Source organism: Protomyctophum parallelum, assembly GCF_964188405.1.
Source record: "Protomyctophum parallelum genome assembly, chromosome: 19".
NCBI lineage: Eukaryota > Metazoa > Chordata > Actinopteri > Myctophiformes > Myctophidae > Protomyctophum > Protomyctophum parallelum.
Window position 1 is genome coordinate 13,733,925 of NC_139717.1, and position 144,179 is coordinate 13,878,103.

The 144,179-nt window shown below is 42.8% G+C and overlaps 8 protein-coding genes across 11 annotated transcripts; 5 read left to right on the forward strand and 3 right to left on the reverse strand.

Moving 5' to 3' along the window:
• The first annotated feature begins 59 nt into the window (after positions 1-59).
• Positions 60-6,431, forward strand: rrm2 (ribonucleotide reductase M2 polypeptide). Its single transcript, XM_083790252.1, has 9 exons — positions 60-517; positions 753-821; positions 2,536-2,682; positions 3,333-3,449; positions 4,300-4,528; positions 4,641-4,774; positions 4,987-5,091; positions 5,183-5,296; positions 5,754-6,431. Exons 1-9 carry the CDS (start codon positions 422-424, stop codon positions 5,904-5,906), a joined length of 1,164 nt encoding a protein of 387 aa, XP_083646378.1. The 5' UTR covers positions 60-421; the 3' UTR covers positions 5,907-6,431.
• Positions 6,432-7,740: 1,309 nt separating this feature from the next.
• On the forward strand, positions 7,741-17,401 carry lgals8a (galectin 8a). The gene is made up of 9 exons (XM_083791110.1): positions 7,741-7,868; positions 8,405-8,493; positions 9,414-9,624; positions 12,106-12,228; positions 12,930-12,986; positions 13,298-13,324; positions 13,480-13,562; positions 13,690-13,858; positions 15,251-17,401. The coding sequence occupies exons 1-9, from the start codon at positions 7,830-7,832 to the stop codon at positions 15,398-15,400; spliced, it is 948 nt and encodes a 315-aa protein (XP_083647236.1). The 5' UTR covers positions 7,741-7,829; the 3' UTR covers positions 15,401-17,401.
• Positions 17,402-21,306: 3,905 nt separating this feature from the next.
• hsp90aa1.1 (heat shock protein 90, alpha (cytosolic), class A member 1, tandem duplicate 1) lies at positions 21,307-27,946 on the forward strand. Its single transcript, XM_083790028.1, has 11 exons — positions 21,307-21,474; positions 22,420-22,572; positions 22,713-23,079; positions 23,363-23,496; positions 24,247-24,555; positions 24,993-25,158; positions 25,352-25,542; positions 25,827-25,974; positions 26,271-26,539; positions 26,689-27,022; positions 27,521-27,946. Exons 2-11 carry the CDS (start codon positions 22,420-22,422, stop codon positions 27,628-27,630), a joined length of 2,181 nt encoding a protein of 726 aa, XP_083646154.1. The 5' UTR covers positions 21,307-21,474; the 3' UTR covers positions 27,631-27,946.
• A 670-nt stretch (positions 27,947-28,616) lies between these two features.
• hsp90aa1.2 (heat shock protein 90, alpha (cytosolic), class A member 1, tandem duplicate 2) lies at positions 28,617-39,122 on the forward strand. Its single transcript, XM_083791103.1, has 11 exons — positions 28,617-28,758; positions 30,796-30,945; positions 31,804-32,170; positions 32,657-32,790; positions 33,019-33,357; positions 33,874-34,039; positions 34,458-34,648; positions 35,995-36,142; positions 36,670-36,938; positions 37,782-38,115; positions 38,592-39,122. The coding sequence occupies exons 2-11, from the start codon at positions 30,796-30,798 to the stop codon at positions 38,702-38,704; spliced, it is 2,211 nt and encodes a 736-aa protein (XP_083647229.1). The 5' UTR covers positions 28,617-28,758; the 3' UTR covers positions 38,705-39,122.
• A 1,888-nt stretch (positions 39,123-41,010) lies between these two features.
• On the reverse strand, positions 41,011-41,940 carry LOC310876784 (mitochondrial nicotinamide adenine dinucleotide transporter SLC25A51-like; the record flags this gene model as incomplete). The annotated part of the gene is made up of 1 exon (XM_083790438.1): positions 41,011-41,940. The coding sequence occupies one exon, from the start codon at positions 41,938-41,940 to the stop codon at positions 41,011-41,013; it is 930 nt and encodes a 309-aa protein (XP_083646564.1).
• Positions 41,941-42,089: 149 nt separating this feature from the next.
• Positions 42,090-42,821, reverse strand: LOC310876787 (adenosine 5'-monophosphoramidase HINT3-like; the record flags this gene model as incomplete). Its single annotated transcript, XM_083790441.1, has 2 exons — positions 42,090-42,095; positions 42,471-42,821. The coding sequence occupies 2 exons, from the start codon at positions 42,819-42,821 to the stop codon at positions 42,090-42,092; spliced, it is 357 nt and encodes a 118-aa protein (XP_083646567.1).
• A 1,339-nt stretch (positions 42,822-44,160) lies between these two features.
• LOC310876297 (serine/threonine-protein phosphatase 2A 56 kDa regulatory subunit gamma isoform-like) lies at positions 44,161-93,253 on the forward strand (the record flags this gene model as incomplete). Of its 4 annotated transcripts, none has more annotated exons than XM_083789801.1 (16): positions 44,161-44,256; positions 45,229-45,288; positions 52,651-52,813; positions 75,145-75,344; positions 78,852-78,962; positions 79,159-79,251; positions 79,933-80,063; positions 80,174-80,233; positions 81,098-81,206; positions 81,326-81,379; positions 82,532-82,702; positions 85,094-85,221; positions 86,629-86,730; positions 86,930-87,002; positions 87,166-87,288; positions 87,490-93,253. In XM_083789801.1, exons 1-16 carry the CDS (start codon positions 44,230-44,232, stop codon positions 87,619-87,621), a joined length of 1,737 nt encoding a protein of 578 aa, XP_083645927.1. In that variant the 5' UTR covers positions 44,161-44,229. The 4 variants fall into 4 exon arrangements, with proteins under 4 accessions (XP_083645927.1, XP_083645928.1, XP_083645930.1 ...); XM_083789802.1 differs by having other exon boundaries at positions 52,654-52,813; XM_083789803.1 differs by lacking the exons at positions 44,161-44,256; positions 45,229-45,288; positions 52,651-52,813 and adding an exon at positions 62,973-63,190 and having other exon boundaries at positions 87,490-93,252.
• A 22,408-nt stretch (positions 93,254-115,661) lies between these two features.
• Positions 115,662-117,250, reverse strand: dio3b (iodothyronine deiodinase 3b). The gene has a single exon (XM_083790095.1). It carries the CDS (start codon positions 117,129-117,131, stop codon positions 116,283-116,285), a length of 849 nt encoding a protein of 282 aa, XP_083646221.1. The 5' UTR covers positions 117,132-117,250; the 3' UTR covers positions 115,662-116,282.
• Between the last annotated feature and the right edge of the window lie 26,929 nt (positions 117,251-144,179).

Consider the following 144,179-nt stretch of genomic DNA (forward strand, 5'->3'; position numbering starts at 1 on the left):
CTTCTTATTCGTTACGCTATACAAAGACTTGAACAAAAGCGTTTAAAAATCTCCCGCAATAATTGTCAGTGTGTACGTGAGCGCGCGGACTGCGCCCCGATTGGCTCATTTCCTTCTGCGTAGTTTCCGGGTTTTAAAGGCAACTCATCCGATTGGTTCCCAGCGGACACGAACCTTAAATCCCCACAACAAGGCGCGCTCTCATTGGTCGACACTGGAAGCTGCCGCCAAGGTTTGGAATAAAAAAGGACGGAACAAGGGAAAACAGCTGCGTTTACCCGAGTAGTTTCTTTGTGCTGCAGTGTCCGCCGTGTAATTAATAGAGTAGCATTTATTTTATTTTAGCTAGTGTATCGTTTTTATTGTTTAATCTTAACTTATTTCTGCCGTCTGTTTCTACGTAAACTACTTTATAAACAAAATGCAGGCCGCTCGCTCTCCTCTCTCTGTAAAGAACGAGAACGCCGTCACTTCCCAGATCAACAACATGTCTCTGAAAGTTAACAAAGAAAACACGGTAAGGGATTACAATCGGCGTTTGTTTGTGGTATAATTCCATTGAAAGATTGTACACTGTTAAATTCTGTATGTAATTTGGAGTGTACAAATGTGCCCGCCATTTGTAGTTGACACATTATACTCGCCGTCCTGCCCCGAAATGGTCTAATTTGGTTCCATTTGTACACTCCAAGTTAACTTGATGGTGATTTTATGTGATCTGTGATTGCTTGTGATATTTACTTATGTTTTAGCCCCCAAGCCTGAACTCCACCCGAATCCTTGCGTCCAAAACCGCGCGTAAAATCTTCGACAATACCGAGGTGAGTGTCTTTGAACATTTATAGCAATATTTAAATGATATGATGACGCTAAATGTAATCGCATAAAACCAACTTTCATTTAATGTTCCCAACGTTGAATCTTTACTAGTATTTGGTGGGCTTTTGTGACAACGTGGCGCGTAATTAGACGTAATGGCGCCAACAAAGACTGCAAAAAAGACTAGTTTACACAGCAGTTAAGTTGTATGCAGTATTGCAGTATGGACTGTTATAGCCTATAAGGATACTAACACGGCTTTTATTGATTTGTTATCGTGTTTTGTCACTGTTTGATGATTGCTCCGTGACCTAGATAGATTTGACTGATCAGCTGAAACTAAAATGGTAGCATCGGAAGTCCCAGTCGTCCTACCCTATGGCGAGTTCAATTCATTATATCCAGACCTAGTCTATGGTCACTCGAGCTTAAATGCACACGTTTTTACACTTATTGCCGACTTTGATTGTGATTATGTTGTGTTTATATGCTAGACATTGTTGCACAGTATGGAGACTGTGCCACACCAGCATTTCACTGTACTGTACTGTATATGACTGTATATAAATATTTGTACATAATTATTGTACAGACTGTCTATGATTACAGGTTACATTTACTTTTAATTCATTCTCAGGACAGTTACTTGCTAATTCATTTCAGACAAAGTAAAATAAAACTCTGCTTATCTGCCAGCAGACTTGGGTAGAAGGCAAGCAGAAGGATTTTGTAGATTTGGTCTCGGGGCTTTAATGGTCCACTCACTGTTTGCTGAACAGTCACTGGACAGTCTTTGCAAATGTAATAATGCCACAGCACACCATAATTGAATCTGGCAAATGAGAAATTTGCCATGTGTGCATATTAACGTTGCATGGATTGGGATGGCATCTGTTGCTAATAAGCGGGTTTGCAATGATGAGTGGCGCAGGGGTACGGACCTCAGCCGTATGATGGGGGCTGAGTGTCGGTACACCCTCTGCTCAGTGGGCGTGTAGTCTACTGGCAGAGACGTACCGGCATGATATAGACGCCTGTCTGAGCTCACCCTCTTACTGCCAACCTAATAAGGGGGGGGGGGGGGGGGGAATCTAAATTTCATCATGCTTTATGTAGCATGCGACATGTCAAACTAGGGGGTTTTCATGATGCTGAATCCATTCCAAGCATTAGTTTTGCACAAAATGCACTCCTTAGGCTAAGGAAATGCAAAACATAAAACTTTGATGTACTAAACGTGTCCGGGTTCACAATGGGGCTCTATGGGCTGGCAACTAGACTATGTAGTCTTTGTCATCTGAAAAGTATTAAACTTTTTCATATGCCGTTTTGGAAGTATCTATTCCTACTTCCGGGCCTCCCGATTTCTTCACAGGTGTTACTGATATTAATTAAATTAATTTTTCCTGTTTCACTGGAAACTATCTGCTACACCAGTGGGTCTCAAATTGTCCTTGAGTGGGTTCCAAATGGCCCTGTACGAGTGTATTCTGTATAACATCACTCTGAGAGTTATGGGGGCCATTGAAATAAAAAATGTGAACCACTCTACACTGAATCGAAAAAGGCCTTAATTAGTACTGTGAAGGAAGTCTGAAGAGGCCCGGAGTGAGGAGTAATTTCCAAAATTGAGTGTGCATAGCGCCTTTTTTGTGTTAAATTTGTCATGATCATGGTGGTTTGTAGAAAACTAATTGCCTTTGCTTTTACCTTAAGGTTAAGGCCAAAGCTGCAAAGAAGTCCATGGAAGACGAGCCTCTTCTTAGAGAGAACCCAAGACGCTTTGTCATGTTCCCCATCCAGTACCATGACATCTGGCAGATGTACAAGAAGGCAGAGGCCTCGTTCTGGACAGCCGAGGAGGTGAGGATGAAATGCATGTCGGTGGTCCTTGATTAGAAAACATCAACCACTGGTATGAGATGATTAATCCATTCATCTCTGGGCCATGGACGTTAATTTTGCTCCGGTGGGTATTGGTGTGCACCCCCCCTGTATTGTTTGTTATTGAAGAATACAGAAGGCACGCATGCTAATACAAAATTGTAATATCTGTGGCGTGCATAAAACAGGGTGAAGTTGCTTAATGGCTGTCAAGATTATGATTGTTTCAGGAGTAAGGCAATCTGACGTTTATGTAACTGGTGGCCAAAACTTATGTATATTAACAAACCTTTACATGGATCAGAGTAGCACCAGTAAACGGGGGTTTGCAATGATGAGTGGCGCAGGGGTACGGACCTCAGCCGTATGATGGGGGCTGAGTGTCGGTACACCCTCTGCTCAGTGGGCGTGTAGTCTACTGACAGAGACGTACCGGCATGATATAGACGCCTGTCTGAGCTCACCCTTTTAACATACCGGTATACTTTCAACTGATGAGTAATCTGCACACAATGCTTTTGTTTCTCTTTGCTGCTTAATGGCTGTCAAGATTATGATTATGTTTCAGGAATAAGAAACCAACATGTAGCATTTATGGCTTTTTACAGTAGATGTTAATGCTGTTTCAGGTTGACCTGTCCAAGGATTTGCAGCACTGGGAGTCCCTGAAAGACGAGGAGAGATACTTCATCTCTCACGTCCTTGCCTTCTTTGCAGCCAGTGACGGCATCGTGAACGAGAACCTGGTGAGCTTTACCTTATGATGGTTGCAGGCCTAGTTCCAATATTCACTTCTCAAACACTGCTCACCCTACATGGCAATTATCTTTCTCAGAAAAAAAATCTATTAAATTTTCTAAAATCAAGGTAGCCTTAACACTTTAGTCTTTGTTCTATTGGTCTTTGTTGTACGCACAAATCTATGTTATGTGTGTTTTTGAATATGTGATAACTTCCCCCTTTTAAGATGGTTTGCAATGATGAGTGGCGCAGGGGTACGGACCTCAGCCGTATGATGGGGGCTGAGTGTCGGTACACCCTCTGCTCAGTGGGCGTGTAGTCTACTGACAGAGACGTACCGGCATGATATAGACGCCTGTCTGAGCTCACCCCCTTACTGCCATGTTAGTCTAGTAGCCAGAATGTGAGCCCGGACATGTTGAGTACACCAACGTTTTATGGGTCCCCAGCATGTAGAAACTGCCGGATGCTAACTTGCATATGTTGAGCCATTTTCATAATTGGCATAATATCTTTGTCGCCACCATGCTCTGACTGCCCTGGTGCATTGTCCTCTAAAAACAAACATTTGGCAACACTGAGTCGGATTTTCATTTATTCATAATGCAAATGTTGCGCTATCAGCTTTCATCAAATGGTGTCAAGTCTGGTGTACAAGCTTGCAACGTATCGTGCTGTGAGCTTGTAGATCTGGTATTTACTCAATTTTTGCTACTGGATTAAAACATTATTACAGACGTGACTAATTGGAACCATTGATTTTTACATGATGTCTAGTGACCCCTTTGCCCTAGTCCTACTGTAACCAGCACTGCTCTAGTTGTTCAACTGTGGCTTATTTCCTCTGACAACTAGGTGGAGCGATTCACCCAGGAAGTACAGGTGACGGAGGCCAGGTGTTTCTATGGTTTCCAGATCGCCATGGAAAACATCCACTCTGAGATGTACAGCTTGCTCATCGACACATACATCAAAGACCCGAAGGAGAGGGATTATCTGTTCAATGCCGTCGAGACACTAGAGTGTGTAAAGAAGAAGGCCGACTGGGCGCTCAACTGGATCGGGAACAAGGATGCTGCTTTCGGTAGGGATCCTGGGTCACTTGGGGAGTTGGCACCCTCTTTAACAGTCTGTTCATGCACTGTCCTGTTTGGTCAACTTGCCACTCTTGGTAATGAAATGTTTTGTCATTCTAGGTGAGCGTATAGTGGCCTTCGCTGCTGTAGAAGGTATCTTCTTTTCTGGTTCCTTTGCTGCCATCTTCTGGCTGAAGAAGAGGGGTTTGATGCCTGGCCTCACCTTCTCCAATGAGCTCATCAGTAGGGACGAGGTATGACTCCATTTTTTGGTTCACATTCAGAATGGCCATGGTTGTTTTTAGGTGACTTATTACACCAATTTCCAATTCAGCACACTTGAGTATGCATGCCTGAATGATGTGGCGAGGTGAAAATATCCTATATATAATATACTAATGCACTTAATCTTATCTTAAATGTACAGTTTGTTAACCTATTGTCCATGCTTTCTCTTTGATACTAGGGTCTACACTGTGACTTTGCTTGTCTGATGTTTAAACACCTGGTGAACAAGCCTTCAGAGGAGAGGGTCACACAGATAATCAGGAATGCTGTGGCTATTGAGCAGGTGGGTTCAATTGTGATAATTTGATCGTCCTTGAGGTGTAACATGTTTAGTTTGAGCCTTTCACAACAATCTGACTTTTCTCTCTGTCAAGGAGTTCCTGACCGAGGCACTGCCAGTGAAGTTGATCGGTATGAATTGTGACATGATGAAGGTGTACATTGAGTTTGTGGCAGACAGGCTGATGCTGGAACTGGGATTTGACAAGGTAAGGCATCCCATAATTGGCAGTAGCACCTTTGTCTTTAACTCACCCAGTGATTTTTGGCTGATTCAGCGCTTTAATTGTAGTCTGATGGGTCTAAAAGAACATGCACATTACATAGATCAGAGTAGCACCCGTCACCATTAAACGGGGGGTTTGCAATGATGAGTGGCGCAGGGGTACGGACCTCAGCCGTATGATGGGGGCTGAGTGTCGGTACACCCTCTGCTCAGTGGGCGTGTAGTCTACTGACAGAGACGTACCGGCATGATATAGACGCCTGTCTGAGCTCACCCCCTTGACATTTAACATACTGTCGACTGATATGTAATCAGTCGACATTACTTTGCTGCATCTCTGTAGATTTAAGTGAATGCTCAGGTGTAGATTTAAGTGACTGCTCAAGCTGACTGCATGATATTTTTCAGGAGGTAAATCACGTGTTTTGTTTGTTCTGTAGCTCTACAGAGTGGAGAACCCATTTGACTTCATGGAGAACATATCACTGGAGGGAAAGACCAACTTCTTTGAGAAGCGGGTCGGCGAGTACCAGAGGATGGGAGTCATGTCCGGTACCGTGGACAATACTTTCAGACTGGATGCTGACTTCTAAAGAGTCGGTGGACAGACACTGGACCTGTTCGACACTTGAAAGACTGTTCTCCATAATAGTGATCATTCTGGAACTTCATTACACTATCATTCTGGCCTCAGATTTTTACCGGGTGTCATATTGTCTGGAATCAGAATTTTGGTTCTTTGTCTTAAACGTGAACACGCCACAAGTCGGGTTAATGTGTGAAACTTAACCTTCTATAGTTGCTGGGTTGCAGCATTCACTGGAAGACTTTGACTAGGACCTAAATTATATTTTTATACTTTCAAGTCTTTCTTGCACTGACGATATTTAGTGCAGACAATATTTGGTTCAATGTGTAAACTGCTTCAATGGCACTGCAGCCATGCTTGTGTAAACTACTTCAACGGCAACCTGCTTTTATGTTTGTATAATTTTAAACTATTCTGGCGCTTGTATATGCAGTACTTTTTTTTTTATGTAGTCTGTTTAATGTATTTTAGTTGTGTTCTTGTACAGTATTTTGTAATTAAAGTTGGCTATATGCAGCTCTTTGAGTAATTGCTCTAGATCGTGTTTTTCTTCGTGCACAAAATACTGACTCAAAATTAAGACGTCACCTGTATTTGTGTAGAAATAAAAATGTCAATCAATCAGACTTTATTGTCACAACACATTACAAGTAACATGGGTGAAATTTGGTTGTGTAGGCACTCATTGCAATTATAACAATCAGAGTTACACAGCTGCAGCCATATTTGGGGCCCTTGACTTACCCTTACACTACTGTAACCACACATGATATGGTAAGGTATAGGTTGTCCTATGACTAATCAGTGGAACTGCTGTAAATGCATCTTCATCACAAAATGTAAGGGCAACTTGCCATATTTCAATAACCCACCCAGCTTCAACTTCCCCAACAAAGCAAGTTTCAACTGCTTTCAGACACATTCACAAGCGAAGCCTTCAGTACTCCCCATCTGAAACCGGGTTCTAGGTGCGAGTGAGATTATAATGCTAAAGTAATGAGAGTCCATTGTACAAACTCCATGTTGAGAACTACATAATTATGTAATTAACCACAACTATTCACGAAATGGTTTCCTGATTATGACAATAGTTTGCAAACGTATGTTGTGCAGCTGTACTGTGCAGTCCACTGGGTCATTGCTGAACGGTTTGAGCATTCCTCCACTAGGGGGTGTTGTTCTAGTCTGTTCTATATGCATAAATCTTTGCATACAGTTGCCTACCGTAGTTAAAATTAATGTAAAACTTAATGTACCTTGTCCTTAATCAGTGGTGTAATGGTGATTATTTTTGTTACCACGCACGTGCACTCGCGCCCAGAACTGCTGATGGCCTCCTACAGTGAGTTTTACACTCACGTAGACTTGACATAATCAGACCAATTTCTTTATACTGCGATGCCTGCAGTGGCGAAAATAAAAGTTCGCTTTGGACGAATTTCTTTGATGGCATTCTTGTTGCGTGCAGCAGCACCACAGAAGCGTAAATTACAATGTAATAATTTGATGTTGGCTGAATTAATTTCGGTTCAGTTAAAGTCAGACGTATGTTGTCAAAATTCCAATCAGCAGCTGAAACAGCTGTACATTTTTGTGCGTACAAAAAAAGTTAACTACCGGTATTTGTAATTTATCATTGGCTTGGTTTGTTTATTGGTCTCACACATGACCCGTGTAAGGACTTCATCACATACAAGGACGAGACGAGAACGTCAGCAACTTTTTTTTACATTATACTTTATTTTCTAACTAATGAAACTACCACTTCCTGATCTCCGTCAATCGACTCATCCTTGTCATTCGCAACCTTGCTGCTTACGTAGACGGAAGTAAACAGCCTCCAAGGTTTTTGGTATATTTCCAAGTAGCATCAGATCAGCAGCAGTGACACTGACAGTGAGATCCTCTGATCAAATTACAAACAAACATGTCCATTACAAACCCGAGGCAGACGTTCTTAAACCCGGTGAGATGCAATTCTTTACCTATTGAGATTATGTCAGGTAACATTTGCGGTTAGCAGCAGCTGTCATGAGGTTTGCTAAAATCAATGGCGCAGCAGGATCTTGTTCATCAGACACTGAAGTTGTGTTTTCTTCTGCCAAGAAAGACAAACAGTCATCCATTTGATATCTCTTCTGTTGCCTACCTACACTACACTTCGTTACGATGAACGTCTATAGATCCAAAATAAAAATAAAATAAACACTGACTTCTAATGAAGTACATGGACACGGTTGTCCTGGGTTCTTTTAGTCAGTCTGACAGTCGCTAGCCCCAGTATGTTCCTTCAGCACTACGCTCATTAGACAGTCGCACGCTTAAGGAATGCTTGTTTTCCATTATAATAGGGAAATCGTTTAGATCGAGATTTGTTTTTCAAAATTTCATTTGCATTTTTTTCTGTTTTTTTAATATGATGGACCCACCTCTCAATGTATTCCTGAGAAAATGAGTAACTGAGTAAGTGTTAAATGAACTATCACGTGAATTCCATTACAGGTTGTTCCATTTGCTGGGACCATACTGGGGGGCCTGCTCCCAGGGGAGATGGTTCTCATTCAGGGATCTGTGCCCTCCGATGCTGACAGGTAACCATGAAAGTAATATTGTGGAAGAAAGAATACAAACACAACACAACGGTGTGTGTGTGTGTGTGTGTGTGTGTGTGTGTGTGTGTGTGTGTGTGTGTGTGTGTGTGTGTGTGTGTGTGTGTGTGTGTGTGTGTGTGTGTGTGTGTGTGTGTGTGTGTGTGTGTGTGTGTGTGTGTGTGTGTGTGTGTGTGTGTGTGTGTGTGTGTGTGTGTGTCAATGCCACACATTTGCTGTGTTTGTGACGCACCAGCCATTGAGGTCTGTCTATTAACAAATTGAGTTGAGTCCACTATTCTCTACTGAGGCCTTTGAGGGGGTTGTATGGGTCCCCAGCTAAATGATTGATAGTTAGGATCCTTACAGGTCTTATCTCAGGTACTATGTGTAAATATGTAGATCATTCTTTTTGTTTGTTTTCTTGAATGTTTGTCCTAACAGACATCGAATGCCATTGATTATGAATGGCCAGTTTTGAGTACGACAATTGATCTCTTTTCCCCCATGCCCCCCCTTCTTCCTTTTTTGAGGGCCTCCTATATTCAGCTATTAGTGTAGATTTTCGTCTCACACAAACATTAAATTCCCATTGACAATGAATTTAGAATTGACGTCATATGTGTCTGAACAAATAAACATGTTACTTCATGATGATGTACGATGATAAGAGCGCCCCTCTTATCACATCCGTTAGTCCCGTGACCCACATGGGTCACAAATGTGATTTTTTTTTAATGGAAGTAACAATATGGAACTTTAACAAAAACAAATTTCACCCACTGTTTTACTTCTGCAAACCTGCAATGTGACAATAAAACAGATTCTGATTCTTCTGAACTAAAATTCAAAAAGGTCGAGATAGAACTTGAAGCGGATTCTGATCTCGTCCCGTCCCATCCTTGTCTCACGCTGTGTTCCAGGTTTCAGATCGACTTCACGTGCGGCAGCAGCTTAAAGCCGAGAGCCGACGTAGCGTTCCACTTCAACCCCAGGTTCAAGAAGTCTCAGGGAATCGTGTGCAACACCTTGCAGAACGAACGATGGGGCAAAGAGCAGATGCAGTCCCAGACGTCCTTTAAGCCAGGATCAGCATTCGAGGTGTTTGTCCTCGTACAAACACAGAGCTTCAAGGTGAGAGGGAACAGGAGTGTGTTGAGTTGAGGACAAACAAAGCGTTGTTTCACTTGTTTGACATAGGACTGCTTCTTATTCTTTCTGTATAATATTGAAGGAGGCCCCTCGTGCCCCAGGCAGAGCACAAGACGTGTGATGAGGTTGTAACGGATGTCACGTTTCTGTCTTTTCCACTTCTCGTTGTGTGGTAGAGTTTTGTGATGTGTGGCCCAGGGACCCCCAGGGGTCTTTCAGGGACAGTAAGGTTAGTATGAGATTCTTCCCCCCAAAAAGATAGGTGTGGCTGCGGTGGCTCCCTTGTGAATGTCAGACTTCATGTGCCCCGTCTGTGATTCTTTGACGTATCAATCTATGACCTATGACTTCATATTTGTGCAGGGTTTCAGCCCCTTCCGAGCCTCTCTGACTTCGATTATAAAAAAATAATTTTAATATTTCAAAAGGGAAGTCCCTACAATAATGTGCAAACTGCTTCATAAGATCAATGACTAAAACTAAAAGGGAATACCACTCATTTTCAACATTCAACTATGTCATTTTTATACATTAGAGCTGGAAAAAAGAGGGGCACGGTGGCACAGTTGGTAGTGCTGTCGCCTCACAGCTAGAAGGTCCTGGGTTCGATTCCCGCTCGGGACGCTGTGGGTGCTGGCGGCGTGTTTCCTCCTCCGCGTCATCAGTGCCCATACCCGAGGCGGGGTTGGCGAAAGGGCCTTTCTGTGTGTATGTTCTCCCCGTGTCCCCTAGGGTAGGTACCCTCACAAAAAACATGCAGTAATCATGGTCACTAAACTGCCTCCCCCTGGCCAGCCGGGGCGCCTGATGGAGGGGAAAGGAACTGGTTGGAATAACGTGTTCCTTCCACGCGCTACGTCCAACCAGGGAAACTCCCCCCTGTCAGGTGTAAAGGAGCAACTTGGACACTCAGGCATGAAGGAAGCATGAGTTCAAGTCCGTTGCTCTCCCCATGTCCCTCATATATGGGGACTAGGTTGGCGGAGGGGAGCCCATGATCACATTAGATAATTGACACAGGGGTGAAAAATGGGTTACAAAATCGTGGGATAAAAATAAAAAAAAAGAGCTGGAAAAAAGAAAAAGGTCCTCCCTTTCTGTGTTGCCTTGAACTTGGGAATTGATTGTTGGGGTCATGTGATCGGTGACATACAGAAGGTGTACTCATTGGCCCACCCTCTAGGCCAGTGGTTCCCAAATGTTCTAGCTCAATGCCCACCATAGCTGATCTACAAGATCACAACGCGTCTGTTCGCACTGTGTTATAAGCTTGTAGATCGGCTATTTTCACTCATTCTTATTCTAAACAATTGTTCATTAGTATTACATTTATTTAGAATTTAGGCAGGCAACATACTGACATACGTATATTATACATATGTTCTGTAAACGGTCACAAACACACACACATGCCCATGTTGGTTGGTGAGTTGAGTGACATCACATTCTCTCCTGCATATCCTCTCTGAAAGGCTTGTTTATGATAGCTGCCGTCTTACTTGCTTTAGACAGCCCTCAAGATAGCATTATGTAATGCAGTCCTTTACATCCATCTGATGTTGCAACAGGCATCAATTTTACACAATCTATTTTTATACAGTAATCTTATGATGAATTCCATGTGGTAACATGGCAACAGTATAGCTGACATACATGGTAAAGAGACAACACACACCTCGGATACAGTGAACTTACCCAGTACATACTGACGAGACCTGGGGCGGTATGGCCCACTGACACCATTGTATACCATGTCTATGCTAGCTCGGACGCAAACTAGATATACACCACTGGCACACATGGAAGAGAAACGACACCCCTCAATTACAGTCAACTAACCCAATGCTGAAGAGGCCTGCGGCGGTCTGGATTTTCATAACCGCAGTAAAGAAATCACAGCGGTTTGGCCGCGGCGCTTATCGCCTCCCAGCCCTAATACTGACACACATGGAACAGAGACGACACCCCTCAATTACACATTTACAGTGAACTAACGTTACTTCACTTTCACACATGCACTGTATTATGGACTTTTTCCCGACTTTAAACGGAGGGGCTGTATGTATGAATGCAACATTAATCGGACATGCAACAGACTTTATGCTGGCAGGACCCTTGAGTTTAAATAGTAGTGTCCGATTGAGCCAAAATCATCTGTGTGTGAATGGATGCGATGATTGTCCTCCAGTGAATTTATTTTACATTCAGCGAGTGGAGTGTTGATGACGCTTCTATTGTCAATGAGTCCCTCCTCCTGAGGTATTTGGAGAGAGAGATACAGTAGTTTCATTCTGTTTTTTATTAGAGTTTGAGTTGGAAATGTTCACTGATGGAACTTCCATGAAATCGCTCATAAGTAACACAGTACACATTGACACACATGGTACATAGACAAGACCTCACATGCAGTGGAGACGATGAAGACTGCAGTTTAACCAGTGCGTTTTTCTTTGTCTCGTCAAGGTGGCTGTGAATGGAGCTCATTGTTTGGAATATAAACACAGACTCGACCTGGACAGGGTCGACACTTTGGCCATATCTGGAATGGTCAAAGTCGAAGTAGTCGGCATCATTCCATCAAACACTGTGAGTTGTCATTTTACAATACACAATATCTACCAAATGCACCTTTCAAGAATGTTTAGTTTCTCATTATCAGCCATGAAGTTTTAAATGTCAGAGGCCTGGAAATTCAGGCCTGAGGCTGATTCTACGAATGCCTTCTAAACCAGAGACTTTCAAGACTCTCAAAAAAAGCAACGCGTACATCTGCACTACAGCAATGACTACTATCAGATTATAGTGCTTTAACCTTTCAACAAAAAGCTTTTTGTTTTAACCAAAGAATATTACTTAACCTCACCCTACCTTTAAGGTGAAGCAGAGTTCCTCAAGCCCATGCTCGTTCTTGTCTGTCACGTTTTGCTTAAAAAGATTATTTTTAAGTTGGTTTTACCTGAGCTTTATAAGAAATGATTTCACAAACAAACTATCCGTGACTGAAAGACCACCAGGAGAGTTAACGGTAGAAATAATATAATTTCTTGGGTGAACTACCCCTTTAAGTAATAACCCGTGTTTGTGGGTAGTAATTTTGTAGTAAAGTAACTTAATGGCGTCAGTAGAATTATGCACGCTTTGGTTTATTAAGTTAAAGTTAATTGACTCTTTGTAGTATTTCTTTAGCGAGAGGATGAGAGATTTAAAGGGCTATTCCACACCAAGCAGGCGCTAAAATTATAACTACCGGTATAGTGTGTTATCGCTTTTATCTTTCCTCTGTTTAGACCACAGCTCCCGTTCCCGTTCCAGCCAATCTGAGGACAGAAGCCACAGAACCTAATGTAAGTGGTTGATTACACTACTAGTAGTGCAATGCCTGTTCCACATGGCATATCCACCATTTGGAACACGTACCCTTTCAGAGCATTTCTGGAAAACCGCTGATCTGATCAACTTCACACTCGGCACTGCACTTCCCTGAGTCCTCTGGAATGCACCCGCCAAGTGTGAAGTCGTTTTGAGGAACGGTTCTCAAGATATGCGAAGGAAAGTAGAGATTACTCAATATACTGTAGATGTGTACCATAGACTTCTTCTTATGTTTATTTCTCTCTTTATTTATTTTTTATTCCTACTTTCCTTCCTTCTGCAGTCCCTGCTGTCATCGTCGGGTGACTTGGTGAGTACCTGTCCTGTTGCATGATGGTAAATGCATAAACAGTCAGCAGGCTGAAGCTACAAACAAGCTTTTATTTTCACATTTATTGTCTACAAATCACAGAGTTCGTTCTGTTCTGTTCTGTTTTTCTGCTCAACACAACAATGTTTTCCCAGAGTCTTCCGTTCAGGGGTCAGTTGGTGAAGGGGCTGAGTGTTGGACACACCATCACCATCAAAGGAAAGACCAACGTCAGCAAGTAGGTGTCCTAACTGACACCAGGATCTGCAGTAAATGTCTCCATGTAAGAGTGTACTAGTTATATTGTATTAAGATTGTGTGTGTGTGTGTGTGTGTGTGTGTGTGTGTGTGTGTGTGTGTGGTAGTTTCGGTGTGAACCTCAGGGTGGGAGGGGGTACAGACATCGCCCTCCATTTGAACCCCCGCCTGAAGGAAGCACAGTTTATCAGGAACTCCTACCTGTCAGAGTGCTGGGGTCCCGAGGAGACCGACCTGCCTGGCACATTCCCCTTCAAAACGGGAGAATACTTTGAGGTAAAATCAACTGATAAATACTGGGAAAGGGAGTATGTCTTTTTGGAAGTTGAATGTCAAAACCAAAAACAAGTGAAAAAGCTTTTATTTAATTGGCTAATGCACGGTAAGGTAAAAATAAATGAGTCCTATGCTTTGCCTCACACAGCTTTCATAGAGTTGGCACTTGAATTCAACAAAGGCTTCTTATTGAATTACTATTACCGGCGCCCGGGTAGCAGTTAGACATTAAGCGTCTTGCCTGTCTTGCCTGTCCTGGGCGACCTTCTGATTACCAGATAGTCTTGGACACACTTGGACACCAAAAATAGGGACACCAGTTTGTAATGTTACTGACTGTAAATGTATTGATAACCCTTTCTGTTGTCCTTACTTTGTAGCATTATGTAAATGTATTGATAACCCTTTCTGTTGTCCTTACTTTGTAGCATTATGAAGTGTAACTTAGTAATTTAAAGCACAATGTTGATACATTCAGTCAGTGTGTGTGTGTTAGGGTAATGGATAGGCACTAGGGACATCTGGGCATCTCAATGTAAAATTGGCTACTTTGTCCAAAATGTGTTTACGGGAACCCCTTTTGGTGTTTTAACTAAGCATTATGTTATACTTTAAGCCACAGAGTGGCACGCTACGAGCTTGTAGGTCCTGCTAAAAATCGTGAAAATGTGGCACAAATCTTTGAATATATATTCTTTCCGAATACTTTTTTATTTTATTTCGAGGCCTAAATGGGTAAAAAAAAAAAAAAGGAAGATTAGAAATGGCTTTTTATGGTTATCATCAGTATCACTTACAGGCTGTACACCATTTTAATTGAATCATCAATCATATTGCTTGTGTTGGAGCTTCACCTTGTGGAATATTCATATATTGCAGCTCAACATTCCACATCCTCCTGGTCGAAAGTCCTTAGTGTCAACTCCTGGGAATAAGTAAGCCTTGCCGAGCCATGAGGCCCATAGTGCAGTTTTATCCTGTTTTTGTAGTGTGAGGCAGCTTGATGTACAAGTACACCCCCTGGACATGACGCCAACACCAATTCTGGACTCCTGAATTGGTGTTGGCTAGTCTACCTTCTTGCATCGCACACGTCTGACATGATTGTGAATGTCAACCTGTCAGACCTTGCCCCGTAATCCAAAAAAGAGTGGCCACTTGGATTTCAGAATGCCGCCTGTTCGACACCCCAGCTCTCCCTCGTTTAGTGTCGAAGTGGATCGCGCTGTATCGACATTGACTGCATCCAGAAATGTTGTTATGAAATGCATTGGTTCAGAATCGATGGTTTGCAGAAAAGCAAAAATGCACCGTGTGGCTCGAGGTGCTAGAAGGCTGTAGCTAGACACTCAGTTTTTGTACCAAATCTAAATGTGTGTGTGTGCGTTCCAGATGATCATCCTGTGCGAAGCTCATGCTTTTAAGGTCGCTGTGAATGGCGTTCATCAACTGGACTACAAGCACCGCGTTCAGGACCTGAAAAAGATCACCGAGCTGGAGGCCATGGGAGATGTGCAGCTGTTGGGTGTAAAACTGTTGTGACCCATGACCCCTAGGGCCCCCCCGCTACAAAACCCACTGCCCCCCCCCCCCAGCACAGATAGAGGCGTTTGATGACAGACCCCAAGATGGTTTACGTGACTACTTCTTGTCATCATGGTACCTGATCATTCCCAGGGGCCTCCTTTTAGAACGGTGTTCTTCAGCGTCATCCTCGGCTCCATCACATAATTAGCTTGATTTGTACTGAAAATAGCTGATCTTTAAGTTCACAACACGTCGCACCGTGATCCCTTGTGAGCTTGAAGATCTGCTTTTTGGGGCACATGTCACTCCGTCGTATGATGCGTATAATTTTAGCAGTTATGTGAATGCTCTCTCACATTTTTAAGTTAATTAGAGACCAAGTGCTTCAGAACCCCAAATCTTACAATGCTGGAGCGATGATCAATGAATAGTCTCAACAAAATCTCACATCTCTGAAATTGAAGTGCACTGTTCACGATTCCATGATCCTGGAAGTTTACCTCTAGTCATAGTCACTGGCATGCACTAACATGAACACATAAATACAATTGACTAAAGTATAGGTCAGAAAATATAAAGGTGCAAAAACCAAATGAAAGACAGTAGTATTATGATTAATTTATACTCTTATAGATGTACGATGGTGTCGCAACCTTTGTATGACTGCTGTCGTGCAACCTAGCTGATCGAACTGAACTTGAACAAACTTCCATACTTCCAGGCTCATTGAACTGTTCTTTTGGAGGCAGACATGAGTATAATTTACAGTGTGTAAATGATACTCATCAGTAATTATTTACTATAAATATTGACTGTTATGATGACTCAGGCTAAACTCAGGCTTGTACGTGAAGTTACTATGATCCGTTAAATGAAGGAAAGATCTATATTTTTTCGTCGCATATTTCTTTGTCGACATGTATTTGAAGTTTGGTTCCAATATTGTATCCGTTTATGAGTATCCATGTCCTTGAAATTCTTCTCTCAATATCTCAACAGTTCCTCTACATCTTTTAATCTAAAACATAACATTTCATAATATAATGTCTTAGAATGACTTAATCTTTCGCAGTAACCCAATATACTTTACTGTCATCTCAAATTGGTAATGTACTGTATATAGAGTAGACCTGTATTTACATCTATTTACATATATATTGCATACATACGAACTTACAACGTACAACTCATATCTTCTCATATCTTTTACTCAGCCTTTTTGGATCCAATAGTAGTTGAAGCTGTTCAGATCTCAGTTGCATATCAGAGCGAGTTTTTGTCTTTATTCAGGGAATCTTGGTGTTAGTATATAATAGGAATTATGATCTCTTGAACGAAGAGTGCATCGTGTTCAAGGTTAAGACTTGTGGTTGATGCAACACAAATATTCTATTTTTAAGCTGTATTTTCACACAGACAGAAAACATTGGATCTCATAAAATAATATTCTATTATACTGATCCTGGGAAGGAGAAAGGATTGTGTATTATAGGGTTATAGGTTTAATTTTTGCACTAATGACCGTGACTCATTGTCATAATATTACACCATTTTGGCATGTTAATATAGGCAAAACAAATAGCTGGTCCACAAGCTCAAGATTATTTTTCAAAATAGGGCTTTAAAGAAAATCACCTTCAGCTTCTGCTTCCATAGCAATGTAAACAGAGGCAGAACAACAGTGCTGTCAGGAAATAAGTTAGTTAAAAGCCTACTGTTTTGCATGTAAATGCAGTATGGATTCATTCAAGTTCAACACTTCGGGCAGATAAACCATTAAACGGTCCTATTACGGCAATAACCAAGTAACCTATGGAAGCAATGCGTCTCTGTATCCAATGCTCTACTATGCAAATATTCATAAACCTACCGGAGACTTGATATAATTCTGTTCCCGTTTTTATTTATGATCAATGTCACTATTATTTGACACCCTAGAACAAATGTGAGCTCTGTCCTGCGATGCTTAACAGCAGGAAACTGACAAACCAACAAACAATAAAACATTTACTGTTACACCTGTATGCTATTGTCGCTTTTTGTTTGAACAAAGTGTGCATAATATTGTAAAAAATAGTATGGCAAATCGTTAATTTGCAAGAATATACTTCATCCTTTTTTATCTGTAATCTTATATTGTTGCCAGAAGAGGTCACTCTAATACATGTGTTATTAGCTGTTCCCCTTCCACAACCCAATTCAGTCTTACACACCAGACACCATACTTAATCTTTTAGTGATTTTTGGGATCCACATTCATTTGCTGTCCTATAGATAAGTGTACCAGTATGTACATTATGTTATGTTTCGATAGAGTGCAAGCTTTTACCTCTATTCAACAGATGCTGGAGGTGGCAATAGAAGGAAAGTGCAGATTATTTGGGTGCTGTGAATCTGGACCAGATGCCTGGTCATGTGGTGCTGTGCGTAGCTGCAGCTCATTGCTCCTGGGAGCTCAGGATGTCCACGGCTGTTCCCACAATACACATACATAGCTACAGTGAATGGAGACCCATGGCCAAATGGTATGTCACCCATCATGTGAGAAACAAACTATCACACCAGCATGTTGGTTACTAGTTTAGGGACACATTGAAAAACAATTGCTTATTGCATTGTATTGACTGCCTAAATAACATTTTAGTTTGAAATCATTATTCCACCAAAGTCTGACCAGCTCCTTATCTAATCCTCAGTCAGTTCCAGGCTTGACTATTGCAACTCTCTCCTCATTGCTGGCTTGCCCTCATGATCCACTTCTACAACCCTTTCCACACACCTAGATCAACTGACACAGAACATCTGTCGTCTAGACGGAACTAGTGTTTTACATTCTTCTCCCAGAATTGTTGAATTCTGTATTACATCTAATATAACTACAGTCCATGGATAACAAACAAAAGGGTCTTGTTTCCATTGTGGGCCTCCGTATTCATCGAGACATTTAAAGACATAGAATAATATACAAGTCAGCTTCAACACTATAGTAGCAATAAGACATAGTTGGGGAGGGGGGTCATTTCTGGTGTTAAGCTTAGACGTTTAGTTTAGAGCAGTTGTTCCCAAAATGGGGGCCAGGGACCCCCAGGGGTCCTTGAGGGAGTTCCAGGGGGTCCCCAACTAAATTACATTCACCCATTCACACACACATTCATACACCGATGGCAACGGAAACCATGCAAGGCACCAACCAGCACATCGGGAGCAATTAGGGGTTCAGTGTCTTGCTCAAGGACACTTTGACAGTAACTCTGGGGGAGCCCGGGTTCGAACTGGCAACCTTACGGTTACCATCCAGCCACTCTACCCCTGAGCGACCGCCACCCCTGGTTCTCTTTTATGGCAGTTTTGGAGGGTAAGGGTCACCCTGTCTATGGTGAGGGTAGTATGTAACCGCTTACATGACCAGACATAAGCCAATGATGGCATGGTACGTAACATAACACAGTATAAAGCAGCCAAATCAAAGGAGACCATCAAAAAGATGTGTAATCAAAAACAATACTTAAAATGATCATGTAAAAATAAAATAAAGACAAATGATTAGGCCAATCAAAATTCTATAATGGCTTTAACTATAACAATTCATAACTTCACCTCCTTAGGAGAGACAGCTCAATGTGTTCAGCCGTTATATACCACATGGCCTCTCCCACTAAATTGAACAAATTAATAAGGCAATCCAAAACTATGTTATGTTGTCAAGACATTCAGGAACACATAAACACATTGCACATCTCATTTAAATAAGTTATAGATAGGCTACAGTATTTGCGTTGAGTCATAAGATATTTTAACTTTCCAAAAGTTCACTGTCCCTCTTTGTGCCTTGGTTTGGACCAATTTCGTCCCAATCAACGTGGTTGGCTACAGGTGCGTTTCCTGGCAAACCTATATAATGACCTGAACCCCAATTTGACTCTTTCAGGTTCCACAGCACATCTGAGGTGGCAGAGAGATGATTATGAATTGTTGGTGATTCTTTTCTTGAATGAAGTAACTGTGAAGTCTGTAGTTTGTTTGTAGTTTGTGTCCATGCACCAGCCAGCAACTCTTGACAGCACAATTAGTGGGCATTTCATGAAGATGTGTGGTCACAATGTCACAGCTGTAAGCAGTGTTTGACAACCACTGCATTATGTAACTGGTAGAGCAGTGGTTTTCAACCTTTTTCATATCAAGGTCCATTATTCGGTATTTGAGCCACGGACCACCATTTGATGAGGTTTATCGTCTCAGATAATATTTTATCATTGGATAAGCATGATGTCCACAATTTCATGCTGTATTGATGTTGGTACCATAGGAGAGATGACAAATTATTAAAAAAAAGATCTACATTCTCTAATTGTGTAGACCTCGTGTAAATTAGGTAATGCACATGTTTAACAATAATTTCACTCTTGAGAGCGTAAAATGAAACCAAATGGACCTGTAGTCCATTTGGTTTCATTTAAATAAGTTTCGAGTTAAATAAGTGTCTCATTTGGTTAACCAACTTCATAATTTACCTGGGGATCACCTGGAACCCCCTTGAGGACCACTGTTGGAAACCTCTGCTTTAGAACTGTTGGCCTTAGGATAAGTAAAGTGAACCATCTCCAGGCCTTTACAGGTAGCTTCTTAGGCCAGTCAATCTAAGCTAAAAAGGTGCGTGACCCAAAATAAATTTTGGATCATGCGAGGTTTTTTATTTTTATTTTATCACATTTGGGCAAGAGGCTATATGGCCTTTTTAGCCCAAGAAGTGTTTTTCAGGGGAAACTAATGCTTGGAATGGATTCAGAAACATGAAAATCCCCTAGTTTGACACATTACATGATTCTTAAAGCAAAATTAGATTTGTTTTGCCTTATAGGTTTTTAATGGTACTCCAACTTTCAACCCCATAAGTTACCATGATCCACAATTTATATAATCTATTTTTAATGTTATTTGGATGTACCTTAGGGTCATAAAAAACCTTGAATGGTTACTTTTGCTATTTCTTTTGGGTCAAATCTTAGATTGACTGGCCTATTCTGGTGTACTCTGGGAACATCTTACTGCATAAACTGAGCTGTATTCAGTGAAACACACTGCCATCCCCTGGTCAGATCTGGCCACAAACATCCAGGTTTTTCTGGGGCTCTGTTGAACACACTGGACTGTGCAATCACTTAGCGTTTTATATTTCACGCTAACATTGTGTGTTAGATATTATGTTGCAAGTAACATTTTAATGAGAGTTGAGCACCCCCTTCAAAATACAACTCATGTTTCTGGGTGAGATGTTATAAGCATATATTATATATTCTGTAATTCGTCATAATGCTGTACTAATTATATTTGTCAAACATTAGGCCTATCTATATAGTAAACCTGTGTTGTTGATCATCAGGGTCCCCCAGGGGTCTATACTTGGCACCCTCCTTTTGGTCCTCTAGCCTACTACATCACCCTTTGCCAAAAAATGTTTGCAGAACTGCTATTTCCGCTGAATATTTGCCTATTTTTGCCAAATGTTCCCTATTACAACATGCCCAGAGTAGAGACAATACTAGGGTTCTTATGGTTAACATCATGTTGTGACACATAGGCCTACAGAAAGAAACACGTGAATGTGTGAGATTCACCACAATCTCAGCATCCCCCCATCAGAAAGGACCCATATCTCTTGTGAAGGTGTTCCGTCCTGTGTCGGCCCAGGTGGGGGGCAGGGGCAGGGGGGCCTGGAAAGGCTGCATATAGACAGCTGTGATAAGAGAAGGGTGGGCCCCCACAATGCAAGCTATCAGGAGGACTCCTGTCTCTGAGTGACAGGCACCCCTTGTGACCATACAACCCTATAAGGGAACATGAAATGCATCCAACCCCACCCCCCACCCCAATGCCACGGCCACTACTCCAGTGCAGCGACCACCATTTGTTCTGGAAGTTTCTCAGTGGGGTTCTTCTAGAAACCACTCCCAGAGTATAAAGAGGTGGAGGCAGGCCACACGTTGGACACATTGACTAGAACCAACTTGGAGGATTACCATCCACAAGAGCAGCAACACAGAAACACTCACTACAAGGCCTACAAGGAGAACACACTCCCAAGATTTAAGGTACGTCAAGTCAAAGTGAGATTGGGTTTTCTCAACTGAAATGTAGTATGATGATGCAGGTGATGGGTCATGTCATTTGAAACAGGACAAGTTAAATACAAATTAAGTGGAGGAACACATACTTGGTTCTGAAACTGTGCATATAAGTGAAGCATAAATTATTCCAGGCAACAAAGGCCAACAAATGAATATATCATGTATTGGTTATGCAGCAGAGAAGTGGTGTTTCTACTGTGGATGTCTTTGTGAGAGGGTGGCATGGAAGAAAGCAGCACATGGCAAAGAACATGGGCCCTCATGAGAGGAGCCATGACAGACTAACAGGAATGACATTCAAGCGTGACAGTTACACTTTTGTGTTGACTATAACAAGACAATCACAGGAATGATACAAGAAAGAGTTTAATTTAAGCATAAATATCATCAAACGATTAATAAAGCATCATTATAGCTTATTCATATCCAAATATTGAACATGCACACTCCAGATTAAACAATAGCTGTATATTTACACCATTTAAATGTATTTCTGAAATCATATGTGTATATATTTATAATATCTCCAGTTGAATGGTAACATTATTAGACTTTTCTGTCTGAGTGTCAAATGACACTGCAGCTGTTGGCAGCTTGGTGTGAGCTGCAACAGAAGCTCCACCTCTTTTTAAATGGTGACGCTTTGATTGACAGATGGAGCATGTGCAATAGGCCACAATTATCTATGGCCGTATCAGCTGTTCACTCACCAGGCTGTCTGCCTCTAATGGCCATGAGGCTGCTGCAGTGAGGGACAAGTTTTCATTAACAAATTCGAGTTAAGCATTTTGAGTTAGAAATACACTTTTTCTTTTTTCTTTTAAGTTTTTCTTTTCAACAGCCACCCCAAATCAACTTCTCCAATTAGATCATAATTAATAGATACAATAAATCTCTTCACCCATGCAGATGCCAGAGAAAGCCGCCCGCCCCGTCATGGAGGAAGAAGCGGAGACCTTTGCCTTCCAGGCTGAGATCGCTCAGCTGATGTCTCTGATCATCAACACCTTCTACTCCAACAAAGAGATCTTCCTCAGGGAGCTCATCTCCAACTCCTCAGATGTAAGTAGAATATCAGTTCTCACCATGTTCCTTTTTAGAGATGTGGGGGGAAATGCCAACCAACCATGAAATGCACAATACTTACATATATCCTTAGTTTCTTCCATGTCAAACCACTGTTTGTAATTCCATTCTCTCAGGCGCTCGACAAAATCAGATATGAAAGCTTGACAGACCCAAGCAAACTCGAGTCCTGCAAGGATCTGAAGATTGAAATCAGACCTGACCTGAAGACTCGCACCCTGACCCTGATCGACACGGGCATCGGCATGACCAAGGCCGACCTCATCAACAACCTGGGAACCATCGCCAAGTCTGGCACCAAGGCCTTCATGGAGGCTCTCTCGGCGGGAGCGGACATCTCCATGATCGGGCAGTTTGGTGTGGGTTTCTACTCCGCCTACCTGGTGGCAGAGAGGGTGACGGTGATCACCAAGCACAATGATGATGAGCAATACCTTTGGGAGTCTGCAGCCGGAGGCTCCTTCACTGTCAAAGTAGACACTGGTGAGTTTACAGATCTCTATTTCAGTGGTTCTCAAAGTGGGGTCCTTGGGGACCCTTACCCGTCTGTAACTCAGAGCGTGAGACTGGTCTGAATGGACTCTTGCATGGTTCCATTTGTCCGCTCTCAGAGTTATGGGGGGCTGTGGCTTACTGCTTAGCAAATTGGGTGTCCTTGACAATTAAAATGTTTGAGAACCACTGCTAAACAGTGATTAGCATGGTGAAGGTTATGGTATCGATCTGGCAACTGTGGTAATTCTTCATTTTATGCATCATTTAAAAGGTGCGTCCATCGGCCGCGGCACTATCGTCACCCTCCACATGAAGGAGGACCAGACAGAGTACTGTGAGGACAAACGCATCAAGGAGGTGGTGAAGAAACACTCCCAGTTCATCGGCTACCCTATCACGCTGTTTGTAAGTTCTTTGCACAATGACTCAACACAGAACCAAAAAAAACACCATTAGAACTCCAGGACTTTGTCACATTTAAGGCTGAAGCTTGAAGCAGCATCTTGATGTAACGAAACAAACCTGAAGTGTTTAATCAAGTTAAGGTAGTGTGTAAGTGATATTGTTTGCTATAGGCCTATAGTTCTTAGTAAACTAATTTTCAGGTCGGCAATCGGCATACCTATTTCTTTGAAAAACAATTGGTAACAAATGAATGACAACTGGAACACAAGCGCATAAATGATCCTTGTGCACTTCTCTTTCTGTTTATTAAAAATCACACACGTGTGAACTGAGTGGTGCAATTCCCCCCCCCCCCCCCCCTCTCTCTCTCTCTCTCTCTCTCTCTCTCTCTCACTCACTCTCTCTCATTAGAGTCACTACCCCTCTCACTGTTTCTGGCGCCCCCTACTGCTATTATTAAGTCACATACTCATGCTCACACAGACAGACAGACAGACACACACACAAACAAACAAACAAGTACAAGGAAGCTGGTTGTAGGAGTGGTTTGCACCACTCAAAAAGCTGCAGAGATGGGGAGACCCTTATTGAACAAACACACTATAGAATGGCAATGATTAGAATCAGAATATAGAGCTTTACAGTTTAACTACACTTTTTGTTTTAATAAAGAAATGTACCACTTTTCTTTTACCATTCCCTTATGATTCAATTTTGTGCTGTTTTGACACTGTGTGCTCTTTGTTCAAGGTGGAGAAGACAAGGGAGAAAGAGGTGGATATGGATGAGCCAGAGAAAGAGGAGGTGAAAGAGGATGCTGGCGCAGAAGGAAAGGACAAGCCTACAATCGAGGATGTGGGTGCCGACGAGGACGAGGACACCAAGGCGAACAAGGAGATCAAGCGGACGATGAAGAGGAAGGAGAAATACATTGACATCCAGGAGCTGAACAAGACCAAACCCATCTGGACCCGCAACCCCGACGACATCACCAACGACGAGTACGGAGAGTTCTACAAGAGTCTGACCAACGACTGGGAGGACCACCTGGCTGTCAAGGTAAACCCTGGAGGATAGGAATAATTGTGTGGATGGCTCATGTCTCCATATTAAATACTAGTGATTCTCAAACTTTAACATCAATTTATTTGGTATGCATTCAGCCCTGGACAGTGGACACCTGCAAGGGCCCATTTGGTTCCTAACTATGAATAACTTGGGTCACTGGCGACAGTGGCGAGCCATCAAGAACGTCACAATGTATTTTGTAGTTATCAGCTAAGGCAGGGTCATGCAGGGTTTAAGCCCCTATAGTCCTACCACCCACTTCTCCTGTTACTTAGGATAGCATGTTTTGTGCTTGTAGATCTGCCAATTTTGCTAGTTTCAAAAGGTTTTGAAACTTTAGAATTTCTTTTACAATATAGGGACGCAGGTTGTTGAAATCCTGTGATTGAACAAATGGTAATTAATGTTTATTTTCTTGGTCTCTGCAGCACTTCTCAGTGGAAGGCCAGCTGGAATTCCGTGCCCTGCTTTTTGTGCCCAGGAGAGCTTCCTTTGACCTGTTTGAGAACAAGAAGAAGAAGAACAACATCAAGTTGTACGTTCGCAGGGTCTTCATCATGGACAACTGTGATGAGCTGATGCCAGAATACCTGAGTGAGTATCTAACAAATTCAAACAGAAAAGTGACTCCTGAATCTGTAATTCAAACATAAATGAGAGCCTGAACCGCTTGGTTCAGGTTTAACGGCAGTTGAGCCTAATTATATTACATTATGTTTTCAATTTGTTCTTAAACTGAATACATAAATGATCTGAGCATTTTGTCTTCATCCTCTCATCTCTGCAGACTTCATCAAGGGCGTGGTGGACTCTGAGGATCTCCCTCTGAACATCTCCAGAGAGATGCTGCAGCAGAGTAAGATTCTCAAGGTGATCCGCAAGAACTTGGTGAAGAAATGCCTGGACCTATTCTTTGAGCTGTCCGAGGACAAAGACAACTACAAGAAATACTACGAGCAGTTCTCTAAGAATATCAAGGTAATGAAGAAATGCCACCAATTTCTCTGAGAAATCCACCAGGAAATATTTTTTCCAGTTGAAAGATTTTAATTAATGACTTAAAACCTATATACTTTATTGACTGGGGTCCCTCATGGTTCTATCCTTGTAGATGGGCTATTTTCACGGAATGTTCACATATAGTGACAACTGACATGCCTGCAAATTACGGACACTAGGGTTCAAATGGTTAAATAGTTCCCTTCCCATTAAGGCTCGGCCAGTCAGTGTTGCTCACAGTATTTTCTTCTATCATCTTGCAGCTTGGTATCCATGAAGACGCCCAGAATAGAAAGAAGCTGTCCGACATGCTGCGTTACTACACATCAACCTCTGGTGAAGAGATGGTTTCTCTGAAGGACTATGTTGCCCGCATGAAGGACACCCAGAAATTCATCTACTACATCACCGGTTAGCATTTGTCCCTACACTTTTTTTTTTTTTTTTTTTCTTCTTAAAACCCTTGTGGAAAATGTATTCACATTCTTTTTTTTTTTTTGATCAGTCATGTCCAAAACAGTTACTTTTCACGATTGAAATTCAAAAATGGCAAAAGTTGCTTTGTGCCACGTTTCGGGCTTGCAGGTCTTGATGCTTTTGTGTGATCCTGTAGTATAATCAAGTAGGGCGTTAATTTACGAAAACGGTTAAAATGTGATTTATGCCTGACAGCAATTGTATACTTTTTCACTTTTTACTTTTTATAGGTGAGACCAAAGACCAGGTGGCCAATTCTTCCTTTGTTGAGCGTCTGCGCAAAGCCGGCCTGGAGGTCATCTACATGATCGAACCCATCGATGAGTACTGCGTGCAGCAGCTGAAGGAGTACGACGGCAAGAACCTGATTTCAGTCACCAAGGAGAGTCTGGACCTGCCTGAAGATGAGGACGAAAAGAAGAAGTCGGAGGAACTCAAAGTCAAATTCGAGAACCTTTGCAAGGTCATGAAGGACATCCTGGACAAGAAGATTGAGAAGGTAACGGTTCTCTTTAAATAAAATATTGTATTCATCTATTGCGACGCAGGTTCCTGAAAAGTACATTTTGCACATGGAAGGTGTCCAGCGACAATATGTACAGTATTTTCTTTGATAAAAACAAACTATATCCTGCCCCCCCTTAACAGGTCACTGTATCCAACCGCCTGGTTTCATCTCCCTGCTGCATCGTCACCAGCACCTACGGCTGGACGGCCAACATGGAGAGGATCATGAAGTCTCAGGCCCTCAGAGATAACTCCACCATGGGCTACATGACTGCCAAGAAGCACCTGGAGGTCAACCCTGACCACCCCATCGTGGAGACGCTCAGGCAGAAGGCCGACGTGGACAAGAACGACAAAGCAGTCAAGGACTTGGTTATTCTTCTGTATGAGACGGCCCTGCTGTCCTCTGGGTTCACACTGGAGGATCCTCAGACACACGCCAACCGCATCTACAGGATGATCAAACTGGGTCTTGGTGAGTATGGTCTCTGGAGTTGCAACAGTTAACCTAACCAATCTACAGTACAAGCTCGTCGTTGGAACATTTCCCTGTATAATGACATGGCCAAAATAAGGACAACAGGATGCTTAAACCACTTTATTAAAATATGCTTACACAGTACATAGCCAAAAGACATAAATGGAACACAGTCCAATAGGGTTGTAACAGATTTGGTTCCATTATTAAAATATATTTTGTGTCTTTGTTAATTAATTTCAAAGATGATAGAATAATCTTTTGTTGAGGCTATACTATAATAATGGGTCTAGAGAATTACAGATGAGGGGAGAAGGAACTGGTTTCAGCCAGCATGATGAAAAAGATCACTATTTTCAGCAAATGTATTTAATGATGTAGAGCGAAAAACTGGAGAAAAAAAACTCTAGTACAGAGCCCTGAGGGACAACTACATGGGTTTAAGTGATTATTTTCTTTTCACTCTAATGGAAGCCACATGTTTCATTCACTCAGGCATCGATGACGATGAGTCAGCCGTGGAGGATCTCAGTAAGGACGTTGAGGAAGACATGCCCGTCTTGGAAGGAGATGATGACACGTCAAGAATGGAAGAAGTGGACTAAGATTATTTATTTGCTTTGAACTTTCATTTTTTTTAAGTTATATTGCTTTTTCTTTTTTATTTTCTTTTCTTTTTTCCAAAATATATTTTTCATATTTTTCAGCTGACTATTGACGGACAATATTTTCAAATTATTATACCTGAATTTATGAAACGATGTAGCCGGTCCATGCCAACAATCATAGTACTGTAACATCAGCTAGAATAGTCTAAAATCACTTCTAGAAGTAATATCAAGTCAAGTTTTGTAGATGTTGAATGTTTTTTTGTTTGTTGTGAAAACTAAAAACTTTGTAATAAAACGTTAATATGCCATAGTAGATGTTCTCTCATTTTCTTTAGCTCCAATTATTTCTCATAATGTATTCATAGCTGGTTTGGTTGACAGTCGGTGTGACATGGGGGCCATTCTAGTTCATCTGAATCCTAAAAACATTTGTTCTGGAACTTTCAACTTTAGTGAAGTCACTGTGGTCAGACAAAAAAAATGTATTAGGCCTAGTAGTCCCTCCTTCCCAATTCCCATAGTCTGAAGGTTGCTTGTCTTTAGCCATGCAAAAGCTTAAGGGTTCCCTTGGTACAAACTTGACTCCTAGATATAAGCGTATAATGTAGCTGTTTTTTAAACGATAGATTTTCATTTTGATTAAAATTAAATCATGATCATTGTCTCTCCGCTGACATGTCAGCCCCCAACCAACTAGTTAGCCAATGAGGTTATAGACAGCTGAATGGATAATACGGGGGGATAGGATTGACAAGCGCAGCGGGCCTATCACCGTCCCAGGACAAAAGGCTTCACAAGTGACGGATCTACAAGCCCACAGCGCGGCGCGGACGCGACGCATCGTCTGCTTGTAGATCCGGATATTTTCGGGCTTCAGTCAGGTAGGGGCGGGTGGGTACACTGATTGACGGGCCGGCGGGCCTATCGGCGCCCAGGCCGGAACGAGGAACATTCCAGATGGTTCTGGAAGCGGAGGATTTTCTCGAACAGTCCACTCTGAGGGATAAAATATAACCCAATATATAGCTCAAGCCGAGCCAGCATCACTCCTACCCGTTCTCTCCGTGTGTGGAACGACCCGCCGCTGAACATTCCCAACTGGACCATTTATTGACGAGCAAGGTATGGATAATGACATGCCAAGATAAAATATTGTTTTAATGTCTTTTTATAGATAACGTAATTAAACAAACCTATGAATGCTCTTTGTTTTTTGTTCTGTTTGTTTGACTACTACTATTCTGAGCTTGACATTTTTTATGAATTCGACGTTGACATGACATGCCATACTGTTTGTTTTATCATTTTAATTTCATGATACAGACTCAATGTATCATGTTCTTTTTATTTCGCGTGGGGGAAAAACTCAAAATGTAACTTCTCTCTCTCTCACTGGGCCCTCACTTAATTGTGGCTGGTGTTTAGATTACATGGCACACTCTTGTCCGGCCACGCCAGCTAATGAAGTCTTTGTTAATTACTTGGAAAGGCAGACTGCTGCAGACACATGGACATGCATGCTGCATGCACATACATACTTGCCAACCAGGAATTAAGAGACCCAACTAACAATAATCTGCTTAAACATTTAAATGTAGGCTAATTCAGATCTTAATTAAAATCCCAATAAAGAACTGGCCATCGTTTATTTAAATTTGGTATGGTGATGAGTGAGTTGCATACTTGCTCTCGTTTCACATTTCTATTGGGTACTGGAGAATGCTGGTAGCTTCTAGAAACTTGTCATTTGCAGATGGAGCCATTAGGGGGAGTAGTCCCCTATGAGTAGTCCACTGCATCTTATACTCTCTTAGTTACAGCCATCATGTGCTTTGGAAGGCTGATTAACCCAAGTGAGGTCCCATCCCACACACAATTCAATTCAATTCAAAGGGCTTTATTGGCATGAGAAAACATACGTTTACATTGCCAAAGCAGAAAGAACAATACAGCAATACAATCAAAACAAAACTGTACTTTGAAGGTCAGAATCTTCAATAGATCAACTTCTATGTACCAAGATCACTCGATGCGCACACACCATTATTTCAGTTATATCTTCAATGGATGGTGGTTGGTGTCACCATTCAATGCATACCACAGTTTCTCACAATTATCTTGTAATTACTGAAATAATTCTCTGCAAGAATTAATTAATTCCATCATCAATAAAGGTATTAAATGGCATCAAATATTTTATTTTAGGAGAGGTGTATGAATACTAAAATGTTATTTTAAAGTTGTTTGATTATGGTCTTTTCGTTATACTAATGTATACTTATTCCATTGAGCCATTGTCTCACACTCAAGTGACACGTGTATGCATTTGTATATATTATGTACTATGCATGTGTTACGCCAATGCCAATGCATTGTGATACTGTTATTGCGCTCATAACATGGGCTTATGCCACAGTTATATGTTATATTGTGATATAAGTGTTTTGTGAAACGCAGCGACTTCGAGCCCAAGCCAAATCGCCCTTGCTGCACAATAAAACATATTAGTTACCTCATCTTAATATTAACTCGGGTAATAATGAATTTAACACCCCAAATGTCCAATTGCAAAGTAGTATTTTAGTCCAGATTCAGACTCTGTTTGAGAAGGATGGTTAATAGAAATGAATGCAGCAGAACAGAAAGGATGAGCTGTCACACCAGCTGCTTGTTTGAAACTGGACCCCTACTGAGTCTGCTGAACTCCTAATTAGTAGTGACACAAGTTAATCTCATTGGTCAATCATTGGTGACCAGCAGCAGTGGTTCCCTATGAAGGCACAAAGAGTCTCCTTTGTGTATATATTTCAGTTACAGATACAATATATTATATTGTAACGGTGCATTACATCACCGGCGGTAGTGACTCACCCTGCCGGTGTGGAGACCAATGGACAATGACATCAGTATTCTGTCAGTTACATAACTATACAGAGGCTTATGCGTAGGTCTGACTCGGCTTCTTATAATAACTTCCAGATTTTATATCCGTGATGGAGTGAAACAAACTTTTCAGTTTTAAACTGCAACCAAAATCTGGACATTTTCACCTAAGGACGACAGCTTTAAAGTGATCAACAGTCATTAAAATACAAACGAAATGAAATTCACAGCTTCTGAATCTGAACCATAATGGCCTCTTCTGTATTCTGTGTTCAGATGCCTGAGGCACACGACCAGCCAATGGAGGAGGAGGCTGAGACCTTTGCCTTCCAGGCTGAGATCGCTCAGCTGATGTCTCTGATCATCAACACCTTCTACTCCAACAAAGAGATCTTCCTCAGGGAGCTCATCTCCAACTCCTCAGATGTAAGTCTACCATTAATGTTTCATTCTGATTTACTGTCATTAAATTACAGCCTTACTGAGAACGTTGCTGGCCAATATATGTATTGTATACAGTACATACATAGAGATATAGAGATAATATCTCTACATACGTAGAGATATTAACGCTGCAATCCATAACTCGTTTCTGGAAATAAACTTTTATTGCAGTTTGTCTACCTGCTCTTCTAATTGAGAAATGTAATGTGCTGTAGGACACCTACTGGTTGACAAGTTATATTGCATGAATATCAAACGGCGCTCACGCAGGGGACTGGGGTTTCCAATCCAGGGTGGGGCGTGGAAGTTATGGATTGCAGCTTTAACCCATTCTGACCTGAGATCAGATTCATACGAGGTTTCCGCCGGACACACACTGGTCTGATGAACCCATTCTGACCTGAGATCAGATTCTAAAAACGTCAGTCGCTCTTCGATTTTTCAAAAATAGCAGACCTACAAGCTCGTATCGCGCCACTCGGTGGCGCGATATGAGCTTGTAGATCTGCTATTTTTCAATAGCTAAAGCATAACATGATGCTGACACCAAAATGGGTGCCCGTTCAGAATGGTTTAAACAGAATATTTAATCCAACAATATGTCATTGATTCATTGCGTTGTTGTTGTTTTGTATTAACGTAATTAATTGGTCAGGTCTCACATGTAGATCAACTATAATGCTATCTTGATACGCTAAATGATGGAGTTTTCATGTACTTTTCCCCAAATGGAGTTGTTTGAAACCATTTAGGCATTATAAAAAAGACACAAACTGGAAATAACCTAAATTAAAAGCAGGTTAAAATCGATGACTGCATTGGTTGACTTTATTTCTTCAGGCACTGGACAAAATCCGCTATGAGAGCCTCACTGATCCGACCAAAATGGACTCTGGCAAAGACCTAAGGATCGAAATCATTCCCAACAAAGAGGACCGCACCCTGACCCTGATCGACACAGGCATCGGCATGACCAAGGCCGACCTCATCAACAACCTGGGAACCATCGCCAAGTCTGGCACCAAGGCCTTCATGGAGGCTCTGCAGGCGGGAGCGGACATCTCCATGATCGGGCAGTTTGGTGTGGGTTTCTACTCCGCCTACCTGGTGGCAGAGAGGGTGACGGTGATCACCAAGCACAATGATGATGAGCAATACATCTGGGAGTCTTCAGCAGGGGGCTCCTTCACTGTCAAAGTAGACACTGGTAAGTAACACCTACTGAACAGTTGTTTCTTATGTGTGTCTGTCCGTATGAGCACGGAATGTGCTCAGCTGATTGAAGAGCGCCCCTCACTTCACACAAGTGTGATTTCTCTCTTCTTTTTTTTCCATTTATGTGTTAAGCCATCAAAACCGGGGAAGCATCTGTGTCATTTTAGATAATAGCACACTTTGGCATATAGCATACTTTTTCTATTAAAAAACAGCAGATACACAAGCTTTGTAGATCTTCCATTTTGTCTTTGAATATGTATATTTTAAACGCAAACATGTTTTACTCAATGTTCAGAAAACTGTTAGGATTTAGAAGACATTTGTAGAATCACACTCAGGTCAATTAATTGAAACCAATTCAACAGCTGCACTTCATAATGTATGTGTTTTTTAATTCATTGCTACTGGTGCCTTATGTGTCTTTCTGTACACTAACCTGTGTTTTTTTTTGTGAACCTGTGTTTCCCGCTGTTAGGTGAGTCAATGGGACGAGGGACCAAGGTGATCCTGTTCCTGAAGGACGATCAGTCGGAGTACGTCGAGGAGAAGCGCGTCAAAGAAATCGTGAAGAAGCACTCTCAGTTCATCGGCTACCCCATCACACTCTTTGTAAGTACACACAAACCTGGGATACAAGTACCATACAGTTGTTCACCTATAATACAATGTGTGCCAGTTGGTAGACCTATTTCTGTTCCTCAGTGAAACAGAAACAAGGTCTGTGGATTATCGTAACTAGGACGTGATTTGTAATTTCTAGAACAGAAGGACTTCCAGATCAGTGGAACTATTCTCAAACGACAGCAGTCACTTTCATTTTTCTTTCTTCACTTTCAGATGGAGAAGGAGCGCGACAAAGAGGTGAGTGACGACGAGGCTGAGGAAGAGGAGAAGGAAGAGAAGGAGAAGGAGAAGGAGAAGGACAAAGACGCGGAAGATGACGACAAGCCCGAGATCGAGGATGTGGGCTCGGACGAAGAGCACGAGCACGACCACGACACGTGTGGGGAGAAGAAAAAGAAGAAGAAGAAGATCAAGGAGAAGTACATCGACCAGGAGGAGCTGAACAAGGTCAAGCCCCTCTGGACCCGCAACCCTGACGACATCAACAACGAGGAGTACGGAGAGTTCTACAAGAGTCTGACCAACGACTGGGAGGACCACCTGGCTGTCAAGGTAAACCCTGGAGGATAGGAATTTCAAATAGAAATGTTTATACGGATTGTGGATGGCTAATGTCTCCACATGATATGATATATGTTTTTTATTTTTTGGCTTTCGCCTTTATTTTTTATGGAGGGATAGACAGTAGGCTGACAGGAAATGGCGGGGGGGGGGGGGGGGGGGTGACGACAACCGTGACATGCAGTAAAGGCCGTCGGGATTGGGAGTCGAACCCGCGCACACTGCCACTCTGGACTACCAGCCAAGGTGCCTGGACCTCTGAGCCACGGCCCAGGCCATATGATATGATATATACATTAGATATGTGTAATTTATTATTTATATTAATCTGTACATACCGATACTTAAAAATGTCATACCTTTATGCCAGTTTGGTCTGTCAAAGTTTCAAGCGCAAACCATTTGATTTATTTAAAATACATTTTCTTTTTAGTCATAGTCTTCAAATGAAACTTTGCCCTCCATAGTAGTACAAGATGGTTAATTATGCTGTTTCATCCCCCACAGCACTTTTCCGTGGAGGGTCAATTGGAGTTCCGCGCCCTCCTGTTTGTTCCTCGCCGCGCGCCCTTCGACCTGTTTGAGAACAAGAAGAAGAAGAACAACATCAAGCTGTACGTTCGCAGGGTCTTCATCATGGACAACTGTGACGAACTGATTCCTGAATACCTCAGTAAGTAAGAACAGGACTGGAGGGATTCTTCAAACCGGTATAACAAACAAGAAAGCACGTACATCCACTGTGTAAATCCCCAAAAATATATAAAGTCTGCACACTGGATCATGCTCCAAAGATGCTACATTTATTGGCCTCCACCATAGCTCCACGAGAGAGAGAGAGAGAGTCCTGGTCTAGGAAGTATGTAGGGTTTAAGTACAGTGAAACAGTTCCCTGTATGTACATACAGACTACAGTAGAACCTTGTTTTGGTTCTAATCGCTTGAGGCAATGTCTCTTAGCCTTTCCAGTTGACCTCTTCACTACTGTATGGAGGTTGAGTTAACCAGGAACATTATGGTTTAAAATCTTCTGTTCATTGAACGCAGAACAATGAAAAGTTGTAAACATCGACTGTTGGTTCTCTCTGTAGACTTCGTCAAGGGTGTGGTGGACTCTGAGGATCTCCCTCTGAACATCTCCAGAGAGATGCTGCAGCAGAGTAAGATCCTCAAGGTGATCCGCAAGAACCTGGTGAAGAAATGCATGGAGCTGTTCACCGAGCTGGCCGAGGACAAGGAGAACTACAAGAAATACTACGATCAGTTCTCAAAGAATATCAAGGTAATAAAGAAATGCCACCAATGGTTCTTTAAGAATATCAGCGTAATTAAATACAGAAATATTACCATTAGTTCTATGAGAATATCACAGTATTAAAGAAATACCACCAACCGTTTTTGAGTGGTGCAACCACTCCAAGGAACAGCAATGTCCGTGTTCACCTTATGTGTTGGTTCACCTATGTGACGTTAATGAGCACCAGTATGAGGAGTACCAGTAGGGGCGCTGTTGTGCCAGAAACGCTACAAGGGACCAGTGGAAGGCAGCAGAACCATCCAGGCTTCACCACTACATCGAGGATCCCACAGATGTTCCTGGCCAGCACCTCCCCCGCAAGGAGTGGACAACCCTCAACCGCCTGAGGACGGGTGTGGGACGCTTTGGTGCATCCATGCAGAAGTGGGGTCTCACAGACAGTGCCCACTGCGAATGTGGGGACCCATTACAGACTGTTGAACATGTGCTGACCAGCTGCCCTATATACCGGCCACCGAATGGCGACCGTGGGCTAATTGACCTAGACAATGACACACTGGACTGGCTTGCTGCAACGGAGCTGAAGGTCTAAGAACATACGACAGAAGAAGCCTATGAGAGAGAGAGAGAGAGAGAGAGAGAGAGGGTGGGGGGGGGGAGAGAGAGAGGGGAGTTGCACCACTCAGTTCACACGGGTGTGATTTTTTTTAAAGAATATCAAGGTAATGCAGAAATAGTATTCACCATTCTCTTAAGAACATTAAGGCCAGCGCTGTCATGTTGTCATTAATGAGGTGTAGAAGGACTTCTGGCAGCCATTTTGTCATGTGTGTAGGTATTTCCCATGGAGTGTAATATGAAGTGTCTGCATGAATTAAATTCAGAATATTATCTTTGGAATTAATATGAAACTTGATCTTAGAGGATTCTTTGGTGAATTAAAATTATTAGAAATGTTAAAGGAATATACATGAAAGGTAACTGTTCCAGTTTGTCTGTCTGACCTTTTAAAGGGCCATCTGTCTGCATTTTCAACAGCCACCTGTCTGATCCCCTGTGATAATCTGCTTCAAATGTCCTTTTAGAGGGTCTTTACTGCCACCTTATGGTCTGTCTAGGTGAAGGCAAAGCTTGGCTTAATGACTAATGTCATGTGATCAACAACCCTATATTAGAAAAAGCCCTTAATAAAATGTTACTAAGCTGGTGTGTTACACTGAAAATAAAAATAATTCGTCACTTTATCATGGATTAAAGTTCTCAGTCGCACGTTATGTTTTCATACTGTTTCACCACATTACATTTTCAGTCGTGAGATGTCATTTTGCTTTAATTCATGCTTTCTGTGGTCTTTGTTTTTTGTACTGAAGCTTGGAATCCATGAGGACTCTCAGAACAGGAAGAGGCTGTCAGAGCTTCTCCGTTACTACACCTCAGCCTCCGGAGACGAGCTGGTCTCCCTGAAGGACTACGTCACACGCATGAAGGACACCCAGAAACACATCTACTACATCACCGGTGAGGACCGCATGCATGTCTGCACACCTTTCATTTAGAGTTGTTTTCCGATACCGATACCAGTATGCCTAAAATGCTGATATTGGTGAGTATACCAGTTGATTTTGCACTACTGCAGTGGTTCTCAAACCTTTTAATTTCAATGACCCCCATAACTCTCAGAGTAGTAAGGGTCAATTTGGAACCCCCTCAAGGAACCCTGAGTTTCCCTGGACCCCACTTTGAGAACCACTGTCTGAGATTTTTTTTTTTATTAAAAAATCGGATTGGTACTCGGTACTCGGTATTGATCGATACTCTACTTTCAGTTATTATTTTAAGAATAGAGCATTTGAATATTTTCAGAAAGGGCAATCTGTGATTTCTTCACCTGGCTGACAGTAGGAACAATAGTATACAACTAAAACACAATTTTACATACAGTATTGGGGGTTTCACAAATTAGGATTTTATTTTTCTTTAATCCATGTTATATATCCGATGTTCTTTGGTGAAAAGTAACATTATGTGTTTACCCCATGTTTCAGGTGAGACCAAAGACCAGGTGGCCAACTCCGCCTTTGTCGAGCGGCTGCGCAAAGCTGGCCTGGAGGTCATCTACATGATCGAACCCATCGATGAGTACTGTGTGCAGCAGCTGAAGGAGTTCGAGGGAAAGAATCTGGTCTCAGTAACCAAGGAGGGCCTGGAGCTGCCTGCTGATGAGGACGAGAAGAAGAGGCAGGAGGACAAGAAATCTCAGTTTGAGAACCTCTGTAAGATCATGAAGGACATCCTGGAGAAGAAGGTGGAGAAGGTGAGTTTCCTGCAGTGGCTGAGATAGATTGTTTTTCCACCATTTGAACCCCAGGCCAGAATGCCTACTTCTGACGGGGGAACATTCAACGCAGCGTGTTGTAAGCTTGTAGATCGGCTATTTTTTAGATAAGTGGTCCAAGTTGTGCGTTCTCACCAAAAGATCACTTGAAGCACACCACTTTGGTTGTGCTGGTCAGTGTTGGTGGTGGGAAGCCAACAATTTTCAATTTGGAGCAAAGATACAGAGGTGGCAGAACCCTTAGTTCGGGTACATAGTGACTTTGGTTATGTGAGCACTGAGCGGACACCAACACACAAGGCACTGATCAGATTGGGCCACCACGGCCGTTTATTAGGATAAATGCGCTTTTAGGCGCGCGGCATTAAATGCAACTAAAAAAAATCTTTAAAGAACAGAACTCCGCCTCTTCTCTGGCGCCCGTCACACGGGCAGGATAGTCGGTTTATTTAGGGTCCTTTTCCCTAACGGGCTTAGTGCGCCCTAATATACATATCACACTCTGTCCCCGGGTTTGACAGGTACTTCTTTCCCTGGTCAATACTCCCCCAGGGAAGTGGAACTCTCGTCAATATCGATTCGTCCGGGGTAGCGGGTTACCTATACAGGAGGAGAAAATAGGCTTTTAGTATCACGCTCACATTAATGTAGATATGCCTCTATGTTCTCCTTGGCTGCGTTCTGCCTCCTCCCCACTGGCTGTCTGGGCTACTACAATGCTCACCTGGCGGCTGGTTGCCTAGCGACACCCCACAGTTAATATATTTACCCAGCAGTAAAAAGCATAATTTGGGATTTTATAATATGCTTGTCCATCCACAGGTCACCGTGTCCAACCGCCTGGTTTCATCTCCCTGCTGCATTGTCACCAGCACCTACGGTTGGACGGCTAATATGGAGAGGATCATGAAGGCGCAGGCCCTCAGAGATAACTCCACCATGGGCTACATGGCCGCCAAGAAGCACCTGGAGGTCAACCCAGACCACCCTATCGTGGAGACGCTCAGGCAGAAGGCGGAGGCGGACAAGAACGACAAGTCGGTCAAAGACCTGGTCATCTTGCTGTTTGAGACGGCCCTGCTGTCCTCTGGGTTCACACTGGACGACCCTCAGACTCACTCCAACCGCATCTACAGGATGATCAAACTGGGACTAGGTGAGTGCCACTGCCCAGTCTTCTGTGTGTGTGTGTGTGTGTGTGTGTGTGTGTGTGTGTGTGTGTGTGTGTGTGAGGGTGGTGCTGTAGCTCAACTAATAGTTATTTTTCTTTATATAATCTATTGTATCATCTTTGACAAACTATAAGATGGATATGGCTGAACACCGTTTTGTGGTTTCTAATCTATCTCATTAAAATCAGGAAAACATCTGTGTCAGTTTAGGTTTTTGCGTTGACTATTCAAAAGTAACAGCAAGCTCACACGTCACTTAGTGCCGCGCTGCAAGCTTGTACATCTGATAGTTTTGAACATTTTTTTAAAATGTGTGAGAACTACTGATTTAGGAAGCATTTTTAGAATCTGCCTCAGGTCTTAATAAGTCAACTGACTTCACGGGAAGGGAAAACCCTTCCCGTGAAATGGCAGTAGAAGGGGAAAAAACTAATCTCCTCTTCCTCCATCTCCGCTCCAGGTATTGACGAAGATGACCTGGGCTCAGATGAGCCTGCTTCGGCCCCCGTGGTGGAGGACATGCCCCCTCTGGAAGGAGATGATGACACATCCAGGATGGAGGAGGTCGATTAGTTTGACCCCCCCTGCTGTTTGTTCCTATACCCGCTAGCAATAGGGTAATAGTGTAATACAAAATTACATTTTGATGTACCTGGAATGTCCCTCTGAGCTAATAAGACCCCCATAGCATTCACACACTGTTGAAGAACAATCGTTCCTTATGAAGGTTTATTCGATTTATTTTTTCTTGTTTTTCGGTTACTTTCATTCTGTAAGATGTTGGGGATTTTTTATTTTTTCATAAAAGAGATTCAATGTTCTATTACTTGTTTTGTATGCTGAGTTGCTTTTGAAGCATTTTTGTTGTTGTATTTATTGACATTCCAGCATTTGTTTGCGTGGTCTAATACTGTAAATATTCTGAAAATAATTGATACTGTTATTTGAAATGGTGGGACCCAGAAATAAAGGTTTACCACGTTTACCACCAGTCACGCCTTGTGCAGTCTTTGTGCTAGATGGATAGAAACACTGTTCTAGATTCGAGAGAGGAATATTTATTTTAAACTCATCCCAGTCAGCGTCAGCAAAGCTTCACTTACTGTATTTGTATGTTTAAAGTTAAGATTTCAGATGTGAAGTTCTAATCCGATTTACATTACTATAACCTTATTACATCACAATATTAAGAATTCCAAGTTGGAATAGCATCCCCCCCAAAATATACTTTATGAATTTAGGAAACCACTCCAAATGCTGCATGGTTTTGTCTCAGTCGCTCGATCAGTCAACTCAGCATCTTACCATGAAAAGCTCTACATCTACAGCTCTGTCTTGGTTATGGTGAATCATTGTAGCGTAGGCACCGTTTTATTTATGAAACAAACAAGATTTACTTTTTTATATCCTTAATTTTAGGTAGTAGTAGGACTTGGATGAATTTCATCATTAGCCTACTAGCCTCGATTCATACAAATTATGAGCAATCAAACTAGTCTAGGTCAATTATTAAAATGACCCATCACCATCATGCAGGACCACTTACTAATGTACCTTAAATTCATTAAACTGGGAGGAGCCAGATATAGACAGGATTCCTGTAACCACTGTTGTGGAAACGTGGCCCCTTTAAGATGGCAGAATGGGATATGGTCCTTATGTGGATTACGGACATATAGAAACCACACTTGAAAAAAAGACACTGGGATGTGTCATCAACAATATGATCATAGAAGAGTGGAGTATATTCTGTGGATATATAAACAACGGACTGCGGAGCAAGACTTTCAAGGGAGACATTGAAGTGAGCAGTAAGAAGCCTATGTAGGCCTACTGTGTGTTGTAACAGTCGGTTACAACAACACACTGCTCAACACATCTGTGTTTGTGTGTGTGTGTGTCAGTGTGTGTGAGAGACCTGTCCACATTCAGGTTCGGTTTCTGTGTCCATACCATAGTCACTTTGTAGTGTGCATCTAACCCACTGAGCTACACTTCCACACTGTTATCCACACTTTTCCTGGGCTGTGTGTGCTCCAGTTCCTGTTGATTTCATTGGATATCATTGGTCATCTGACCAGTTTCATTGGCTTTCATTGGATCAAATCGACAGGAACTGGAGCACACACAGCCCAGGAAAAGTGTGGATAGGATTTGCACTTGACTTGGGCAATGCTTGCTAACCTGACTCCGCCAGATGGGGGCGGTATTTGAGCAATTATTATTATTAGCAATATTATATCTATCACAGGCTCAGAGTCACAGGCTCAGCTCAAGTAGCCTCGGAGACCGCAGGGCAGGCGTTTTATTGAAGTGAACTTTCCCTTCCCTTTGAAGTCTCTTGTTGTAAAGGCAGCAACACTGCTGCTCTTGGTAACATGCATATGGAGCCTGCTATGTGACACTGCAGACCCCGAATCCGATGGTAAGAACTAAGAAGGGTAACAACAGGTCATCTCGCCCCTTTGCCAACTCGCCCCCACAGCGTGGAATATCTCGCCCCAAAGCACGGATATATCGCCCCATGTTTATTTCATGTTTAAGATGTGTATCTTCATGTGGAAGATACACTGATAAAGCATTACACTTGTTTAAAACAGGGTCCACCCTTTTCAAATTCATCAAAACATTTAGAGATGTACAAATATACATTTCTATATAAAACAGGAAAAGGAAAAGGGAAAAGAAACACAGTAAAGTAAAAAAGGTTATGCATCTGGGCCAACCTTTGCGCTTGTTGTCTCATGGTCACTCTGGGCAATTCAATGTTTCATTCACATTGACTAAGATTATTAACCTTTTAACCTTACACTTCTCATGCTTAATGGGTTAGCACTTCAGTCATCATCGGGGAGAAGAACAACCCCACTCTGTCCCATCTAATCTCGCGTGAGCTTCAATAGAAGCTCATAGGTGGCATTAAAGATGCCCCAGGAGAGGAGCGTGCGGTGGAAGTTGAGGTGAGCCCCTCTGAACAGCATGACAACGCTGCTCCCCCTCTCTCTCCACACCGTCTTCAGCACCTCACTGCAGGGCTGGAAGGCCCCGCCTACCTTGGACTGTGACCGCGACTTTACCACGTTTATCGGGTAGAACAGGAGGCTGAGGAACGCCCCCAAGACCGCTCCACACACAAAGTCATTGACAAAATGTCCCGTCTGGCTAGTGGCCTCGGGTAGATGCTCCTTTACAGGTCCGCGGAAGGCGAAGAAAAGCATACTGCTGGGACCGGTACGTAGCAACACGGGAACTAGACCCCGGTACCACTCCCTGACCCCGTACTCGGTCAGAAGTGTCCGGAAGGTCTGTGCCGTGGTGTTGAAGCGGGCATGGTACCGGTGGTCCTGGAGGAGAGTCTGCACCCGCTCAAACGGCGTCAGGACGCAACCCACCGTGCCGGCCAGTGCCGCGGCAAAGCTCCGTGTGGCCAGCTCTGGCATTCCGCTGCCGGCCGTTCGGTCCAGGAGCGTCCTGGAGAAGTCCTCATACAGGCCAAACATGGCCGCGCCCCTGGTGGTCTTGTGGAGCAGCGGAGGAAGCAGGCCTCGGTACAGGTGCCTCAGCCCGTCCCTCTGCAGCTGCCGCACAGCCTCGAAGGTCCCCACGCCGTGCAGTTGCTGGCGGAACTGCACCTTATGGATGGGGAAGGTCACCACCGTGGTTGTGATGGCCGCGAGGGAACCGCAGACATAGTGCTTCCCGTCCCGACCCCCACCACCACTACCTAGGCCACTGGGTTTCCCGGGGGACCCTGGGGCATGGCCAAATATCCTATGCCATGGGCTGTGGTGTGGCTCCTCCAGTAGCATTACCTGTGTACTGCATAGTTCTGTAGGAATTGGATAGACTGGCCTCCAAGTACTCTGACAATAGGTACTGATGTCATAGTACTGACATCATATACTCTAAGTACTCTGACATTCCCCACTGCAACTAATAGTAACTAGATGTTCGGACCTCACACCTACGTCGCACCGAAGGAGGCATGGCAAAAGAGATAGCACTTACCCTATCCTACCTGAATTATCAAAAGAATAGTGAGAACAAAAACATTTGAGATTTGGCTTCTGAACTTCGGCACACTGGAGGTATAAATCAAAGTGGCCCTTTATCCTTCCAGCAGTGTCCTCCAGTAAGTGCAGCCTCTGTGTCAGGATGGAACCCTGGTCAAGATGCAATCCAAGAACTGGAGTGCTTCCAAACAAAGTGATCACTGATCATTTAGTTTCTCCTTAGAATTGAGAAGTCGAATCAACTGCTCTGCTGTGATGAACCAACAGGAATTCAGTTTGTAAAAGAAGCGGGACATGAAGCTCATTTGACTGACTGGTGCTAGTACGTGGAGGTGGAGATGTCCAACAGAACAAAATGGAGGCCAATGGAAGCCCAGCCTAATGTCATCGAGGTTTGTGACGTTGTTCTTCCGCAGAATCTCCTTCCCTGTCTCCACCATCTTCTCCACCATTGGAACATGTTCTTTGCTGAGGGTCTTGCAGTTCCTGACATGTTTAGTAGGAACCACCAGGTAATGATGGGGGGCTCCTGGCTTGATGTCCCTAAAGCAGGAGATGTCCTCATCACTGTAAAGAAGGTCCCCGCCCTTATCTTTGCTCACAATTTTGCAGAAAATGCATTTCTCGTCAAACCCTTTGCCTTGGGCTTCCTCTGTGTCCTGGGCTCCTGCTACCATTTTGTGGCATTGACTGTCTCAGACATATGCATTTAAAAATGCATATATGGACACAGACAGTCTGTTTGTCTCCATATATGCATTTTTATACTGCATTTGGACTTTTGGAGGGAGACATTGGTCTCTCCGACTGCATGTCACATGACCCCACTATACGTCATCCAGACTCGGCTCTCATTCTGTCTGTGACAGCTGTCTGTCTGTCCAGGACAAATCAGCGCCAATTTTTTATTTTTTATTTTTGCTGCTGACATATGTAACTTAGACTCACACGTCCAATATACAGCTTTTTGTCATAACTCGTCGTGTCACATTTGCCGTTGACAATGAAAGGAGAATTTACGTCATATGTGTCTGAACCAATCGGCTTTTTGTGCTAACAAATGAAATGCCATTGACAATGAAAGGAATATTTATGTCATGTGTCTGAGCAAATCGACATGTTACGTCATGATCATGTACGATAAGAGCGCCCCACACATCACATGGGGGTGATTTCTTAAATTCTGTATAAGCTTTTGGTGATGTCATGTGCATGGCATCATGTGATGTCATGTGTGTCAATAGAGGGACAGTGCAACCATACCTGCAATTCCCCATAATTGCACCATAACAACTGTTCAGCAGTTATTCAGAGTGACCAATCTTACTGTACCTACTGTATTTGTAACCATTATATTATGGGCTACCAACCATATATTGAATATAATAAGCTATATATGGCTATAAGATTTGCCCCAAAAAGGCAGAAAAGAATGAACACACACGCACACGCACACGCACACGCACACACACACACACACACACACACACACACACACACACACACACACACACACACACACACACTGTTTGCGCAAACAGCCAAACACTCAACTCTCACCCAGAGACAACTCACCCCGAAAGTGAAGACAGCTCACCCCCGAAAGTGAAGACAGCTCACCCCCGAAAGTGAAGACAGCTCACCCCCGAAAGTGAAGACATCAGGACTTTCGGGGTGAGATGTCCACACTTTTTCGTCTGAGGTGTAAAAAGGGTGAGTTGTCTTGTTACCGTGCATATATAGCCCATTCGAAACTGGCCTCATTAAAAATTCAGTCAGTCAGTGAACCAATCAATCAATCAATCAATCAATCAATCAATCAATCAATCAAAATACAGTAAGCCAGAAAAAGCCAGAAAAAACCCCATACACTTAATACTCCTGTACACTAGATGGGGGTATGCACCTGATAATAAGCCACGGTTGCAACCAACGCAACCAACCCGCCAAGAGAAGAAACACATTAGCCGGCGGCCGGAAGTGCTGTGTGTGTCAGAATGTGTGTGACTTGACAGTGAGGAGGAGCAGCCAGAGAGTTGTGTATAGTCTCTGAAGGGGAGTGAGCGAGAGAGTGTACACACCACAATGCCAAATAAAACCAAAAAAGACAAGGTGAGTAACACAGGAGCACTTAGAAGTCTCCATATGAACACGTTAATTCAAGTTTAAGATAGCTTTACGTGCTTCTATTTCGGGATAAACCGAGGTGTGTTATGTTGCGTGTGCACAGATAAGTCCCACCAAGCAGCAGTCACCAGCAGCTAGTGGCTAGCATGCTAACGTAGCACCTCGCTAACGGTGCTGCCGCCTGGCTGCCACCAAGTCCAAACAAACTAGTTTATGTTGATGCGCGCTGTGTTTTAGCACGCGCCAAGTGTTTGTTTATGGTATTGAAGTCATCGTTTGCTTGTTTTAAAAAGTGTAAATCCAACCGGCATCAATGTTGAGGTTGACTCAGACTGGCTGTGATTAAGTAGTGGTTTTCAAAGTGGTGTCCGGGGACCCACAGGGGTCCTTGGGTTGGTTCCAAAGGGTCCCTACTTGCTAAATGTGTAGTAGACTAGTAGTTTAATGTAACTATAATTCAATTAACTTGGAATTATTGCAATATAAACAATGTGTTTCTTAATATGTACAATGTGACATTTGCATAATGTCCTTATTTCTATTTATTTTATTTTGCACCTTGGACATCTGACCACCGATTTTGTTCAAAAAATTGGTCTAACTAAAGTACAGTATACTGATTGGAACATGCTTATACATTTGACAAATAAGGTCTAATATTTCTACACACAGACACACAGACATTGTTAGAATTATAGTATGATGATGATATATTCTTTTACATTTTGGACAAAATAGCCAATTTTACATCAAGGTGCCCAGATCTCCAAGTTGCCACCTATTGTATCTGTTCAAAATGTCAGTATATGTACATGCATACATGTCCATGTGCCGCCTATGCCTTGCAGAAGTTGCAGTGTTGGTCTGTGCATGGCATGACTCATTGTTCCTCACCGTTATTATACAAGCTAATAATACCTCCATCAACTCCACTGACGTTTAACCATTTCTTTTCAGGAGCCCCCTAAAAGTGGAAAAGTGGTCAAGAATGCAGAACAGGACAGCCTGGAGCACGAGGTAGGCTAATCCCTGATTAAGTATGCAATTATTATTATGTTTCATGATCGTCAATCAGCATTCATTATAGGTTAATCCATCGTTAAGGGAATGCACTATTTGTGTCTGCTGTCTGCTGTGAGCCATTTAATAAATACCAATAGCCTACAATGAATTTAGTTTTTCATTAGAAGGGAGGTTTCTTTTTTACATTTGCAATATAACACAAGATGATTAACACATTGTAGGTATAGGCTTATTCATGGTAACCTTTAAACAAACAGAACAAAAATAAATAGAGCAGTGTATGTATTCGCATAATGCTTAGCAAATGCCAACAGAACCTAATGAACTTAATTATTAAAGGAATAATAATGCATGTATCGTTTTAACCCATATCGATTACCATGTATCAGTTAATCAGGTAAAATGGTTAATCATTAACATCCCTACCCTTGATAATAACACTTTGAATGGCACACATTGAGACATGGAAGAGGAGTGTGTTAACATTTGCAGTGTGGTTCCCTGTGATGCTTTTATTGGATGAATAATACATTGAAATCAATACATCAGTCAGGAATGGGATGTATGTATTTAATTTGCCAGTTTCAGAGTACTACTCCACAGGATTTAGTTTTGTCTACTGTAGTACGGTATTTTATGTTTTAAGTCTGTTAGTGTTTTGAGATTGATTTGTGGTCTATGATGCATTATGTAAGGAGTAACTAGGTTGGTAATTTGATTTCACCACTTTCACCCTGGCATCCCTATTTTGAGCATGTCTGAAAGTGAAATAAAAAAATAACATCTACATTCCGTGTAGAGTAGTATAATAGTATAATATAGTTATAAATGATGTATATGTTTATTAAAGGATCCCCACAAGTTAGTTGCCTGTCAGGGTGGCAAATTAATTCTTCTTTTAGTTCACCTGTCACAGTATCTGATGATTGTCCAAAATGTAACAGCCAATAGGACTGCACTATTATTATTTGTTGGTTGGTCACCCCAGACAAGCCCTCAGGTCATCAGCCCCCATATATGGTGCCCAGGTCATCGTGACATCATCAGGGATGACCTGGGGCCTGGTGTGACACACTGACGGGAAATGCAAGATTCCATAGTAAATTCCACAGTGGTTGGTTTAGTACTGTGTACAATACCAAAGTATAAAAGTAACTACGCTAGCCTACACTCTGAGGCATCTGATTTACATTTTGTCATGTTTCTTGATGAAAATGGTAGATTCCAGAATGGTACCAGCTCACAAGGCATTGTGATGTGATACGCTGTGGATTTGTAGATCTTTCAGCGATCGAGCGTATCATATTCAGGTCTGTCTGTCTTCTATTGTTCGACATAGAGCAGGTAATGCAACACTAGTTGCGAGAAGCCATAGATTATCATGTGTTTACTGTCTAGCATCTTTATTCTTTAAATATCCCATTATCGGTGTTGATTGCAGTCATATCGCAGTGATAGGTGATGACTTGTGTAATGTTGTGCCTTTTGGGAACCTCACACACGTTATTGAGGTTTGTGTGGTCTGGCAGCTCAGATTTAGATTTTTGTTGCTAAATTATTTTATGTTGATAAAATGTGTTGCTTCAAAAGCACTTGTTGCAAAATTGGAGTCCTTCCAAATCCACACTGGACTGGATTCCTCCTTTTAAAGTATATAAGCACAACTTCACAGTCAGTCGCTAATTTCTTCAGCTTGAAAACATACATTTCCTTCGACAATGCGGTGCCAGGGTAGCCTATCTGGTTACTGTAGTATCTTTAGCAGTCAATGAGGAATACTAGATGATGTGAAACAGAAATGGAGAGTTGTATGACATAATATTGAATTAATAGCATATTTGATTGACAATTTGAAACTAAAATTGTTTTAAGTAAACACGAGAATGCAACGTAAAAGAATGTGACGTGAAAGGAATCATGGTCATTTAGAAATGAGATTGCATAGATGTATGAATCAGGATTTTATTTAGATTACTACATTTCCCTGCCAGCCGACACTTATTTTTTTCAGACTGTTCTTTTTTGCTGTCTAGTATAAGCAACTTTCCTGTACAAAACGTTAAAACAAAAAACGAGAGCTGCCCATCATTGCTTGTTATGAAGTAGTACTGTTTTTCAGATGGGGAAGCAGTTTTCTTCAAAGTTGCGTATACTGACAGATACATGTATCACTTTACACTAATGAGCATAAAATTCTCTTTACAACTGCGTCTGATTATTGAGTCCACTGCGCACAGAACTATGGTACAGACACAGACTAGTACAGATTACAGAATATATAAAAAGAAGTGTGCTCAAAATTCACTTGATGATTTATTCCATATTAGCACAGCTGGGAAGAGAGGAAAAACGTTTTCAGCCACTGGATTTCATCACTCTTAGAACTGCTTTTCTGAGAAGCCCTTCTAAAGGTGTGGCCAGTCGCGCTGATAACGTCATCTCTGACAGTTTATTTCTCTCTGCCTCAAATCGGTCAGGCATGTGTAACGGGTGGCACATTTCGTCAACCTACTGCTTGGCTCTATGTCACTGACGCAGGAACGCAACACGACTGCACACCGCTGATGTAGTCACGCTGAAATGGGAAAAAATTCAGCCATGCAAGCAGCATTCGAAGAGTTTAGTCCCTCCTTCCCAGTCCCAAACCTGTGTTGATATTCTTAAGTCTGTGCAGTCTGAACCCCCTGCCCCCTCCCCTCTCTCTCTCTCTCTCTCTCTCTCTCTCTCTCTCTGGGTAGTAATCCCCATGGTTATCTGCCCTCACTCCTCGATCTGCTAATGCGGCAACCCCGTGTCAAATTGAAATAGCCGGGAGGCAAGCTGTTGCTGTATTACCCCCCCACCCTCTAAGCCCTCTGATTGTTGGAACCACCAGACCTGTTGGCTTTTAGATATTACATTAAGTCATTCATTTCTTTCCGCAAAAGTATAGACATGTCGATCTACCCACTGCATTAACACTATTCATTCACAAGAGATTTTCTTTTCAGTTATTTGGTTATTGATTGACGTAAGGTCAACTGCACAACATGGCCTTGTGTTTGTGTGTATGACAGCAGGTGTGCTGCAGGTTTTGGATCTTTTTCTGTCACAAGAGGCAGATTGTGTTCCCTTCTTGTAACCATGCATGTTCCACTTATGGTCTCTCTCTCTCGCTTTGTCACCGCCAACCCTGCTTGGCATGGTGGGCTATAACCCATTCTGACCGGGCACCCATTTTGGTGTTGGCATCATGTTATGCTTTAGCTATTGAAAAATAGCAGATCTACAAGCTCATATCGCGCCACCTAGTGGCGCGATACGAGCTTGTAGGTCTGCTATTTTTTGAAAGATCGAAGAACGACTGACATTTTTAGAATCTGATCTCAGGTCAGAATGGGTTAATCAGACCCAGTGTGTGTCCAGTGGAAACCTCGTATGAATCTGATCTCGGGTCAGAATGGGATAAACACCATCCCACATCTCAGAGGGCAATGAGAGTGTAATCTAGCCCAGTTGTTCTCAACCTGTGGGTTGGAACCCGCATTGGGGACACCACATGATTTTTGGGGGGTCCCCAGATGACAGTGAAGTGGCAATAAAAAAATAAGCTGATGTATAAGCTATTTCAGGCATTGTGAGCTTGTAGATAAGCTATTTTCACTATTTTTCTGTGGAACAGAGTCAAACTAAATTGAAAGCATCAACTCCTACATTCCAAGTGCTTATCAGGGTTGGGGGTGGGGGGTGTCACGGCCTGAAAAGGTTGAGAACACTGATCTAGCACATAACTAGACTCCCCCTGTTTGGCTTGGATCAACCCCTTTTGTAAACTGGACACAAACAAATCAAAAAAAAGTGCCCTTCCGGGCACAGGTCTCCACCAGGTTATCCACAGATCCGTGCAGTTAGAGGTAAAAACACTTTTCGGCCAGTTATAGCGCCACCTTGAGGCTGAGTTGAAATTGTTCATGTGGCATTTCGTCCTCGGCCTAGTGGGAATGTGGGTGCACAATTTCACGGAAATCACGCGATGTGTTCATGATTTGCAGCATTTTGTTTGAAACTGAGCACTCCTGTGAACTTTGGAAGCCAATCTTAACCAATCAGGATGGAGTCTGATAAATCTGAAAGACCCGTTTCGTTGAATGGCTCTAGAGAGACTGTGTACCAATTTGCGTGATGTTTGGACAAAATCTGTAGGTGTACTGTGCAAAAACTTGTTTTGCACAAAGCGGCCTCCTGGTGGCGCTATAACAGGCCGTTCTGGAAAGTTTGGGGCAGAGGTTCATCGTTGGCATCCAGGGAGTGTGTGTGCAAAATATGGCATCGACCGGGTTAACGGTGGCCGAGATTAGCTGTTCACGGACGGACGGACGGACACACACACACACGGACGGACGGACACACGGACGGACGGAGTGCAAAACATACTCTCCCCACATGCCTTCGGCCTGGTGGAGACAATTATATTAGTAGACAGGATCTAGACCAGATCACGCTGGTCAATTCGGAACACAAACCAGGCTTTCTTTCTGCCGTGTGGAAACTGGTGCGGCCAAGGCTACTGACCGTGGCTGAGGCAGGTCCACAGCTGCAGTGACCCTTTGTGCTGTCAGGTGTGTGTTGATGCATGGATCCTAGCTGGCAGGCAGGTGGCACCAGCCATGAGAAACGGCCCACATTCACTAGATTCCACATCAACACAACACACCTTGATGGGATTTCTTTGGCCCCAGGCAGGGTTAAACTTTCCTTTAGTCAAGTCTTCTCCATGGCTGAGTGGTTTGGTAGGGTGGGATGAGATGTCTCTTGTAGACAACACTGACTCCAGACAAGTCTTAGGTCTTTTAACCACTTTGGTCTACTAGATCTGCTATTTTCATTTTCACTCATGATATATATGTGTTTAACTAAACCTTACCTAACCTTTTTTTGTTATGTTGTTAATATGAATGCTAGGGTCTAATGCATTTCAATGCCAAATAGAACATACTATTCTATTGTGCGTGGATTGTGCTTTTATCTTTGACCTTTCATTTCATTTTGTGTATATTAGTTTTGTGAGTTTTGAGTTTGAAAGGAGGGATTATTATTCTGAAACAGGAAATGGCCTTCCGTAAACTGTTGCCACAAACATCATCATCATACTATAATTCACTCGATGTCTGAGTGAATGAATTAATGTAATAAATAATCAGTGGCGCTATAACATAACAGCCCACTTTACATTTTGCCTTAACTCCTGAACAGTCATTGTGCACTGACTTTTGGTCATATCATGTGTTATTTAGATTATACTGTTTGATTAATGTCCACACGTTATTTAGATAGCATGTTGTTTAGACAAATGTTGGGTTAGATTTTTACCTGTGCTGGTTATCCTATTTTGTGGTTTTATTTTATCCTATAAAGTGCTACTTTATTTGTAGCACTTAATTGAATTATTTTCTTTATACTCTATTTACTTGACCCTTTACTCTGATCCTCCACTTAGTAAATTGCATTGGATTAAAGTGTCTGCTAAATACTTTTTTTTTTTTAGCTTAAAGGGTAAGACCACTTTTTTGGAGGTTTGGGTTTGTTTTCTTACCTTATTATGGTCAAACTAGTCCAGTCCAGGAGTTAATTCGCTCCATTGTGCAGTTTTCTAGAATATAACGTTATAAAAATACCAGCCCAATGAGCCCATTGACTTACATTGTAGCGGGAAAACAGCTCTCAAAGTCACTCTTTTAGCACATGAACGAACGCAACAAAAGCTGATTCTGACAGCTTATGACATCAGGAAAACTCATGCGGTTTTATTTTTAATAAAAAATGTCAACTTTGTCTTGTTTTGACTAATTTGTGTAGAAAGAAGATCTGGTAGGTATGCTTACGCCAACCGAATCACTTCTGTTTTCACGTGACGTGGTACTACGATCCGATTGGTCCAACTCTAACTGCAACAATCTGGAACAGCGCACTTCATCCTCCGTTCTAAAAGTATCGTAAGCCTACAAACTTATGACTGCTTGCCGTGGGTGTCTGTGTCGGGGGTACTGCTCGACTGCAGATGGATTGGGTGCTCTCAGCGTACAACACAGGCAGCCAGCGTGCTTCCTTATTTACAAATGAAACCGGAAACGGAAGACCGCATTGCAGCTTCAGTGTCTCTCCAAACAAAATAGTACCTTTATAAATATACGTTAAAACACAAAAATAAAACCGCATGAGTTTTCCTGATGTCATAAGCTGTCAGAATCAGCTTTTGTTGCGTTCGTTCATGTGCTAAAAGTGTGACTTTGAGAGCTGTTTCCCCGCTACAATGTAAGTCAATGGGCTCATTGGGCTGGTATTTTTATAAAGTTATTTTCTATAAAACTGCACAATGGAGCGAAATAACTCCTGGACTGGACTAGTTGTGACCATAATAATGTAAGAAAACAACCCAAACCTCCAAAAAAGTGGTCTTACCCTTTAAATAACCAGGTACAGATTGGATCACAATGCATATTAGTGCGGCCGGGGAACATACATGTGTGCCGGTTAAAAAAAATACCCCCCACCACCTTGGTAGCCGCAGAAACGTCTCTGCTTTTGCATGTGATGTGACCGACTAGATAGTGCACTTTTCATTTTATTCCTCATACAAAGATGCCATTGCCTGGCCCTGTATCTCAATGGTCAAATACATATTTGATTAACACAATCAGTGCCGGGATTCCTTCAAAATAGGAGCTCTACGCAAAAAAATATCTTAAAAAAAAAATAAAAAAAATAGGAGCTCTGGGGTGCCAGAAAGACATGGCCGCTTTTACTCTGAAACCCACGACCCGGAAACAATCCGCTCAAAAAAGTTCCCTTTACATTGCTATCGTTTTAATTCATATGATATATGATCCAAGAAGCGTTCATATTTTGCGGGAGAGACGGATGAGGAGCAGAAATGAAGCGCAGAAATGAAGTGCTAGTATATCGATCTGTTCACCCCTCGATCTGGGAACCCCTTTTGGTGTTTTAAATATTATGTTATAATTTAGCTATTGAAAAATAGCAGATCTACAAGCTCATAGCGCGCCACCGAGTGGCGCGCTAGGAGCTTGTAGGTCTGCTATTTTTGAAAAATCGTAAAAATGTGGCACAAATCTTTGAATATATATTCTTTCAAAGTGAATGTTTTTAACTCGGGTCTAAATGGGTTGCGGTTATCAAAATGTATCAATTAATGAATTAATTGATAATTCCCAGTTCCCAGTTCCCAATCCAGAGTGCCTAGCCCTAATCGATACGTTGTCCTGCTCCTCAAGTGTGTTGACTTTGACTCTGACAGACCTTCTCAGCCTGTCTTGTCTTGATGTCATTAACGCAGACTGTCTTTGTGTCTCCTCCCAGCAGGATTCCAACCGGAAGAGTAGTAACAGTGTCCCACCGACCACTCAGCTGCTGAAGGGGAAGCTGTCGGCTTCCCCAGCTGTCAAGAAGGACAAGAGGCAGAGCTCCTCTCGTTTCAGCCTCAGTAACAACAGAGAGCTGCAGAAGCTGCCTGCCTTCAAAGGTATTTAACAAAACAAGCCACCTTAAGCTGAGTTCAGACTACACGGTTGTAGCCCTGATTTTTCACTACCAACAGGTTTTTGACGAAGCTGGCAAAAGCCCCACATCAGCCCCACACGTTGCTCGCTCCCGTGAACATTGATCGCTGTGTGTGGACTGACAAAGACAGTCTGAGCATGCTGGAGACACTGACTCACAGATGCAACACAGTCCCATGATATCTTGCAGCCTACAGTGTGTGTATATGTATGTATGTGTGTGTATATATATTTTTAAACCTTTATTATTTTTATAAAGTATAGTAACTAGTAATATAGAGCGCCTAATATCGGGACTGAGTCCAAAATTAATGTAGTATGAAAAGTGTTGTGACCAACAAAAAATACACCAAGCTCAAGCCAATCAGAACACAGGACACAGGGTGGGGGGAAACCATGGGGCACCGTAATACCTGCACATTCTTTTCTCAATCTTATTTTTGTTTTGCACACAAACTACTTGGACGTTTCTGGCAGACATCCATTTCTGGAAGAACAAAAGTCCTGTCACTTAACTTCCTTTTTGTCAGTATTGTCACCTCTTTCTGTGTTTTCGTGACAAAATGTAGTTTCAAGTTCTTTTTGTCAGAGATGGACTCCATCATGTGTTGCCGATCAGTCATGTAGTCTTGACTGTAAACCACAATGACTCAGGAAAGATGGCCGGTATACACGGCAAGGAAGTTGTGTAGTAGAGACCGACCGATATGGAATTTTGTGACCGACGCTGATGAAGGCTATGTGAGCTGCCTGAAACAGGTGCGTTGTTGGTCTCGGCGATATGACTCATATCATATGAGGAAAATAAAATGATGAAAAGAGTTCTGCTGGATTGTTTATCTTCTAGTTGCATTTTTTGACTGTGCCTGTACTGCCTAAAGCCTCGACGTAAGTAATTACTTTGGAAGTGCAAAGCGCTGTTTTAGTTTCTGTTTCTAAACTTTCTGGATCAATGCGAGGCAGGTCTATTAGGACACCTAGTGGTTGGATTCGGTGTTACCGGTTTAACCGGTGTTGAGAAGCACGGTGGAAACGGTGGGGAAATTATAACACCGCGACATCTCTAGTAGAACGTTCAACCTAGAGACAGTGTTGCCAAGTCTGATTATAAGCTACTTTGGACTTGTTTATCTGTAAAGTTGCTTTAAAATATTGGTAGTCCTTGACATGGAAAGGTTTGAGTTCCACTGCTCTAAAACAACATTGGACAACGAAGTTTGACAGTCAGCACTATAATTGATTATTTTAAGACAAATTTTCGGACCATTTCTGATTGACTGACTTTGAAGTGTAAGTGTAAGTGTGTGTGTGTGTGTGTGTGTGTGTGTGTGTGTGTGTGCCTGCCTGCCATTAGTGAAGCTAATCACATAATGACCTCAAAGACGTCACGCAGCCTCTGATGGTCTGCAGAGAGTTGTAAATGTGAATGTTTTACAGGCATGTGAAGCTGTATGTTTACAGCCCCGGCCTGGTACCGTGCCAGTGGTGGCCTGGGGCTTGTGGTTGGGCCTGTCACGATATGACATTGTAGTTGTAGTTGACGATTAATTGTTGTAAAAGTAATTCGCGATTCACTTTTTTTTTTTTTTTGGCATTGGACATTTAATGCAAATTACATTTCTGTTTGCCATGTAGGCTTTGTAATCTGAACATTTTTGCTGTTGGGAAGAAACCACCTAACTCTAAAATGTTATTTTTCAGGAAATGAAAAAAATAAATCTTTTCAGGAAATGAAGAAAGCCTTCTATTTTTTTATTTTTTTTAAGATATTTTTTTTGCGGCTTACGCCTTTTTATTGATTTTTGAAGGGACAGACAGTAGGCTGACAGGAAACGGGAGAGAGATGGGGGGATGACATGCAGTAAAGGCCGTGTCGGGTCCGGGAGTCGAACCCGCGGCACACTGCGACTGGATTACCAGTCCGGTGCCCAGACCGTTACGCTACGGCCTGGGCCGAAAGCCTTCTATTTTGAAAAACAAACCAATACTGCCTCATCAAAGTTGGTGTTGGTACTTTATATACTTGCATGAGAGGGGGACAGGTGGTGGAGTTTGAGGGTCCAATGGAGTTAAGACGTTTTGTCTGAAGCACTTTTTACTATCCTGACCGCAGCGATAAGAAAAATCACTGCCGTGCATTTTATACTTAAAAAAACTTTGCAGGTGTTGCTATTTTTCAGAATCTATATTTATCGATATATCGATATTTTCGACAACACTATGTCCACGCACATGGGACATACACGGTTTTAACAAACTGTACTGGCTCACCCACTCACCCATTCCGCGGTCAGATGTGTCTAAACACATCCACCGATGGCTCCCCCTCTCACGGCTAATTTATACTCACGCACCGTAAATAGCCGGTCAACAAGCTCATGACACATCGCATCGGTGCAGTGTTGTGAGATCTGCATTCAGATCGGCCACTTTCGCCGTCTGTACATCAACAGCAGGTCTCACAGCAGTGTTGCGCAAGACACAGAAACAAGCAGAGGACATAGATGGAATGGACTTTGTGCTGGATTTAACCCAAGGGTCTATATTTAGGGTGTAATCCACAGATAAGGCCCTAATGCCACTGGTCCTTGTGCTTCAGGATGCTGGTACTCAGATAAGCAGTGTCTGGCAGACATTAAGTAATATTGTTTAATGTCTCTCTTTCTCTCTCTCTCTCCCCCTCCCTCCCCTGGCTGACGGGAGCAGCTATAGAATCAGTAGCTGACATTTAGGCTGATATCCCCAGCAGCGCTAGCAGAACAGCAGGTTGATGATGGGGAAGAGTGACTGCTGGTTTGGTTTTATACAAGCACTTTCCTCAAGCTTGACAGATAGGCATTTGGTCAAATTCTGAAAAATCGTATAATAAGAAAAACCTTTGCCTATAATGACATGCCCAAAATAATTACTGTCCAGGGTTAATGTGGATGGAATGACACGTCTATCGTATAGTCACCCTGACCCTACAATGCCCCCCAACTCCTGTTCCCACTGTCTGCCTGGAACAGAAAGCCTCTGGAGGGTAATGTCATAAAACCAGATGGTGTCGAACAGCGTGCGTCCAGGGCTTAGGTCTCCTGGTAAACACCACACTGGATCCACCCAATCAATCAGTATAAACAACTGACTGTGTTTGCGTAACTGCATCTCATCATCTGAAGTGGTAGTGTGTGTGTGTGTGTGTGTGTGTGTGTGTGTGTGTGTGTGTGACTGTGTTTGTCTCCACCTGGTGGTAAGTAGCTGAACAGGTTCAACTGTTGGTAGAGCATTTGAGCTCCATTGGAGCAGGACACTGGTAGAGCATTTCTGCTTCATTAGAGCAGGACACTGGTGGAAACTAGAGGTTCTCCGATGGATCGGCCACCAATCTGTGATTTTCACTCCAAATGACTCGATCGGTGGTCGTCAATTTACCCGATCATGGAGAAACCGATCTAATTCTTTATACGATTTATGTGGTATAAAAGTCAATCAGATATATACCGGTAATGTAATATCGTTTGGTGACGGGCCTAAACATTCTCCCCTTCCTCCGCACACACAGGAACAGTTTTGATGTGGGTTTTGACATAATAATTTAGCAAATATTCAAATGTTCCCCTTATGCACAAGATCGGTATCGGACGATTGTGAGAAAAACTATCAGTGATTGGGATCGGACCCAAAAAACCCTTGATCGAAGTACCTCTAAAACGTAGGCCTAGAGCCAGTGTGAAACCAGTCCCAGGGTGTTGTGCTTATGTGGCCAGCACTTAAAATGGCAGTGGGGCGGCAGTCTCTCCGGAGGTAGAGCAGCCCTCTTGGAATCCGAACGTTCCAGGTTCGATCCCCGGCTCCTCCTGGCTACACGTGTCAAAGTGTCCTTGAGCAAGACACTGAACCCCTAACTGCTCCCAATGAGTTACTTGTACAGTTTCCTCCGCCATCGGTGTGTGTGAGTGAATGTGAATTGTGAAAAACACATTGTAAAGCGCTTTGGAGAAAAGTGCTGTAAATGCACTCCATATATACATATGGTCCATTTAAACAAGAGCTTAATTGTAACTTCTGCCCCCATAACTATCGACCATGCTTCTAATCAAACCTGTATTGATGTGTGTGCGTGGCAGCGTGCAGCTCAACGCATTGAAACGTCAAGTGACACTTTGAGGAGCATTTCAGAAGGGTTGTGTTGCAGGCAATTTAGTAATACCCAAATTGGGGGTGGATTGGATACGCGTACAATTAGGTGAAAATGCTGATGGAAAAGTGTCATATAAAGTAAAATAAAAAAAGTAAAATGAAAGTATAAAATATAATTTATTGAGTGGTTAACAGTTATCACGGTGATAGATTTGTAGCCGCTGTGTGCCAAAGCAGGGATATCTCAGTGATAAAGCTTTATATCAAAACCAACCAGCCAACGCTGAAAACAAACCTCTAGCCTGCTCCAGGTTGCTAGGCAGCGCCTGCGTCCTTTCCAGCATGGGGATGAAGTGGCATCCACCCAATAGGAATCCACTCATAGTTTCTTTGCTGGTTGTTTCCTCAGAAAAATACTCAAGTTGTTGTTTTTGTCCAATCCATCTGATGTAAATAGTGTTTTTTTATCGCATCGTGCTCGACATTACCGTTTCTGGCGAAAGCTAAGCCATATCGGCTCCTGCTAAAACAACATGGACCTCCTTCTGTGAATGTCCGACGCTGTGTGACCCGGATGAAAACTGACGTCACAAGCTACTAATGTTAAAAGTTGTCTCTCTGGATCTTTTAAAGGTGTTGCTGTGTCGATATAGGCCCTTCTCTCTAAATAGACTTAAGCCTTAAGCACTTCTTTTTATAGCTGACCAGCATGGAAGGATCAGCAGACCCATGAAATGTTCCACTGTTAATTTATAGTGCAGGCCAGGTTGCCGCCGTCCGATGTCGTGAATTCTCTGAAAGTCGCACTAAAACACACCAGGACAGCACCCATGACGCCTCACAAGGTCTCCGCTCTCTCCATAGCTGCGAACTGTGATGCCCGGTTCATGGCCTGTGCAGAGAAAAAGTACTAATCTACGAGCTCGATCTTGTAAATCGGCTGTGTATAACCCATTAAGACCTGACGCTAATTCTACAAATCTAAACAGTTTTCTGAAAAACCTGTTCTATATACGGTGGTTCTCAAACTTTTTCAAGGATCCACAAAATGTATATGTATTTGGCCGCTGACCCCCATCTTAAAAAAAAACCCCACCTTCCAGGGACAAAAATAACAGATCTACAAGCTTTCTGTGCAGCACTATGTGACGCGCTGTGCTTGTATATCTGCTATTTTTGAATAGCCAACAGTAACATCTAAAATTACATGGATGCTGCCGCGGTCTTAATGGGATGATTCAGGCTTGAGAGAGGACTTTATAGAAAGCCGCTCCTCGGCCGCAGCATGTTCCTAACGGAGATGCCGCAGGGCAAATGACAGTGCTTGGGCTGCGTTCGGTGCGAGCGCGCCCTACACCAGAACAACAGCTCTTCTGACGGGGGAGTGCCCCATGACCAGGGGGACAGTCGGCTTTTACTCACATGAGAGCCCAGGGGCCATATGCACTGTGGGAAGGAAGGCCCGCTTAGCCACCTCATCCACACTTGTAAATGGATGTGAACGCACACTGTTCGTACGCATGGATCTCCTCGGATGTTACGACGAATCATGGTGTGGCAGAGAAATCAGTGTGGCTATACGCACGGCACATTGACGTGCTTGTATCCAGTCCACTACCATGGTGATGGTCCATGGTTGGAACAATGTTTATAGCCTACCTACTACCATATTATATTAATTAATGTTATATTGGAAGTTTATAGGGTCTTAACATTTTGCGTACACTAATGTAGGTCAATGTAACTTCACAGATTGTGAAATTGAAACTTTAGTTGCGGAGGTAGCAAACGGAAGTCCTCTTTGTATTTTCATAGCGCCGAGCTCTGTCTGATAGGTGTTGTGAGTCTCCATCTAACGTGGTGAGTCATGGTTCAGTTGAGTCGTGTGCACGGAGAACATGACGACACGACACCAGGCAGTATCACACCACACATTCTGAAGTTTAATACACACATGGAGAATATACAGTATTGGACACATGACGTGACCAGAAGATATGAAACGAGGACAAGAACAGGAACAGAACATGCATCTCGTATCATTGTGCACAGACATCAGTCTCTGATAAAGTCATTGATGGTCATCGTATCACGCATATCAATATGCTGACATAGAGGAGTCATTCACCACTGGGTCAAGCAGATAAAGTCATAAATCATGACAATAATAATATAATAAGGGCAACTATGTATGTGTTTGACTTGATGAGCAATATTGTATATAAATGTGAGACTTATGTCGGGGTGCTTCTCAACATGATGCCGCTCTGCTGTAATGGAGATAAATCCTGCAAACATCCTGATTCCTGTGCATTCACACACAGACTTCCTGTCTCTGTTTCTTTCTCTCTCTGTTTCTTCCTCTCACTCACTCTCTCACACACACACACACACACACACACACACACACACACACACACACACACACACACACACACACAACACACACCTGGGCTAGGTCTGCTCTCCTGGTGAGCCATCTGTCAGGCAAATATACTCACGCATGCACACACAACAAGTACAACTATTGCATTATGCAATATGCAATGTGCACCTAGTGCCCCCCTCACACATTTGCACATGGGTTCACTGAAAGAACGTAAAACACAAATACTTGCTCACCACACACCCATTGGCTCACAGGAGGCAGGTGAGGTTGATGCAACGGCAGGTGAGTAACGCGTACATGTGCATATTTTCCCTGTAGTAGCAAAGTTAGGTAAAGCTTATGTTCCATATATTCAGCTGTAGGAAAAAGCTTTCGCACATATATACAGCGAAAACTAGTTTCGAAAGGTATGGGGGGGGGGGGGGGGGGGGGGGGGGGGGCTATGGTTTTTCTTTGCCCTGTTTCGCTCTGGTTCTTATCAGTTTGTTCATGTATCTGATGGGGCTAGTCGACTATTCAACTAGTCGACTAGTCAATCCACTAGTTGACCTTGCTGGTACTAGTTGACTAGTTGATAAGAACTTGTTTTCCTGGGTTTTGTAGGCCTCAAGATCAGCTAAAATGCTAGATTATAGTCACCAATGTACATAGTTTTTAAATGTACAAATATTATAAAAAGGTTGTTAACTAAGTAAAAATCACACCCGTGTGAAGTGAGTGGTGCAACTCTGTGTGGGGGTCCACGGAAGTTCCAGACCCCAAGGAACGCGCCCAGGGGGCCGGGCTGATTCCGGCGAGCCGCCCCACGTCCAAAACGGTTGAGAAATGACAGTTACCGTGTGGGGGTCCCTCTACTGTACTGTAACTGTACTGGCACACCCGAAATCATCATATATACAGTTAATATGTGTTTGTGTGTGTTAGGTTGCGCACAGGTGGTGAAAAACAACCATGCTATTTTCGTGCTCATACCCACCCAGGCAGGCACCCAGCCAGGCAGGCAGACACACACATAGCTCCGTACTAGAAGTGAAGCCCGGTTGTTCAGGGAAAGAAGCTTTTTTGCAGTCTGTTTCCAGTGACTTTGAGACTGAAAACGTTTTCCATGCGGCAGCATCTCAAACAGTCTGCAGTTGGGATGGCTTGAGTCCTTCATAATTCCACAAGTTTTGCTGACACAATGATTGTCATACAGGGCATTGGACAAACCTCAGCTGATTTAACCAATATTACACAAGATGGTGTTCTTTATCGTCATTAATGCATGCCTGCGAAAGGTGCCGAAAGGTAATAATGACTATAAAGAACACCCTCTCGTGTAATATTGCAATTATACAACAGTTAATAATCGCCAAAAGAAACATATTTTTTAATGACAAATGTAGTCACTACGACCACAAATGTTCCAATAAACTAGCTAGCCTAGCCACCAAGTTTGCTGCGCTCTGGCAGAAAAACGCAGCTGAAATCTTTGTTTTGAGTAGGTGTTCCTTTGCACTGCTTTAAAGAACGGCTAGAAGCTGTTTCAACCAATCAGATTCCTCGAAACGACCTGTTGTATAATTCTGCTTGCATACCTGCAGATTTTTGTGCCATACCTTCCTAACTGAATGTGTTACTTCAGTGGTAGTGCTGTGTTTGTTGTGTGTTCTGTTGGCAGTGACTATCCGGCAGTGACTATCTGAAAATGGCTGCTCAGCTCAGCTATTTTCAGTGAATGTTCCCTAGACTAGGGAGGGATGCTAGGTTTCAAGTGGTTAATTTATACAAGTATGTCAGCGATGAGCAGCGAAAATAGCCGCTATACAAGCTCACAACGAGATGCGAGCTTGTAGGTTGACTATTTTTGTCATGTGACGGACAGTGTCAGGCTTAAGTGATTCAATCTTTTTCTGACTGGGAGGAAGTGGGGAATGCCGATTTCCTACTTATAATCAACTGAACCTCAAGCATGAGGTTCATTCAAGGCCGCTGGTGCAGAGATAACATTGAACAACCCACACAAGAAAGAACAACAAGGCCCGAGGACGTATAAGCTTCACTAGCATGTACATTGTGGAGAAGCGGTTTCCAAATCATGGATCGGTCGGGACCCATTTTTATGGGTCATGAGTCATCATGACTAAATGTTGTAGTGGTTCTCAACCTTTTCAGGCCGCGACCACGATAATCTTATGAACGAGGACCCTCCACCCTGACAAGCACTAGGAATTGTAGGAGTTGAGGCATTCCATTTCGTTTGACTACAAGCTCAGGCGAGTCTTTGAGCTTGTAGTCTTCAACTGTCATTTGGGGTGGGACCCCCCCAAAATCATGTGGGGACTGCCTGGGGGTCCCGACCCACAGATTAAGAACCGCTGATGTACAGCATCAATTCAGACAGTATATTACAGTAGTCAACAGGCGAAGCTCACCACGTAATATTGAAGTATTATAAAACATTTGTTGTGATGAATAACCTTGTAGGAGGCATACTGTGTACCTGTCACCCAGCGTAACTGGTGTAGTCGTGATCAATCATGCATCCTATACAGTGTAAACATTTATTTAACATTTTAGGCTATCTTGGCTAAACAAGGTTTTGTCAAGCAGGACCATATTGCATCAGTAATATTGAAACGTGGATAACTCTCCAGCTCCACAGAGCTTTACTACATTTAGCTTTCGTAATGGAGGCTGAAACTGATGTTGCGATCTGTCTGTGGTAAAGCTTAGCGTGGACTCTCAACTGCCCAAAATGGACCCAGCTTGATCTAGAGCAGGGCCCACATGAAAATCCTGAAAACCTTCGCGGCCCGCCCATCTGACCACTTGACGGCTTGACGCCCAATGTATAATAGCCGATACAAGTGTTGTGAGCTTGTAGATCGGCTATTTTTGTGTACGACTCGCTGTACGTTGAAGTTCGAAGTATAAACGGCCATAAAGTGGCTGTAGTGTCAAGGGCTGGACTGGGTCAAAAATTTGGTCCTGACAATTGGCCCAGACCGGCCCACCACAACTGGCAAGCAGATAGCAGATACTCTTAATGGCCTGCTCTGTCGAGGCTCACACAAACAAGCCCTAGAACCACCACTTTCATAATAAAAAACATGCGCGATAAAATATAAAAAATAAAATAAGGGGTGGGGGGTGCGGGGCTGTACGTCAAGTGGCCAGTCCAGGCCTGTCTGTGTCAGATGGGTGTGGGCTCCGTGCATTTTCAGAGAATGATTATTTTAATCAAACAAATTAAAATTGTGTTCCTGCACAGCTAACATAATGTAGTTTAAGTTTCCATTTATTGGTATCTCAATGAGAACTTTTTTAATTTTTCAATGTATTAAAGAAAAAAATACATTTTATTTATTTATTTATTACATATTTTTTATATCAATGTTAATTGTATTATCATTAAAATAGAATTATTTGGCAATATTCCCATGGCCCTCAGGTTGGCAGTTGCTTGATCTAGACCTCCAATCACAGCAGGAGCACCCCCCCCCCCCCTCTCTTCTGCCTGCCCAGCCAATCCCTTCCCTCATGTTTATGCATTCTGACAGCCAGCCCATGTGACCGTGGCCGGCCAACCGGGCGGCCCCTGCGAGGGGTGACATCACTAACTAGCTGGTTCCCTCCAGCACTGGGGGAAGCTTCATTTTCTGCTCCGAGTGTTTGTGCTAAAATGGAGGCTTGGTTGCTGCGTTAGCCTGGGCTTGCCCCCGCGCTCTGCTCCCACCCTGCCTCTGCTCACGGATGTTGGCAGGTACTGGAGCTGCCGGCGGCATGGTTCTGGACGCTCCCAGCTCCAACGGGCCTTTTCCGCCCGTGGCCCTCATGCATTTTAGAGGTGAGAGAACCACCAGAGTGCTGCTTGTTTTGCTGCCTGCTTGTGTGTGTGTGTGTGTGCGTGCACGCACGCGCGTGTTTAGTTGATGTCTGTACGAATGTTAATGTTTAACGTTCACCAACTGTGGCCGGTAAAAGCAGATTGTTGTTGGACGTAGTGACTTTTCCCTGCGTGAGGTAGCGTGCTAGCGCGCCTCTGCTCTTTGTCTCTCTGCCCGGCCTGTGTGTCTGTCTCAGGAGGAAGCACAGTGTTTATATGTCAACGAGGAAGGCTTTTCCTAGGGCAGTGCATAGCTCAGATTCAGCCCGGGGGTGTGGGGACGCGGGTTGTTTTACTGCCTCTTGCCTCTCCCATCCCCCCACCTGATGTCAAAGGAAGTGAGGTCAGAGTGTGTGTGTTTGTGTGAAATGTCTAATCTGTTGTGTATGCATGTGTGGTGTTCTGCGACAGAGCTGTGGGAACCGTTTGCTCCTTCTGTCACACACACACACACACACACACACACACACACACACACACACACACACACAGAGACACATACACACACGCACAGACACACAGTTACGACACCTGAACTTCAATGGGAATTTGTAGCATATATAGCCCCCTTTGAACAGACGTGTCATAACAATAAACACAGCTAATGATAAAGATTGATAGAGGGTATGTTTGGTTCAGCCGAGGTGTTCCAGTTCGCAACCATTGACAACCATACTATTGACTGGTCAGTGCTTGCTCTTTGGCTTACCTTAATCAGGCGGACTCGTTTATCAATTTTATTAGCTGCAGTGGTCTGTAAAAAGGGTTCATTGTGTGTGCTGAATGCAGGGTGGATGGGGTTGAAGCCTAGTGAATGCAGGGTGGATGGGGATGAAGCCTAGTGAATGCAGGGTGGATGGGGATGAAGCCTAGTGAATGCAGGGTGGATGGGGATGAAGCCTAGTGAATGCAGGGTGGATGGGGATGAAGCCTAGTGAATGCAGGGTGGATGGGGATGAAGCCTAGTGAATGCAGGGTGGATGGGGATGAAGCCTAGTGAATGCAGGGTGGATGGGGATGAAGCCTAGTGAATGCAGGGTGGATGGGGTTGGAGTCTAGTGAATACAGGGTGGATGGGGATGAAGCCTAGTGAATGCAGGGTGGATGGGGTTGAGGCCTAGTGAATGCAGGGTGGATGGGGATGAAGCCTAGTGAATGCAGGGTGGATGGGGTTGAGGCCTAGTGAATGCAGGGTGGATGGGGTTGGAGTCTAGTGAATACAGGGTGGATGGGGATGAAGCCTAGTGAATGCAGGGTGGATGGGGTTGAGGCCTAGTGAATGCAGGGTGGATGGGGATGAAGCCTAGTGAATGCAGGGTGGATGGGGTTGGAGTCTAGTGAATACAGGGTGGATGGGGATGAAGCCTAGTGAATGCAGGGTGGATGGGGTTGAGGCCTAGTGAATGCAGGGTGGATGGGGTTGAGGCCTAGTGAATGCAGGGTTGATGGGGTTGAAGCCTACTGTACATTTCAGCTCTGAGGAAAACCCTCGTTAACCACTTAAATCCTAAGTCCTTCAGTTGACCCCAGTGTTCCATTCCATACTTGTCTTGGAACCCTTAACCACTTAAGCCTATATACTTTGTCGTATGGCGGAAATCCACTATGCAAGGCGTCCACAGCAACGTGTTGTGAGCTAGTAGATCTGCTATTCTCAGCGTTCTTAACTGGTTAAATGACACCCCGGTTTTATGTTTTGGCTCACCATTGATTGCTCTGTGTCAATGAGCCATCTTGGCTAGAAAATGGATTATGAAGCAACCATGTGTAAGCCAATAGCATTCCTGTTTGCCTAGGTCAGGGGTAGGCAAACCTTTATTTTCAAATGAGCCATTTTTGTCCTAAAGTTTAAAAAAAAATCTGTCTGGGGCCGCAACATATGTTTGCTTCATGTATTTATTTGTGCTTTTTCTGGTCTTTCAATATAACTTTTATTATTTGCTATTTTCTCTAAGCAGATCAAGTATATCAGTATGCCGGCAGCGTTGGTGGTGAAAGAAAACAAACATTCATGCACTATCTGTGTATTTAGGCAACACTTTTTTCTTTATAATAGGAGAATGTAAGAATAGCTGTTGATGATGATGTCATGCTGTATTCGGGTACATTACGTTGAATGACCCTGTAACGCACGCACGCACGCACACTTTTGTGCTTTCATGCTGTTTGGATATTGTCAATGTCATCATTTTGATTCAGCATATTGCTTTGCCTGCAGGGCCCTGTGTACTGGTAATGATGTAGCCTGGCCTGGCCTTGAAATCCTCTAATAGGCGTGAAGGTCTTTGTTTTGGCCTGTTAGTGACCACAACCAACACAAAGCAGACCATTTGTATGTAGCTAGATGCTGTGCTGTGTGCCACAGTCAAAACTAGGTACACTCAAATGCCCCATGGCGAGAACAGTATGGGCACTAGACAGGCCTGCCTTCACCAGGTGAGGAGGATAGAGTTGACTCATATCAAGGTCCACTTTCCTCCCCAGTTGTCAGACTAGTAGATCTACAGTACAGTATGCCTATGCAGGTCCGTAACCGTAACTTTTGGGAGTCGGCACCCTTTCCGACATGAAGTGCCATGTTTTTTCAGGGGTCTCTCCTATATACAGCTTTTGTCCTCACACGTCTCAATATTTGCCATTGACAATGAAAAGGGAATTCAGGTCAAATGTCTGCTAAATCTTGTCCCCACACGTCTCAATATTTGCCATTGACAATGAAAGAAAGTATGTAAAGATTCCGCCAAATATTACGTAAATTAAACATCAAAACATTAAACGCTATTGACAATGAAGGGAAAATGTACGTCATATGTAGACGTCGAGCAAATCGGCTAACCAATCTCATGTCGGTGGGAGCGCTTGGCCAATAAGGGACCACCATTCTTGATGATGATGAGCACCACTCACTTCACATGGGTGTGATTTTTCACATATCTATCAGTCTGTCTATCTTGGGTGAGCACGCTTATCCCATACACCGACACCGAAATGCGGAAACAACGGTCGGATTAAGGTTGGTGAACATGTGTTAATGTTAGTGCCCGGATTAAAGGGATATTTCACTTTCAAAACACTTTTGGTCATTTTAGCATCTACTCAGGCTTATGTGAACACCCCAGACAGTTTTTAAGTTGCTCGATTCAGTAATTAGATATAATATTTGATATTCATTTTAGCTTCCCGTCCCCTTCCTATACAAATACATTGTTAACTTAAAACTCAATTTTAGCCATGATAGATTCATGAAAAACACCTAACCTTTTTTCTGTTGACTGATATTGTCCTTCTAATACGTGAGGGGGCCGCGGTTTTTCATTGTCTGTTTTCATTTATTTTTAATAATTATTTTGGAAAAGAATCCTGCAGCTCCAGCTGCTGTTCCTCCTCACAAAATCAAAAATAATTATTAACAGTAAATGACAAACTACGGCCCCCTCACGCATTAGAAGGATATTAGTCAACAGAAAATAGGTTGGGTGTTTTCGGAAGCTTTTTCCTGACAGACTCAAGAACCGTAATGAACGATATGCTGCTTGCATCTGCCATAAATGCATCTGCATGCGCCCTGCCGCCGGCCACTCTGCGGAAAAAACCTGTTTGTGTGGACGCGGGAGTCGGGACCATAGAGTAATAAAAGAATAGAGACTGATCTGGCGCGAAACTCCGCCAGATTAATAGCCATTAATTCTCCATTCATTGTCAATGGCATTTAGGACAAATCTACACTAACTAAATATAGGAGGGGCTAGCGCTCCTCAAAACTGTTGGAGTAAATTAATTGTTTTTTGTTTTGTTTGTATCAGGAAATTAATGTTAACATCTTGCTCAATACTGACTAGATTTCTTACTGATTTAGTAAATCATCTGTCATTTTATTCTATGATCTGATCAGGGAATTAATTTCTACATACTGAGAGTGATAGGTTTGTACTGATGACTCTTAGCGTAGTATAACCCTACTGTCCCCCACGAATCCCAAAGTGGGTTTGGTACTGATAAAAACGCTTGCCACAGCGTCGGGCCCCGCACACTGTCACCTTTCTCACCCTGGGCCTGTTTGCATGCCTGATATACGGATGACATCAGGGATCTTCATATATGGCCATCAAAGGAACGGAAGAGTAAGGAATTCCAATGCAGCTACGCCCAAGTATGGAGTGTGTTGTCATGGTACCAGGTGCAAATTACATCACAACCATGCAATTATCCTTTAAAATGAATCATAAGAGACAGTATCAACATACATAAATGACAAATAGGGCAAACATAGCCCCCTACTCCGAAAGAAAGACGTAAATTACACATACATTTTCCCTTCAATGTCAATGGCGTTTAATGTTTTGATATTTACGTCATATTTGGCAGAATTTTGACCTAATTTCTTAGCAGGGGGCGCACTTAGGTATGGTATGGGTATAAGGTTTTTGTATAAGTAGTTACTAGGGGCGCCCAATGCGTTTGCACAGCTTTTTGAAAACCTTATACCCATTTCTTACGAGTTCTGCTATCTCCTTTCATTGTCAATGGCAAATATTGGAACGTGTGGGGACAATATTTAGCAGACGTTTGACCTGAATTCCCTTTTCATTGTCAATAGCAAATAGTGAGACGTGTGAGGACAAAAGCTGTCTATAGGAGAAAATCATATGTTCTGAACTTCTTTCACATCAGGACATGGTAATGATCAATATAACCCCACCTATCTGTGTGTGCAGGATAGGCAGGAGTCATTTGCATACAGAATGTGAGGGTACTTAATTTAATTTTAAGTGGCACACTTTAAGTGTGCCAGTGATTATCCTCCCCTGGGCCACCTGTGTTGCCACTGTAACGTGTATACCATTTAAAATATGTAGCGCGTCTGACTTGTTGAATTCAGTGAACGATGGAGACGCCAGTCTCATTATTCATTCATTATTGTTGATTCTCTTAGTGTTTGTATTTCACACTGCCCATTATTCACACATTTTATGTTTTTAAATGTTTATGTAATAAGTGTTCTGTATAAATTAATTTCATTATTATTATTACGTGTATGGACAAGGTGAACTTGAAATTTATCAATCTATCTTTTTCTGGAAATGTTTTCCAAGTTCAATCGGCTACGATTTTGGACCAACAAAATCATTTTAGAAGCCAAGCAATTAATAACTAAATTGAAACCCAACTGGTATGGCTTGTTTTGAAGTTGGGAGAAGTTAATACTAATACTGGACCAAGCAGGCGTTGTTCAACCTTGGTAATTCATGAGAGGTGGGCGATTATTTTGGACACCAGAGAAGTTGAAGGCATTGCCGCAAGCGAGCGTGGTCCTGTGAAATTGGCGCACATGTGCTCAATTGTGCACGTGCCCGCGGGCGACTAGACCTGGATTGTGGTGAGCTTTTGTTCACACTACGTGTCCCTCATGAGCGGACGTGTTGCCGATAGTCGACGCCTGCGTCGCTCGCTCTTCCCGTCTAAACAGCCCTTAACACTGCCATAGAGCAGCACAATATTGTATGTAGGGATGGGATGATTTGAAAATGACATGTCATGTTTACTCTGGCGAAATAAATGGCACTTTTGTTAAGCACTTGAACCCCCAGCATCCCAATTCTCTGCGGAACGTGCCAACAGTTTGTAGATCTTCTATTTTTGGCGATCGATTTGTGAAAAATTAAATATAAGCGCATACCAAATGTGCTCGTTACAGGTCCGTTTTTATCAATTATAGAGGTTTTAAATGGTACTGAATTTGCAGCTCAATAAAAGTGAATAAAGGGCCTTTCAAATGTGAAGCGATATAACGCGCCTATAGTTCATTTTCAATGAGACCTGCGTTTTTGTGCGGAGCACTGGGGAGCAGTTGCGGTGCAACAACGCAAGCGTATTTACGTGAGCGCGGTCCCGTGAATTTGTTGCGCGCGTGCTCGTTTCGTGCACACGCAACACACGCTGACTCACCAGACCTGGATTCTGTTTAGCTTTTTTTTTTACGCTTGCGTTGTTGCGCCCCTCATGAGCAGACCTGGAGGAGACCTGTGTTGATCCAGGCAACAACGCCTGCGTTCCTCGCTTCCCGTTTGAAAGGCCCTTTATACGATACGATTATTGTGAATGTTTTTTTTTTTTCACTATAAACGATAATGATTATCCTCCCATCCCTTATTGTATGATGAACAATTGTATATTATATTTTAATGTATGTATATGATGAAAAAGTTCCGTCAATCAGTTAGTGGTTTATTTTCGTATACACGGGTTAAGCTTGTATCTCCCCACTGCAGCCTGTAGCATATTAAAGGTCATGATCCAAGCCACGCAGACTGTGTCGAGTACACAGCATGTCCCTTAATATTTTAGGCCCGTTCAGAAACCCAAGTGCTGCTGTTGTGTAACCGGAGCAGACCTGAGGACAGCCTCGGGGAGAGGCGGCGCCACTCATCTCTGAGGCTGTGGTTTTCAACCTTTATCATATCCAGGTCCGTTATTTATTCGGAATTTGAGCCACGGAACACCATCTGATGAGATTTAGACTTGCAGACCCAAAACGTAGAATATTTTGTTGCATTTGTCCGTCGTCAGATGAGATTTTGTCCACAATTCCATGTATTGATGTGCGACCATAGGAGAGAGAGATATCAAGCAAACGTTGACCAACATGACATTTCTTCTACATTCTCTAATTGTGGAGACTTCTTGTAAATTAAGTAATGCAGATGATTAACAATAATTTAACTATTGAGAGTGTTATTAGATCTATGAGGGTGCACTTGGTTACTAGCTCTCCATTATTTGGCTGGGGCCTGGGGACCACCTGTAACAGCCTCAAGGACCACTGGTTGAGAACCACTGCTCCTAGGCTATGTGTTGGTCTCATGTCATTGGCAAGAGTCAGTGAACGGGCAGCAGCTTCCTTACACGGAGGACGATGTCAACAGGGTGAGATTTGCTTAGTTTCCCAAACTTTATTAGCTCGAGACCCAAAAGAGTTTGCCTGGGACCCAAACTAGTTAAAATGGCAGATCTACAAGCTTGTGAGAGCTTGAAGATCTGCTATTTTCACATTATTTTTACATCTTACATTTTTTTACATTTTAATCATGGAAATGATTTAATTTTAAATGTGTATTCATGATATGCTTTTGAAATACGTTGGAATTGTTTTTAATTGATAAAGTTGTGATTTTCTTTAGTTTAAACTTTTTTAAATATATTTTTTTCAATAAATTGCAATTAGATGATAATTGTGATGGGCCTAGTTATGCTCTGTATAGTGTTCTGCTGTCTGTCAGTTTGAGGTTTGTTGTGTGGGAACATCTCTGTGTTTGCTGTTGTTGCAATGATAAGCCGTCGTTGCTTATCTGAACTGCTTCCCACCGTGATGTTCATTCTTTTGTCATTCATTTCACACCAAGATGTCCAGCTCTTGTTCACCATCACAGAGTTGTTGCTATTTGGACTTTTAGGATGTGATTTAACCCATTAGAACCTGAAAATTTCTGAAAAAGTCAAGTTATCACAACTCGATTTTTTTCAGAATTATTTATTTAGAATTGGTGGTTCTCAAAACATTTTATGTCAAGGACCCCCACAATTATATGTATTTGGCCTGTGACCCAGATCTCAAAATACTTGTCCAGGGAACCCCAGAAGCAAAGATGTAAGTAAATGGCAAAACGGCTGATCTACAAGCTTCATGAGCTTGTTTAAATGGATTGTCCAGTAAATCCAACATGTTTTGGCGCTGTACGCACACTTATCATTAGTCATGTTTGTCATGGTTCAAAAAGCTATCACATCTTTGTCTGTTGAGGCGGCTGACTCAACTCATGGCCACCGTAGATCAGTTGGTAGCATCAGCAGGGTGATGATTTGAACTGACCCCGTCATGTATCCAATGCAACACCAGACGCCTGCAGGCATCTCCGATTAGCCGCAGTCACACTGGTCCAAAGTCCTGTCACTACGGTAACTTAAACATGCCTATTGTTTAGAGTAAGAATAGGTTGACTCAAAAACCACAGCTGCACTGAGAGAAAGAAAACAACGTAACTAATTAACTATTCAAAACGATAAACAAATCTATTCTTACGGCATGAACACACATAAACCCTGCATAGGTCATACACCCTGCAGAGATGAATAGCAGTACTTTGCAGGAAAGGTTGAATCCATCCAAATTGTATTTATAAAACACACAACAACAAAAAGAACACTGTTGACCAAAGTACTAGTCGACACAAAGAACAGTTTAAAAGACAAACGTACAATAAAATTATCAAAGCATTAAGATAATAAGAAAACTAAACAAAGCTAACTCATACTGAGTTGAAAGCCAAGCAATACAGATGTCTTTTAACTTAAGACAGGATTTAAAAACAAGTTGTGTCGGGCCAGGCAAGTCAACACACAGGAGCAACTCTTTCCAGAGTTTGGACGCTACACGATCTCTTGTGTGCTTCAGCTTGAGCACGTAGATTGGCTATTTTTGGAAAGTCTGCCTATAGTGACGTGCCCAAAATCTATCCCAAAATGTACTGGGCGAGGGGAGACATGCAGTATATGGGTGTGAAATGTTCTTGCTATTGCTGTGTTTCGGTTAAAAGATGTGCTGTTACATTCTCGAGTCTGGACTAACTGCAAGAATGAGAGGGAGGCTGGCTAACACCAACATTACAGTAGCCAAGCCGGATCGACATGAAAACATGTATTACCCGTTCAAAATCAGCAGAATTATTAAAAGGACTTGATCTTAGATAAGATCCTCAGCTGGAAAAAGCTGGATTAGATCACTGAGTGTCCAATTTAAATCTATCCATGATCACACCCAGATTTGTGCTATACAGTTTGTTCTCGCCAAGTTATCTGTTTGTAATAATGCAGCTGTTTTATGTAGCCAGCTGTTCTTACAGGTTCACGTTTCAAAATCAGAAACACATTATTGCCTTGTATGAGGAATTTACTGTAGCATCTGTTACAGAGACAGGCCAACATCAAGACTAGTGGTTGATATTGCTTGCAATCTCATGATAGATATGTATAGATAATTAGATATGTATACAGAGGCCACGATAAGATATATATATATCAATATGTCTATCAATATATATCGATTATATGTTTATTCAAAATGTCTATGTTGCACAAATACAAAAAAACACTTAGAGGCCCACAGAAACTTTAAATTAAAATAAGATTTCTAAAACATCCTAACAAGGGGTCTGGGAAGGGAGTGCATTGCAACTTGCCAGGGCGTCTTTGATAACGTTAAACAGAGCTACATTTGTCAACACTGATCACCCAGATAATTCATGCCGTCTACTGCTGTATCGATACAGCAGCCGCTCGGTCGATTCACCTATCGTCCGGATGTTCTATCGATATATTGCCATATCTATTAATTGAATGCACCACTAATCAATACGTGTATCTAGTTATCTTTCACCATAGTCTTGACTGTCTTGCGTCAGACTCGGTTGTTAAACTCTTGGTACTTCAAGCCATTCAGGACGGGAACCTCTTTTGTTGTTTTAAGCATTATGTTATACTTGAACTATTGAAAAATAGCAGATCTACAAGCTCATAGCAGGGCACTCGCTTGTAGCGCTACAAGCTTGTGCCATGATGCATGCCCAAAATGGGGACCCCTCACCAGGGGGCCAGTGGTTAAATGTATTCTTTTCAGTCTAAGCTAACTGCTGTACTTTACTTTCATGGTATTTACTCCATTTTTTGGGGAGGATAATTGCTTTCTCTCTGCAGCCAGCTTTCCAATTGCTTTCCAATTGCCGCTCACAGATGGTGCCGTCATTTCACATGTAGTTGGTCCAGGTCATGCTCGGCAGATGATGAACATCGATTTGTCCACCGCATGCTGCTCACGCATGCACACTGCCAGGCTTGGCTGGCTCACTGACAGTGTTATGCATGCATGCATTCAACCCTTATTTTGAAGAGCCAAATATCCGTAACCGGATGTTACAATGCTGTGTGTGGTGTCTTAACCGGTTGTTGTTCTCTCGCTCGGTGCAGAAAAAAACCCGACCGCGAGTATCATATATTTGGATTTGGAGATGCAGGCCATTGAAAGCAGCACATAGAGTACAAGTGGATGCGCGTGCATCTTCAAAATGGCCACGTCCACTGTCACACTTTACACAGCTATCGATGTGATCCGATCAAAACATGGATTAAAGAATATAAAGCCTAGAAAACGTAGGCTACTCTGTTGGCCGGCTCCCAGGCAAAGGTTAATCTACGCTTTCTATGCTTCTGGCGGGCTCCGTGTTAATGCATGCATCCATCATTCCTGACTGGCTCACTCACTGACAGTCGTGATTGAGTTTCATCTCCTCCAGGAACTCGTGATCACGCTTAAGACGTTAGTGATCGCAGACCAACAGGTGTGGCTCCACTCTCCAACTCTATATCCATATTCATGAAATCATCACACATCATCAGTGTTTGTACAGCAGAGACACAGTGTTGACTGAGTGACTCTGGGTGATTCATGGAGGCTTTGATAGGTATACATTGACAGATGAACTGTAACAGAGAATTGTTGTCGGAACAGTGGCTAACGTGCTGCAAATGGGGTATTCCTGCTGCATATACTGTAGCATAAGTGGCAGGGGTTGCTTGTCAAATTCCCATCATCAATCTTATAGCCGCTGTAACCCTGATTTTCTGTTTGTTTTTGAGCTCTTGAATTAATTTTAGCTGGGCGTTTGTTCTCAATTGGACTGTGTTGTCCGGCAGCCATGTGAAGAATGAAGTGTCAGCCTGTTACATGTTGCAGCCTGTTGCATCGAACCTGCTGCATGTCGCAGCCTGCAGCTCACCTGTGTTGTGCCGTGTTACCGCACATGACCATTAAGTGTTCACTCTTGTTCAAGCTGACATGAGGTGATGAGTAGTGCTCACAGTCACAGTGATGTATTCCAAACACCTTTCGCATGATCTCTAGTGTTAGAAGAGTGGAAATCTATCAATTTATGGTTCCACACCGGCATTCCGAAGCCCGCTATCCCGACACACTGCCATTCCAATGCGCTCAATACTAACTCTGTCCCTAACCGCATGCGTAAGCCACGTAGTCGATCATAGCAGTGCGTCGGAATGGCACTCTGTTCCCCCACCAGGAGCCATGATTACCATGATTACCCATGCACTAACATAACTAGGCTACATAACATGCTAGGCTAATGCAACCGGAGAGATGACTGAGGGTTGGCTGAGATCAGAAATAAGTCATTACAAGCTATGCACACCCATACTGGGTGGTTGATGGCAGACATCTGGGCACATTATAAGTTTTACTACATAGTAAAATCCTCAGTGTTCATTTAACACTGTACAAACACAACACACAGTCACCAATCTACATGCCCACAACTGAAAATGGCAAATCTGCAAGTTCACAACGCATCGATAATGCGACCTGCTGTGGCTGTTATCTATCTATCTATCTATCTATCTATCTATCTATCTATCTATCTATCTATCTCCTTTTTATATTTAGGGAAGCCCATTGAGAGCTTCTACATGCTATTTCGGTGAGAGAGGTCGCTATAGTGAATTTCAGGCCATGATGGCCTCCTTTCTTCACATGAATTTACGACATTTCTGTTCATTTCATCTGGCTGTTTTTATAGTACAGATGGAATGGAAACGATTACGCGAAATGAATGATCAGGCAATTATGTAATAAATCGTGTGACAGGCTTACTGAATTGTAATCAAATCATGATGAGGCCAGTGCAGGTTCACACCTCTGGTGTTGGATGGGATTATCACTTGTCTTGCACAGAGCATCAGGGGAACAACTTTCTTTGGTCTGTTCTGCTTGAAAAGAACCTCAAACAATCTCCCCCCGCCTCCTCCCGCCATACAAACACTGACCCGTGTCCTCTCCTCTCCTCTCGTTGTAGACGTTCCACCGGCGGAGCAGGAGAAGCTCTTCATCCAGAAGCTGCGTCAATGTTGTGTCCTGTTCGACTTCGTCTCGGACCCTCTGAGCGACCTGAAATGGAAGGAGGTGAAGCGGGCGGCGCTCAGCGAGATGGTGGAGTACATCACCCACAACCGCAACGTCATCACAGAGCCCATCTACCCAGAGGTGGTGCACATGGTCAGTAGTGCAGTCCTACGTGGTTCTGGGATGGGTAGTACATATGGTCAGTACTGCGGGGGGGGGGGGGGGGAGACGGGGGGGGAAGACGGGAAGTACATATTATGCTTTGAGCTTCATGCGATACTTGTCATACCAAATTCATTTCCATTAAAAGGAAAAATTGCCCAATTTAGCCAATTAATAAATGTGTGGGGAGGACACCTGCTAGTGAGGAGCCCCCAACAGAAGAACATGGCACCTCCGTCCTAAAAATTCTCCCGGTTCAACTCCCCCTGCTGGTGGGCGCCGCCCCACCTGGGTTTCCTCCCCTGAACGTAGCAAATTAGACGCTCCACCAAATTGCAGCGGTGGATTTGAACCCCACCCGAAGGATATACATGAGTAAGACGCCCTGGGGCGAGAAGAGATGAAACGGAGCTTCTTAATACGGCACAGTTAAGAAGCAGGAGTTAAACTATTTACCTGGTGTCAGTGACAACAGATGTAGAGTTGCTGGCCGGCTCCATATATGCAGATCTAGGTGATGACAGTCTTCTCCATGTATGGCTATCCAGGGTTTGATGAGGTCAGATCAACATATGGAATGTCAGAACAGGTCATCTCCAGATATGGAGATCGAAGGGTCAGATCAACATATGGAATGAATTCTGTATTGGCCATATATGGAGCGTGTCACAAGGCGGGACTGACTGACTGACGGGAGATTTTCATAGTAAACTGTGACTTGCGGTTGGGTCACAATTACTCAATAGAAGAGTAGTGAGCACCTCCAACCTCTGTATTATACTAAATGTTAAATATTATTAACATAGGTTAAACTAATGTTTGATGCAGTGTGTCTTACAGGTCCATTTGGTAACATTTGGGTTATCAAAGGGTAAATGGACATTGAGGATTTTACTGTGTTCTACTGTACTTATTACTTCACATATACGTGTGTTGAACACAGGGAGGGTGATGATGGTGCCAAGTTGTGAAAATGTACGTTTACTGTTTTGATTTGTAAGTCCTCTCACCTTTTTACAGGTGTCACCTACCTAAGAAGTGTGATAATGAAAAGGTGTTTCCCTGAGCTAGTAAATGTTAAATAATTTATAACATAATTAAGTTTTGCCAGGTTGAGCTCAGTGTTAATTAAAGTCTTGAGAGTATAGAACTGGATCTATAAGGGTCCATTTTGACACCGCTGTCATGTACTGTAAATAAATGCGTCTTTGATCACTGCCGTGTATAAGAGGAGATGCGTTCCTGTGGTCGGTGGTTTATTTTCATACTACTTAGCTTTCCCCCTGACGACGGAGTCACAGGAAACTCACATGTCGCTGTCAATTAACCCAGTTTGAGTCATCTGGTTAACACAAACCTACTGTACATTGATTACTACTATAGTCTGAGTCTTACTGGAGGTGTTAAGCTTGTTTGTTTGCTGAAGATGTGGTGCTTTTATCAGAAATAAGCAACGACGTGGGCTATTTTAAAGATGTTTACTGTATTTAGACAAACAAAGTAGACAAATAAACCTGTAAAAAAAGAAGTTTAGGGCTGGGTGATTTTACACGTCAAAATGTACCCTAGGCTCTATTTAGAGGATGACTGCATGGGGATTATAGACAGGACAAGACAATTTTGAGAAATGATGGTTAGCAATGTGGAGATGGCATCCATTGTTAATTTAATTTTAATTCAGCTAGGTGAAAGCAATAAGCTTTCTGGTAAATTAGGGTTACAGTGGATTAGAAAGTGGATTAGAATCCCAGCAGTACTAGAGGTCCTGGTAGGATGACGGCAGCAGTACTAGAGGTCCTGGTGGGATAACGCAGCAGTACTAGAGTAATAAACCAGCAATATTTGAGCTCCTGGTAGGACTACTAGGGGTCCTACGTCCTAGTTGCGAACGCAGTGAGCCACTTACTATGACAGCAAGGGCTGAATGTCTGTGTATGTGTGTGTGTGTGTGTGTGTGTGTGTGTCTGTCCCGCTGTTACACCACCCGCCCGCCACCAGAGGGCGCAGCTGTAGCACACACACACACACACACACACACAGGGCGCAGCTGTAGCACACACACACACACACACAACCACACACACACGAGCTGCGTTCGCTTCCCGCGTTTGCGCGTCTTACTTGTAGGATAGAAAACCCAACAGTATTAGGAGAGATACAGTATAACCAGCAGTACTAGAGGTTCCTTAGTACCAGCTGTAGAGCTGGACGTGATACAACATCCACACAGCAAGGATGCCTGTTGTGTCTCCATTAGTTTGAACAGTTTCCAGTGAGGCTGGTTGGCTGGGTGCTCCTCTGGCTTTCCAGGTCAGCTTTCTCAGAGCTAAATTAAAACCCCTTTTGATGTTTGATGTTTATCAAAGCCCTGCCTCAATACCTCACGGTAAACTGCAGATTCACCCCTGTTCACCCTCGTCCCGCCTCTCATTTGATCAGCGTGGGGGAAAATGCAAGAGGGATGCCAAATCAGCATGAAAATATACTCAGAGGGCTGACTGCTTAAACAATGGGGACACTTTGAAGTCAGCTGTTGGCTTTCATCATCAAAGTGTGTCCGACTGACACGACCAACTCCTCTTTGGACATAATGACTGTGTGTATGCTAGCACGATCCTGCTGTCGGAGCTGTAATCGGAGATCCGACGTGGTGGCGCGGCGGGTCTCCTGTCATCCTCTTCTTAGTCTTTTAGTCTCATACTGGGAAGAGCAACCAACATTCACCTGCATGTGTTTGCATCACTATCATGCTGCGTTGACTAAGTATTAGGCTACAAGAAATTGTCTATGGAAGCCAGAAAAATATTTTACAGAAGCCTGACACACACATTTGTTTGTTTGTCCTACTCTGTTCTGTAAATATCACATAGGCCACTGTGATATTTCAACTTTTCACGTATACAATGTGCCATGTAGCTGGCAACGTTTGGGCGTTTTATAGGGGAGGGTGCAGAAAGAGAAAGAAAAATACCACTGTAAACATAAAACAGGGATTATGTGGTTAACCTGTTTGCTGAAGAAAGTGTGAGTGTGTGTGTGATATTAAAAAGAGCTCTCTGCTGCATGTTGTCATGCTGCGCCTGCTACAAGACAATTGAATTTCAGGCCATGATGGTCTTCTCCTTTCTTAATTTGAGTCCAGCAATCCTGTTTCTTAATGAATAGTGGGTGTGTTTGTCTGAGTCAGTACCATATACCTGTGTGCTTCCTAGCACACTGGTCTCACACTGGCCTAAATCTAACAACGTGGCGTGCCCATTATTAATTTGATTAGCTGCAGCTGTTTTGCTTACTAGCATAGACTAGTGCTAAATAAACTCCAAATCTGCCTACAGTAGTGTTCATGTCCTTTATTTTAACACCTATTTTATACTTTGTCGTACGATGGTGTCGTTTTGTGCAAATAATTACTCCACAAGCTCACATTTTGGCCAAATTCTCTGTGCCCATCAGTAGACTCAGACTGTGGTTGTGACCTGTCTGTCTGTCCGTGTCCAGTTTGCTGTGAACATGTTCAGGACGTTGCCACCGTCGTCCAATCCCACTGGAGCGGAGTTCGACCCAGAGGAGGACGAGCCAACGTTAGAGGCTGCATGGCCCCACCTACAGGTACGCATGCACGCGGCACACGCACGCACAAATTAGCTAGCAGGTGAATCAGGTGGCCTCTATTTTCTTCCAAAACACACATAACATTAACTAACCTTATATTATTCTCTGGACAATTAAGCCTAATTTGTATGCAACACTGTCTAAATGTTTAAATCTTTACTGTGATGTGACCATCTTTCTTTCTTTATTGCAGCTTGTCTATGAGTTCTTCCTCCGGTTCTTGGAGTCGCCAGATTTTCAACCAAATGTAGCCAAGAAATATATTGACCAGAAATATGTAATGCAGGTGAGAGCTTCATATCAAAATTGAATATACGGTGTAGTTTCTTTCTTTTTTTCTTTTTTTCCTTTTTTTTTTTTATTTATTTATTTATTAGTTTAATCTTTCACACATGATACCAAAAGCCCGCATGAAATGAGGAGGGGGAATAAAAGCTATGCATGATGACGCACGCAGAACAAAATGTGTGGTTGGCATACAGGAACACATTGCTGTCGGGCATAAACCTTATATCTGTATTTATTTGTTCATAAATTAATGGCCTATTTTATACTTGGGTCTCTGTTGGGTGTAAACTCCATTATATCCAAAACTGTTACTGTTCAGGAATGAAATTCAAAAATAGTAAATGTAGCAGATCTACAAGCTCAAAATGTGGTGCGAAGATACTTACAGTATGTGTGACAGAGAATATGGAGATATGGGTTCTGCCCGACAGAGTAGCTAAATTAGGAGATCTACACCTTCAAAATGCATCGTGAGCTTTCTCCTATAATGAGCATGCCCAAATTAGGGATAATTTATTTATCATAGGAATCTGACAAAACCAAAAACAACTCCATATTAACTTGAACCACGAATTCAAGGCTTCGTGGGGTGTGCAATTGATAGAAAATAAGTAATCTTTGGTGTGAACTACTCCTTCAAGTTAATATGTTAGGTTTTTCTCTGTTTCCATCCTGTCAGCTGTTAGATTTGTTTGACAGTGAAGACCCCAGGGAGAGAGACTTCCTGAAAACCACTCTTCACCGAATCTACGGCAAATTCCTGGGTCTGAGAGCCTACATCAGGAAACACATTAATAACATATTTTATAGGTGAGACTATGCAGGCGTCTGTAGGGCATGCGACTCTCAGTCACTTCATCAAAGACTACTGGATGTTCTGATTTGATGGACGGATTGTAACATTGTGTACTTCTCTTCAGGTTCATTTATGAGACGGAGCATCATAATGGAATAGCAGAATTACTGGAAATATTAGGAAGGTAAGCTAATATCCTCATTAACCAACTCTTAATAGCCATTCAGAAGAACTTTAGTTTGAGGGCTGTTACTGTAGTGTTGATGTTTATCCTTTGCCCAATTGATCAGTTCACAACTTCTGAATCAGTGAATCTCAGCGCTGACGGGAGATTTTGTTACCTCTGATAATCAACTAGTTATTTGAAAATCAATACTCTTTTAATCAGGCTAAAATGATCCTTTTTGCCACCATGGTAAATAGTCAATTTAAATAGCGCCTTTATCCATGGCGCTTTACATAGATTGTGCATTACATTCACCCATTCACACACCAATGGCAGAGGAAACCATGCAAGGCACCAACCTGCACATCGGGAGCAATTGGGGGTTCAGAGTTTTGCTCAAGGACACTAACTCTGGGGGAGCACAGGTTTGAACTAGGAACTTTGCGGTTCCCATCCGGCCACTGCCGCCCCATGGTAATACTAGAGCTCCTGACTATCTCAGTAAATAAGTAAACGACAACAGGGCTGCAACTGTCGATTATCTTGGCAATTATTCTATCAATTACTTTTTCAATCTTTCTTTTAACATACATTAACGAATCGGAATGGAAAATAAATAAATTAATACATTTTGATTTTACCTGATTTTATAATACTGGTCCTTACCAGTTCTTAATATGTATTCCTATGCTGCATAGTATTTCGCTATACCATGTCTCCCCCTCTTGACCGTTTATGGTACGTACCCCTATTGCCCCCCTCCCCCCCTTCACTTCTTCCCCTGCGTGACTCGCAGTGAAACAGTGTTAACTGTTGCAACTGTTGCTGTTGCACCTTGCCCGTTCTCGGTCTCACTGTGTGACGTCTCTCTTCTCTTCTCAGCATAATCAATGGCTTTGCGTTGCCGTTGAAAGAGGAGCACAAGATCTTCCTATTGAAAGTCCTACTGCCTTTACACAAAGTGAAGTCTCTTAGTGTCTACCACCCGCAGGTGACTGCCAGCTTCCTCATGATGTCTCATGTTCAACATGTTTAGTTTTTTTAATTATCATTTACAACTTAAGGCTGTCATTGACTTATCTGTTGTGTGTCCACCCTTCTCTCTGCCAGCTGGCGTACTGTGTGGTTCAGTTTCTAGAGAAGGACAGCACACTTACAGAACCGGTAAGACTGCATTAAAGGCTATGTTCAGACCCCTATGTTCAGTTTTTCTTTTCTATGCACATTGGAATAAGATTGTTTGAAATTATTTTGTGCAAGCTGCCTACGAACTGTACTTTAATTGAATGAATAAGAGTGAATGTGAAAATATCTAAACTAATATATAAAGTGTGTGAAGGTGGTACCACTGCCACCTGTTAGAAGGGAGTGTTGGGTGGGAGGAGTCTATGTACTCCCGGTGGGGGCTCCTCGCTCGCTGGCAGGCGAGCCAGTAGGATACAGCAGTGACGGGACACAGAAATGTGTGTGGGGAGGAATCGATTGAATTCGCACGACTAAATTGAGGGAAAATGCAGCAGTAGTTATACATCTGGGTAGAAATATACAGACATAAAATGTGTGTGTACCATATTGACCTACCACAATTATATTGTAGTTCTCACTTCTCAGCACGTGTTCAGCAGCCTGATGGCCTGACTGTGGAAAATGTCCCTCGTTTGGCCTGCCTGATGGTAGCTGGGGAAAGCATGTCATTTTAGATTTAGACCACTAACTATATTTTATACTTGAATGCTATTCAAAAATAGCACTTATACAAGCTTGTAGATCTGCAATGTAGTTTTATTTAAATTGTCGTGAACATTTGTGGAAATAATATTTTTATCTCAAATGTTTTGCTTCATGGGGGTCCCTGGAACAAAACATTTTTAGATATAATTTTGGGAGTCCTTGACATGAAAAAGTTTGAGTGTCACTGATATAGTCATCTCTCAAGAACACAAACAGCAGAGGGTGCTGTTTTTCTTTTATTAGGGTTCCCGGATTGCTGATATAGAAACATACGTTTTTCAGGTAACATGTTGGGATTTAGAAGACATTTTAGACTCTACCTACTACCTCAGGTCTTAATGGGTTTTATTGATCCTCTTAGTCCTGGAGGGAGGGAGGCTCCGCACCACCCTCTGGGCACCCTTGGGCCATCCGTACCACTCTCTCTAGCGCTCTGCGGTCCAGGGCTCTCGCCCTTTACGCTATTAGGAAAGAGAGCAAAGATATCTGCTTCAAGTGGAATGCTTCACAGTTTGCATGTCTGTCTGTCTGTTTGCCTGCCTGTGTGTGTGTGTGTTTCGTGTCTGTCTGTGTGCATGCGTGCAGACGGTGATGGCTCTGTTGAAGTACTGGCCAAAGACCCACAGTCCAAAGGAGGTCATGTTCCTCAACGAGTTGGAGGAGATCCTGGACGTCATTGAGCCGTCCGAGTTCGTCAAGGTCATGGAGCCCCTATTCAGACAGCTGGCCAAGTGTGTGTCCAGTCCACACTTCCAGGTAAACCTGTGTGTGTGTGTCAGATTGGTTTGATCAAGTCCAAACATAAATACAGATGGGAAAATATTTTTGCGAGTCTGATCTGAACCACATTGCTAGGTGATTTTAAATGTGATGCCAGGTGATTTTAAATGTGTTTCCGATCTGATGACTAAAGATGTGTGATCAGGGGTCATCAATATGTCTGTACACTGACAAATGTGTCCGTGGCAGAGACTTGTGTGGTCTTTACACGAGAACGGTGTTCATAGAAAACGGCTTAGAGAACAGTGTTTCAGGAACAAAGTGAAAACACCTTCCAGAGTGGAAATCTTTGAGAACGCCGTTTTATTCCTTTGTGTAAACAGGCAAAACGGTGAATCCGCAAAACTTATGACATCATGGCTCACGTTGGCTCACAGCGCATATGTTTATTACATTGATTGATGCAGAGCCATATATGATATAATGGAGTTCCTGAATAAGCCTCCCTCCTCGCCTACAGAATGTTGTGTTCTGGAATCATTCAAAACCCCAATAGGGTTGAGTGAAGGGGTTCTTCTTCTTGTCCGTGGGTGACTGGTCTATTTGGCAGGCCGTTACTGCCACCTAGTGACGTTATAGCGTTTTCATAAAGTGTGCGTTCTCTTGTAAAGGGTCAATAAAATTTGAGAACGCAACAGGACTTTGCCGTTTTATCTGGAGATGGTGAGGCCTTGGTCTTGTCCATGGCTAATGTTTGATTTTCTGTTTTTCACACCATTGTAATGTTTTGATCATAAGATTCCAATTACTGAAAGCCAAGTACTTTTATTTGCAATGACACCCTTAACTTACAGAGTTACAGAACCTGTTATGGTCATTCAGGGCTATCTCTCTATATATGTTTCAGGTAATATTGTCAACTCATTTTGTATCTCTGTGGCAATTCTTTTTACAAAAATGTCCACCACATGCTGCTGTGGCACTGACCCCTGAGCCTTATTTGTTGTTTATACTTTGACGTGCAACAAGTGTCGCTCACCAGATATAGCCGTCCAACAAGTTTGCAATGCATCGCATGTCGTTACCACAGCAACCAATGCAGATGGGACGGACATGAACACGCAATTCTGATCGCTTGCAAATAACATTGTGAACAGTCGGTCCTATTGATCAGATTTGATAAACGAATCAGATTTGCCTGCGGTCTCGGTCCTTCCCCTAGCCAGAACCTGATTGTGGAGGGAGGTTTCACGCGTGCAGATTTTTGTGGTTATAGATATTGTAATTTAATGAGTGACTACTTGCCGCTGCTGGTGAGGAGCTACCTTACTCCTTAGTGCTCGGATCCGGTGTACTGCCCGCCTACTGTATCGGGCACGAGCCTTTCCGCGTCCGTTTTAATTTATAACAAGTTAAAGCGCAAATAACATGCATTTTAAAACTGCTTTTAATATTTAATATCATATTGTCCATGTCCCTCAAACTTATTTCTAATGGTTTGAGCCTCAATCACCACTCTGATATAACCAGGCCTTGTCATTTCTTTCTGGACTTTGAAAGCAGTTTTAGCTGCAGTACCACAATGTCCTGAGGTGGTGGGGTGCTGATATGCAGATTATTTAATATTCGAGACATTATAATACTGATGCTAGATAAACCCAGGCTTGTTTCCACTCCATGCCAGCTTGGAATATCAACAATGGTGGACATTGTAAACAAAGTGGACATGCAAATTTGGAACTGAAGACTGAAAAAGAGAGGAATTATATAAGTAGGGTGACATTGATGACATCACGATGAGGCCAAAATCAGTTGAGCTGTTCCTGAGAGCAATTTCCATTAAAACACCCATATGATATGAAAGCCTGATTGTTCAAAATTGGTTATTTGTGGGGATAGAAAACGCATATGGGAGCCCCAAAAACACAAAAGAAATTGAAAAAGTAGAATTTTATGTTATAGGTCCTTTAACAAGGTTTACTGGATAATGCAACAGCGCTGCTGTTCAAATGCTCCCGCATTACATTGTGGAATTTATCCAAAGCCTAGCCTGTCCATTGTACAGATATTGCAGGTAACCATTTCTTAACGACATTGCAAGTGAAAAGCTATCTGTAACAGCCGTGTGTACTGATTTCGCCACAGCCTAACAGGGCACCGCCATCTTTGTTTACGTCACGTCAGACGTGAATGCACTAACCTACGTGAACGCACAATTGTAAGGGAAGTGAAAGGGTTCACACACACTAAGCTAGCTTAGCCACTGCTTTGTGAATTGTAAAAAAAAAAAAAAAGATAATATAATCCATTGGCAATTCATTCATTGCTGTGGTTGGCGGTCATGTTTGTGTAGGCCCACCACAATAATGCATATAGGGGAAAAACACGGGTCTAAAGTGTCTCTAAAAGCCTGCCGTGTGCTTCCAGGTTGCAGAGCGGGCTCTGTACTATTGGAACAACGAATACATCATGAGTCTGATCAGTGACAACGCTGCCAGGATCCTTCCCATCATGTTTCCTGCTCTGTACCGCAACTCCAAGACACACTGGAACAAGTCAGTCTCTTTTATACTATATATTGACGGTGATAGAAATGCTACTTGTTCTGCCGTTCAGTTTTAGGTGCCAGCAAGGAGAATGTTGATCATGTTAAACCTGACTTCCCTACTTTGGGCATGGTATTATCGGCATGCCATACAGGCAGACAGACAGAGATCTCAATATATATTTTTATAAAACCTAGCCCCTCCCCCCCCCCCCCCCCATAGACTTCAAATGTTTATATGATGTTTTGTATAGTATCATATTTACTTGCGCAAACAGAGCTCGCAAGTACTGTGGTCTGCTGGACTAACAGTGGTATGTATGTATGGTATGCATGTCTCTAATTGGCTATTGATGGTGATGTAATTAAGATATGTTTCAATGTTGGATGGGTAAAAGGTAACATATGTATGCATGTATGTATGTATCTATGTCGGTAAGAATGGTGGTCCCTTATTGGCTGTTGATCATGGTAACGTAACTAAGGTACGCTTCAAGGTTGGTATAAGGTCAATAACGGGTCTAAAGGATTTAGAACAGCAGTTGTAATAGACCCTGTGCCTTTTTTCTGGACACTGCTAATAAAGTATTCAATCAATCAATCAATCAATGGACACAAAAGGGACACAGACAGATGGTTAAAACGGGTGCTATGGCAACAGGTATTGCATAACAGGGTGGGGTATGCACTATGCATTCCCTATTTTCATTGTTAGTAGAGTAGAGTATTCCGGTGCCAGGTGGGCACAGGTCTAGTTTTCTAAATCTACATATTTACATCATTAGCTAATTTTATAACCCTAGAACACTAACGAACAATTACGTTTGAGATTTTCATAATGTTGCTGATGTCTGAGGTGGGTGGGTCCTTTGGTAGCTTCATGATCCTCAGTAACATCATAGGAGGTAAGTTTGTTTCCTTGCCCACACCCCTGTTTTTGGGGGGAAAGAATAAAATGTCCCTCATCTGGATGGCCTTTATTGCCTTTATTCTGAAAGATTTGGAGGCACCAGAAGTGTTAAATCGTCGCTGTCAGGAGGAAACCAGCTTACTCCATTTTTGAGGTTTTAGATTATTTTCTCCCATAAATCTATGCTATTGAACACCCTTTACGTCTGTGTTGGTTATAAAAAATCTTGAACCTATGAAAAGTATTAAAAGGTGCTTCGGACAAAACCTTAACTCCATTGGACCCTCAAATTGTCTGCTAACCCCACCCCCTCTCATGACTTGCATGAGAGGGGGAAGAGGTGGTGGTTTCTCCCCATAACATTGGGACAAATATACTCAGGGTTTGACAAATGTTGAGTTTATTGTTCCTGGGTTAAATAATTGTATTAGGTTGAAGTGGGTTTTTTTCTTTTTAAACAGATTTAATGGCAATGTATGTTTTCAAACCCTGTGTGATTCTGTGCAGGACTATCCACGGGTTGATCTACAACGCTCTGAAGCTGTTTATGGAGATGAACCAGAAGTTGTTTGATGACTGCACACAGCAGTTCAGAGCAGAGAAGAGCAAGTGAGTAAACACAAGATCAAATCTTAAATAAATAAAACTCTTAAATAAAAAAAACAGCATGGGAACATTTGTTTTTAAATTATTTTATTTATTTATTTGTTTGTTTTTTCATCTGAATTTGAAAGTGTTAAATAAAATCAGCAGAAAGTAATGGGGGGGCGGGCATTTTATATGATTTGGTTTGCGTGTTGTGTTCTAGGGAGAAAGCCAAGTGGAAGGAGAGGGAAGACGCTTGGCTGAAGATTGAGCATCTGGCCAAGACAAACCCACAGGTGAGAGAGAGAGAGAGCGCTCTCGTGCCCCTTTTCCTTTGGTTCACATCTGCATTTTCAAATCTGAATAGTGTGTTTTTTGCCAGTACATCTCTGACTCTGGTCTAGACTGGTTGTGTTCCTCATGTGACCCCTGTCTCACGCTGTCCCCTTGTCTGTCCAGTTTGTGGTGTACGTGGACTCGACGGGCCTGGGCAGTCCCATGGACATAGAGACAGACGGACTGCTGCTGGACGATGTCGGCATGCTGAAGAAAACCGTAGAGGAAGAAGCAGTACATGTTACTGTAGGATAGTGTTTTTTTTTTCCTGCATGCTGCTAAGTGAAAATCAGCCTGACTATAATCCTATAATCATTTATATTTAGTCAACTAAAACTAGACTAAAAGTAAAACATTTCGGGTGACTAAAATATGACTAAAACTGAACAGAATTTTATTAAAAAGACCATGACTAAAACTAAATCAACGCCGTTTCTCTCTCCTCAGCTCCAGAGGGACCCACGCAAATGTCCTCCGTTAATGAGGAGGAAGTCGGAGCTTCCCACCGACCTGAACACGGTCAAAGCGCTGGAGACTCACCGGAGAGCCGAGGACATGATCACCACAGACGCACACTAACACACACACACATGCACACTCACTAACACACCAGCAAGTATCCACACGCAACACAAACAGGGGCCAGCACAACAATACAACTACAGCACCTCACTTGCACACACAACGGCAACCAAACCGAACTCGACTGAACCGAACCGAATCGACCCGACTACAATACAGAACCACATCTCTACTGGAGATCAGAGAAGCCTGGTTTAGATGTAACACTGTTGAAACACACGCAAGCACACACACACACACACACACACACACACACACACACAGTAGTCATAGTCCAGTAATGATGTCAGTAGTTCTGGACTGTTGCATGACCAGAACTACGCCCTTTACCCTTAAAACCCCTCAAAGAGTAGTATTCTTCTTTTTTGTCTGTCTCAGTCTCTCTCTCTCTATCTCTCTCTTGTCATTCATGTTGTTGGGGTGTAGTCATCTCTCAGGTCTTCTGTTTACTGTCCCCGATGTGAGTCGTCTCTCTCCTGCCTCCTCTTTCACAGATGGCCATGTAAATAATTGGCCCTGTTTTTTTTGTTCCCTGACTTCCATTGTTGTAGCTCAACTACCTATCCTATTGGTTGTTTAGAATGATTAGCGCAGGTGATGCAATTATGGCCCTCCTACAAATAACACTGGGTAACTTGAGGTAGGTTGAAAATAACATTCATTGAGCTATAAAACCAGTGGGCACGGTGGCACAGTTGGTAGTATAAGCTATAAAACCACAGTCCATACTGCGTAGCTGTCGTTATGAGTAATTTAAACTTCTTCGCTCTTCGCAAATTAAACCTTACGTTTAGCTAGAACCACTTGAACCCTATATCATCCCTCTTCTGGCTCTAACATTTGACATAATAGCTGGTCTTACCAGCTCATGGCGAACTTGTAGATCGGTGTTTCTCAAACTATTACATTTTGACGGTGTATGCCGTCAGAGTTACAGACTTGAAAGGGTCCATTTAGAACCCCCTCACAGAACCCAGAGAGTCCCTGGACCCCGCTTTGAGAACCACTGTGGTAGATTACCTTTTTCAGCTAAGATATTTTGTCTACAATGAAAACGGGAAAAGGCCTAGTTTATAACCTTTGGGAATCCTTTCGACCAATTGGAGTTTAAGTGGTTTAAAAAAATCAAACGTCACATTCGTGACATTTAAGAAAGTGATTTAAATTCAGCTATGTTGTATCATTCACTACAATGATAACAAGACAGTTTTCATACCCGGGACTGTACAAAATGTGACTAGATATTTAACCGACTACCATTTCGTAAAAGTGCAGCAAGCTACTGACCAAAGCACCACAGGTTACATTCCCCTACAGAAAGTTAGCCTGTTGAAATGACATTTGGTTCTAATTGAAAACAGAATGGAAAGTAAACCTTATTTATTCTGAACACGCAAGCTCTTTTGAAATGCTTGTATTGCACAGCATTACAATTTTATTTCGTCAGTCAGGTGGAAACTGTTACTTTTCAGGAAATAGGAAAAAAGGGTTCCAATGCCATCAAATGTAATTATTTAGTCACGAGCTCTTGTTAAGAAAATTCATTGGTTAATTTTTATAAAAACCACAGATTTATTTACTTTCAATCTGGTATATGTATATTACCTATATGTAATTATAGACAATTATATATTTTTAAACTATTTCAGAAATATATTATATACACCACCAATTCACCATTAGTGATTTTAGACACTTTTTGTTGGTACAGTTCACTCAGAACAGTGTTTCCGAATGATGTATCATGAAACATTGGCACTTATTACCACTCAGCCAATAAAATTGCTAAGTTGGAACTAACTGAAGTATAATTATAGTTTTAATTGTTTAACTAACCGCTTTAGTAGTCGGGGATAAAGTCGGCAGTAGCCATACAAGCGAATTTAAAAATGTAAAACTTGTATCTTTTTCTTTTAATTCTTAAAGTTAATTGGGGTGTTAAAAAACAAAACAAAACCTTGTGTGAAGGGTCAACATAGCTGACCGCTTTCTTTGAAACACAGGTTTGAAACAAGGGTAACTAAACTGTATGTAGACTATAGCCAAAGAATATTCCCTGATTGTACTTGAGAGATTTATCTTGATTGAATATGGGTCAAAGTGACACAGGGCAACCGGTTGAATATGAAGTTCCTGTTTGTAAAGTCTAGATATGAATATTACGAACTGTCATGTTGGCTCAGCTGGGAGAGCAGCACACTACTTGCATCTTGGTTGCTGTTATTGACAGATCTGTTTCTTTGTCATCTCCCTTATCTGCTGAAGAGTAGATCTAACAGTGGGTCTCAAATGTTTTCATTTCACGCTCCCATAACTCTTGAGTGTGTGCAAAGGGAACCAAATGGACCCGTAACAGGTCAATTTGGTTCCATTTGTACACACTTAAGAATTACAGACCCGTAAGGGTCCATTTGGAACCCCCAAGAAGGATCCCCCCCTGAGGTTCCCTTGGACCTCACTTTGAGAACCACTGGAAGTTTTGATCAGGACCGAGGTGTCTGACATCCAGTATTGATGGTCTGATGGAGGTCCAGGTGTTCTAGATTCAAATGGAGAACCGTGGCTTGGTACCAACTTTTACTTTCTCTGTCAATCACCTTTAGTTTTTAAATGGCGCTTGTATGATTTCAAATTTAATGTTTAGATCTGTTCAATAGCCTACTCTGGGCAATACGTTGGTGTGTGTGTGCGTGTGTGTGTGTGTGTCTCTGTCTGGGTCTGTCGGGGGAGGGGGGGGGGCGGCTTAAACAGTTCCTTGTGAATCTCCCCCGCTTCACTGGTGTTGAGTTGTTAAATATGAGAGGGTATTTGTCAAATAAGACATTCACACTTCACTCCGTTTGAGTCATAAATCTGGTCACTCGGTGTACATGCTGCCATTCAAGTCATGCTAATACACACTCAAGCTCAGTGTGTTGTACTTACGAGAGAGTCAACCGTACCTAGGTTCAGTGTTTACCTCCTCACTGACTGCCTTGCTCAGTGGCACATTGAGCCGAGCAAGGAGGAGGCAGGTTCCGGTGACTACCATCTCCTTCTCAAGCATAGAACTCCTTTCCTACTAGCTAGTTAAGAGATTAGATGGCTTAAGTGGTGAGTTATGTTTTGCTTTTGAAGAAGTTGTACACAAGCCTTTCAGTTCACAGTGCCTTTTTAATTGTACAATGGAGGGGGGGAGGGGGTGTATTGGCTCAGCAGAGGGTTAAAGAGAAGAGCAGCTCCTGTTTAAAATCCAACATTGGTTTCCAAGTGGAGCCACCCCATCGAATGGAGCTCCTCGTTAATGGGTATGCTCACCTCGTTAAACTAGCAAAGTGCATCCGAGCTGCTTTGACCGCAGCTCATGGCCTTGTTGGAACCAACAAACCTTTGTAAGAGAGAATGAGAGGACTTTAACCCACGCCCTCTGACCACTTCAGCAAAGAAGCACTTCCTGGTGAAACTTGAAGAGAACGCAACTAAACGAGTAAAAGATTTGGAAATCCTCAATGCTGTCTGTTGTGGTGTGAAAGCGGGGAGGACAGCTCCGACCCCCCCTGCTGTGTGCCTATGATACGTTTAAAGAGCTACACTGCGTCCAAAATCACATGCTACATACTAATCAGTATGCCATTTTTAATACTTTTAATTTCAGACATACTGATAAGAGCATACAGAATGTTAGGAAAGTGCCCCATCTTGTGTCAATGCAGAAGCACTACACACATACTAGTTAAAGGTCTGGTGGACATGCCATTGGTTTTATGCCAGTGATTTGGTCACTGCATGGCATGTATGTCACGGCTACCGCATTGCATTGTGGGACATTAACACCAGTGTTGTGTCCAGTGTCCAGAGCACTGTAATATTACCCAAATTTAGACTGCATTTTATTGAGTCCCATAATTTGACACTAAATGGTATGTTGGTATGGAATCTTCGGACGCAGCCCTAGTCTATAAGAGAGGCAATCGATCTCTCAACGCATCCCATTGTACATCCTCGACCCTCTAGCTGTTCTTTACATTCATGTCCCGCAATGTCAGGAAGCCCAATGTATATACGCCATAGGATGACTTGCTCACCCAAAATAGTGCCGATTTCTTAGCTTGTAGATCGGCACCTTTTTGGCACGTCACACAGTCGTGTCATGGAGTATGTTAAGCTTAACACCCTCCCTCCCATCAGACCTGCACGCTGTGGCTGTATGCCCCCCAAGCCCCCCCCTCCAAGTCATCCCAGCAAACCCCCTCCAGTTACAGAGTGGTTGTTCTTTGGACGTCTGAAAGTCCTACTGGATGCTTGCAAGGTTTTCTCCCTCTGTTGTGTTAATTATTTTTGTTGTTGCCTGCAAGAAGCTTCTCAAGTCAGTGTCTCTCCACTGAATGTGCAAATTGTAAATAACCCCATGCAAATCTCATTGGTTTCCTTCTTTGTTTTTTATTTTAAAATTTTACTCTATTGTCATTTGTCTTAAGAATAACATTTAACCGTTAATTTAAGTTTTTTTTTTAAATATATATATACATACCAAAACCCACAGCCCATAACAGCGACTCATTCACTGATTTGATGAAAGCAAAACGATAATTCCCTTCAATCCTCAGTGTTTTCTCCATCCTCTGGGACTGCTGTTGTCACATTTACAAGGCTGTCATCAGAGAGTTTCATTAGAGTCTGTTCTTCATTTAATGGCTTTAATAATAATACTGTAGCTTCTTTGGAGCTCTTTCATTTTACATACGCTTTTTTTCTTTACTTTTTTAAGAATGACTGTATTGCAAGTGTCCTTTAGTATACTGTCTTGTACTAAATGGCTTCATCTAATATTGTACATATTATGTACTATTATTTTATGTTATATCTATTATTAAATGGTAGATTTCCATATTTTCTACAAAAATACCCCCGTGTACAGATTTCTGCAGATAGATGGTATGATAAAGATTTCAACACATGTGACTTTTTGCATTTAGAAACCGCATAGAATTTGGATAGTTTTTATTTTTAAACTTTTAATCTATTTGTAACCTGACATTTTCATAATGTTTTTTTGCAGCTCCGGGCAGACATATGTGTTGAGATTCGACATACGTTTAGCTTTTTCTGTGTGCTTTTATCCAAATCTCCAGTGGTGTACATCTATCTATACAGTAAATAAAGAGAACATGTGAGTTTTATATTTTCATCCTAAACACGTGTGTGTCGTTCTTAGACAGAATTGTAGCCTCTGCCAGTGGGGGGGACAGTATTAAAGTACATTTATTTGAATATGAATACCACTATAGTATTGGCATTAGTATCTGTACTTTACTTGAGTTTCACTCTCACAATTTGGCATATCGAGCCAAATTTGTACTTTTGACTCATTTCAATTAGTGAAAATAGCCGATCTTGTAGAGCTGCTATTTGAACTATTGTTTATTTTTTGCACATTTGAATACGTAATTATCTTTAAAAGCAAGTACACATTGTACTTAGTTTATATACTTTGACTCAAGTACTGGTGTTGAGTACTCTGTCTACTACTGATTATACTGCATGTCTTTTTTAAATTCCCTCAAGATCTCATGGCCAATAACAAACCCTTGATCCTGGCAGGCCAAGAGGCTTGTATACAATCCTCTCTCGCCATCTTGTGGATTGCTGTGGAAATAAAAGTTGAACGCATCATCCTTTCAGTATTTTTGTAATAATGGGATATAATGGGCTAATATTCAGATATGTGTAGTATCTGTTATTTTGGACTACCTGCACGGTTACCTAAATTTAACGTGGGAAAACGTGAGGTTTTAAAATTGAAGATTTAGATCAGCTGACATACAGCTTGTATCTTTCTAGTCAATTCATTTATTGTACTTCAAGTGTATTAGTATGGATGGCAAAATATCAAATAACAATTAAATTATACTAAAGGGAACAATAAAAAGTCAGTCCCATTTTCAATTGCTTGACTCTGTCTTCTACCCAGAGCCATCCTATGCTATCAAGATGTGTTACATAAAGGTGGGTCATGGGCCCTAGGCCTAGAAGAAGTCAGATTAGTTTGTTTTTGGAGGTCTGAAGCTTAGTGTTTTGTGCCATTGAGATGTTAGACTGAGAACCAGGAGGTGCAAGCATAGTCTCTTCTACTTAATAGACTAATTGCTATGTACAGTATACAAACGGCACAGTGTACAGACAGTGGCTGCAACGTGAACATTCTAAAGGTCTGTATACTACTGAAAATGGCAACATACAGAAAGGGCAAGTGGGCAACACAATGTGAGCAGAATCTGTGCAGTCCGTAAACCATAATCCTGTTCCAGTTTATATCACTTTGTTGAGTTCAGCCGTTTTAAGGTCTGAACGATTGTATGCTCCACTACACGCTGTCGTTGGGCAGATATTGGCAGAGTGAACAGTCAATTTCTGGCACCAGGTGCAGCGAGGTACCACTCCAATTAAACACTTTGGAAATACCCTGACAGTGACAGCCACGCTGACTATGAATGAAAATTCTTGAGTAGCCCAGCCCAAAACTGCCCTTTTCTGGGTGTAGAACAGGGGTTCTCAACCCGTGGGTTGGGACTACAATTCTAAGTCCTTCAGCTCTGTCCTAGTGATGTGCTTCACGATTAACCACTGTAGTCTTCAGCCCTGTCCTAGTATGTGCTGCACTATTAACCACTGTAGTCTTCAGCTCTGTCCTAGTGATGTGCTTCACGATTAACCACTGTAGTCTTCAGCCCTGTCCTAGTGATGTGCTTCACTATTAACCACTGTAGTCTTCAGCCCTGTCCTAGTGATGTGCTTCACTATTAACCACTGTAGTCTTCAGCCCTGTCCTAGTGATGTGCTGCACTATTAACCACTGTAGTCTTCAGCCCTGTCCTAGTGATGTGCTTCACGATTAACCACTGTAGTCTTCAGCCCTGTCCTAGTGATGTGCTGCACTATTAACCACTGTAGTCTTCAGCCCTGTCCTAGTATGTGCTGCACTATTAACCACTGTAGTCTTCAGCCCTGTCCTAGTGATGTGCTGCACTATTAACCACTGTAGTCTTCAGCCCTGTCCTAGTATGTGCTGCACTATTAACCACTGTAGTCTTCAGCCCTGTCCTAGTGATGTGCTTCACTATTAACCACTGTAGTCTTCAGCCCTGTCCTAGTATGTGCTGCACTATTAACCACTGTAGTCTTCAGCCCTGTCCTAGTGATGTGCTTCACGATTAACCACTGTAGTCTTCAGCCCTGTCCTAGTGATGTGCTGCACTATTAACCACTGTAGTCTTCAGCCCTGTCCTAGTATGTGCTGCACTATTAACCACTGTAGTCTTCAGCCCTGTCCTAGTGATGTGCTGCACTATTAACCACTGTAGTCTTCAGCCCTGTCCTAGTATGTGCTGCACTATTAACCACTGTAGTCTTCAGCTCTGTCCTAGTGATGTGCTGCACTATTAACCACTGTAGTCTTCAGACCTGTCCTAGTGATGTGCTGCACTATTAACCACTGTAGTCTTCAGCCCTGTCCTAGTGATGTGCTGCACTATTAACCACTGTAGTCTTCAGCCCTGTCCTAGTGATGTGCTGCACTATTAACCACTGTAGTCTTCAGCCCTGTCCTAGTGATGTGCTGCACTATTAACCACTGTAGTCTTCAGCCCTGTCCTAGTGATGTGCTGCACTATTAACCACTGTAGTCTTCAGCCCTGTCCTAGTGATGTGTTGCACTATTAACCACTGTAGTCTTCAGCCCTGTCCTAGTGATGTGCTGCACTATTAACCACTGTAGTCTTCAGCCCTGTCCTAGTGATGTGCTGCACTATTAACCACTGTAGTCTTCAGCCCTGTCCTAGTGATGTGCTGCACTATTAACCACTGTAGTCTTCAGCCCTGTCCTAGTGATGTGCTGCACTATTAACCACTGTAGTCTTCAGCGGTGGCCGAGTGGATTGCGGAGCGGGCTAGATATCGGAAGGTCGCCAGTTCGAATCAGCGGTCCGACACGTTAAAATTACCACCGTTGAAGTGCCCTTGGACAAGGCATTGAACCACTACCATGAAATGCTCCATGTGGGCCTGGCTGTAAACAAGTATCTGATGCTTAGTCCAGTTACCCTTGGTAAACTTGATTTACCAGAACGCATTTCTTCTTCAGCCCTGTCCTAGTGATGTGCTGCACTATTATTAACCACTGTAGTCTTCAGCCCTGTCCTAGTGATGTGCTGCACTATTATTAACCACTGTAGTCTTCAGCCCTGTCCTAGTGATGTGCTGCACTATTATTAACCACTGTAGTCTTCAGCTCTGTCCTAGTGATGTGCTGCACTATTAACCACTGTAGTCTTCAGCCCTGTCCTAGTGATGTGCTGCACTATTAACCACTGTAGTCTTCAGCCCTGTCCTAGTGATGTGCTGCACTATTAACCACTGTAGTCTTCAGCCCTGTCCTAGTGATGTGCTGCACTATTAACCACTGTAGTCTTCAGCCCTGTCCTAGTGATGTGCTGCACTATTAACCACTGTAGTCTTCAGCCCTGTCCTAGTGATGTGCTGCACTATTAACCACTGTAGTCTTCAGCCCTGTCCTAGTGATGTGCTGCACTATTAACTGTGGAACTGATCGATTGCAGATGGAGATATCTAACCAGCACACACACACACACACACACACACACACACACACACACACACACACACACACACACTCTCTCTCTCTCTCTCTCTCTCTCTCTCTCTCTCTCTCTCTCTCTCTCTCTCTCTCTCTCTTCCCCTCCCTGTTGGCAGGCAGAGGCCTTTCGTTATCTAGGAGGTAATATGATGACAAGATCAAAAGAGCCTCCAACAGACTCTGTATGTTGTCCAGAGTCCTATCATCAGCCAGGCCAACAATACAGCCTGTACCAGTCTCTGGAATGCTTGGACTTTCCTCAACAATGCAAGTAAAAGATAAGATAGTACAGATATGATTCCAATCACAGCATGCGCGTGTGTGTAGCAGTCTTACGCAGTGGTGGAAAGTATCTAAGTACATTTACTCAAGAACTTGCTAGTTTCTTTGTAGATTTAAATTATTAGTTTATTACAAAACATAAATTGGCCACTTAATTATGCCCTATTTAAACTCTACAAGCTCATTCACATGCCACATGCACCTGCTGTTTTCTGTTTTTTTGGTACTTTATGTATATCTTCATGCCAATACTTTTGTACTTTTACTTTTTAATAGAGGGTATGCGCGTGACATCATCATACCAGGAAGTTATGCGGGAATGCGTACTGAGTGGCAAAAAACTACTTTCTGGCCTTCACAGCCCATACATCCAAAAGTCATTTTTCATTGCATGAAATGACTTTAAACAACATTAAATTCACTTTGTCACCCACTTTGCCACTCGATCTGCCATTCACTATATTCATACGCATACCCTCTATTCAGATTTTTACTTGTAACAGAGTGCTTCTACATTGCAGTATTGATACTTTTGGAAGAAATACTTTTACCACCACTGGTCTTGTTTCTTTTCCCCCAGCAGCTTAATTCCTCACAGCTGCAACCCACGACTCACACAGCCCCGGGAAGCTAACCATGCCTGCATGGTGGTGATACGCACTGCACAGAGCACCCCTTTCCTCTTAATTACTGTGTTTGTCAGACAATTAACTCACTGTCTCACATCAACACCATCGGCTCCCAATCTCATAAGAAACATTCCTTTGGCGGCCTGCGATGAGTCACTGGAAATGACAAATAACAAGGGGCCCATGGTTGATTAAGCACTTTCAACACGGAGGCTCTATTTTGGGCATACATTGTTCAAAAATAGCTCACAATGCATTGCAAGCTTTGTAGCAGCAAATGAGCTCCCCTTGTAGTCTACAGAGTACAGACCCCTGGGGGACCCTGGTCAACGGAATGTATAGGGTTTACCTCAGGGTGTCCGGGACCCAATTCAATTCAATTCAAAGGGCTTTATTGGCATGAGAAAACATACGTTTACATTTCCAAAGCAGAAAGAACAATACAACAATACAGCAAACAACAAAAATGATGTACATTTGAAGGTCAGAATCTACAATAGATCAAATTCTATGTACCAAGATCACTCGATGCAGGTATAGTGCATAATGATTAGTCTTTAGGGTGGTTGTGTTCCATTTGATATCCTTCTCCTATCACAGCAACTCACAAATCTTGCTGCTGTGTTTGCACATTGTTGTACTTCGCCCAGCAGATATGGGAGTTTTTTGTCATTGGTCATGTTTTCAAAACCTCCGTGTGGTTGTAATCTGTGGGAAGTATGTGTCTCTGATGTCTTGGTACAATGGGCAGATGGTTAGGAAGTGTAGCTCGGTTTCCACTTCATTTTGTGTGCAGTAGTCTGTCTTCTCTCGGGGTACAGGTCTGCCTATGACGGCCTTTCTCGATCACGAGACTGTGCTCACTGTGTCTGTACCTAGTTAAGATCTTTCTTTGTTTTGGACCCATGGGAGTCCTCAGAGTTCCTACAGGTGGAGGCTGTCAAATCTTTGTGTGATATGAAACTGTTTTTTGTTTTCTACATTAACCACTTGAACCATCCCTATTCTGAGTTATTTTGGTGTAGGAGTATAAAGAGCGGACCAAGTACTGTACATGTGTGTTTTTAAGTATTGAGGGTTTAAGTGGTTAACTGTCTGAAAATTCACATTAACATGAATCCAACCCAACGCCACACAACAACGTCAAACAAGTCTATGAAGCTATCTATCAAAATGTTTAATTTGCAACACAATTTTATACAGTATGTACAGTAGTTTGGGGGGGTGCTTCATCTCTCTCTGTAAGGGGTCCTTGGCCTGAAAGACGTATTTGCTTTTAGTGGTTAAATTGTCCCTGACAGCCTTCCCCGGCCAGGGCCCAAGTCTTGCTGGGCAGCCTCCAGAAAGATCTCGTCACCACGGGAGATGTCAGAACCTAATTGCCATGGAAACAGCTGGGCTCAAAAGTTTTTGAGCGAGCGTCGACCCCATTGTGACTCAGTCCAATCAGGATTTTAGGGAAAAAGCTTTCAGCTGCAGCTGCAATACTTTAACTGTGTGTGTGTGTGTGTGAGAGAGTGTGTGCGAGTGAGCGAGTGAGTGAGAGAGTGTGACTCAGCATCGCTCCTCAGCTCGTGGATGAATGGTTCAGATGAACCGACTCACAGGAGGAACTAGCAGCCGCGATGACTCATACGCCTTCACCCAACGGCGATACCACTCTCTTCTCTTCTCTTCCCCCCTCTCCTTTCCTCTCTTCTCTCTTCTATCCTCTCCTCCTCTTCTCTCCTCTCCTCCTCTCTTCTCTCCTCCTCTCCTCTCATCCTTTCTTCTCTCTCCTCTCCTCTATCCTCTATCCTATCCTATCATCTTGTCTTGTCTTGTCTTGTCTTGTCTTGTCTTGTCTTGTCTTCTCTTCTCTTCTCTTCTCTTCTATCCTCTCCTCCTCTCTTCTCTCGTCTCCTCCCCCAGCATCTATTATTATTACATTATACTTCTGCCTGGCACTTTCATCCTGCTTGGCTGTGGTGGAAAAAGTACTCACATTTTTTACTTATAGTAAAAGTATCAATACTGCAATGTAGAAATACTCTGTTACCAGTAAAAGTGGAATTGTAATTGAGTAAAAGTACAAAAGTAGTGGCATCAAAATGTAAGTTTTCATAATGTAAGAAACTATGACTAAAACTAATCTTATTCCTAACCTTAACCTCAGTAAAACTCTGTGTGTGTGTGTGTGTGTGTGTGTGTGTGTGTGTGTGTGTGTGTGTGTGTGTGTGTGTGTGTGTGTGTGTGTGTGTGTGTGTGTGTGTGTGTGTGTGTGTGTCCACCACTCAATAATAGAGCACATTAGGTCTCTGAGAGGTTACAACGCATGGCTACCCGAGGCTACTGAGGTGAGTGTTTTGTGATGGGAGCCTACGTTCATTCACCGGGCCTGGGTTCTGCAGAGTGAGACACACACTGTTGAGAGGCCAGTGCATATGCCAGCACTAAGATGAACAGGCAAGCATATGGGTTTAAAATGTAGGCCTAGTCCTACACCTGCCATCTTGAGTGCATGGTCCTCCAAACAGTCTGATTGGTGTAGAACTAATTAATTTGTTTGAACACCTGTTTGGTCCTCAACATGGTAGGTTGAAACCCATCATGTACAGTAGTAATCGTATCTTATAATAAAGGGTTCTCCAAACATTTCAGGCCCACAACCCCCCAAAATATCCCTATTTGAACTGGGGACCCCCCACCACCACGACGAGCACTGTAGGCATTACGTTTAGTTTGAAAGAAAATAGTGATAGAATAGCGTCACTTCGTGAGCTTGTCTGTGGGTTTTACAAGCAAATGGAAAGTATTAACACAAGAGCTTGCACTGGAGCTATTGGAACATAGGTTTCCACCCGACTTTTTGTAGGCCTTTTGCGTTACGTATGAAAGTAGGGCTCGATAAGCGTACTGTGGACTTGTTTTTCTGATTGTGCCACTGTGGCACCAAATTGCAGTGTTCTTGTTCTAAATTGCACTGTTGTACGGACACAGATGTATTCTTTTTTTAAATGCTGAACTGAACTGAAAAGCAGGATTCGGGGACATCGTGGTCATTGTGAAAGCTTGCGTGCAGATGCGGGGACAGCAGTAGGCTGAGGCTTCGTACACACTTATAGAACCACTGTGCTGTGCTCTGCCTGTGTTTCATGGCCGCCCCAATGCTTTTCCAATGGAAGTCATGTGGTTTGACCAAACACTTGCGTTTGATTGCCCCCCTCCCCCCATCACACACAACTGTTTGGTCAAACCACGTGACTGGCCCAGGCCGTAGCGTAACGGTCTGGGCACCGGACTGGTGATCCAGTCGCAGTGTGCCGCGGGTTCGACTCCCGGACCCGACACGGCCTTTACTGCATGTCATCCCCCCATCTCTCTCCCGTTTCCTCTCAGCCTACTGTCTGTCCCTTCAAAAATCAATAAAAGGCGTAAGCCGCAAAAAAAAAAAAAAAAAAAAAAAAAACCACGTTACTTCCATTGGGAAAGTATTGAGGCGGCCATGAAACACAGACAGCACAGAGCATGTTCGTCTGATATGTGTGTACGAAGCCTGACAGAGCAGGTCAACCTGACTCACAACTCTCACCATTATTTCATACATTGAATACAAAACAGACGTCATTCAGTTTGAACAGAATGTGTTCCCACACATGCACTTTGTGCCTTGCTGCGAGTTTGTACTGTACATCTGCTATTTTTGGATTTAGTTTTTTTAAGATCTTGACTGTAGCGTTTAGAAGGCATCTTGTAGAATCGGCTGCAGGTCTGATTGCAATTGATTGAAAACTTTATTTACAGTTTGCTTTGTAGAATACTCACAGGAAATCAATACAAGGTCTGAGAGTACTATTAAGTCATGTTGCCATTGGTGTCGTACATTTTTAATTAATCAGAAACTTAATGGGATAAATCTGGCTTATAACTGCGGCCACGGAAATGTCACAGCTGCGGCTGATGTTTCTATAAATGATTAGATCACTGTCAGCTGGCACCTCTGCATAATGGTGCTGCATGGCTCTCTGGGTAATGTAGTCCACAGGCTCTTTTTGCCCCGGGGGAGGTTAGGGTTAGGGTGAGGGAGGAGGTAGGTTGTCGTTCGGACCAATGCTCCGTCGGATGAAAGTACTGCACTCCTTTTTGAGAAGGATCTTATCCAGGACAGTGTTTGTTGTTGTTTTGTCATTGATTTTCAATGAATTGAGTGATTAAAATACCATCACTGTATCAACATTAATCAACAAAGTATTTGCTATAGAAACTGGTCAAACATTGGCTAAATTGTCAAATAAATAATATATGTAAGAAAGATTGTCTAGTGGAGATATCTATTATCTAGTGGATTGTCTAGTGGATTGTCTAGTCACTAGACAATCCACTAGACTCTAGTGGATTGTCTAGTGGATTGTCTGGGATCAATCTTCCGCCGTAGTCTGAAAACCCACCTTTTCAGACTCCATCACGGCCCATAGCACTTACCCTACCCCCTTAGATAGCATTTATGTAGACTTAAGGGCAGTCCATACTCTCTCCGACCACCAAACTTTTCGTCGGAAAGCTCCGGTACAACTACAACATGACGTCACTCGCAACTTCTGAAACGCATTCCTCCGAATTTTTGTTCGGAAAGCTGCACTCCCAGATGTTGTGACTCTCCGAACTCTACTTCGGAGAAAAAATAAAAGTCTGATCTTTCAGAAGAAAAGTTTGGTGGTCGGAGAGAGTATGGACTGCCCTTTAGATAGCATTTGATACAGATTTATAGCATGTTATGTAGACAGCACTATAATTGCATTGTATGTAGCCATAGCACGTCATAGTACATATGTTTATAGCATAGTATAGTATATAGGTTATGTATAGTTTATATGTATAGTTTCATTATATAGATATTCCACTGTGTGTGTGTGTGTGTGTGTGTGTGTGTGTGTGTGTGTGTGTGTGTGTGTGTGTGTGTGTGTGTGTGTGTGTGTGTGTGTGTGTGTGTGTGTGTGTGTGTGTGTGTGTGTGTGTGTGTGTGTGTGTGTGTGTGTGTGAGAGTGAGAGTGAGAGTGAGTGAGAGAGACAGCAACAGAGACACAGGAGGAACACACCCATGACTGCCATTACCACTACCACCACTACATCCTACCCATGCCCCACCTGCAATAAAACATGTAATTCCAGGATTGGACTCTTTAGCCACCAAAGAACTCACCGTTAAGGACGTCATCATCGGATTCGATGGACAACCGTAAGTGTGTGTGTGTGTGTGTGTGTGTGTGTGTGTGTGTGTGTGTGTGTGTGTGTGCGCGCGCGTGTACGTGCGCACGTGCGTGTGATGAACCACATGTCCCTGTCTGTCTGTCTGTCTGTCATGGTTCATGTGGATGTGATCAGCCTTTGAGGAAGGCAAGCATCTTGGTACCAGCATTGAAGGGGAAGGCTGAGCCACTCACATTATGCGTATAACATGCAGGGTGATAAAAGTTGATGGGGCATGGAATGAAATGGAAGTGCTGCAGGGACTGGAGAGGAGGGTCATGACACACACACACACACACACACACACACTTTGGCTTGCTGCCCAGCGAAGGTGCTACAAATGTGGTTGCAATTTGACTTTTTCACACTGGAAAAAATGAATACAAAATGTACAGGGTGTGCATTGCGCAAGCAGTGTTGCCATGTACGCTTACTATAAGTGCACCTCGCGCTCGTTTCTGTAAAGGCGCTTCTAAATATTGGTACAGTAGTTGTGTTTTTTTACAGGGGGGGGGGGGGGGGGGGGCTATTTATGATCTGCTATTTTCACCGATATACAGTTTAATTGAAGTGCTCATGTGGCCTAATAGTCGCGTCTTTGGGGCTTGTTTTCCTAGACCTGGTTACTTATTTGTCTCACAAAATACAACGTGACGTCATGTTGTAGTTATTCCAACCACTGCGGTGGTCACCTTATCACCTAAAACTTTTAGTTTTATTGATTGATTGATTGATTGATTGATTGATTGATTGACCTAAAACTTTGAGTATGAATAGGCCTTAAGTAAGTAAGTATACTGTATAGCAGAGTGTGCTTAGTGATAAGCTTTAAATTAACCACGCACCATTTTGAATACCGGTAGTGAAAATAACAGATGTAGGCCTACAAGCTATATGTGTTGAACATTCCTGGAAAGTCTTTGAAATGTCTACATTATTTATAGCATGCACTTTTGAATACCTAAGTATCAAGTACTTAAAAAGGTTGTTTAAATACACTGAAGATTAGCCGTGGTGCGACAAAAACTGCAATTGTATTTCCACAATGAATACTTTTACTGAGGAACAGGTCCTACCCCTCAACCGCTGCAGGTTACCTCCCCATATCCAGTGACCTATATACAATAATTGTACTCTACTGTCCTTTTGCTCTTTACTCATCCCTTTGTTAACCGTTGGCCCCTATGTTCCCTTGAGCATATAGTACACATGTGTTGCCATGTCTACCTATTATAAGCGACTTTGGGCATGTTTTTCTGTAAAGTAGTTTATAAATGGCAAAATGGTGCATGTACAGTATATAGTGCCTCTATCCAAGGCGCTTGACAACGATTGTGCATCACATTCACCCATTCATACAGTACACCTATAGGCGGAGGAAACCATGCAAGGCACCAACCTGCTCATCGAGAGCAATTTGGGGTTTAGTGTCTTGCTCAAGGACACACTAACGACACTCTGACACTAACTCTGGGGGAGCTGGGAATCGAACTCGCCGCTCTACCTCCTGAGCCACTGCCGCCCGCAACTACCGTAAATATTAGTAGTAGTGGTTGTGTGTGAATGTGGGTTTTTTTTCTTTTTAAAACTTATTTCTAAAGTCTCTCTCTTTTTGGGGCTTTTAAGACTCCCCATCTAAAATATTTTGTGCCAGGGACCCTCATAGCAGATTTGTGTTCTATTTTCAAATAGACAATAGGTTTAAATGTGTCACGTGTTAAGGCCTATCCATGGTGGTTAATAAAAACAGAGATGTGTTGGGGTGAGCAGTGAGTCGTTTACCACCGTGGCGTGACGTCATGTTATAGTTTGGGTGAGCAGTGAGTCACTTACCACCGTGGCGTGACGTCATGTTGTAGTTTTCGGTGGTCACCTTATCACCTACAACTGGAGTGTGAATAGGCCTTTAGTTAGTCGCTTATTTCTCTCACAGTCAGGATCTGGCAACACTGTACAGTACGTTGTGTGTACAGTATGTACAGTACAAGTCATTGTCTGTGTACTGTGTATTGTATGTCTGACGAGGGTCCCACCGCAACGGAAAACCACTGTTTGTTTCGGTTGCCTGGTGACATACTATACCCAAATCACCACTACCAGAACTACTGCATTGTGCCATGTAGTACGCCGTGTCCTGTCTGCATGCTCTCAATGTCAGCGCTTATACGATATACTGTCCCAGCTGGATTACACTATGTGCATCTAAAGGGATACCTAGATACTGTAGCAGTGGTTTTCAACCCTTTTCATTTCAAGGTCTATTTTTTATTCTTCATTTGAGCCACGGACCAATTCTGATGAGATTTAGCCTCTCAGACACAAAACTTATGTTGTTGTCGTTGGATAAGATTTTGTCCACAATTCCATGCTGTATTGATGTTGGTACCATCAGGCAAACATTGATCAAAAGATATTCTACATTCTCTAATTGTGTAGACTTCTTCATGTAAATTAAGTAATGTAGATGTTTAACAATAATTTAAATTGAGAGCGTAAAATGAAGCCAAATGGATCTGTCATTTTACACTGTCAAGTGTTAAAGATATATAAGGGTCCATATTCCATTTGGTTACCAACTCTCCATTTTCTCTAAACTGAGTAGGCCTATACCTTTGCCGAAAATAGGCAATGTAGATTGACTATATTTTCACAAAATTGTTAGCCTCAGAATAGGGATGCTAGGGCTCAAATGTAAGCGGGCCAACCTCCATTGGACTGCTAATTGTTTACATAATTGGATATAATTAGACATTTGTGTGTAATTGACCATGGGAAGAAGGCCTCTGTTGAGAGTGTCAGCCATCTGGTTTGTGTACAGCAAAGGCCACTGGCAGGTCAGAGTTCTGAACACCCATTACATGTAACATGAGCACACCACACACACCTATTGTGTTCATCCTACACACAGAGTAGAGAGTACACACACACGCACGCACGCACGTCGCACACACACACACACACACACACACACACACACACACACACACACACACACACAAACACACACACACAGAGAGAGAGTGCTGCTGCTGCACAACAATCAATAATGTGATTATTTCTCATGGCCGCACTAATGGCTAATTTATTATCCATCATATGACTGTGAAACGTAGCTTGAAACAGAGCTCGTAGATCCCATGTTTTCATCTCACAACAACACACCGTCGTACATCACCATCTGAACGAGGCTGTCGTGATGAGGTATGAGCCTGTCACAGAGCCAGACAGCGGGTATTCCCTGTCCGCCGCCGGCTGAGCCGCGTCACAAATCATGGACGCATGCAGGCATGGAACACGTGCGTCACTCTGGGAACCCGCTGAGCGCTGCACAAGTGCACAGACATATAGCCCTGTAAGCACTGGACCAGCGCTAACAGAGATATAGAGCCACGGAGCCCGCAACGCAGGGGGGAGGAGGGAAGGGCTGGGAAGCTCTGAGCAGGGGTGGGAAAAGGTACTCACAATTTTCACTTAAGTAATAAAAGTATCTGTAACATAGAAAAGTCCGGAATTCAAAATGTTCAAAAAGTACAAAAGTATTGGCATCAAAATGTACTTAAAGTACCAAAAGTAAAAGTACTCCTAATGCAAAATGCTGCTGTTTAAAAATTTCAAATGTATAAAGATCTAAGCCTATTTTCAAATGGCTGAAATGTATAGGGTTGAAGTGTTTAATGTCTGTTTTGTAATAATAATCCAACTCTACAAAGTAACTAGTAACAAGTAACTAGTAACAAGTTTTCAAATATATGCAGTGCAGTAAAAGTACACTATTTTGATCCGAGATGTAGTGGGTAATTGGGAATTGGAAACATTCCAGTAAAGTAGTACTGGAGAACTCAATATGTTACTTTACAGTACTTGAGTAAATGTACTTAGTTCATTTCCATCAGAGCACTGCAATTATGTAGACAGCACTATAATTGCATTGTAGTCATAGCACGTCATAGTACATATGTATAGCATAGTATAGTATATATGTATAGTTACATTATATAGATATTCCACTGTTACGTTCTTATAGCTTACGCATGTTTCATGATAAATGCTTTTTATGTGATGTATTCCCATGCTTTTTGTTCTTGCTTAATGTAAATCGCTCTGGATTAAGAGCGTCAAATGCCTAAATTGTACAGGAGTGCTCATTCAAGGTTTGTTCGACTATGCATGCACCTCATGGTGCCGTAGCACCACAAATGGCCCTAAAACAAGGCTCCAGACATCCCATCAGGCTACTTGGCCAGTTGGCCTTACTCTCAGAACCCACCTCACCCCCGCTCATTTTGATAGGTTACTTGGAAAGGCTTGCAAGTTGCTTTACTCTGTCGTCAAAGCTTAGGGTTGACGACAGAGTAAAGCAACTTTCAATGGGCCTGGTCTACACGATTCTCTACACCTTAAGATACCCATGTATCTACTCTTAACTACTCCCTAAACATCAACACCGTCCACACTGAGTCACAACAAATAACACAAATCATGTTCAAACCAGATTTGTCTCAATTCTCAAACAAGGGGGTTAAATTAAATTAAACTGCAATTCAAAACTAGCTGGCACCAGTAAAAAGTCAGTCTGTTTGGTCTGATGAATTGAAAATGGAGGACCGCAAAGGAAACAAGCCTTGGTGCTTAATTGGGTTTTTTAATCATCTTAGCAGATCTTGTATTGAACTGTGCTTTCCTGTGCTTATTCTACAAACGGTTAAACTTAGAATATAGTTATTTTTCCTTCCAATCAATCAAACTGGTGGTGAGGGGGTGGGAGGGTGGGGGGAGGCATCGATCGCCTCCTCCACATGCAGCCAAAGTTCAGACTCAATTAAATTCCACTGCAGGTAACTGTGTGTCTGGCAGCATCCATAAACAATAGCCTACAGCAGTGATGGAAGAGGTACTCACATGTTTTAATGAAGTTGCAGTAAACCGCAATGCAGATATACTCTGTTACAATTAAGTGGAAGTCCCGTATTCAAAATGTACATGAGTGTACATGAGTAAAGACTAAAAAAAATGGGACCAAGTGCCTCCCTGCTTGGCACTCAGCATCAAGGGTTGGTAAGTCCCTGCGACATGCTAGTGTCATGTCCAGGGGGTGTACTTGAACATCAAGCTGCCTCACGCAGCCACGCTACAGAAACAGGAGATAGGCTCCTGCCCTATGGGCCTCATGACTCGGCAAGGCTTACTTTACATAAAAGTAGTTGTGCAGAATGTCCCATTTCAAAAGTTCAACATGTATAAACAATCTTTTGAAAATAGCCGATCGATACAAGCTATCGCGACGCATTGTGAGCTTGTACAGTAGATCTGCTGATTTGTGTTTAGTATTAATAATCAAAATGTAAAAACGTAAATAGTAATTAAACTCTTCAAATAATTGTAGTGGAGTAAAAGTATATAATATTTGCCTCTGAGATGTAGTGGAGTAAAAGTAAAAGTATTGCAAATTCTGTAAAGTACAAATACTTCAAGTACAGTACTTGAGTACATGCACTTAGTTACTTTCCACCACTGCAAAGTTACGATAAAAAGATTTAAACATTTTAAAAGGTTTTCCCATGGACCGCCTGCAGATATGAAACAGTGTCGTACCCACTGTGTGGGTGTGCGAGTCCTTCATGCGTCCTGTGTGAGTCTTGTGTCAGTGAGAGCAGACTGGGAAGATCTCCAGATAAAATCAATCTCATAGCAACAAGCGTTGCCCGGGTAACCCCGGGGTTGCAGATGCCACCCTGGTGGCACATAGTGACGTGGAGTGACTCCCAGGCTGACATTTATCCAATCACACCAAAACTGTAAACTGTAAACAAAAAAAAGTTACTTCTTCTCACCTTGAGTGGCCGTTTGCTAAGTTAACTCGAGTTAGTTATTTGGCGGTCGGGTCAGCTCGGGCATGTTTCCTTCAGTCTCAAAAGGAAAACAGTTTGCTGCTCTCACCATTTTATGCTGTGCAAAAACACAAGCAAACTGCAACACTGTTTTGACCCTGAGTTGACCCTGGTCGTCGATAATCCAGGACTCAATACTTACACTTATTGCATCACGTCGACAGTTTAGTGATGCAATGGGTTCAATATACAACAATGCAGAAAAGCATGATTGTTTTGATCAGTTGAATGCTGCCCAGAGAGGCGTGCAGAGGGGGGAGCAGGTAGGGGTTAAGTGTCAGGGACACTTCGGCACATTGCTGAGAGCTGGAATCGTACTAGTCTGCTTGCCATTGTGAACCCGGACACTTTGAGTAACCTAAAGCGGCCCTAAAGTTTCATCGTGTTAGAAATGTTGAGTATGGATCCCCAGCATTTAGAAACTGCTGGATGCTAACTTTATATGTTACATAATTAGCATAATAATGATTCTGAATCCATTGCAAGCATTAGTTTTGCACGAAAAACACTCCTTCGGCTAAAATTGTCCATAGTCATCATCACAAATGTGATGAGGTCAGCACATTTGGTCAAGTGGACTATACCTGGGTTACCTTCCAAAGTTCCAATACATCTGGAGTGCTAGGTGGGCTCACTATAGCTGAGTGGCAATCTCGTGCATGTTTTTAAGATCGAGGTCCCACTAATGCCAACCAGTCTGTTGTGTCCAGACTCATATAGTGCACTGCATGCAGTGAATGAAGACTTTGAAGAAATTAAATTAATGTGTTTTGAGAGGTCACAGTGACCATATAACATTTTAACTCATTTGCCACTCACTTTGCCACTCGATTTGCCACTCACTGTACGCATGAGCAATTGCTCATATTGGAGGATATTTACTAACGTTTCGAGACACCAGGCTCTAATGGATTGTGTGAATTTGTATTCTCGTGAAATGGCCTCAATGCCCTCCTTTTACTGTTTGTGCAACCTGTGGAGTCGGCTTAGGTCCTGTATGTTCCCTCACTTCTTTGTTCCATGAGCATCATGGGACCAGCGGTGGAATAAAATCATCATTCAATGTTCTCGTCAACATTCTCAAGTAAGGTAAAGAAAGAGATTCAGTGGTTCTGTTTTGTGCTTCATAGTCGCCTCTAAGCACTTGTTGCCGGGTAGTGTCTGAACACAGTGTGGAAGACAAAGATTCCTTTCATTGTGTAGGAGGAAGATTATGGATGGTTGTGTACATCAGACAGACAGGTTTTTACTAGATACAGTAAAGCTATCAAAGTTCAAAATAGATTGTACTTTGCTGGCTTTTTTTAATCTTTAATCTCCGGCACCATTGGCCCGATCCATGTCAAACTTTGCACACACACTCCCTGGATGCCAACGACGAAATATTCCTCAACGGCCTGTTATAGCGCCACCATGAGGCCACAACCTGACCTGCACTGGTGGAGACCTGTGCCGATGGGCACTTTATCTAGTTTTGTTATTAAACCCCTCTGGCGTCTCCCGTTTTAAAATGCAAAATTTGGCCGACTTGACTATTTTGTACTATAGCCTAAGGGATATTTCTCATGTTATTTTAACAGTTTCCGTGCCGGGAATGGATTACTCCAGGTTAATGTCGCTGCCGTATCAGACATACCCGCCTTTTGTTTTATGTGTTTAATCCGCCGTAATGTAATGAATCAAAAGAAAATCCGTCTTCGTCGCGGAGTATGAGACTGGATGCCTTCGCTGTGATGACGAAACCGGAAATCGTCACATGCTGTGGGCTGCTAGGGCTTCTGGGAAATTGAGAACGCCTTGCAACGCCTCATTGAAACCAATCTTGTGTGCGTCTTCCGGGTGCACCAAGATGGTGGATGCTACACACAGATCATAACAAACCACGGGAGCTTTTTTTGATGGATTTTCGCGGATTAAAAGCCCAAATAATTCAGCGTATGCTCTAAAGGTAATACAACAATCTCGGCAGTGAAGGGGGGTTGATTAAAATGCGGGTTAATCGTAAAAAACAGTCAAACTGTTAAGTTATAAACACATCTCGGAAAATAAACAATATGAGAGCTTTACAACAGAAATCCAAATAGGTGACTAACTATTAGGACATTTGAACACTGATGCTTGCCTGAAACTACAGGGTAGTGGGACAGGGTCTCAATGGGACGCCTGAAAGTCTTAGAAATGAGAGACTGTCCCACGCAAAGGGGGACATCTGATCACCCCAGTTCAGGTGTGCGGGTGATGCAGACTCTCAAGCATATGGCACACGTGAACCACACAAAGAGAGGGAGACAGAGAGACAGCTGTGGAACATACTTTACAGCACTGTTTCCCAAACACATTTTTATGGGTCCCTTTATTTTTTGTTTCCTACATTTAGTTTTTAATTATTATCATTTTGACATAATTGTCTCCACCAGGCCGAAGGCATGTGGGGAGAGTATGTTTTGCACTCCGTCCGTCCGTCCGTCCGTCCGTCCGTGTGTCCGTGTGTCCGTGAACAGCTAATCTCGGCCACCGTTAACCCGGTCGATGCCATATTTTGCACACACACTCCCTGGATGCCAACCATGAACCTCTGCCCCAAACTTTCCAGAACGGCCTGTTATAGCGCCACCAGGAGGCCGCTTTGTGCAAAACATGTTTTTGCACAGTACACCTACAGATTTTGTCCAAACATCACGCAAATTGGTACACAGTCTCTCTAGAGCCATTCAACGAAACGGGTCTTTCAGATTTATCAGACTCCATCCTGATTGGTTAAGATTGGCTTCCAAAGTTCACAGGAGTGCTCAGTTTCAAACAAAATGCTGCAAATCATGAACACATCGCGTGATTTCCGTGAAATTGTGCACCCACATTCCCACTAGGCCGAGGACGAAATGCCACATGAACAATTTCAACTCAGCCTCAAGGTGGCGCTATAACTGGCCGAAAAGTGTTTTTACCTCTAACTGCACGGATCTGTGGATAACCTGGTGGAGACCTGTGCCCGGAAGGGCACTTTTTCTAGTTTTCAGTACTTTCATGAAATTCCATAAATAAGAGCGTTGTGAGCTTGCATAGATCGGCTATTTCACTATAGTTTGGGTGCCCAGGTCAATCCAAAACATAACATTTCTCGTTTTGGAACCACTGCTTTGCAGTATCTCCAAACCGGTACTTATATCTAACCATACATTTGTTGTAATTAACAATATGCTGAATATGAATAACATAACTTACGGTTCCCAACCAGCTCTCTTCCAAAAGAGGCCAGAGGGAAGTCAGTGGACACCTTGTTCTCAAGCAGCAGAGCACAGACCGTTTGTGAGTCACTTTTAAACAATCAGATTGTAGTCATCACATCTTGTAACTGGAACTATTATGGTCTATACAATATGAATCCTCTGATCAGTACACACACACACACGCACGCGCGCGCACGTTGCCGGCTTGCCACTGTGCTATCAGGGATCGGGTGCTCAGATCTGGAGACATGACGCATTCATGTTATGACTATACAGCAGGATAGCTGATACCTCACTGTACAGGATGCACACACACACACACACACACACACACACACACACACACACACACACACACACACACACACACACACACACACACACACACACACACACACACACACACACACACACACACACTTGTGTATATTCTGCTCCTAACTTAAACCAGTGGTTCACAAAGCTGGGGTTCCAGGGGGTCCAGTAATGGAACCCTTACTCTTGAGACTCGTGTACAAAGGGAACCAAATGGACCCTTACATGTCTGTTACTAATTTAAAAACAAATTAGTTTGAAAACCACTGACTTAAACCACTCTGAGTGAACAGCACTTAAATCCTAGCTTCCATATTCTAGGGGGAAAACGTTCTCAGAAATGTCACTCGAGTCACTCTGGTATTTAAAAAATGAAGTGAGGGGCGCTCTTATCATCATACATCATCATCCACATTCCATGCTCAGCCAATCAATTCCGTGGTACACACAGACACACAGCTGGCCATCAAAAAACAAACAATTTGGCACTGACAGAAACTAATTTGAACGCTGTGCCTGTACGTGGTCCCAAAGGCACGAGGATTGATTTGAACACAAACTAGTCTCAGTGCATCAGAGAAGAGAGAGAGAGAGAGAGAGAGATAATGGCATTAAGTCCCTTGGTGTATAATTAACCGTGCACATGAATCCTATAGCGTCCTAATTCTGGGCATGTCATAAATCATAATAGGCAAAAATAGAAAGCAATATGATGTGAAATAGGCTAAAACTGGTTCTCAACCTGGGGTTCGGGGCACCTAGGTGGCCTGTGTGGATATTGGAAGCGAGCCCCGCAAATCATTAGTAAAACACTAAGAAATGTATGATAGCATAACGTTAATTCATAATTACATAAGAAATTATGTAAAAACTAATTTCATTGAAATTATTTGCAGCTTGAAACACAGCCCAACTGGAGAACCAATGGGCTGAAATAGTCTGGTCAAAAATGTATGAACATTTTGCAAAAATAGCAGATCTACATACAAGGTTTTGCACGTTGTGTGCTTATAGATTGGCTATTTTCGATTGTACATCCGAGTATGTAGGCCAGGGTTAATGCTGTGTGTGTGTGTGTGTGTGTGTGTGTGTGTGTGTGTGTGTGTGTGTGTGTGTGTGTGTGTGTGTGTGTGTGTGTGTGTGTGTGTGTGTGTGTGTGTGTGTGTGTGTGTGTGTGTGTGTGTGTGTGTGTGTGTGTGTGTGTGTGTGTGTGTGTGTGTGTGTGTGTGTGTGTGTGTGTGTGTGTGTGTGTGTGTGTGTGTGTGTGTGTGTGTGTGTGTGTGTGTGTGCGCGCGCGCGTGCGTGCGCGCGTTGTTATGGAAATATATGTCCATCCGGGTGAATGTATATCTTAGAAGTTTATTCAGAAGAACAGCAACAAGCAAACAACATCTCTCAGTCTAGCAGGCTTAGCCTGTATCACTCAACATTGTCTCCCAGTACATCTCTCACTTGTGGTCTCCCTCCCACCAGTTTTCTGTCTGAGGCTCTGAGCTTCTCCGTAGGTCCTCTCTTATACCCCCCGAGCAGGTGCACAGATAAACATGACCATCACAAAGGTACAATACAATCGCTGTCTTGGCTGTCGCCCCCCCCCCCCCCCCCCCCTCCTGAGACAGGAACTACCTAGTGATACCTATTCAGGCCCAGCAGGGTCTTATAACAAACAATAGGTGTGACATGGTCTTTTACATACAACTTGATTGGATTAAGACAGGCTTTCAGGCCAAGGTGTCGTTGCTCACAGACAAGACCAGACATGCATGGAACCATATACTATATAGATTTGAGTCTTCATATTTCCCACAACAGCGTGTGTGCGTGCGTGCGGGTGTGTGTGCGCGTCTGCGTGCTTGTGAGATAAGGTGCAGTTCCTAAAATTAAATTAGAAATGAGAGTGAGATATAAAACAGATGCATTTCAGATAAGAAACGCTATCTACAAATGTACAAAGGACCTTTAGCTATACCTCCCCACTCTCTCTCTCCCCACGAACATAAATTTATATAAATGTCAAACGTGGTGCCATATACACTTACAGTACATGTCTACTTTGCTCAGGCTGGGTCATGTTTGTTTAATGATCAGTCCATTAAGTATTAAATCTTTGACATACATAATGGATGCTCCCTACAGCATGTCTAGACACAACATTGACCCTATATGTTTCCACGTCAGGCTATATATCAAAGTGTGTGTTTGGAAGGCTTACAAAGATCATGTTTCAGCAAACACATCGACCTGCTCCATTGATTTTGTTTACCAGAACCAAAGATTGATAAATCCATGAGCAAAGAAATGTGTTGAGCTGTATGAAAACCTCATTTGGGTCAATTTTCTCGTTCTCGGAGTTAAGTGAACCCTGGGGAACCCTTGTGTATTCATTCACAACGATTTTTATAAAAGACGTCAGAGACACTTGTCACCAATAGCACTGTGTGGATTTAACCAGTGTTTCTCAAAGTGGGGTCCAGGGACCGACATAGGGATCTTTAACCCAATAAAATATTCCAGTCTATTTAGAAAGATCTTGGAAGAATTCTGGGAAAATCAAATGGAATAATTTTGAAAAAAAAACTTTAACAAGACAAAATCGTCTTATGCATGGAAATGTTTATGAACCAGTGATTTAAGAGATCTGAGAGTTTCAATATGCTGTCCTCTCTTATCTGTTCCGAGATCGATGTTTACAGGAATGACACGTTTAAATCAATGGTTCTCAAACTGGGTCGACTCCAGAGACCCTTACCCTTAGCATTGACGCGTTCAAAGTGAAGAGGCCTAGTTGTTCATGGTGTGGTCAAAGGTCACAGCATGGCAATGGTGTCTATGCACACAGAATAACTCTTCCTACTTCCGGGCCACTTGCCTACTTCCTTCACTGGTGTTACCGATGATCCTAATGAAGGCTCTGTTCCAGTTAGTGTACAGTGGTTTTCAATTTTAAGGACCCCCATAACTCTGAGTGTATAGGCTACAAATGGAACCAAATGGACCCGTAATCGCCTATTTGGTTCTATTTGTACACTCTCAGAGTTACAGACCTGTATACGGGGCCATTTGGAACCCACTCCAGGACACTTTGAGATCCACTGGTGTAGCAGAGTGTTTCCAGTGAGGCTCACTGGAAACACTCTAGCACCCTGACACTCCCTGACACTGTAGCTGCTACTAACTGTGTCAGGGTGCTGCTACAGCGTCAGGGTTCTGCTACTGTGCATGTTGGCTCCAACATGCACAATAGCAGCACCCTGACTCTGTTTGACCTGAATGGAACAGAGCCTTTAGTTTATAGTATCATCTGTAACACCTGTGAAGGAAGTAGACTCAGTAGAGCAAGCAAGTTCTTTCCAAATTGTGTATTTCACAGAGCCCATTCAAGGTAGTCTATTTTTGTATCAGTTCCTCAGACCCAGTGGTCTGAAAAGAGCCCTTATGGCAAAGACAAACCTTTTTTTGTCTCAGGTCACCGCTGTAAACACAAAGCGAAAACAATTTAGTCAGAAAAAGATGAAAACAATATATTTGGACTGATCCTCTTGAAAACATGATCACAATAAATATTATAGCCTATAATTGATGATATTTTGTGACTGCATGGTCATTTCAAGATGCCCTCTTATCAGGAGGCATCACTCCTGTGGGAATGAAAGCACAGACAATATACAAGTAAAGTAATTTAGTCTATCCTTGTTTACTGTTCAGACAGAGAAGCAGCTCAGAGTACAACATATCTAATTTCCTTCCACATGAATACTAATTAACAAGCTCATTCTCAGCAGAAAGAGAGAAAGTTCAGGAGCATGTATACACAGTCTCAGGAGGAGTCGAGATTAAATACAATGTTTGACATTTATTAAAAAACAAACAAACAAAAAAACAAACATTTGTTCAATGAAATATACATCTTTATAAGTAGTCGGCTACAGAGGGCGTTTTGGCGGTTGATCGTGAAGGAGAATCCCGCAGTTTAACACCATCCTGCTCCAGTGTAATTACATCAGTATCGGTTTTCTGGCAGCACCTTTTAAAAACCGAACTTCACACTCACTGGAGTTAAAGATGTTAAACCTACACGCACGCACGCACACACACACACACACACACACACACACACACACACACACACACACACACACACACAGTATAAAAATAAAGTGATCACAAATTAAATAGGCTAGTATTACCGATATAGAATTCTGCACAGTTTGAAATGATTCTAAGACTTGTCCATCACAGTCACAGAGTAGGCCTATATGGCACGAGCACATGACAGCCAAACAGCCTTTAAAATGACTGGTATGGGCTATACATTTGACATATGAATATCAAATAAAATAAAATGTATCGTGTTGACAGTTCGTATAGCAGCATCTGGAAAGTTTTTTTTTCTCACTGAAGCATGAAACTGGCCATGCTGCAGGCAGAACATATAAAATACAAATACAGATATAAAGATCTAGACTTGCACAACGGCCATTTGGGCACTAGTCAGATCGTTCCTGTACTGCTCCAGCCAGTTCCTGAGCTCGGAAATCCGATACCCCTCGGGTCCGCGGCCGCCCTGGTAGACCACCGTCTCGTCCCGCAAAATGTAAAGTCTCTCGAAGTAGGCTCCGTACGCGGCGTTGGACGCGTTGTCCATGGCGTCCACCACCACGCTGATGCTCCCGGGCACCTGCTCGGACAGCATGAGCCGCGCAGCGCTCAGCCGGTCCTCCAGGCAGCGGTGCCGCGGGATCTGGTACGGCGCGTCCGAGCTCACCCAGCCGTCGGACGGGTGCGCCTCCTCGATGTACACGAGCAGCGAGTCGGCGATGTCCGCGTACTGCGACGCGACGCGCCGGAACGCCGCCAGGCGCGTCATGAACGGCGGTCAGCTGGAGCTGCCGAAGTTGAGGATGAGCGGCCGCCGGCCGCGGATGCAGTCCAGGATGCGCACCCGCCGCCCGGGCTCCTCCTGCACCAGCACCACCTCGGTGTTGGGCGCCGCGCCGCCCAGCCGCGCCGCCTTGAAGAAGTCCAGCTTCTGGCCGTACCACACGGCGCGCAGCGACGCCAGCGTGAACATCCTGTTGGAGTCCGAGATGCACACGGGAGGGTCGTCCGGCTCCGGAGAGCCCGAGCCGCCGCCGACACTACTGTCCCCCTCGCTCATCCTCAGCAACACCTTCCGCCTGATGCAGAGGAAGTCCAGCAGCCACAGCATTGTGGCCGCCAGGAGGAACCGGGGCAGCAGCATCAGGCACAGGGCTGCCTGCTTCAGAGCCACCCTGGCCGGCGTCTGGACACCGCCGGAGTCGTGCATCACTTCTTCACTTCTCTCCTTCTTCTTCTTCTCCTTCTCCTTCCTCACGGATAGATGATGATGATGATGATAGTATGAATGGGATGATGTCCCTATGCTTGCCTGCCTACCGGCTGGGAGAGAGCGCTGCTTATTAGTGCACTCCACTCGTCGCCTTTTTTTTTTTTTCTTCAGTTGACTGTGAGTGAAGCGGACTAGCGGAGAGCCTATAGGTGCTCTTTTTATACACGCACCACAAGCTGCGTTTGAATCATAGACGGTTTGAATGAGAGTAGGAGAGGGGAGGGACACGCCTGTTCCGGAGCCCGCACCGCCCACTCACATGGTGGGGATTTACCTCCCGTCAACTCTATAGTGTGTGTCAGTATGTGTCAGCGTGTGTGTGTGTGTGTGTGTGTGTGTGTGTGTGTGTGTGTGCGCGCGCGTGCTTGTCTGCGCGCGCGCGTGTGTGTGACAGTGTGAGTGAGTGAGAGAGAGAGATAGAGAGATTTTTCAAGACTATAGGCTACTTAATTGCAAGGCAAACGGTTTAACCACAGTTAATTCATAAACGTACTCAATGTCGTGCTAATTTTTAACAAACCCCTTTTATTAATGGTCCACGAACTGCTCATGAAGTAGCTGGGATAGCCTGGATCACACTTAATTGAATAGTCTTATTGGGCAAGTTGGCAGAGTTATGTTGGAAATAGGCCTCCAGCTACAAGTAAATCACCATGTGTTTGAGTGTTAATCAACCCACTAGTAGTTAAAGTTATCCACTTGTAGAGTGCATCAACAACTGACTATATGCAGGGTCCTATAAAGTCTCAGAAGTGGTTGCAGAGGTGGAATTTTTACGTATAGCTACTCCACTACATCTCAGATCCAAATATTGTACTTTTACTCTAGTTATTTGAAGTTAGAAGTTACTTATTAATGCTAATGCCAAACATAGCCTATATTACCCACTCTTACTTCAGACCTATAAAGCTCATAACGTCTTGTGACGTGAATGTGATATGCAAGGAGCATGTCTGCTGTTTTCAAAAGATTTGTATACATTTTAATACTTGTGAAATGGAACATTCTGCATGAGTCATGCTAGGCTAGGCAACTAAAAGTAGGCCTACTTTTAGTACTTTTAGTTGCCTAGCCTACTTCAAGCACATTTTGATGCCAATATCGGCTAATTGATTGCAGTGTTGACATTTTTTTTAACTTATATACAGTGCCAGTGGTGTAGTGTGTGTGTGACCCAAAACGAAGAAAAATCTTAACTATATAGGTACAGACTCAGTGAGCAGTCTCGCGATCGAGAAAGGCCGTCATAGGCAGACCTGTATCCCGAGAGAAGACAGACTATGCACCCACTGCACACAAAATGAAGTGGAAACCGAGCTACACTTCATAACCATCTGCCCATTGTACCAAGACATCAGAGACACATACTTCCCACAGATTACAACCAAACACACGGAGGTTTTGAAAACATGACCAATGACAAAAAACTCCCATATCTGCTGGGCGAAGTACAACAATGTGCAAACAGCAGCAAGATTTGTGAGTTGCTGTGATAGGAGAAGGATATCAAATGGAACACAACCACCCTAAAGACTAATCATTGTGTATATTCCTGCACTATACCTGCATCGAGTGATCTTGGTACATAGAATTTGATCTATTGTAGATTCTGACCTTCAAATGTACATCATTTTTGTTTTGATTGTATTGTTCTTTCTGCTTTGGCAATGTAAACGTATGTTTTCTCATGCCAATAAAGCCCTTTGAAATTAATTGAATTGTGTGTGTGTGTGTGTGTGTGTGGGGCTTCTCTCATGTCCAATATATATTTTTAGTGTGTCTGTGCGGCGCACGTGCACACATGCGCGTGCATGTGCGCGCGCAGTACGTGTCATATTTGGCGTCCCCCCAAGTACCACTACAACAACACTGCTTATATAAGTAGAACATTTGAGTAGTTTACTTTTCCCATGTACCACTGCAGATTTGAACAGTGTAATTAGTAATAAACTAGCCTATATTGATATCCCATCGTATAGCTGGCTGCTGAGCTGACTCCGTTAATTGGACTTTATGGGAAGTGAATGTCCACGTGCGTTCACTAGACGGCGCTCGACGATTACGCACAGATGACAATAATGTCCAGGCTGCGTCCCAAAACCTCCGGTCAACTCAGGACAGGTCGCATCGCTGCTCGGACTTCAGCGTGTGTGTGTGCGTGTGTGTGTGTGTGTGTGTGTGTGCACACGCGCGCGCGCGCGTGTGCGTCATCTTTTCTAACGTGTAAACGCGACTGGTTTCATTCCCGTCTGCCCAGTGCCTACCATGCAGTAGGGCAGGCTATTCTTCCAAACTGTGGTGGTATTTAATTTATGCATGGGCTAATGACAACGTTATTAAATTATGACAACCTCATTAAAATAGTTGATTGATTCATTATTATCATTATAGCCGTATTTCACATTCGGGTCGCAAGTGTTAACAGCCAGCGCTCAGGCAGGGCGAGAATAATCCAATTGGCTCGCCTCAGAGGCATCATGGTGCGCCATTGTCACCAAATAAACTGCTCAATGGAACAAGGCAAGTTAAAACCTGGATTTTTAATGAATTCACCTTTATTTTGTCGATTATAGCAATTTGTTTATATCCCATATAGTCTATATGCTAAAAGGCAGGCTACAGCCTAAAATAAGAACATGACGTTTCTTATCAGTTTATATTTATTTAGAGACTAATTGATCATACATTCATTATCCATGGGCAGGCCACGTGCGACCGTGCGTCATTCATTTAACCAAATTAATTGCAGTGGTTCTCAACCAGTGGTCCGGGGACCCCAGCAGAGTTGGTAACCAAATCGACCCTTATATTGTTGAAGCCAAAATGCCTTTCTGATTATTTTGTTTTGTTTTATTTTAATTAATTGTTTGGCCTTGGTAATAATGACTTTGATGTCATTCTAATCAGTGGGCGGCCCTATAGGCCTCAAGGTGCAGACTGCCATTGGCCACCACTTCATTAATATACCTGGCACTCGGTGATGGGAATCAGGTGTGCAAGGGGGAAAGCCAAACCGTTTTTGACCGTGTTTTGATGCAGGTCCTTGTCGACTTTCATTCAATGCCTTTCATTTGATGGAGTTTCTTGATTTTGTATTTTGACAGATGGAAAGAACAATTATGTAGGCTACAATTACAATACATGGATAGATATATCCAATAACTCTGGATATTGAAATAGGACGCGTCTAAAACTCGACTTAACCCATGCAGTTGCCCCTCGCAGTGTGTTAGGCTATAGCTACAGGTAGGCTACATGCTATGTGACTGTGTTTTGTTGTGGATGTTTTGAACAGACTGTGACGATGTGGACAATAAAGATTATTATTTTTATAGCCACCATGGCATTTGAGTTAACAACAACTGGACCAGAGAGTTGGCTCCACTGCTTTTCCGTCAGTAGCCAAAAAATAAAAGCAGTGGTGGAAAAAGTAGTTTACTCAAATGCAGTGATGGAAACGAAGTAGCCTACTCAAATAGGCCTGCTGCAGGTTACTTAAGTTAAGTAACATTTTGAGGTAGGCTACTTTTACTTTACTGGAGTTTTATCCAGTTTCAATGGCCTACTTTTATATTATTTTAGTTCTACTCCACTACATCAGTGTTTCCCAAAGTGGGGTTCCGGGGACCCCTAGGGGTCCTTGAGGCAGTTCCAGGGGGTCCCAGCTAAATGATAGTTGGGAACCAAGTGGACCCTTATGGGTCTGTAATTCAGTGTACAAATGGACCCATTACATTTGTACACTCTCAGAGTTAAATTAACAATTTTTATATTTGGGTCCCAGAGATAGATTCCGGTCAAACTGGGGGCCCTTGAAATGAAAATAGTTGAAAATCACTGCTCTACAAGTTCACGGCTGTGAGCTAAGCTTGTAGATCAGTTATTTTTGGCAAGTGACTCCTGGCCCTATGGGCTTCCCAAAGCCCTATTCAAAAATAGTGAAATTAGGAAACTTACAAGCTCACAACACATCGCATTGTGACACATGAGCTTGTAGATCTGCTATTTTAACAATATTTTAGCATCCTTTTTTGTTTGTTTTTTCTCTGCAGAAGCCTATAAATGAGACTTGATGGCAGGGGTCATGGCCATGCTGGCTTGTGGTGGACATTTTTGTCAAGGACATACAAATGAGTACAATAACATAAGAAACAAAAGAGCTCGAACCTTTTTAATGATCTTTACAGGTCTGTAACTCTGAGTGCGCACAAATGGACACTACATGGTCCATTTGGTTCCATTTGTATACTCTCAGAGTTCTGGGGGTCCTTGAAAATAAAATGTTTAAGAACCACTGTCCTAGTGAACTCATTATGCGTATATATTGTGTCCTAGTAAATCAGTGTCATATCATTGATATTATGAAGAAAGCCTACAGACTGACATTCAGTAATTGGGTCTTATGATCAAAATGACGTTATAAATAATGTAATATGTAAAAAACTAATCTTGAATTTGCCATGGGCGAGGCCAAGTCTTGCCACAGACACAGACCCGGGCTCTGCTTGATGGTTTTGTGATTGTTTCACCATGCAGGTCCCATGCAGTGGATGTTGTGATGTGAAGTTGGATACAGCTGTCTGTCACCACGTTTATGATCAGACATAAAGCAGAAATGTCTCCGTGTGCTGCTTGTTCACCAGAGAACCTCTGCGGTGGTGAGTGTCGTTTTCTCGGCCTTTTGTCTTGTTTTCCTGGTATCATTATCCCGTCAGCCTGAGTTGAGCCCCAACATGGTTCAGGGCAAGAAGCTTGTCTTGAGTAACTATATATTCAGAGACAAACAGTGGTGGAGTGGTGACGTACAATTTTGAGGAATGTTACTTTTGTGGAGTATTTCCAAATGTATTTCTAATTTTCAATATTTTTACATTACATCTCTGAGGAAAATATTGAGAGGCTGGACTTGAGTAAATATTTTCAGTGACAAATATCCAGTTCAGTTCCCTCTGTGATCAATCTTACTTTATAGTTTGCTTGAAGCATATTTGACCTCTTAAGGCCAGTTTGGGTTGAGCCTCAGGGAGTGGTTCAATAGGTAATTCTTCTGAGAAGTCTATAAAATTAATAATGTAATAAATCAATTCTGTAAGTTAGAACACACTTTATTTTCACTACTTTCTACATGGGGAGACATCAAATTTATCTTTTGGATCTCGAGGTAAAAAGTTTGGGAACCAGTGCCTAAAGTAAACCACTAAAATACTATAAAAATTCATATAATTATTAAGGATTTTCCAGTGTGAAAAGTAAGTAATTACATACAATAACAATGACGTAAAATATTGAGGTGCTATTACTTAACTTGAGTATTTTCTCTCTTTTTTTTTTTTTTTTAATACTATACTCCACTACATCTCAGCACATTTCGTGAATTGAGATTGATCCTTTGACGAGGTTCCAAGCCAGCCACCTTTCCTAGAAAACCCACAACGACCTCCTGGCCGTGGCTCATTTTTAAAACCCTCTCGTCTTCAAACCTCAAATCCCACAACGACTGCTATATAGCTTCAAATTCTCCACATTCACACTGGCAATTAATGAAACGCTGGTGGCCTAACTCCTAGATTCTTTTGCCAGGGAATTTTGTTGCTGAAATAAACTGCTGGAACCTTACTTTCATTAGCCGCTGCTCAGAGCTTTGGCATGGGTGCTCGCAGCTCGCCTCAGGTCACCCCGGGACATCCCAGAATAGCAAAAACAGCCCCCTTCAAGAGCCGAAGCAAGGCCATAAGCTCCAGCCAAAAAACCCATTGGTACACTATGCTACTACTAGCCTGGGAACTTCTACATCAGAGGTTCCCAAACCTTTTTCAGCACCAGAACCAAAAGAGAAATTTGGTGTCTCCCCAGGACAAAAGAAAACCCATTATGAACTAATGACTTAAGTCCTGTTTGAAAAGTTGTGAAAACTGCAGATCTACAAGCTAACAACACATTTGGAAATATTAGTTAGAAACGGAATATTTTAAAAATGTTAGTTTTTTTAATTCAGATTTATAAATTAAGTAAATCAGAATATACTATACACTTGCGACTCGAATATTGTTCTCACTGCTATACATTACAAATCATAGTTTTATATCTTTCATTAGTTTTCATTTTTATTTTGTTTTTGATCAATTCAGTTTGTTTTCAGTTAGTTTCCAGAGTGGGTCTGCTCACTTCAGCAATCATTGCTATTTAATAGAGTGTGTTCAGTAACGGATCTGTCTGAAAATAGATTTTCAGGAGAGACGAGAGAGAACATATGGATACAGATAAACAAGTGCAATTTGAAGTAATGAAACAAGACAAAATGGACAAGACAAAAATTGAACTGGAATTAGTATTGCAATACAAACACAGCACTTTGTTAAGGCATTTGACTCACAGTAATGTAGACTCATCCCTCCCAGTCTCATAAACATTAATGCCTCCTCATGCTTGCCTGACAAATCTCACTTTTATTTTACTACAAAAATAACATTCGTGCCGGTTCGTATAGATTTTGTTAACTACAATGTGCATATTAAAGTGCACACAAACATACTCACTCCAGGCACTTACAGGGTCGTCAGGTGTGTGCACAGTCCTGTATATATATATACAGTATAGTCTTAACACAGTGCACGTTATGTCGCACGTCGCATGAAGCGGCATTGACTATTCATGGTGAAAACGCCGTCCCCTGTCCCTCATGTTCCGTCAAGCATTTGAGGAGGCTTGCCGTTACCTAGCAACCCTCCCTGAAGTCCCACTCAGGGCTAATCCCACCTGGCTGGCCTGTGTCTGCCTGGCTGTGTCTGCGTGAAGCCTCCCTGACACATCACCTTGGATCACCAGCCAGCCTTTTGTCCGAGGAGAAGAGCGCAGCATCAAAGAGGTAGCACATCAGTAGACAAGGGGCAGGCTGTGGGGCTTTTCTGCAGGTGTCTAATCCAGTGGTTCTAAACCATGTTGAATGTCAAGAACCCCCAGAATTATGTCTTTGGGTCGCGCCCCCCCCCCCCTCCCCTCTGTGCCAGAGAGACCACCATAGAGAAGATTTGTCAACATTTTCAAAGATTATATAGTCACACTGTTAATAAATAATAATTCTTCAATCAAACTCTACAAGCTCACAACAACAGCTTGTAGATCGGCTATTTTTTGAATTGCCAAAAAAATATAATGAGAACAAGGTTTAAGTGTTTAAACTGTTACTCATTTTTGCAAGGGACCCCCTGGAAACCTTAAGAACCCCTGCGGTCCTTGGACCCCACTTTTTAGACACACTTTTTGTTCTATCGAATCAAACCAAACACTCAAAAACCCATTTAGACTGGACGATGTGTGGGAACGTCATAACTAATCCAACCGACGGGTTGCTAGGACGTGTGTACACAGTACACACGTCCTAGCGCATTTTCATTGATCTCAAACGAGAGAAAAATATTCTGTTTTTTTCTTTTTCTTTTTGTACACCATACATTTAGGACACCATACTCCTTGCTCTTCGCGCATGCGCGTTGGTGTTCACTTCCCTGTATACGGATCAGAAAGAATGCCTCGTATCTGCTAATCTAGGGAGCTCTCTGTGGTTTTGACCCATAGACTGTAAAAAAATATGGACAAAGCGTTCGCCGGGTCTGATATGGAAGTAAAATGAAGCCAGTCAGTCCTTGTATTGTAAATCGCCATCTTTCTAGATCAGTTTTGGCCCAGCTGGCCATTGGCTGGCCCAGACAACGAGGCGGGACTTCCCCCCTTCTTCTTAGTTGGTTTTTATTTTGACTCGAACGGGGGGTGGATCCCGTTCATAGACTGTAACGGTAGCCACGCCCCTCAGAACTTACGCAACTTTATGGTCATTTGTTTAATAAATGGGACCATAATTTTCTAAAAATATTATGACATGAGAAATGAGACTTTAAACTAGTGACTGGAAGCAGAAAGTATTCATGACCATGTTTATTAAGGTAATACAGTCTAGGTGAAGTTGGGCCCAAATACATGGACCTCTATGGGGATATGGGTTTTTTTGGGCCCAATGACAGCGCCACAACAGGCCATTATATGAACTTTCAGGGTGTCCCGATTTCCTTAGTGGCTTCACAAAATATCTGTCTGACTGCCCCCCTGTTTTGACCAGATGGATGTACTAAGCTCTTAATTTCTGACTTCTGACCTGCCTCTCGTTCAAAATATGAACGCGAGGGATTATTCAGCGATTTTACGATAGCGAGGTAAGCAAGCGCAAATATGTCTCCCGTTTTTTGTCCAGAACGGAAGGAGGGGGGGGGGGGGGGGGTATTTTGGGCATAATAAGTGAAACATTTAAAAATAAACTTCCCAATAGCAGGTCTAAATCATCTGAATGTACATGTTTTTATCCCCCAAAAATCATTCCAGAAGGAGCTTTTCAGTACCATTGCCCTAATTTAGTATTCCATGAATTATGCATAAATTTGATCCTCCAGAATTTAGGTGTAATCCAAGAGAATGCACAATATGTGCCATGACCAGCGGGAGAGTCTTTTCCTGGTGTTTCGCCCAGGTGGACAGGGTTTTGAGATTAGGATAATTAGGCATACATTCTGTGAGGTTAGGGCTAGGCGTAGTTTTTGTGACTCAGATTAGGGTTAAAGTTAGATTTAGGCATTGTTTTTGTGGAGTAAAATATTAGGGTTTAGGTCTAGGAGCAACCTGGGCGACAACAATGAAAGTCCAGAGTCCCGACAAAAACATCAAGCCAGTGACTTCCTTGTTGACTGGATGCTGTTGGTTATGGGGAGCACTTGTTTTGTTTCACTTAACGTCCCTGCATTCATTTAGTGAGGCTCTGATTGGAGGTTGATGTGTGATGTCGCACTTTGTCTGAGTTGTGTGCCCTGTGTCAAACCTGCAGTAAGTGCTTGTATATATATATATTAATGCGTTGGATACATGTAGAGCACAAGAAACTATACCAGGATTTTTCATCCAAACAAATGTGAAGTGAGGGGCGGGGCGGGGGAAGGAACAACATATGGATTGTCAGAACAGGTCAGCTGAGCTCCATATGGAGTTCTACAGTTTTGAGGTTAGATGTAGAGTTGCTGGTCGGCTCCATATGCTGATCTAGGTGATGATCCAGTCTTCTCCATGTATGGCTATCCAGACGGCCATATATGGAGCGTTGACCATTTATGGAGATTGCCATATATGGAGCGTCGACCAAGTGTGAGGTGTCACTAGGCGTGAGGGGCTGACAACCATATATGGAGGCGTGACCTGACTGACGGACGGACGGTTTTGCGTAATCTGCGACCTACAGTAGCAAAAAGATAATAAAAAAGCAATCGCCCATAAGGAGAGAATAAAAACAAATAGGGAATTATTACAAAGGGAACAGTTTTGTCCCCTTCATGTCCTGGTGCTTAAAGTGTCTGAGTGCTTTTAAAGATGCCTGCCTTTCTGTGTGGAGTTTGCATGTTCTCCCCGTGTCCCCTAGGGTAGGTACCCTCACAAAAACATGCAGTAATCCTGGTCTCTAAACTGCCTCCCCCTGGCCAGCCTGATGGAGGGGAAAGGAACTGGTTGGAATAACGTGTTCCTTCCACGCGCTACGTCCAACCAGGGAAACTCCCCCCTGTCAGGTGTAAAGGAGCAACTTGGACACTCAAGCATGAAGGAAGCATGAGTTAAGTCCGTTGCTCTCCCCAGGTTGGCGGAGGGTGTGTAGAGCCCAGGATCACATTAGATGATTGACACAGGGGTGAAAAATGGGTTACAAAATCGTGGGATAAAAAATGTATGTAAGTGACGGTTTGTCTTCAGTGATTGTGGCTGCCCGCTGCCTCTCACGACTTCTCAGCCTCCAAAAGCTGTAGAGATAAAGCTGGAACAAACTGCGCCAACCGAATGCAGTCCGATACGTGACAATAAACCACAAAGCACAGACCTATTATCTGTAATTGAGTTCTAGTGAGGCTACTAATGTGACCTTGATTTTGTCCCAGCATCGAAAGCCCGTCCATCTCACTTTTTGGCTGGTCCTTTTGTTTGTGTGCTTTGCTTCTTCCTCTCCAGTGATGATAGAAGAAGTACACACATTTATACCACAAAAGTAGAAACACTGGCATAAAAGTATACTTAAAGTATACTTAAAGTATATACAAATATATATACAAAAGTGAAATTACTCAATGTGCAGAATGTCCTATTTCACAAGTTTTCAAAATGTATAAACACATCTTTTGAGGATAGCAGATCTACAGTATAAGCTCACAACGCATCACGATAGATCGGCAATTTTCAAATAGCAGAAATGGTTACTGTATGTTTTGTAATGAAAGTAACTAGTAACTATAGCTTTAAAATAATTGTAGTGGGGTGTGGGGTAAAGAAAAAAGTTAAATATTTGCCTCTGAGATATACAGTAATACAGAGTAGAAGTAAAACTATTGAAAATTTGAGATGGTCCATGAAGTTAAAATGGCAAACACTTTACTTAGGCCTCCTGTAAGTACAGTACTTGAGTAAATGTACTTAGCTACGTTCCAGCCCACTGCCTGCAGCCCTGAGACAATTTTGGTGGAGCTCATGAAACTCTCTGTCATCATGACACCACAGCGGGGAGTGTTCTCCGAAACCCGTCTTCTCAGAAATGATTTTGTTTATCTGGGCCACTCCAATACTGTAACCTAAAAAGAAAATTAATCTTTCCAAAAAGGAAAATGCAACCAGGCCAACCGGGGTGACGGCTCGCATGTTGTTGCTATTACCTTGGACAGATCAGACAAGCCTTTTTATGTCTGAATGCAGACAAGAACACTCGATGCCATAATCATAATATGATTATGGCATTGAGTATTCTTGTGTGCATCCATTGCAGCCATTCATCTCAACATGAATGCATTTATTTATTTATTTTCACCACACTTGAACCCTAGCGTCCTTATTCTGGGGGCAAACATTCGGCAGAAATACTAGATCTACACCGTGTGAGCTTGTAGATCAGCTATTTTCGACAACAGGAGGGGGCCTATTATAGAACCAATCATCTCAGCCACCAATCATCCCACCCAATTCCTCCTCCACCAATCATGCTCCTCTGCTACCCTATAAAAGGGCTGTGTTTGGATCAGTTCATGCTCTCTACCACCCACACCAGTTTGTTTCCTTCTGTGGCTAAACCCAGAGAAACAGCATTGTATTGTTCTCCTACTTTGTAAATTTGATTGTATGCTCTGCCTTGGGACAGGAAAGAGATGCCTCTATACACACTACTACAGCCATCACGTAGGCAGCACCTTGCACATTAGGTAAGGGGTGTTTGCCACGTATGTATTTTACCAATGTTTTGGTTAGAGTATTAACTTAGGTAGGCAGGCTTTTGTTTTACTACTAGTTATATGAGTTAGTTGGTTAGTCTGTCTTTGTTTTCCCTAGCTGGCTGCTCCTTTTGTTATTTTGGCAACACCTGTGTCCTCTGGCAATGGCTTGAATAACTTTGTAAATGTTTGAGTAACTGTGAAATTAAGTTAAAAGTTAAAAGCGCCTCACACCTTTTTTTTACTCTAAACTGTGTTGACCCCATTTATTTGCATCTCCAATGCTCGGCATCCCACTAACCTTTGTTGCAAAGTGTGTGAGTGAGTGAGTGAGTGAGTGAGTGAGTGAGTGGGGGGGTTCGTAACACCAGTCAACTACACTAGAGGGAGTTCCACTGATTTAATTCCCCCTAGATTAGGCACAAACATGGGGATGTTTGTGCCCAATCATTCTATTATTATTAAGCCAAAATGTGGAACGCCCTCCCACCAGCCATCAAAATGTGACTCCACCCCCGCCTTTAAAACCGCCATAAAAGAGCACCCTGTCTTCTATAGCTTGCCAAAATAAATGACCCCCCACTGTTTTTCCGTAAATATACTTTTATTGCTCCTAGTATTGATTTCCTCCATAGGAAGGGGAAACAAGGCCCCAGGGCTCTTGTGTTATAATCCCTTTGCCATTATTGTATAACTGTACCTCTGTACCGTTTGCAAAGTGTTAATCAATTAATCAAAAAAGGTTTATTTTAGGTATTTTATGCTTTATTTCAGATTGGTACAAGGGAACAGAGGGGGAGGAAGGGGATTGGAACCAGAGGTCAGCTGCAGTAAGTTTAGTTTTGTTTTATATACTGTAGGAACAGGTAACGGAAAAACAAGATAAAATTGCAATCAATACTAATTAGAATAATATTACAAAAAATAATATTTATGAATTTGACAAGACTAAGCTGTAATTGAAACAATGCTCAATATGTGTGAATCCATCCATTCCTCCCTTATTGTGAGCTATTCGATCTGCTATTTGCTGTGTATGTGACACCAGAGTACATGCGCATGCATAAAATGAGTGTCAAATCGAGTGGCAAAGTGAGTTTAACATTGTTTAACATGTCTAATGCGATCAGATAGGACTTTTCTGTTCTGAGCTGTCAAGGCCAGAAAGTCATTTTTTGACACACAGTATGTTCCCGCATATAACTTCTGGGTATGATGATGATGTCACACACATACCTTCTATTGTAGGTATGCGATTCTACAAATGCCTTCTAAGTGAGTAGACAGTACACACTTAAGGTAGAAGATTATTCAAACATGTTAACACATAGCAGATGTACATATTTATGAATATCGAACACAAAAATCTAAACTGACACAGATGCTCTCACGGATTTAATTAGGGTTAAATGTCCTGACAGATAAAATGCGCCAGATGCTGCGCTTCAACAAATGCCTCCATTGTTTGGTTTTCTTTAACGACTGTAGTCAAACTTGAGTCGTCAAGTGCATGCTTCAAAACCTAATGGCGTGTCTTTCAGAGCAGCATTATCTTGCATCAATGTATCCGGCACAACGGCACAGACCACCAAAATATACGTTACACCATGGCATCCATCCAAGCATTGATGAGTTCAAACTTGTATTGAATGCGTTTGTGTGCATACACACGCAGTATACCCCTACCTGCCCCTGTTTACACATTTCCAACCGCACAACCCTTCCCGCTCACTTAGATCAGCTAACTCAGCAATGCCATTCCAGCCTTCCCTAAAACACCCTGGCCAATTCTCCACACAACCTATAGTCACATCATGTGCAGAATGAAAACTCACCTTCAGACTCCACCTCAACCCCTATAGAGGGTATGCGTGCGACATCATCATCAAACCCGGAAGTTATGCAGGAACGCCTACTGAGTGGCAAAAAACTACTTTCTGGCCTCGACGGCCCATTCATCCGAACAGAAAAGTTGTATTTGATCGCATTCAAATCGCACTTTGTCACTAATTTTGCCACTCGATTTGCCATTCACTTTATGCATGTGCATGCCCTCTATAGCGCGCACTCTCCGTGTATCGACTTTTGTCACCTTTTAAAATATGCTAGTTTACCATGTTGGTCACATGTTTTACATTTGTTTTGCTTGACCAGAAACAGTATTTAGATCAGTGTCTCAAACTGGGGTCCAGGGACCCCTGGCCGTCCTTGAAGGCATTCCTGGAGGTCCCCAACAAAGTCATAATGTGTTAAAAATCTAAACCATTGAAATTAATAGACAAAAAGGTGTCTTTCCTTCAAGTTGTACTGCTTAATTCCCAAAGGTGTAAATTGCAGACTTGCAAAGAAAGAAGGAATCCAAGGCACAAGAATCATATAGTTTATTGATGAGCAAGGCAATTAAAAAACAGGACCTACGCATTTCGACCAAAATGTCTTCGTCAGGGTCTATCCGATATGTTTACCACATGTTTACAGAGAACAGTACATTGTCTGAAAGGCTGGCTCAGCTGTGACAGATATTGACGTAATTTTACCTTTGCACCAATAACCGCATCATTGGGGTAATGGACGGATTTGCTGAGTGGTGCAATAACAACTTCCTGGACCTAAACCCCAGCAAAACTAAGGAGCTGGTGGACTTTAGGCAGGGCCCGCCCACTCCACCTCCGGCCCTAGAGATAAATGGCCAGGCAATAGAACGTGTCGAAGAGTACAAATACCCCGGCACCACCATCGACCATAAGCTCACATTCAAGACCAACGCGGAGAACATTCACTCGTGTCAATGTGTCAACAAAGGCTGTTCTTCCTCAGGAAGATGAGGAAGCTTCAGGTCCGACCATCGATCCTGCAGGCCTTCTACAAGTCCTTTGTAGAATCCATAATGACCTTCAACATCACATCATGGTTTGGTGTGATGCGGAACCCTCTCGACAGGGTGGTTAGGATCAGCGGCAAGATCATTGGGAGGGACCAGGAGTCACTCAGCAGCATGACAATAAAGAAGGCCTCTCAAATAGTTGAGGACAACACACACACCCTCCATAACCACTATGAACTAATGCCCTCAGGCCGGCGATACAGAGCATCAAAACTCACTAAAAGGGGCTCAGCTAGTTTTGTGCCCACCTCCATCAGACTCTTGAACACCTAGGCTGAACCCCCCCCCCCCCCCCCCTCCTCGTTGGAATCCCTAACAAACAACCCCCCCCTTGATGGACTATATAGTCAGTGAACGCATAGGTTGCATACAGTAAATATTTAGATTTGAATTATTAGTACTTATCGAACAGATTTGTAATATATTATGCTTTTAACACATTTGCTGCTAGCCTATTGGCTAGGCTAGTGTTGGGCTGTGCTAAGAGATTAACATTGAGCGAACAAACGTCTTCGGGGCCCACAGCAAAATGTTCTCTTATAGCGAGAATCACACCGCATACATCAAAAGAAAGCCTAACTTGTCCACTTCAATTTAAAAAAAAAAAGATTTTACCATCTTCCATTCTGGAGATATTGACCTTTTTCTAACACCTGCTTTTGCCTGAACTCTGCTCGCTTGAACAAACAGCAGAGATATGTTAGGTTGAAGTTGACAGACATTGACAGACAGATATAAAAATGAACACAAATAATATCATATACATACTATACACTGAATGAAAGCCCTGAATGTCTACTTTTAGGAGGAAAACAATATACACATTGATCCCATGTACAGTTTGTCAGTAATTGGCTATTGAATGAAAAACTAATACTGTAATAATAATAAAAATCACACACAAACAGTAGCTGCCTAGCTAGATACGATCGGATGTCATGAAATGTGATCTGGCTAAGGGCTAGCTAGTAGCTACGCTCGCAAGGTGGGCCGCCATTGTGTGATAGTGAGCATTTGAGCCCCACCCCTCTTGAGTTTTCAGGAAGGGAGGGGGAAGAGGCATCTTTTTCTTTTTTTTTGGGATCACGTGAGTGTTGTGCTAACACCCAGTGCTAGTTGATAAAATGCTAGGGTGTGTAGAAAGGCGATTGAAAGTTATCAATAAAAACATACAGTAAACGTAAATCTCCCGTTCCCGCATCGGATCACTGGGAATCGAACCACGTGAATCTCCCGTTCCCGCATTTAAACGGTTAAGTAGTTTCTCTTAAAAAGTCGTTTTTATGATCTTTTATATAGTAACTGTGTTTGTGTGTACTGTGATTTCTGTTGTCTTTACCAGTGCACAAAAGAAGTTTCCGAAAGGCAAGATAAAGTTCTTTGAAGTTGAAGTTTGCAGTGGTGGAGAAAGTACTCACAATTGTTACTTACAATGCTGCAATCAATGAGAAAGGCTTTGTTACAAGTAAAAATCTGGAAATCTAAATGTACTTGAGTGAAAGTACAAAATAGCCTGGCATGGCCAGACTAATATGACTGCGTAGATATTTGTCTGGAACTTAGGTGTGAAAGTTGTATTTCGAGGGGCGGTTACAAACGGATTGTAGCTACAAGCTCGCAGCAGTAATAAAAAAGGAATTAAGGGTTTCCACCTGACAGCAAAGATATATTATCTTATCTCCCTCCTGACCCCTCCCTCTCTCTCTCCATAGTCTCCATGTGTATACGTAACTATACTATAGAATTCCCTTTGAAGAATACATAAAACATCTCAGCCTGTTGTACTCCTCTATACCCTTACAGTGAAATCATCAATTCTACTCTGTGTACAAACGTACATTGCTCAGGATGATTTTACTGTGAAGGGTGAGGACTTAACAACACTGTGATTTGACTGTGTTTGTCACCTTTTTCTCTGGGAACATTCAGACGCATAGCTCCAGTATTGTGTTTGCCATTGTTCTGCATTAGGCTACTAACAGTCATGAATTATTCATGGTGGGTCTTGCTAAACCAACACAAAGTACAAACACATTTACACTTTAACAAGAGACACATTCTGAAACGACGGTTCTCAAATATTTTCATGTCAAGGACTCTCCAAATTAATATGTATTTAGGCCACGGACCCCACCTGATATTTTGTACCAGGGACCCCCGCTTGTATTGTTAAAATATCAGTACTATATACAGCATTATAAAGTTGTTTTTTGAGTGGTGCAACCACTCCTACAACCAGCAATGTCCGTGTACACCTATGTATGTATGTATGTATGTGTTCACCTATGTATATATGTATGTATGAGCACCAGTATGAGTACCAGTAGGGGCGCTGTAGAAACACAGAGAGAGAGACAGTGCACTGTTGCCTGCTAGAGAGAGAGAGAGGAGGAGGAGGGGGGGGGGGGGAGTTGCACCACTCGGTTCACACGGGTGTGATTTCTTTTGTCTGTTTTTAGTATACCATATTAACACATTTTGCTGAGGGGACCCTCTGGAATCCCTTCAAGGACCCCTGGGGGTCCCTACCCCACTTGGAGAACCACTGTTTTAAAAGATACTGTACATGTGCTACATAAAACAATATTCAAAACCACAAACGGCACACTTACTGTAGTAGTAACTTAATTTAATATCGTTAACTAATGTTTAGCCACTATGCTGCTAGAAGCTTCTTGTTTTACCACTTATATCATCTTTGTCACTTTACTTTTGAACCACTAACCATTATTTTATGCTATATATTTGTTAAAGCAACATTTTTAACTAAAGTCTTTGCTTATGGATTGACGTGAAACTACACACACACACACACACACTTATTTCTGAGTGGTGCAACCACTCTAAGGAACAGCAATGTCCGTGTTCACCTATGTGTTGGTTCACCGACACCTATGTGTCCGCCTATGTATGTAACAATGAGCACCAGTATATTATTACTATTAGTACCAGTAGGGGCGCTGTTGTGCCAGAAACAGAGAGAGAGATAGTGCTGTACGTGCTGCACTGTTGCCTGCTAATGAGTCAGAGAGAGAGAGGAGGGGGGAGAGGGGAGTTGCAACACTCAGTTCACACGGGTGTGATTTTTTTAATTACTCGTACAGATTTTGTCCAAACATTACACCAGTGCAACAGTGTACAATTATCTCTATAGTCATGTGCACATATCTCTATAGTCATATTCCATCCCAATTGGCTAAGATTGGCTACCAAAGTTTACAGGAGTGGCCCATTTGCCATGAAACATTACTGGTCCACAATAAGCTACCTGCCTGCTCTGATGAGCACATATCTCAGGGCGGCTGTGGCTCAGGAGGTAGAGCAGGTCATCCCACGATCCATGGGTCGGTGGCTCAGGAGGTAGAGCAGGTCATCCCACGATCCATGGGTCGGTGGTTCGAATCGTTGACTGTTCGCCGCTTCACCTCCCAATGTATGAATGAATGGACCATTGTAAGCGCTTTGAGTAGGCACAAATAATATTTGTGTGAGAAAAGAAACATCAGAAATTGGGAATAAACTAGAAAGTTCCCCTCGGGTTACAGGTCTCCACCAGGTCAGGTTATTGTGGCCTCCTGGTACTCTCTCCAAAACATACTCTCTCCATGCCTTTGGCTGGTGGAGACAAATATAGCCATATTATGTCTGGCTATATTTTACTCTGAATTTTTTAGTTTGTTTTGAGGCCTATGCCCAGCTTTCCGGGTTTGTGTAAACATTGAAGACAAAAGTGAAGACTCCTGTGCATGTGTTGTGGATCCCCTGTGCGTGCGTGCGTTTCTATTACAGAATTTGAGAATGGTTTGAATGGCTGTTATGCATACAAAGGGATGTACAGTACATAGCATGTCATGACAGAATAGTAGCTGGGAAGGAACATGTAAAAAATCATAAAGTGGACTGAGTGGACTTGGTGACTAGTTTTAGATTTTTAGTGTGGTGTTAGGTATGGGTTAACTGCAGGCACCCGGGGAATGCCCATAACGTGGCCATAAACCCATCACCTAACCTAACCGTACCTTTCATTTAGTTATTCTTTAACAGAAAATATGATATTGTTGGGCAACATAACTGTAACTTATCAGTAAGGTCAGAACAGGCATGCATGTCCTTAACATGGCGAGTTGGCAAAACAACGTGTCATTTACCCTGTGTCAGGGCAATGATCTGTAAACGCCCGCTGGCTGGTACTACAATACTATTTTTTATTCATAAATAAAGTCACAGCAAGGTACAATGAGCTTGTAGATCGCCTATTTCTGTCGACAGACACCCTTGTACGTCATAGTATCAGTACAATTGAGCATTAGTCACTCAACGTTGGTCGACCATGTCTGAATACACAAATCCGATCTGATCGTTTGCAGGTAACAGTGTGGACCGTCTGTCCTAAAGATCACATTTAATAACAGAGTGGACAGTCTGTCATGCAGGACTGACTGCACTCATACACGCACGCACACGCACACAAAATGAGCAAAAACATCATCAATGAGGTATTTACAGATTGAATGTTTGGTTTTATTTGTACTATTGTCATAATCGTTTTGTCCTTGTTCAAGACTCTCGGACAGCCTCAGGGGGTGAAACTCTCTTTTAGTTCATATGTACTTCAGACTAGACATTTGCACTTCCAAAACAGATATCATCTTTGCTTTAAGAGAGTTGAGCTTTGAACGCTCCTTTTTGTATAATTCAGAAAGCACTTTACTGTTTCCCCAGTGAATCCCACGCATGAGCTACCTTCACTGAATATCACACATGCCATGCACGCACACATGCAGGTGAAGTTGAATGCGGAAAAACACACAAGTAGGATATGCTCTCAAAGCATACAACTTATTGTCACTGTCGGCTAGAAACCGTTTATATACAAATCCGTGTGAAGTGAAAACCAAACCTGTGTTTCACTTGATGCAATGTAGTTCTAATTTTGTCACTCTTGCTAATACATTTAATTGATTAAATATTTATAAGACCTTAAACACTCACTGCACCAGCACTTAATGTTTTTATTTTATTTCTTTTATCAATTTTTGTATACGTTTCTGAGACTATGTCAATGAATTTCATTAGTCTTTAATGACAAATGTATTCTGTTGCTTGCGGAATTAATGATTGACACAACAACATGGCTGATAAATTGGCAAACCTGACAGCAGACGGAGTAGGCGAGTTTGTGCTAACCTACTTTTATTTTATTTTATGATCAATACTACATTTGGATTTTTTACAAATACAGAAAAAATAAATACAAGCAACAACAACAGAATACGTATGCATGGCCATGGACATTATGTATGAACACAGAAACATTATATAAAACAAGGATAGACAAGATAAACAAATAATTCTTAATTAGTTTACACGACCAAACACGCAGCATTATCAACCGTATCATATGTATACTAATACAGTAAACAATCAAAAGGGCATTGCCTGACCATGGATCACATCAGGGACCTGCAACACGACTGAGGAACACGTTCCACTTCGAATCATATTTATCCAACTGATTATTCATCTTAAAGGATAACCTCTCCAAAGCAGCCACAATACCAAGCTGAGTGAACCATACATGTGCTGGAGGTAAATCCTCAGATTTCCATTCCTTAACAATGATTTTCCTGCCCACCATTAATGCTGTATGAATCCAGTCATACAGCATGGATCACCCAGAATAAAGAGAGCAGGTGTATAAGGAATATCCTGGTTTGTGATTTGCATTATATTCTCATGATTAGCACACCATAGCGTCTGTACCCTAGGGCATTCCCACAATACATAAATAAATAAATGTACCGGGGTCTGCTAACCTACTTTTTAAAGAGGGGAAGAGAGAAAGAAGACAGCAAAAAAAACGGGACATCTCTATCACAGAGTGTGATGCCTAATTTACTTCCCTAGGAATCATCTCCTCAGTTCCCTCTGTCTATTGCCAGTGTTTTTAAAGAGCAGACAGATCTTCATTGGAAATGACTTATGTTGATCTGCCATCACCAGAGATGACTGAACAGGAGTCATCGGAAGAAAGGAAAAGGCCAAGCTTTCTCAAGTTTCTAAATTAGTCTGAACAATTTCTGTGACTGTATGTATGACAGGCTCCCCGGTTCCTCGGTAACCGCATAGACCTGCTCATGCCAGTGACCAGCCTTGAGTTGATACAGTACAGCAGCTAATTAGATACATCTGGGACACTTACATTATACTAACTACAGTGCGTACACACTACCGCAGACGCTGAACCTCATGCCAAGTCTCACAGCAATGATGTCACCAGTGTGCCCTGGTTGGGCTTTGACATCACTCTCTTATACAAAAAGAACGTCAACTAATTGACATTGATTTACATCAAAAGACTGCTTGGACTATGGAATAATCGAAGCTCAGCCATCGTGGACGTCAACTTGAAAATGATCCCTTTCCAATAGTTATTTCCTAAAATGTTAGTATGTTATTTAGCACACGCAATAGTAACGGAATCCATTGCATCATCATTACATTATTTTAACTATATACATGACCCATTTATCATTGGATTCACTGCAAACAGACCACTAGGGTGCGAGCCCAACTCGTTTGCCATGTTCTTTGAAAGCCTATACCCATACCTAACACCACACTAGAAATCTAAAACTAGTCACCAAGTCCACAGACTTTATGATTTTATGATCTCCACCAGGCCGAAGGCATGGGGGGAGAGTATGTTTTGCACTCCGTCCGTCCGTCCGTGTGTGTGTGTGTCCGTCCGTCCGTGTGTCCGTGAGCAGCTAATCTCGGCCACCGTTAACCCGGTCGATGCCAAATTTTGCACACGCACTCCCTGGATGCCAACGATGAACCTCTGCCCCAAACTTTCCAGAACGGCCTGTTATAGCGCCACCAGGAGGCCGCTTTGTGCAAAACAAGTTTTTGCACAGTACACCTACAGATTTTGTCCAAACATCACGCAATTTGGTACACAGTCTCTCTAGAGCCATTCAACGAAACGGGTATTTCAGATTTCTCACACTCCATCCTGATTGGTTAAGATTGGCTTCCAAAGTTCACAGGAGTGCTCTCTCTCTCTACGTCGTCCTCAGACGAGCCCTCCATCGGCGTCTCCAGTCATCTCGGTTCTCCATACATCTGGCCAGCTCCTTTGTGCTTTCCGCACCAGTATCTTTCTTTAGTACGTCCACGTAGGTAGGTGTGGGACGTCCTCTCGATCGATGCCCGTGTGCCCAGGTATTTGAAGTCACTGACCTCCTTTAGGACAATACCCTCTATTGTCGTTAGGGGCAGATGTTCTTGGGGGATGTTATAGATTATGACCTCAGTCTTCTTTGCATTAAGACTGAGGCCAACTTTGGCGCACTCCATCTCCACACAGGTCAGGAGAGCCTGTGCCTGCCTTACGTTGTCAGATAGCAGGCAGATGTCATCAGCGTAGTCCAGGTCCGTGAGGGTTTCTGCAGGGTGTCTCGTAGACCTTCTGGGTGAGACAGTGAAGCCGAGCTCTGGCTCCCTTCCATTAATAGCTTGTCTCAGGGCATAGTCCAACACTATTATAAAAAGGAAGGGGGCCAGGGTGTCTCCCTGCAGCACTCCGGTTTGGATGCTGAATTCCTCGCTGTTACCATCTGGCGTTGTCACTCGGGCTCTCGTTCCTGTGTACATGGTGTCAATGGCTCGGAGCAGGTTCGGAGGAACATTGTAGGCCTTGAGTATTCTCACCATCATTCCTCTATGGATTGAGTCAAAGGCCTTCTTGAAGTCAATGAAGCATAGCACTGCTGCTAGGTTGTTCCTCTTGACCTCTTCAGTGATCCTCCGTAACGCAAGGATCTGGGCCAAGGTTGTTCTCCCCTCTCGGAATCCGTTTTGGTTTTCCCTGAGGTGGGGGTCGATTGCGCTCCTAATCCTGTTCAGTATCATGCGATTGAACATTTTTGCTATGATACAGGTCAGGCTGATACCACGGTAATTGTCAGGTTTTGACAGATCTCCAGATTTTGGTACTGGGATGATGTGAGAGAGAGACCATATTTCTGGCATGATGTTTCCCAATAGAGCCTGGTTGCAGATCTCCAAGATGACTTCATCCAGATTGCAGTTCTTGACTACCTCGGGTGGAATGCCGTCAGGTCCAGCACTTTTCCCTTGCTTCAGGGAGGCTTTGACCTTGGCAAACTCTCCTGCTGTGAAAGGGCCGTCATCAATGCGGAGATCCTCTAGGACTGCAGGCATTTCCCTCTCAGCACCTTCCACTGTCTGGTGTGTGCCGAGGAGGTTCCTGAAGTGAGTTAACCAGGTGGTCACTCTCTCTTCTGGGCTGTTTCCTGCCACCTGTCCCTCTTTCGGTCTTTTCCTTCCACACATCTCATTGATCACCTTCCATGACTCGCTGTACTGGAATTCCCCATGAGCAGCTTCTACCCTGCGGACTTTTTGCATCAGCTCCTCACCCTTGATGTTGTCGTACTCGGCGAAGAGAAGACGCTTGGCCTCCTTCAGTGTCTCGCGTTGTTCTGCGGACGGTTCTTGATCGCATGCTCGACGTGCTTCCTCTATTCTTTGACGCGCTGCGATGACATCTGGATGTTTCGATCTGGTGGGGCCTCTTGTCCTCTGCATCATCGGTACACACCTCGCTGTTGCAGCCTTGTGTGCTTCCATGAACTTCGTGTACCCTGTGCCCGGTTCCTCCCTCACATCCTGTATGTGAACGAGGTCCTTGAACTCCACTGTGTATCTGGCCTGTAGTTCAGGGCTTGTGGAGAATGTCCTCCAGTCATGGCGTACCATGGGGCTCGGTTTTGGGGTCCTTAGACTCAACCTCACTCTCATGGATACCACCCGGTGGTCAGAACCTACAGAGTTGAAGGTGTTGTAGGGTTCCGCGTTCAAGATGTAATTCCTCCATTTTCGTCTCACTAGTATGTAGTCTAGTTGACTCAGTTTCAAACAAAATGCTGCAAATCATGAACACATCGCGTGATTTCCGTGAAATTCTGCACCCACATTCCCACTAGGCCGAGGACGAAATGCCACATGAACAATTTCAACTCAGCCTCAAGGTGGCGCTATAACTGGCCGAAAAGTGTTTTTACCTCTAACTGCACGGATCTGTGGATAACTTTGTATGCCAACTCCCTAGAGGCCAAGGAAAAACCTTTGTCTGGAATTTTTCACATCTGCTCTTTATAGCGCCACCAGGAGGCCCACATATGTAAAACACATTTTCTATTATTACTCCTTCAGATTTTATCCAAATTTCACGCAAATCGGTAGGGGAGAGCCGCCAAGGTTGTAACGCTTCACGGTTGTAACATATCTCTTGATTGGTCAACGCCACCATGACGCCATCGCGTCAGTATGTGTACAGCAACGTACTCTACGTGCCCAGGAAGTTTGAAGTGTTTACCTTCATCCCACGGGGAGCTATTGGCGAAAAACTGATTTTCTCAAAAAGCAAACATTTTACACCTGGAGTATATGTGTGCTACAATTTTTTTCTTTGATGTTGGTGAATAAAAATCCACATGGATGTCTTCATGCTTATGTTCTTCATTAGTTTGCATCGTGTTTAGACGGAATGCACGTTCATTCTGGTCTGTAAGCAACGGCAAAGAAAACTTACAAAAGTGGATCAATTGTAACACACGCCGGCTCCATTCAATACCATTATAGGTCATATTTACACAGTTGACATATTGGCCAATGTTATATGTTCTAAATTTGTATTGTATTGTGTAGTGTATTCTAAAATTATTGTAGGGTTGTATAACATTGTACAACTCAATAAATCAAACGTTTGTTTAATCAATGTATTTCCCCACTGAACTGACCAACAAAAATAAAAGCCCAAACTGGTACACCCGATACTATTTAATATTCCCCTTATTTTTGATACATTTTCTTATCACATCCATGGTATGAAAATAATGCTAAGGAGTTGCTTCAATGAAATATAATTGCTTTAAGCTGAAAACGATATGTTTAATGATGTTTTTTAGCGTTGTTACATTTATCATGCATGCCGTTACAATTAATCCGACATGCGCAGCAATTGTAACACTGGAACAGCGTCCACGTTCGGTTTAATAACTCCCGACCTGTTTTATAAAAAAAATGGTTTATGGTAGCAGACATGTGTAGGTCCGTTGCCTGAAAATATTACATGTGTAGATAAACGGATCTCTGAGTAAAAAAATGAAACGTGCAAAATGTTACATCCTTGGCGGCTCTCCCCTACACATGATCTCCATAGTCATGTGATCAAGACAAGTTTGTTTGATTTCTCATATTCCATCCTGATTGGCCACGATTGGCTCCTACAGTTTTCAGGAGTAGCCCGCTTTGTACAAATCGCCACAACTCGCTACAACAAGACCTGTGCCCAGAAGGGCACTTTTTCTAGTTTTACATGTTCCTTCCCAGCTACTATTCTGTCATGACATGCTATGTACATCCCTTTGTATGCATAATTCAAACCATTCTCGAATTCTGTTAGAAACACACACACACAGGGGATCCACTGGAGATGAATACATAGAACATGTTCCTACCACCTCAGGGTTGTAATGTCACACACGGATGGCACAGAATACAAATCAACCTCTCCCTATAGCTTAGCATCCATTATTCCACCTCTTTCCTATATTGCATTGGGAGAAAAGGTCTGCAAAGTGAAAATCTAATGTAAACCTCCCTTTGGTTCTATATATCACCCTCATTACATTACCCCCTCTGCAAAATATCGATATTAGATTGATGTGAGTTTTGTGGAGACTATAGGATGTCTTCTGGGATTTGGGATATCGTGATGTGCCTTACATAAGTGTCCTCTTTTCCTGGTCTTATACTTCAAGCTCACAATGCATTATTTTTCTTTTTTCTTTTAAAGTTCACCGTCAACACACATTGGTTGGGCTTATCACCTAACCCAGCTCGATTGATCCTAATCTCCCAAATTGAAATTGGATCGGTTGCGTAAGCGAGAAATCTTTGGGCTTAACCTATCCCCTAAACCAGCTTGATCGATCCTAATCCCCCAAATTGAAATTGGACCGATTGCGTAACCGAGACATCTGGATATGCCACACACCTCTGCTCAGATCAAGTCACTTTGTTATGTTTAGTTAATCTTGAGCTCCCAGCTTTCTGGGAAACCCCAATGAAACATCTTTCACTAGTTTGACCACTTAAAGCATGCATACTTCGGTCACTGGTCACCATTTTCCTAACCTGAAAGAGCCCTATGCTTTTCTGGGCATAGAGGGGTGGAACAAACTAGCGCTGGAAATCAACACCGACTTCCTATTGGTTCACCAACCTACTGTATGAGCCCGCCTCCCCTTCCCCCCCTCCCCTCCTCCTCTCCCCAGTAGAGCGCAGTGGAGAACACTGACGTTACATATTTGGAGCTACGCCCCTCTGCACTGTTATTGGTTTATTGAAATACGCGGTCCACTCCTATATGCTATGCCACTTTGACTGCTGGGCTCGCCTAGGCTTTTTATCCCTCAGGCTACCTTTCCCCATCTACATCAACATAGTCGATCTACATAAGCTCACAAACCGTTGAGCTTGTAGTTTGGCTATTTTCAGTGAATATTTGTCTCAGAATAGAAACCTCTAAAGGTCCTTTCAAACGGGCAGCGATTAACAAGCCTAGTAATTAATTTTCAATGGGACCTGCGTTTTCTTTCTGTAGGCACGGAGAAGTCGAGGGGTGACAACGCAAGCATATTTACGTGGGCGCGGTCCCGCGCGTGCTCGTTCCGTACACGCCCCCGCGACTGATCAGACGTGGATTCTGTTGAGCTTTTTTGATATGCTTGCGTTGTCGCGCCCCTCATGAGCAGACCTGGAGCAGACCTGTCATTGGTCCAGGCGAAAACGTCTGCGTTAATCGATGCCCGTCTGAAAGTACCTTAGGCTATAAGCTTTGCAGTACATTAGAGCATTGGTTCTCAACAGCTGGCCTGGGGCCCCAGCCGTCCCACCAGGTGGTCCAAATGGACCCGTACGGGCCTGTAACTCCCAACTTCCAAGATTGTACAAATGGAACCAAATGGTCCCTTATGGGTTAAAATCTATAACAGAGAATCTATAACCCACCTTGTTTGTTTGAAGTCATGTGGTTTGAACAATATCACACTTACATCTCCGCAACATTCCCCTTTCATTATGTATTTCCTTGTACTGTTTTGTTTGAATCCATTGATGTCTGTTGTTCTCCGGAGGGGATGTGTTGCTCTGCTCCCTGGGGTTCCTTACACCATCCTTATCGCTTTTTGATGTTCTCCTCTGTGTTGGCATAGATATTCTGTGCTGTGAAACAAGGACCTTTCCTCTAGGATTCAAAACCGCCTTCCACTCCTATTGATGCTAATTTGTTTTGACAACGCCTTTAACTAGCTTGAGACGTGTCGCTTGGTGCAACGTTTCAAGCTTGTGGATATGCTACTTTTTAGTGGTATGATGATCCAATAGGGCCTTAATTTCCAAAAGATCACACCCGTGTGAACTGAGTGGTGCAATTCCCCCCCCCACACACCTCTCTCTCTCTCTCTCTCTCTCTCCTCTCTCTCTCATATTGGCAGGCAGCAGGCACATCACTATCTCTCTCTGTTTCTGGCGCCCCCTACTGGTACTAATAAGTCACATACTCGTGCTCATGACAGATACATAGATACGCACGGACATTGCTGGTTGTAGGAGTGGTTGCACCACTCAAAAAACACCAACAGTTTGAACATGGACATTTTCTGCCCGACAGCGACTATATAATTTAGACAATAATTTAGACAATAATTTAGACAATAATTTAGACAATAA

Bases quoted from the DNA above. Each gene is read 5' to 3' on its own strand.
- rrm2 (XM_083790252.1), top strand. From the start codon at position 422: ATGCAGGCCGCTCGCTCTCCTCTCTCTGTAAAGAACGAGAACGCCGTC. The intron at 4,775-4,986 runs GTATGACTCCAT...CTTTGATACTAG, and splicing joins AGCTCATCAGTAGGGACGAG to GGTCTACACTGTGACTTTGC. The intron at 5,092-5,182 runs GTGGGTTCAATT...CTCTCTGTCAAG, and splicing joins ATGCTGTGGCTATTGAGCAG to GAGTTCCTGACCGAGGCACT.
- lgals8a (XM_083791110.1), top strand. From the start codon at position 7,830: ATGTCCATTACAAACCCGAGGCAGACGTTCTTAAACCCG. The intron at 9,625-12,105 runs GTGAGAGGGAAC...TGTCTCGTCAAG, and splicing joins TACAAACACAGAGCTTCAAG to GTGGCTGTGAATGGAGCTCA. The intron at 12,987-13,297 runs GTAAGTGGTTGA...TTCCTTCTGCAG, and splicing joins CAGAAGCCACAGAACCTAAT to TCCCTGCTGTCATCGTCGGG.
- hsp90aa1.1 (XM_083790028.1), top strand. From the start codon at position 22,420: ATGCCAGAGAAAGCCGCCCGCCCCGTCATGGAGGAAGAAGCGGAGACC. The intron at 25,543-25,826 runs GTAATGAAGAAA...ATCATCTTGCAG, and splicing joins AGTTCTCTAAGAATATCAAG to CTTGGTATCCATGAAGACGC. The intron at 27,023-27,520 runs GTGAGTATGGTC...TCATTCACTCAG, and splicing joins GATGATCAAACTGGGTCTTG to GCATCGATGACGATGAGTCA.
- hsp90aa1.2 (XM_083791103.1), top strand. From the start codon at position 30,796: ATGCCTGAGGCACACGACCAGCCAATGGAGGAGGAGGCTGAGACCTTT. The intron at 33,358-33,873 runs GTAAACCCTGGA...CATCCCCCACAG, and splicing joins AGGACCACCTGGCTGTCAAG to CACTTTTCCGTGGAGGGTCA. The intron at 38,116-38,591 runs GTGAGTGCCACT...TCTCCGCTCCAG, and splicing joins GATGATCAAACTGGGACTAG to GTATTGACGAAGATGACCTG.